Consider the following 144179-nt stretch of genomic DNA (forward strand, 5'->3'; position numbering starts at 1 on the left):
TTGAGCACTTGGGATGCCGAGTTTCGTCTGCAGGAGCATCATTCATTTTATGTACCCTATACCGGCCTGTTTCAAAACAAATCACTTTGGACTTTTTTTTATGAATTCTCGTGTTTTCTCGAGCGGGTTGTGTGACTTTCCGATAATATTTTCATAACAGGCGACATTAACATTCACTTAGAGCGTCTAGAATCACCAAATACTCTTAAATTTACTGATTTATTAGACTGCTTCGGATGCCGTCAATGGGCTAATTCCCCAACTCACGATACTGGCGGATCTTTGGACATTTTTATCTCAAAGTCAAGCGGTCCGTTTCTGGTAGCGGATAGTGTGGATGTAGTATTCGCGCAGAAATCGATTTTAACCCATCGAAAATTCCTTACGTCACTATCACATCAAGAGCATGGCGCGGTTTTAAATTTGACGACTTCCTGTCAGAACTAAAAGCTTCTCCGCTCTGTACACATAGCGCATGTGAAACAGAGTCGCCAACCAAACTAGCAGCAGATTATAACACCATCCTTTCAACCCTTTTAAATACATATGCTCCAATTTCTACAAAAACTCGGCGTCTACGAAAATCTGATGCCTGGTTTGACGAATAATGTCGGATCAAGAAGAGATTGATGCGTAAATTGGAGAGGACCTACAGACACTCGGGGTTACATCACGGAACGATTGGATACAGGCTCAAAAAGAGTACATGATCTTAATCCGTTCAAAAGGGTCTGAATATTGGACAAACAGAATCACTTCAGAGCGTGAAAATCCACGTAGTCTTTGGAACTCGGTTAAGACAGTCATTGCTGATGTCCATGCACCAAATACAATCGACATAGCTCCGGAAATCTTCTCCAAGTTTTTCTTGACAAAATTGAGTCAATACGAGCCCTAACAACCTACGCTCCATCACCGTATTTTACTAAATGCAATAGAGAAAACCTTTCTGCCTTCAAACCTACATCCCTCGAAGAAGTAAGGAAATTAATAGGTACAATAAAATAATAACTTAAATATATTACCCACGCACAGGCTGCGCCTTAGTGGGTTCCCATTATTCTTATTGATTTATATAATTATTGTATGTAATTAATGTAAAAATTGGGAAAAATAAAGGAATTAAAAAAAAAAAAAAAAAAATTCTTACTTCACCGAACAAGCAGTGTTCGCTCGACCCTATTCCAACGTGGTTACTTAAAAAGTGTTGCAATGAAAATGCTCCCTTTTTAGTTCATCTTTTCAATAAGTCACTTAGCACGGGCGACTTCCCGAAATCCCTTAAATCAGCTATCGTAACTCCATTATTAAAAAAACCACAACTGGACGCTGAAGATCTTTCAAATAACCGACCCGTTTCAAATCTGCCTTTTATATAAAAAATATTAGAAAAAATCGCTGCCTCACAGGTCATATGTCACTTAAATTCAAATGAATTATTAACTAAATACCAATCTGCATATAGACGGTTCCACTCCACAGAAACCGGGTTACTATGTGTTTTGTCGGACATAACTACTGCCATTGAGTCGGGTAAACTGGCACTTCTTTCAGTCTTGGACATGAGTGCTGCATTTGACACGATTGACCATGACTTTCTTATTAAACGATTAGATGAATCATTTGGTTTAAACTGTGATGTTAAGACCTGGCTGACATCGTACCTGGCCAACCGTTTACAAGCCGTAAAAGTGGGAAAAAACCAATCAAATTATGCAGCCCTTTCATCTGGAGTACCCCAAGGGTCCGTTCTGGGCCCACTACTCTTCATCCTCTACACAAATTATGTCGCTAAAATAATCGAATCATTTGGCCTTCAATCTCACTGCTACGCTGATGACCAGCAAGTTTATTTTTACTGCTTACCAGAAGAAATAAACAGTCTAAAAATTCGTATAGCTGAGTGTATAGAAGCAATTACTCGCTGGATGACCTCAAATAGATTGAAACTGAATCCCACAAAGACTGAGTTTCTGTGGACTGCTACAAGCAGACGTCAGCATAACATCGAAAACTCCCCAATAACCATTTCAGGAAGTGACATCACTCCAAAAACGTGCATCAAATTACTGGGTGTCAATGTGGACGCTAATTTTTCCCTTAAAACTCAGGTGAACAGAACTGTAAGCACGGGGTTCTTTCAATTAAGGCAAATTAAAGCAGTGCGGAGAAACCTGCCAACAGAGGCGACTAAATTGCTAGTCAATTCCTATGTTGTTTCACGTCTAGATTATTGCAACGGAATATATGCAAGTCTCCCCAAATGTCAAATCAACAAATTACAATCCGTTTTCAACGCCGCGGCAAGGCTTATCACCGGAGTATCTAAGTACTCCCACATTTCAGAGCATCTCAAAATCTGCACTGGCTCAAATGTCCTGAAAGAATCCAGTTCAAGGTATGCTGGATGGTATTTAAGTCACTTAACGGAATGGCTCCGGCTTACTTATCAGAATTGTGTATTCCAGAAGATTCCAACTCCCGACAGTCAACCCTTAGGTCAGCAACGTCATCAGCTATCGGAAGGTTGAAGGAACCAAAGCGCACACCAGATACTAAGTTCGGTGAGCGTGCTTTTGCCGTGTCAGGACCTAAAGCCTGGAATGGACTGCCATATGATTTGAGAATGATCGCAGACTCGACAGAATTTAGGTCTAAACTTAAAACGCACCTTTTCAGACAGTCGTATCCATAATTTCAGAAACCTCCACTTTCACAGTCGACGGCAATTTAAATTAACAAAATGTAAAAAATACTAAAAATAAAATAAAATAAATAAAAATAATAATTACAAATAAATAAATAAAAATGATAACAACTAAAAATTTGTAGGCTTTTTAAGACAGTTAAAATACAGGTAAATTAAAATAAAAACTATAGAAGACTTAAGGTCATGCGATGACCAGTGTTTTTTGATATAGTGTCCTCTGCGTCCAGTTTTATCTTTTATAGGCATAAACTTTTTAATATTAGTATGTTTGTCGGAAGTGACTTGCCAGGTAATTATGTTTTGGTATCTTTTCTAAATAACAAATGTAGATCCTAGGAAATAAATTGTACAGCGCCCTTGAGGTGATTTTTAACAAAAACGGCGCTCTACAAATTATCCAATATTTATGTCTAACCACGAAATGATTGCTTACTGTAAATATTTAATTCACATGAAGCTAACAAGTAATAATAATTTTTTTCAGAGCCTTTAGGTGATTTTTCACAAAAAAACACGCCCTACAAATTATCCGATTATTAAATTATTGTTACAACTAAAATGCAAAAAGAAAACAAAAATGTCGTACATCAAGTTCTACTTTTGAAATTTACCTGCAAAAGTAAACCGCACATTTCAAATGGTATTGCTTAATTTTGTAAAAAAATCAAGTTCTTATACCCCTGTAACGGGGTACCTGCTCGTTGGGATTTCGAAAGGCGAGCCCAGCACAGACGAAGCGAGATTCAAAAATTCAAACGTAGTTCGACCGCAGTCCGGCGAGCGCGCCTCAAAGCTCGTGAACTTTTAAAATTCGAACAACTTAGAAATTTAAAACAGTTATTGGCGGGATTGTAATAATATTTTGACGTTTCTGGTTTATCTCGTGTCACAGTTTTCAAAATACGAATATACAGTTGTTGGAATATGACAGAAAAACAATAAGATTTTTTAGTGTTTTGTGAATTTAACTGAATCAAAATGTTTAGATATTCACAGATGTACTTTGCAATTTATTTTGCTCTCATATTTGGTAAGTAATTGTACAAAAATTTCTATTACTACTAAATTTGTATTTGAATGCACTTTTTTAAGCTGTTTAACAATCATTGATTAAAATGCATTTGCTTCAATAATAATAATAATAATAATACCAAATTCCTGTAATATTCAAAAATCTGATAAAATATATTATGATAAAACTATACTAACAGACCGAGCGATTAGTCATAATAGACCCGATATAGTTTTACATGACAAAATTAAAAAAATAACTTATATCATTGATGTTGCTATTCCAAATTCTTGTAATATTCAAAAATCTGTTAGTGAAAAAATAAGAAAATACACAGATTTAGGAAATGAAATAAAAAGAAATTGGCATTCTCAGATTATAAAAATATTACCATTCGTTATTTCGGCTACTGGCATTATACCTAGCTCTCTAATTAAAAATTTAGGCGTATTAGATCTATCAACAAAATTTATATATAAAGATGCAAAAGTCGGTCATTTTGAATACATGTAGGATAACAAAAGATTTTTTAAATATTTTTGTTGAGGGATCAGTAGGATTTATAGGCCCTGTTAGAAGTTCTACCGAGCCGAACCCTCTGATATGAAAATATCTGGAGACGGTGAATTTTTTTTCCCATTTGATATCTGGTGAGTTGACGTGTTGTTGTTCTTGTATTGTTTTGTATTTATTTTACTTATATAATGCACTTACATAGTGTTGATTGACTAGCTGATCATTTGTGGAAAAGTGAGTGGAAGGGTTTAGTTTTTCCTATGGGGAAGATTTAACCCGGACAACAAAATCGGAAGCATAAAAAAAGGATAATTTGTAGAGCGCCGTTTTTGTGAAAAATCACCTCAAGGGCGCTGTACAATTTATTTCATAGGATCTACATTTGTTATTTAGAAAAGATACCAAAACATACTTACCTGGAAAGTCACTTCCGACAAACACACTTATATTAAAAAGTTTGCTTCCAAAGTTCCAATACCATTGTTTTGTATTTGATAATCGATGTTTTGATAATCATTGTTGCACATTGTAACCTGAAACGTTTTATCATCCACATATTTGGATATCTTTTAACCTAACATTCATTACCATAATTTGTGGAAGTCACTTTTCTATTATTATTAAAAGGGTCGACTCCCCCCAGTGCGGTTCCAAATTTATGTCGTACTTAACTAACTAACTAACCATCACGCCATTTCCCCGCAGGGGTAGGCAGAGAGGACGGACCGCCAAACAACTCGGTCTTGGCACACACTCCTTGCCTCATTCACATTCATACATCGTCTCATACATAATCTTCTACTATTCGGACTCACATGGCCCGACTCAAGTATCTGGTTTACTTAGTCGTGCTATGTCTTCCTTAGGTGTTCCTAACTTCTTCTACAATATATATATATATATATATATATATATATCACACCGCCTACAATAATAATATATATATATATATATATATATATATCACACCGCCTACAATAATAATAATATAATTCTCCTAACACTCCTTTCTTCGTTCATTCGCTCTACATGCCCCAACCATCTGAGCGTTTCTTGTATTCTTTACAGATCTCCACATTTCTCACACGATCATAAATGGTTCTCTCGTACGCCTCAGGGATCTAATTTCTACAGCGTTCAGTCTACTTTCATCCGTCCTCCGCCAGTTAAATGCCTCACTTCCATACACCAGTGTAGGTACCTGCACTCCATTGTGGACTGCTAGCTTCGCTTCTTTGTTAGCGCTAACCTCGATCGATCTTCCATTAATTGAGTTAACTGCACTTACACTTCATTTAATATCTTTATCACCTTTCCCATCTTTCGTAAACATACTTCCAAAATACACAAACTCATTCTATGACTTACGCTTCATTTAATATCTTTATCACCTTTCCCATCTTTCGTAAACATACTTCCAAAATACACAAACTCATTCTATGACATTCTATAACACAGAATATTGAAAACCACAAGAATACGAAGCGCTCACTCAATGGGCTTGAACCAAATGTACTAAGTCAGTGGCGGAGTCGGTTTTTTATCAAATCTACATTGAAGACAATTTTTATGCAATTGAAAAAAAAAGTATTTTTAGTATGTATTATCGATTCATTGTTGGTAATAATAATACTTAGCTAATGTTAATTCCGCCGAATTGATATAATTTCACTTCAAGGAATCATTGCTTCAATGGCGCTTAGTAACTGCTAAAAATAACGTTGAATCTTAGTAATGAAGATTATATTGAGTATTTAGAGGGCCGGACCCGAGCCAACTCATTCAACTTATGAAAAAGGAACAAAGCAACCGCAAAGGGCTCGAAACGCCGCTTGCAGTTTTTTTTTTAATTTTTTTTTTTTATTGTTGATACATTATTTTACAATATTTCAAATTCTAATTCAGTAATGTTGGCCTCACTTGGTTGTTTACCCGTGCTGAGGCCCCCATTTTATAATATAAGAATTTATGCATTTAAAAATAAATTTATACATTTAAAAATAAAGTTAAATTTAAACTAAAAATAAAGATTAAAAATTAAAATATAATAATCACACTAAAAGAAAATATTAAAAGAGTATGAAAATCGGCATTTATAATGATTTATGTGTTTGTGCGTGTTGCGTGTTTTAAATATTTTTTTGTGTTGCGTGTATATGTTTTATTCTTTTATGTTATAGAATTTTGGTAATATTGTCTTTTTTGTTCTTTAATCCATTTTTTTTATTTTGTGTTTGAGTTGCTTCGTTCCTTTCCCGTAGAAAGACCGGGTAATGCTCTATACCTATAAAGACCACAACGGTCATTTTGACCGCTGATAACATGCGAGTTTATTATTATTGTAATTGTGCAATATTTGTCATAATATTAAATAAATAAAACAATAATTATGCATTGAAATAATTTACTTTAATCAATTAGGTGCACATTAAGTACAAACTGTTGCTTTTTTATAATATCCGAGGCACTTTCCGCAAACAGATTTCTTACAATTATGCGGCAGATCTTTTCTGTGAAAGGAGCATTTTTATCAATTAATGCCAGTAGCGTAGAATTATAGAGAGTAACTAACTCTTCTACCTGCATTTCGCAATACTTTTCCTTATCACAGAGAGGCGAGGTTTTTAATTCGATGCAAAATGTCTCGAAGTCGAATTCTCTCCAATTTCTGGAGATAATAGATTTAAACTCCAGTTTTGGAGGATCGAAGGCAAACACGGATGTGACGAGACGATGATCCGATAGTCCAATGTCCGTAACATCTACGATTTTCGGAGGAAAACCGACCCTGGAAATTATTGCGTCAAGTGTGCCTCCTGCATCATGAGTAGGTGAGTTAACCCACTGGTCGCAGCCGAAGTCACGCAGAATTTTATTAAATTTTTTAGTCATGGGATTGGCTTTCTTTTCCAAGTGAATATTTATATCTCCCAGAATAACAACGTCGCAATTGTAATTGGAGGTGCACTCCAGGAGAGATCTAAATTCATTGAAAAAAATTGCAGTCGGTGTGCATGACCCGGGACGATAGATAGAAATTATCACGAGGGATGCACCATTAGCTGAAGCCTTGCAGCCGACAAACTCAAAAGTGGTATACACCTGACGTATTCCTATACTGTCTAAGCGAATACCATTTTGCGCTACAATTGCAACCCCCCCGTGATTTGTAAAATTAACGTTGCTTGTGTCCGTTTTGATCGGTCTTGCAGCTTCATACACCGAGAAACCGCTTGACCGAAGTGTTTTGATGGAGTATGAGTCTGCATTCTCATGCCAAGTCTCCGATAGCGCCAAAATATGAATATCTTTGCCCCTTATCAGATCCACAATATCTTCGTGTTTTCTGGTTCTGGTTCTGTGAAAGTCCTTTTCAAGTTCTGTTATTTTATCATTATAGGCTAGTTGCCTGAAAGAACTGAAATAACAACAGAACTTGAAAAAATCATTCACAGAACTTGAAAAAGAACGTTGAAATTTGATGAATTGTTCAAATTCTCCGAAACAACCCGTCCTAGTTGAAGATATTCTTACCGATTCTACTATATTCTTGATGATTCCTAATGACGTTAGATTCTTATAAAGTATACAATTTTTAAAGATTACATTATGATCTTACTAATTTAACAACTTTCTTAAAAATTTCATTTTGTTCTTACTAATTTCACAAGTTTCTTAAAAATTTCATTATGTTCTTACCAATTTCACAAGTTTCTTAATAATTTCATTTGGTTCTTACAGTTTTCACAAGTTTCTTTTTAATTTAATTTTGTTCTTACCATTTTCACAAGTTTTTTAATAATATCACAAGTTTCTTACCAATTTAACAATTTTCTTAATAATTTCATTATGTTCTTACCAATTTCATAAGTTACTTAACCCCTCAGGCTTCTGACGGATGGTCGGAATATTTCTGCTTTCCAATAAAATCCAAAACTTATCCTGCAAACGAAAAACTGTTTTTGAAAGGTTAAATTAGAAATCAACTTATTTTTTTAAATATTAAAATTTTTAACGCAAACATAAGTTTTTTAAATTACCTTACGTTTTTCGTAACTAAAATTGTTGATAAAGAAATATAAAAACACATGCACACATTTTACTGGACAAATGTTTTTGTCATTTCGTATAAAAATAGTTAACAAAGTTTTATAAAAATATTTCATGTTGCGTTCGGAACCTTTGTTTTCATATAGATTTGAATCTTTATGTAGATAGATTTGAATATAAAGCTTGGTGTTTTCTCTTTCTAACACTGTTTAGATCATATTTCTCACCATGACATGAGCTGTTCCAAAAATAGAAAAAATTACCCTTAAGGGATAATAATTTAATTATGTTCTTACTAATTTCCACGCTTTATATTCAAATCTAGAAGAATTAAAATTTACACCTCTATGAAACCAAAGATTCCGACAGCAATTTGAGAAAAATTTATGAAATTTTTGTTAAAAATATGAAAAATAAGTGAGGTGGCAATATTGTTTAATTAAAAAATTTTCTAATAAAGTGTGTGTTATTTTCATTATCAGTAATTTCTGTTGAGCCATTTATAAAACTTTTTATGTTTGGTTTCAAAATTTTCTTATTTAAACTAGATGTTTATTATATAACTAGCTGTACTACAGCATGCGTTGCTGTGGCTCAGTATGTCTGTGCATATAGAGAATCAATTGATTTTATGACAAAGAGATATTGCTGTTTTTTTTTAAGAAAACATGTTTGTCCAACAGCTTGGCTGTTTTTAAAAAAAAGCAAGTTTTTACTTGTCACAGGCGACATCTATATAACATAGGTATATAAAAACAACTTATTTGAATTCAACGTTGTGTCAAAATTTCAAAGCAATCGGTGAAGAATTTTCGGCAATTTTAGATTTTGAACAAACGAACATTTTTATTTATATAGATAGATAATAAAATTTTAAAGTATATTTAATCATCTTTTAAAAACAGTTTTTAGTTTTCAGATACATTCAGAAATATTCCATTTATATGGATTTAATTGCAAAGCGAAAATACACACAAATTTTCGACTTCTGACAGCATCCTGAAGGTTTAAATAAAAATTTTTTGTGCACAGATGTTTTTCTTTACGTATACACATTATATTAAAAAATATGATAAAAAAATGTAAATAATCTATTATAATAATACTATTAGTTTACTCTAAACATAATTGTAGCTAAAATAATGAGTAAATAATAATATCATTTAAAATAAAAAAAAATAAAAATGATTGGATTATTTATATAGCGCCGTTTTCGTGAGAAAATCACCTCAAGGGCGCTTAACAACTTAATTTATGCGTTGATCACTTAGATTTAATTACTTTTGGTTTGTGAGGGAACGGGTCACCGTTCTTATATTATAACTAGGGGTACGTAAATTTCGCAAATAAAAAATCGTGATTTCGCATTTAAAAAAACCCAAAATAGAAAATTTCGCATTTATTTCGCAAAAAAGAAATACGGTGTTAAAAACTCAATTAAAGGCTAGCATTGCTGTAATTTCTACATTGTTTGCCTGCGATCAGTTACGACAATGTTGTAGATACTAAAGTACCTGTCGGCATCAACACTATTGACAGGGCAATTATCAACACTAAAACTTGCATTACATCCACAGGAGCTTCTTGGCCGACCAATCGAAGTAATTGTCTGTGAAAATGTGAGTACCCGTCAATTAGTTCGTCTTGTGGTACACTTTTGAAAAACGGAATTTTTGCCAAGCTTTCCACTATAGAATTTGAATTGACAGAAGAAGAGGGCAAATTTTCTGCTTCCGATGGACAAAATAATCTGTCAATGTGCTTGTAGCACTCATTTGTTGGATTCGGCCCCATGTGTACCAACAATTTATCCAAGCTCTTTTGAGCATGTCTTCAACATCATGCTGTGATCGATAGAATTTTCGGTTCATAAAATAGCCGTCTCTGTCTGTTTTGAACAGATGTAATAATTGTTAGCGCGTCTGATCAACATTTGAAAGCACGTAACGTAAAAAGGTGCGAAAGTATTTAATTTTCAAATTTCGCTTTTATCGCAAATAAAATGCAGATTTCGCTTTTATCGCATCTATTTCGTAAAAACGAAATTTACGTACCCCTAATTATAACCAGTGGCGGTTCGTGGTTTTTTTAACAGGGGGTTCAGAAATTCAAGAGAAGATAAACATATCTAATTAAAATTTACTTACTGTTGTCCTACGTCAAATAGTCGAATACGGCAGCAGTCACACAACTTAAATAAAGTTAGTGGGAGGGGTACCTACATATTATTGTTTTTAAATCACTTTACCTAGACACAATTATTAGATAATGAGAAAAGTTTTATAGGAATTAAATTGTTTAATGTTTTTATAGCACTCAATGTAGGTACGTTGCTAATTATTATTGTTTTTTAGAGAAGAATAATTTCGTAGAATACATAATAGATATTTTAAAACATCAAAAAAACAAATAAAGGTGGCACGAAATAAATTTAAAAATAGGTAGTAGATTTACAAATGCCATAAGCAAACGGTTGGAGAAATGCAGAAACAAGAAAACAAAAATATGTACAAAAATGACTACAAAGTTAAATACCATAATATAACATAAAAAAATAACACTTAACTTGCATCCCTATGGTTCAAAGGTTAAACGTCGGCCGCGAAGTTCTCGGGTTTCTTCGGTTACATTCGTCAATGTTCGGAGGTCACGTGATATCACAACGCGTGTTCGGTTCGGCGCACACAATTTGTCTTATTTTTGCAAAGAAAGACCAAATTTTGTATATATCACCGTCATAGGGTCTGTACCGGCTAAGATTATTTTGTATGGAGAGTTTGGCGCGGATTTTAACTCGCACAAATTTGGAATAGGCATCGTGTTTTTCGGTGGCGCGGGTTTTGAAGGCGAAATTTTAATAGCGTGCTATCTATAATGTGCTTATATTATTATAAAACAAGGATGTTTTATTTTCTCATATTTTTAATGGGGGTTCGCCGCACAAACGCACTTTAGAGAAAACCGCCACTGATTATAACCAAATGCCGCGCGAAATTGAAATTTCGCAGCGGTATTTCTCTAGCCTGTAAGTAGTGACAGCTCTGTTCATTTGAAATTTTATTGTAATTTGGTGAATAGATACGAACAATTGGGTTATTTTAATATTGTATTTAAGGCGATGCAATTCATAAAGGATCTTCAAAAAGAAAATCATCAAAAATCACAAAAAGCATGTTTTATTCAACTTGTAAAAAAACAAAGTTTTTTTTACTAAAATCTGTAGTTATTAATATATATTTTTTTTTGTTTTCACCGAGGATTCAACCGTCCTCCCCATGGACTGACTAAAATGAGTGAACCGCGCTATCATTTAATCCAAATCCTAATTTGATATACTGAAATTTATTTAGTATATTAATTGCTGTAAATTTTTATCATGTCTTCCAATGTCAAAGAAATGCGTGTGTGTGCGCGTGAGTTCTCCAAAAGTTGATAGAATGCATCGTCAGAACCGTCGGAGCACAAGTCGGAACCAGAGCCGCTGAAGTCACTAAAACATATTTCTGACATTTTAACGTCCTAAAATACATAAATACATTTATCACACCAAATTTATGGCCTACCTTTTTTCGACTGACAGATGTGTAAGTACGAGTCAAGCGAAAACTACCCGTATTCCCGTATACAAACACTATATTTGCATTCTCCCATTTACCGTTCATAGACTTCCAAACGAGCGTGCAACCAATTATGTGAAAGATATGACGAGCCCCTTTGAAAAGCTCGTCTTTGTTGGGACAGTTTTGAACTTATTACTCTAAGGTTTTGAATAAGTCCAGTGACACTTGTCCTTGAACAAAAAAGCTAAAAAATCAATCACCGAGCTTTCACGTTACTTCGTCTATTTTTACTCGGTGACCTGAAATAATGTTTCAAATGTCTCGTTATTTCCGTGGCAAAGATCAGTTTTCAGAAATCGACGTGACAAACTCCGTATGTTTTATGGCATGTCATATTTTAAAATATGTCTCCCTCTTCCGTTGGGTGACATTTAAAATATGACTCGACTTGGTAAAAATAATTATAACGATTAGGCAAGAAAAAAATAATGTTATATTTAAAGTCAGTCATGAATAATAATAGTTAATACATTATTGGGACAGTGTTATGCAGAAACCATCCAATCCACATTTTGTTAAATTTGACTTTTTTATGAATCCTCACTTCATCAATATTGATATATTCATTTATTTATTTATTTATTTTTATTTTTTTTTGTATTAGGCAATCCACCCTAAAAAGAGTGCTATGTGCCGATAAAGTTAGGAGAGATGGTTATAATTTTATGGGAAATCTATACGGGAATAGGAAATCTCAAATATTGAAGTCATTCAAGTCTATGAACTTGTATAGAACTGAGAAATTTATTTATTTATGTTTTCATGTTCTCCATGAAACGGTTATACACCAATATATCATGGAGAAAATTACAAATTAAAAGGTTTACACAGGCAGTTTTACTATTTTGTCACATGTGTTATAAGATAGTTACTGAATTTTCTGTAGGTGACATTGAAAATGTCGATGGCTAATGCAGAATCATTAAGCAGTTGAGTCGCTCTGTTTATTGGCGCGTTCTGATAGGCAGAAGTCCTCGCTTTCGGAGCATATAAGAGTGCATGAGATCTCCCTTGAGTATAATTGTTAGGGACATAAAAGTTAACCTCTTTCAACATAGGCGGATTGTGTATTGTACCAGAGATTAACTTAAAAAATTTTTTGCCTAAAAATATTTTTCTGCGGGCTTCTAATGTATTGAAATCGAGCATTCCTGTTAAGAACAAGGATGGATACAGGAATGAATAGTATGTATATTCTCTCATAAACAGGTAACGCATAAACCTTTTTTGTACTTTTTCTATTTCTGGGATATGGTTTTGTTCAGAAGGGGCCCAAATAATGGAGCTGTATTCCAGGATGCTGCGGACAAGGGCTTCATATGTTCTCCGTATTGCAATTCCATTAGTAAATGATCTCGCATTACGAAGAACAAATCCAAGCATTTTGTTGGCGCGGGAGACAATGTCATATATGTGGGATTTGAAAGAGAGATTTGCTTCGAAGATCACCCCAAGGTCACGAATCTCGTTTTTGCGTGTTAATATATTTATATTAATGTGATAAGGGAATAGAAATGTATCTTTGGATCTTGTAAATGTAACTACACTGCATTTCTGGATGCTGAGGGGTAATTTATTTAATTCCGACCATTTGACAAGAGAATCAAGATCATTCTGCAGAAAAATGGAATAGATACAACTTTTGATAGCTCTGAAAAGTTTGATATCGTCAGCAAAGAGTAGATATTTTGAGCGGTTAATGGTCTTGCCTATATCATTAATGAATAAAAGAAAGAGCGGGGGTCCTAGATTCGATCCCTGGGGAATCCCGGAGTTAGTTTTGTATTCGTGAGAGAACTGGTGTCCGTAACTGACATACTGACGACGATTGTGTAAGTAGCTAGCTACGAAAGCGAGAAAATCCTGAGAGAATCCGAAAAAAAATTACTGAAAACACCCAACCCAAAAGTTAAAAATTAAAAACATTCATGTTGGTTTGAAAGCTTTTAGCATTTTTCATACCATACAATAATATAAAAATAAATAATAAAATAATAATAATACTGAAAACACTCTACAACAGATCTGACAAATACAAAAGTTTAAAAAAATTAGTTATAGATTTTATAAAGGAAACGTCACTATCTCAATGAAAATAATTTTTTTTAACTTTTTTCAGTCAGGCATAAATGTAGGACCCGTTCATACGTCTCTGCTTAATGATAATAATGATATTTTGTATAGCGCCGTTTTTCTGAAAAATCACCTCAAGTGCGCTGTAGGTATGTATAATAAATTTCTATAAAACTCTCTTATTATTCTATTTCGATGATCTTTATCACGTGTGACGATGAAATCTTCATATGTCTGTATGAACAGAATGAGATAAAGCATTAAAATGATAGAATTTGTTGAATAATAAAATAATAGGATCTTCGATCGTAGATTTTACAAGAAAGCTGTCAAATCCGTCAAAAATATGTCAAAACTTCAAAAGCTTACCTTCCTTTTCATAATTATTCTGATAATCGATTTACCATTTACCCATAAATTTTCTTTCTTTATCTGAAGCTAATTTTATTGATGATAATTTTTTTCCTACTTATATATTATAATAAAACAAATAAAAATAAAAAACCGGTTACGGTCAAAATAAAATTAAGTGGAATAAAGTTTTTTATTTGTTTTATTATAATATATTATACTTAATGGAATTCCACCACAAATTATCGGTCTCAAAAATAGAAATATTTTTTCCTACATTTTACAGTACCTAGTTAGCAGTGGCGTGCAGTGAATTTTCAGTGAGCAGATTGCTAAGATTGAAAAATACGACATTAATGATGTTGTTGTAGCTGAAAATGATTTTTTTGTTTTCGAAATGTCAATTTATTGTATGAAGATTCTTTAGCTATGGTAGTATAATTAAAATGAATCTAAGCACTGTCGTATAACCCCGCTTCTAAGGGATCGTCTTCATTGGCTTCGATGCCCTGAAAGAATAGAGTTCAAGATCTGCTTAATGACCTTCAAAGCATTGCAGGGAATGGCGCCAGCCTATATATCGGAATTATGTGTCCGACAAAACCTAAGCGATAGACATCTTACTCTGAGGTCAGCAGATCTAGATGTTACCAATCGTTTAATCGAACTTTCTCCGTCAAATCGAGCTGTTTACTATGATCGCTCTTTTCGTGTAGCTGGCCCACTCATTTGGAATAAACTTCCCCCAGCCCTTACCAATATACTAAATTTGGCTGAATTTAAACGGGTTTTATAAACAAAATTATTCAAAAAATCATATCATTTATATTCTCATGAATCTAAGCTTCTTTTTTAATATACTATAAAAAGCCAGGTTTTGAAGTTTTCTGGTAATTGTTTGGTTTCAGTTTCCTCCTTATTGTACTTTTATGTTTAATGTCCACCTATTATATAATATTTTAATGTTTTCCTGTTTTATATAATATTTTAATTTTAAAGTTCTTATTTTTCGTGCACTGTCACTGTCTTTTATTGTTGTCCTCTACTAAAATAGCACTGTTATTGTTAAATTTTATTCTCTCCTTTTGTGTAAACCGTTTATTCTTTATTTCATATTATGTAATTAATTTTTTTTTAAAGGAACACAATAGGAAATTTTATTTTAAGTTTATTATAGTTAAGCGCACTTGAAGTAAAACAACACAAAACTGCGCTATATAAATGCTATGTTATTATTATTATTATTAAAAATTGCCTACCTTTGCTAAAAAAATCGTCATACAAAAAAAAATTCAGCTATAATAACATCATTAATGTCGTATTTTTCAATCTTAGCAATCTGCTCACTGAAAATTCACTGCACTCCACTGCCAGTTAGTTTTGGTACCTACATAAAGTCATGATACATAATATTTCTTTTAATTTAATTAATGTAGATATTCATATTATTTATTGACAAAGACAATAAGTAGATAAATATACATTGTTATCATGTGAACCCATAGGTTCCTACTGAAGTTTGAACTACATTCCTAAAGTTTGAGATTTTCCCCACGCGACCCATGCTGAAAATTCGTATGTCATTCGAAAGTACAGTTTTTTGGTGTCTTGTTCGACATTGTTTTATTGAAAAAACCATGGAGTTAGAAATGACCCAAAATACCATGAAAACATGGTAAAAACCATGCACATGGTAACACTGGCGGGTCGGGAATCGACGCAGCTGACCTTATAGAGAGCTATTCGGCGCGAAAATGTCGCTTTGGCGGCTTTTTAAAAATAGCACATTTTAAAGTGTTATAAAAATTTTATTCATCGTCGTAAAAATAAAATAAAAATTACGTTACTTTTGTAATTTTTTACTTAATTTTTTTAGACAATAAAAAAACTGTGAAAAGACCCTATTTTAACTTACGGACCATTTACTAACAGCTATCACCATAGACTAGTATTATACATCAATGGCTATCACTTATGACCAGAATCGACGGCGCTGACGTCACAGAGCTATTTGGCGCGAAATTATCGTTTCGGCGGCATTTTAAAAATAGCACATTTTAAAGTGTTATAATAGTATATTAAAGTATAAGTGGATAAACAGGTCTTTCAAACACGCGCGATTTTTCGAGCACGACGGCGTAGCCGCCGTGCTCGAAAATAAAGCAAGTGTTTTAAAGACCACTTATCCACGAATACTTTACGCTATTTTTTTTATTGGTACACTTTGAAAACATAAATATTGATATTATTATTAAAAAATTTGGAAATAAGATCTATTAAGAGTGATTGTATACCTGACAAAATCAACTATTTTCGACACACACGAACTCTGTTGTTCATTTCCAAAACAATATTTTTTCTAACTAGAATTTATTTTAAAAACGTTTGCCTGAAAACAGTAAGATGGCGGTAGTGTAAATCTTCGTTATAAAAGTTATGAATTTCAGTTACCAGATGGCACTATTTTTTTGTATTATTTATTTAATTAGAATATAAACGAATATATACAAGGTAACATTTAATTTAATTGTATGTATTTTAATATTTTTACAGAAAGCCTGACATTTCTTTTTTTTTATGCTTCCGATTTTGTTGTCCGGGTTAAATCTTCCCCATAGGAAAAACTAAACCCTTCCACTCACTTTTCCACAAATGATCATCTAGTCAATCAACATTATGTAAGTGCATTATATAAGCAAAATAAATACAAAACAATACAAGAACAACACGTCAACTCACAAAAGATCAAATGGGAAAATAATTCACCGACTCCAGATATTTTCATATCAGAGGGTTCGGCTCGGTAGAACTTCTAACAGGGCCTATAAATCCTACTGATCCCTCAACATAAATATTTAAAAAATCTTTTGTTATCTTCATGTATTCAAAATGACCGACTTTTGCATCTTTATATATAATTTTTTTGAAAGATCTAATACGCCTAAATTTTTAATTAGAGAGCTAGGTATAATGCCAGTAGCCGAAATAACGAATGGTAATATTTTTATAGTCTGAGAATGCCAAATTCTTTTTATTTCATTTCCTAAATCTGTGTATTTTCTTATTTTTTCGCTAACAGATTTTTGAATATTACAGGAATTTGGTATAGCGACATCAATGATATTAGTTAATTTTTTAAATTTTTTCATGTAAAACTATATCGGGTCTATTATGACTAATCGCTTATATTATTATTATTTCTTCATATATCTTTAGTCCTGATTTTCCATATTATGACATGTATGATGATGTATGTGCCAATTTCTTAATTATGTATATCTCTATTAAAAACATTTTGGCATTTGGTTTTACATAGTTTTATGCACAATAATTAACACATTAAATTCAATAGATAACAATGAATTAAATGAAATAATATAAATTAATAATTTTTTAAGTACTTAAAATTTTAAATACCAAAATACTTTTAACAAAATAAAATTTTATTGATTCTGTGGTCCAGAATAAATATCTAGGTTCAGATATAAATGCTAATACTTCTTTATTTGCGTACACCGGGTTCGAACTCCAAAGCTCGAGTCCAAAGCTTCACCACCGGACAGGCCGGCCGTCAGATGCACGCATTGTAAAAAATATACCTACATCTGGTCAAAAAACAGAGTACCTCTGTTCGTTCTACCTCGGTCAACAATAAGCGTTATAAATAACATTATTGTTTTCTAAGGCCCACAGAAACGCCATCGGGCCCAAAATTCGCTTGTATTCAACAGTCCTTGGTGAAGCAAAACCTCAGATTTGGCAACATTCAGTTCATTTACAACGATGCCACATAGCACTCATAACTAAAAAGCGCCTTGCGCGGGTGGACATTTTTGTAAGTTGTTTTACAGTGGACGGTAAATTGATATCCCGACCTAAAAATGTCAGGTTATTTGTGTTTTGTCTTTTCATTCATGTTTTCTTAGAATAATTTACAAAAACAATAATAAATATCGAGATATGGCCCGACTCAACAGGATGACGACCTCCGTGACGTCGCGGGTTACAATCTTGGCGTGCACGAATACCAACCTACATTTTATTTTAATAATTTGTGTTATTTCACAATGTAGGTACATAAGTATTATATTTGCGGCATTTTCCAGAGCGTTAGATACTGTCAGTATCGCCCCGATGAAAGACCACAAATCATTATTTAAATTTAGACCGCAGAACGGGTATTATTTATTGAATAAGTGAATCTACCTGGCTATTCAGATTTGGTCACCAAACACGGCTAAAGCCATTTCAAGCAACGTTTCAATTCTGAATGGTGGTCTTACACCAGGCGATACTGAGAGTATCTTTCACTATGGAACGTACCGCGCATATACCATACGTATATTAATTCATTAATTGTGAATAACACAAATTAACCAAATAAAATTTACTTGCCCACCCCGATATTCGATCCCGCAAACTTCGAGGCGAGAGTTTTACAGTATAGTGTACAGAATAGCATAACCTAAGCCAGTGGCCGTTTTGCTTGAATAACTGAAACCGATTTATACATTGAATATTGGCGGACATGGGAAGAGTCGATAGCGAACCATGATAGCGCCATCTGTTGGGATATTTAAAAGAAGCTTTTAGTTCGATGTTCTACCGTATTTAAAATTTCAAATAGGCGCCAGCAGACGGCTTGTTTTAAAAGTAATTTAAAAATCTAAAAGTTCTTTCTTAAATTGTAGTATAAAAAATATTAAATTAACTTTAAAAAATGGAAAAATATAATACCAGTAATTTATCGTTTAGTTTTGTTAAATAAACGTATCCAAAGTTTTACAATCTGCATTTTAAAAACAAGTACAATTAGAGTTTATGAAAAAATTAAACTACGAACCTATTTTATTTATTTTTTAGTTTTTTTTTTCGTACGTTTAAAGAAAACCCCTTCAGGTATTTTTTGACGATATTCAGCCTTTAATAGTATTTTTTAAAACGCACGTATTACGGTCTGAAAAAGGTCATATTTTCGATTTGATTTTGATAATTACTAAGCCTATGTTAATTTAAAAAATGTATAAAAAATTTTTTACTTGTTGAAAACACTATCATAATCGATTTGCTTAATAATATAATCATTATTTTAAATTAATAAAAAACTACACTCGGCCATGAATTCGTGATGTGACATCACAATATCTTGTTGTCATGGAAATGAAAAACACAAACATTTATTTGCAATATGTCACATAAGATTAATAGTTGACATCACAGTTTTTACTAGTTATTGTGTGTTGTAAAATGAGTTCTAACATTCATAATTTAAATACCAAAGCAGAATCGCGGTTAATACCTGAAAAATCCAAAGAGGTTTATAAAAAAAGAATATTAAAGGTTCATAACATGGATGGAGGAGCAAAACGTAGTAGATGTAGATGAACGAGTTGTGCTTGCTTACCTTCAGAAAATGTCGGAACAGTACAAAGCATCGACTATGTGGGCCATACATTCGAAATTGCAATGTCTGTTGAGGATAAATAAAGGGGTTGATTTAAAATCATTTGTGAAAGTGCATGCATTCATGAAGGCAATTAGCAAGGATGACGTTGTCATTTAAATAATTCGAATGTAAACGATGTAAAAAAGAATGTAAACTTTGAATAAAATTTTTGAAACATTTGTAATGTTTTATTTGACGTTTAAAATATTCCTGTCAGATTTATAGTTAAAAGTTGACATGACTTCACATTTTGTTGATTTGTTGATGTTGCCATGGTAACTTTAAAAAACGCGCGTTCCATAAAGTGCGATTTAAACACGCTAGAGCGTACTTTAAATGAGTAAAAAAGGGCACCAATAGAAAAAAAATTTATTCACCATCGTAAAAATAAAATAAAAATTCCATTATTATCGTAATTTTTTACTTATTTTTTTTAGACAATAAAAAAAACTGTGAAAAGACCCTATTGTGTTGTAAATTGAAATGGCAGCTTTTCAAAGTATCCTTTGTATGTATTGTTGACAATCCATATCAGGTGTGCCTGGGTCCATTCAGTTCTAATCTCACGAGAATCTCTTTTGTGGGAGAGAGGTTTTGATCTGTGGGTCTAATTCAACGAAATTGATTTTAACACACATTCGAGTAAATCACAATACAGGAGTATAATAAGAAGTGCGATATTGTTTTCACTGTCAATCAGACACTGAAAATTTGAAAAAAAAAACGAAATTTGTTTTTGAATTGCTGTGAAATTTAAAGGAGCGGATTAAAAAAATGTACTTACCTTTGAATCTCAAAATTAGCGGAATTTTTTTTTTGGTTATTCTCAATTGTTCTTAAGACCCCGCATTCCAAAATTCTACCGATTTATAACAAAAGTAAATATAAACCAAAAGTAATTGTCTAAGTGATCAATGCATAAATTAAGTTGTTAAGCGCCCTTGAGGTGATTTTCTCACGAAAACGGCGCTATATAAATAATCCAATCATTATTATTTATTATTATCATTCCATTGAACACTTTGAGTTTATAAAAAAAATATTTTAAAGATATTTGCCGAGCTGAAAAGGTAATTCACTCGATAGAACAAAATCGCAAAGCATGCTCCAAAAATTATAAAAAAAACACGTTTATGTTATTTAAGATGGTATGGGTATGACAACATTCACAATGTTTCTAAACGCCCCTTTAGGCGATGCACTACGTAGTAATGCAAAATCATGTGTTTTTGGTTTGAAAATTTGGTGGCCCAGAAATGTTTCAGATGCTTTAATTAAATAATGCGAGTAGAACAGCATCCCCAAAAATGACATAGGCCCTGAGGGAAATTATTTTCTTCAAGGCCTCCTGCGTGAAGTTAATATAAAAAAGAATACATTTGGCCTTTGAAATAATCGAGTATTTTTTAGATAACTCTTTTTATAAGCCCAGAAAAAAAAATGTATAAGGCCTTTGGGGATCAATGGTGAGAGAGGCACGGAATGAAAGGCGTGTGGTGAAGTTCACAGTGTTTATTGAGTCAGTTGCCGAGACGAGGAGATGATGTTGGACAAAATCAAATAAATAGGACTGTAAGCACCGGTTTTTTTCACCTAAGACAACTCAAGTCTGTCCGAAGAAACCTTCCTACAGAAGCAACAAAACTACTTGTCAACTCTTACGTAGTCTCACGTCTCGATTACTGCAACGGAATTAATGCCAGCCTTCCAAAATATCAAATTGACAAACTTCAATCAGTGTTTAATGCAGCAGCACGGCTCATAACCGGGGTTTCAAAATATTCGCACATTTCAGAACACCTTCGTAACCTTCACTGGCTCAAGTGCCCTGAAAGAATCCAGTACAAACTGTGCTGGATGGTGTTTAAATCCATAATAATAATAATAATTGGATAATTTGTAGAGCGCCGTTTTTGTGAAAAATCATTTCAAGGGCGCTGTACAATTTATTTCCTAGGATCTACATTTGTTATTTAGACCAACTGTGCCAGCACGAGGTTCGTCATCCGTTCAGGCATGTGTCCGCCGCTAATATAGCGCTGACATGTTTCTGCTGCCAATAAAGAGCGCCGACACAACATCCTTACATAGATAACAGACCTTGGCAGCACCGCTGTGCAAAATCACCTCATCCTAGTCTACCCTAGTCTCTCCAGTCACCTCCCAGCCTTTCATGCCACCTAGTGCATCCTCTCGACCCTTTCAGACTCCTTCCTGGCTCCAATACTTAAATAAAATCCAGCAAAAAAATAAAATTCTTTCTATTGTCGTGATCCGACGATTTCACACCTCTGTCTCAGAACCTTAGGGCTCGCTTATCGCAGGGTATCATAAGCAAAATCTTGAACCAAAGTCAAAGTGAAGTTTATGTGTGTCATCTGTAACAAAATACATAAACAAAAACTTTAAACAAAATATGGCTTATCTGTCCTCCAGGCAGACATCCTCGGTTGAAGAGGTCCCGTAAATCCCGACACCACTTGACACTTGAGTCAGGTATAAAATCTTCGACTGCACTGAGAATCTTTGTTCTAGGTTCACTTTCAAAATTTAATCGGTTTAAAATGCTATAATAGTTGCAAATTCCGGCTAAACGGTAGAAGTTACGCGCATTTCGTGATAAAGTAAAAGTAATAAAGTAAAAGACTTCTTGTTACCAGAAGATTTTAAAATCTTAACGAAAGATCCAACCACTAAAATCGTCAATAACGTTAACATCCTCATAAACAATTGTAATGCCATATTTCCGACCGAATGGTCCAAAAAAAGCGCCAGGGTTATGAACCCAAGAGCCCCTGCTCTGTATGGCCAACCCAAAATTCATAAAGAAAACATTCCAATAAGACCCGTGGTATCTTTTATAAATGCTCCTACAACAAACTTAGCGAAAAAACTTAACTTCATCTTTAAAAAATATACTAATTTTTCACCACGTTACAGTGTCTAAAACTCAATAGAACTTGTTAACAAAATTAAAAACTTTGATCTTCCGCATAACTGTCAATTCATTTTTTTAGACGTAAAATCCTTATTTAGCAACATCCCCATTAAAAAATGCCTTAAAATAATTGAAAATATCCTAGAAAAATCTAATGTCAACCCAATAATAAGAAAAGAGTTATTCCAGCTCATAAAAATTTGCATACAAACAAATTATTTTCTTTTTAATGATACATATTTTGAGCAATTGGACGGACTTCCCATGGGATCCCCTTTAAGCCCACTTCTAGCGGAGATATTTATGGATCATATTGAAAATATAATTCTTAAGTCTCCATTAGCTAAATATATAATATACTATGTCAGATATGTAGACGATATCTTAATATGTTGGAAAGGCACCAATCGTCAATTAGATATCTTTATTAATTGGGCCAACACTGTTAATAATAAAATCTGCTTCACAGTCGAACATGAGATCAAAGGTAAAATAAATTATTTAGATCTAACAATTGGAAAGAATAATAATAAACATACTTTTGAAATATTTAGAAAACCAACTTTTACAGACACTACAATAAATGCAAATTCAACTCATCCTTGGTCTCATAAATTATCAGCTTACCATTCCATGGCCCTGGAGGTGTTTTTGCACAAAAACGGCGCTATACAAGTCATCCATGTATTTTTTTTTTTTAACTTCCGATTTAGTTGTCCGGGTTAAATCTTCCCCAAAGGAAAAACTTAACCCTTCCACTCACTTTTCCACAAATGATCATCTAGTCAATCAACATTATGTAAGTGCATTATATAAGGAAAATAAATACAAAACAATACAAGAACAACACGTCAACTCACCAGAGATCAAATGGGAAAATAATTCACCGACTCCAGATATTTTCATATCAGAGGGTTCGGCTCGGTAGAACTTCTAACAGGGCCTATAAATCCTACTGATCCCTCAACATAAATATTTAAAAAATCTTTTGTTATCCTACATGTATTCAAAATGACCGACTTTTGCATCTTTATATATAATTTTTTTGATAGATCTAATACGCCTAAATTTTTAATTAGAGAGCTAGGTATAATGCCAGTAGCCGAAATAACGAATGGTAATATTTTTATAGTCTGAGAATGCCAAATTCTTTTTATTTCATTTCCTAAATCTGTGTATTTTCTTATTTTTTCACTAACAGATTTTTGAATATTACAGGAATTTGGAATAGCGACATCAATGATATAAGTTATTTTTTTAATTTTGTCATGTAAAACTATATCGGGTCTATTATGACTAATCGCTCGGTCTGTTAGTATAGTTTTATCATAATATATTTTATAAAATTCGTTTTCTAAAAATGAATTTGGTTCGTATTCATAATATGGTACTACATTATGGCAGTCAATCAAGTTATGTTTAATTACCAAATTTTGGTGAATTATTTTTAAAACTTGATTGTGCCTAAATGTATACTCGGACGGTGCTAATATAGAACATCCCGATATAATATGTTCTATAGTTTCCGGAAAAGCCAAACATTTTCTACACAAATCATCAATTTGATTTGTATCTTTGATTATATGCTTTCTATAATTTTTAGTATTAATGACTCTATCCTGAATTGCAAGCATAAATCCTTCTATTTCTGCGCTCAACTCTCCAATACTCAACCATTTGTTTGACGAAATTTTGTCAACATGCGTTTGGTTGAGATAATTGAAGTGTTTTGCGTGTAAAATTTTATTTGACCAGGAATCTAATTATTCCTGGTTGGGATTTATAAAAATGTTGGCATTCTCATCGTATAAATTTGAAGGTGTAATATTTCTATCTGACTTGCAAATTATTTTGTGCATTTCTGAGCTATGAGCTTTCCTATGGAAAAAAGTTCTTAGGATTTCTACCTGATTATGTTTCGAAGAAGTTATTTTGACTATACCTCTACCTCCTGAATTTCTAGGTAAATTAACTCGTTCTATAGCTGAATTTGGATGATGGCAATTAAACTTTGTTAGCGTAGTTCTAATTAATCTTTATAAGTTATCTAAATCTGTATTAGACCATTAATTATGCCAAATGAGTACGTTAATAGAGGTATTGCCCAAGTATTTATTGCTTTTACTAAATTTTTAGCAAATAGATTGCATTTTAAAATTTTCCTTATCCTAGTTTGAAATTTAATCCTAATATCATTTTTAATACTACTATGGTCTAATCTATTTGATTGTGGGTATCCTAAATACTTATAAACCTCATCCCTTTTCATACTAGTAATTTGGAAATTTCTAAATATACTCTCGTCTCCATCTACAATTTTGCCTTTCTCTATATGGATCATTCTACATTTATCTAAACCAAAAGTCATTTTGATATCATCTGAAAAGTTTTTTACTACCTCGATCATTTTCTCTAAATTTTGTGCAGAATTCGAAAATAATTTTATATCATCCATAAATAATAAATGCGAAATTGTACTACTCTCCCTTGTATTACCCTTAACTTTTATTCCAAACTTGCTTTTAATTAACATTTTAGATAGAGGATTCAATGCTAAGCAAAACCAAAGAGGACTCAATGAGTCTCCTTGAAAAATCCCTCTTTAAATTGAAATGCCCGGTATTACTATTTTCTTACCTTTTAAATTGATAAGTAAATTGGTATTCCAAAAGGACATAATATTTTCCAAAAAGCTAATAATAATGGGGTTAATTTTATATATTTTTAATATTTTGATCAGCCACGAGTGCGGGACACTATCGAAAGCCTTTTGGTAGTCTATATAGCAAGTATGTAAATTACGTTTTCGAGTTTGAATCTGTTTTAGAATTACAGAATCGATAACTTTACTAATTGTTCTTTACATCCCATATGTTTTCTGCGACAACCTTTTTGTTGTTCAGATAAAATATTTTTTTCATCTAAATGAGTATATATTAAATCTGTTAAACAAGAGGTTAAAATTTTGTATATTGTCGGTAAACATGTAATGGGTCTGTACTGAGAAGGATTATTAATATTTTCGCTTTTGGGTAACATATAAGTAATGCCCTTAGTTAGAAAATTTGGAAAATTTTGAGGTTGACTGACAAATTTTGAAAGATTTTTTGCCAAAAGAGGATGTAAAGTAGTCAGACGTTTGTACCAAAAATTATGTATCCAATCGCAACCCGTGGCTTTCCAATTATGAGTATTTTTAATAATTTTGGTTAACAATTCAACCGATATATTAGAAAAACTCATTTGTTCAATACCTGAAAAATTGAGTTCTTCATTTTCTATCCATGGAGTTGACTCGTTATGTTTTATATCTTAACTCCAAATTTTAGTCCAAAAATCGCGCATATCTGATTCAGATGGCAACGGAATATTATTATTCGAAATAATATTTTGTTTATCGTCAAGTTTGGAATAAAATATTTTTTCATTTTTCTGGAATAATCTATTATTTTTTTTTTATTATACGTATAATTATATCTTTTTAATCTACTAGCTTTTACGCCTAATTTTTGTTTTAATAAATCCAATAAATCATTGATTATATTTTCATTATTATGACTATCAATGTTATAACCAAATTTTCTACCAATTTCATCTACATGTCTCAAAATTTTCCTACTTCTATTTCCATTTTTATATTCTATTACTCTAGCTATGTTACTTCTTAAAAATATTACATCATTTTCTAATCTGTTCTGCCATTCTGGTTTACTATAACTATATGAAATATTTAGAAAACCAACTTTTACAGACACTACAATAAATGCAAATTCAACTCATCCTTGGTCTCATAAATTATCAGCTTACCATTCCATGGCCCTTGGGGTGTTTTTGCACAAAAACGGCGCTATACAAGTCATCCAAGTATTATTATTATTATTATCTCATTATTATTATTATTTATAGACTCATTAATATTCCCTTGGACAATAAAGCGTATGAGAAAGAAAAGGCAACGATACAAACGATCGCGGTTAATAATGGATATAACTAGAGATGTTCCGACTAGTCGGCGACTAGTCGGTAAAGCCGACTATCCGGCCACTATTGTAGTCGGCGATTAGTCGGCGACTAATCGGCAAAGAGCGCCGACTATCCGGCTTCTTACGTTGTATGTATTTCTCAATAATATGAATGCGGGGGAACTACATGAAATAAAAACCTTGATTATATATATATATTTTTTTTATAATCAGTCTTATACATTAAAAAATGTAAAGCAATCTTTCCTTTGGTAATCAGTTTTTAAAATTACTTGCTTGTAAAGAAAACATAATTAAGACATTTATTGAACAAAATTAGTATCTATCCTAATTAACATAAAAAACAACATAATATCTTCTTATCTTCAATGAACATTTATAAGTATTTCTTATTATTAAAATAAAAAGTAGATTTTTTAAATGAACAAACTCAGTTATATGTATTAAATCAAGATTGTATGTACAAGATGCACAGTAATATATGTATATATTATATATATATATATATCCAAAAATTCTAAACATGAACTGTTTGATAAAAACAAAAAAAAATGAAAAAAACATATTTTTTATAACCATACCTACATAATCTAATCAAATCAAAGTCACAATTATGACAACCAAAAATATCATAATTTCCTTATATTTTTTATAACTTACTTATATTTTTTAATTAAGGGTAAATTATGATGTAAGAAGACTAAAGCTTCTGCCCTTTCTGGTAGCAATCGATTTCTTTTTGTTTCATATATGTTTCCGGCCTCTGAGAACAGCTTCTCACTGTAAACAGCAGGGACTGCGGGACAGCAGAGGTACACTTTGGCCATGCGCGACATTTCAGGGTACCTAGAACTATCCCCGAAACCGTAGTCGGTCTTATTACAACCGACTAATCGGCTAGTCGGCTAGTCGGCGAAAGTCATAATCGGCACATCTCTAGATATAACATAAATAACATTGAAAAAATTATAAAAAATAAGAAATATAAAAATAAAATTAATTTAATATATCCGGCAAATAATAAAAATATAGAAAAAATTGCATGTCTCGAATTTATCGGTCCAATATCCATAAAAATAGCAAAAGAAATAAAAAAATGCGGTCTAAATATAGCTTTCAAAACCAATAATAACATAGGAACAAACCTTAAAAACTCTAAAAGTAGAAATCCTAAAGTTAATAATAGTGGCTATATAATAATTCTTTATTTCATATCATGTAATTAATTTTTTTTAAAAGGAACACAATAGGAAATTTTATTTTAAGTTTATTATAGTTAAGCGCACTTGTAGTGAAACAACACAAAACTGCGCTATATAAATGTTATGTTATTATTATTATTATTATTATAGTGGCATATATGAATTAAAATGTGACCACGCCGATTGCAACGCTACTTATATCGGACAGACGGGAAGGGCTTTTTCAACTAGATACAAAGAACATATAAGATGTTATAATAATAAGAGCACATTTTCAAAATTCGCAGAACATCAGTAAACAATCACGTCCCGCTTGACAACAACGAACTTAAACCCTTGCACATCGAAAGAAAGGGCCTTAGATTAAATTTACTTGAACAATTAGAAATCAATAAAAGAACCAATGACCCTTATATAACATTAATTAATAAAGTAAGGAAAATTATTTATTTCCCGCTTCTAAGTATGTTCACAAAACCTAAACAATATAACACATTTAAATAAATTAATAACTACTACATCATTATTAAACAATTAAGATAACATTAATGTGGGGAAAACAGACTTCAAAATACCCCCACAGAATATGAAATCTATTGTCACAATTATTTTTATCAATAAATTGGTTTAACCGGTAATAAATCATTTTAACTTGGGAAGGGGTAAAATAGAATCATATTTAAGTCGTCAAAAACGTGGCTTAACCACAGTTTGAAAATGGCCTTGAAAGCCGAAACAGCTGTAACAATAACACGTCACTGCAGTTTTTTTAGAGTTCTACCAACTAAACACAAAAACAATAAAAAAAAATTAACTAACAACATAGATAATACCACCACATTAGGAATTCCAGTAGCTTCATTAAATAAAACGGTAAAAACATTCGAAACGATAACCGAACAAGAAACTGTTGTTATAATACAAAACCTTAAAACTGAGTCCGCACCAGGTTTTGATGGGATAACCGTTGAAATTCTGAAAAAAAAAAATCTTAACTTTTTGAAAAAACCTATTACACATATCATAAATTATAGTCTTAAAAAAGGAATCTTTCCATCTATTTACAAAAAAACTATTATTTCACCGATTTTTAAATCAGGTGATACTAAAGAAATTAATAACTACCGACCTATATCAGTATTATCAAATATCTCAAAATTTTTTGAAAAGGTAGCAAAAAAGCAACTGCTAAAATTTATTGAAACTTATAATATATTGAGTGACCAACAATTTGGATTTCGCGAAAAAATAAGCACACAGGACGCAATCATAGATTTAACAACAAAAATACATCAAGCACTAGACAAAGGCAAAAAATCTCTTGCAATATTCATAGACCTAAAGAAAGCCTTCGACAGCATAAGTCACAAAAAATTACTCTACAAGCTTAACAAAATAGGAATTATAGATAATGCCAAAATGTGGATAGAAAGTTTCCTGAACTCTAGAAATCAATATGTAAAAATAAATAACACTCTCAGTGAACCGAACACAAGTGACTTTGGAATACCACAAGGCACCATATTGGGCCCTCTTCTATTCATATTATATCTTTAAATTACCATTAACAGGAAAACTCATTTCATATGCAGATGATACTGCAATTATATTTCAAGCGAATTCATTGAAAGAACTTGAAATAATTGCTAACAATGATATCAATACGTTAAAAGAATGGTTTGATAAAAACTGATTAACATTAAATATTGAAAAAACATATTATATTATTTTTAGTATAAACAAAATAAACCCTTTTATTACATTAAATATTAAAATACATTCAAAAAAATGCATATCAAAAAAATCTACTTGCCAAAATAATGACTGTTTATCCATAGGAAATAAAAATGAAATTAAATATTTATGTGTAATAATAGATACTTAGTCAACTTAAGTGGAAAACTCACATAAACAATATCATAAATAGATTAAGAAAACTCATTTACATATTTATTAGTCTAAGAAATATACTTAACTTAAAAATTCTTAAAAATATTTACTACGCTCTAGCCCATTCAATAATACAGTATGGTATCGTTGCGTGGGGGGGGAGCTTATAAATCATCACATTTACCGCTGGAAATCACTCAAAGGCTGTTAATAAAAATTTTAATAAAAAAACCATCAGACTACCCAACCTTACAACTTTTCCAAGATTTTCAAGTCCCATCACTAAAAAATACATATACGAAAAATACGCTACTTCAAATCCACAAAGATCTCTATAAGAAGTCACACCATGCCATGGTTCGTGTCGAGAGCAATAGGCAAAATACAATGGGTCGCTTATGGACTCCATTAATGCATACCAGTTTTGCACAACACTATTACACGTACACTGGAGTAGTATGGTTTAATAAATTAACGACAGAGATGAGATTAGAACCGGACTTTAATAAATTTAAAAATAAAATTAACTTCACTACAATAAATAATTTAACGAATTAGAATGACGATGATATCTCACTATATTATTTTATAAATTATTGTATAAAAAAACTAAAATCTCTTCACTTTATATATTTTTATGATTCTTTTTTTCTTCTATTTCATATGTATGTTAAGTTTTTATTATTTTCCCTTTACAAACGAGTTTTAGACTCTTGTAAAGGTAATATTATTTAATTATTGAAAAATGTTCTTATTATGTAAATTTAAACATTATACTGTATTTCATAAAATAAATAAAAATATTTAAAAAAAAAAAAAAAACCTTCGATACTGTCGGCACATTTTTCTTTTAAGTACATGTTATTGGGAAATCCACAATCATTTTTTTGTTGACTTTTAGAAAAACTCCATAATTTTTTAACATTTTGGTGTACCTCTTTTTCAATTAGGCTTACATAATCACTATAGCATTTTATTGATAATTCTTTACACTGCTTACGTTATTTAGTAAAAGTTATGTAATCATTAGGATTTCTGGTATGTTTATATATTCTATGGATATGTTTTTTATAGTTAATTTGTTTTTTAATTCCCTCGTAAACCATTTGGGATAGTTAGATGGTGTGAAGTTGACCCTAGGAACAAAGCGCTCTATCGAGGTATTTAAAATTGAGTAAAATTGTTCTAATTGATTATTTAAATTATTTTCGTTGTCTAAAAATGACCAATCTACCGAGGTAAGGTACTCATTAATATTATGGTATTCGGCTTTGGAGAAATTATACGATGTGGTAGTTAGGTTTGGAGATCTTCCAGACATATTTGTTATGATAATATCTAATGGTGGATGGTTTTTATCTAGAGGCAATAATAATTTGTCAGATTTCTCAACCACTATTTTTGAATCACAATGAAATGGCCCCACCCTACATCTCTGAACTATGCATCCCGGAAAACACTGGTCTGAGGCAGTCAACGCTTAGATCAGCAACATCATCGGCTGTAGGCAGACTGATAGAACCTAAGCGCAAGCCAAATACTAAGTTTGGCGATCGCGCTTTCGGAGTATCTGGGCCGAAGGCTTGGAATAGACTCCCTCCGGAACTAAGATCCATGACAAGTCCAACAGAATTCAGGTCTAAACTGAAAACTTACCTTTTTAAGCTGTCGTACCCTTAAATTAAATTTACCATTCCTAAGAGAAATTCCAGTTATATTCAATTTTTCAATAAAGTCCTAAATCCTGTATCTAAATTTCGCCAATAAACAATTAGATAATGTTAATTAAGTGTTAATCTCAAGTGACCTACCAGGTAAGTATTGTACTGTATATTTTCTCCATAAATAGTTGAGTAATAACATAGATCACTGTAGAAATGTATTATAAGTTTGTACAGCGCCCTTGAGGTGATTTTGCACAAAAACGGCGCTATACAAGTCATCCAATTATTATTATTATTATTATTATTAAAAGTTGAATACTCCGGACGCTGCGGTGATGTGCTGGTCAAGCGCGCGGGTCAGTGAGTCGACCGCGACGCCAGGCGCTGGTGACCGGGACTCGATGAAGGTCAGGCACTGGCGAAGAACGTAGGTCTTCAGGCACTCCAGTGCTGACGAGACGGCCGAAGGTACGGCGGACCTTGTAGGCGGTTGAACGGGAGCGGCGTGACCAGTGAGGATGCTGCGTGTCCTCGTGGTGGTCATGATGGCGTGGAAGAAGCGCTGGTCAGAGACACTGGAACCAGGGCGCTTGTAATCCGAGTAGCGCTTGCCAGGAACGGCGATCTGGACAAGGCGCTAAGATGATGTCCCGGTAGAGTCCATGATGGTACGGGCGAAGCCGGGTATATGTCCTTCGCGGAGGGGCGCGGGGCGCACCAGTTGTCACTCGTGAGATTTGTAAACTGACGGCAGATTGATGACTCACTGACTGACTCGCTGCGTCGCGTCGGGCATATTTATACTACACGGCCGATGGCGACAGTAGGTAGTAAATTGCAATTAAATCGAGGCCACTCGCTCGGACTGTGTGTTTCGGGAACCTTCGACAGCGTGGCAATTATGCATAGGCGGAAGACTCAAACCTTCTGACGAGTTCTCGTAATGTCCCAGACTGACTGCGCGATAGTATTGTCGCGAGTAGACGTGCCTGCAGTACGTAGGTTGCTTTGTTTACGATGTGATTTCGACTGCAGGTACATAATTCGGGAGTAGGTACTAAGTAGGTCGAGCGGTTTATTATTAATTAGTTAATCTAGATTTTTCTCGACGCTACAGGCCTATGAAAACGGCTTTAAAGTTCAAAATCTCCTGCTTACGAACCCATTTTCGGTTATGATTTTATTGTATAATGTGAAAATTGAGTTATTTATAAAATGATTGAAAAAAAAAAAAATTTATAACTGAACATCCACAAAATAAAATAAAAGGCACTTTTTGGCCATTTTTTTTTCTTGCATAAAGTGTTAAGCGGGAATTCAAACCTTATCGCCATCTACGTAAGGGCTGTTATTGATAGCGGCTCCATTTAAAATATTACACATCGCCTTAAGACATTTGTCGACAGATTTTTGTTCCATTTTAAATTATTCGTGCTTTATTAGCGCACTCTCTATAACAATTGTATTTACATATCTACCTTTCAATAGAGTTTATTTTTCTTGAATATTATTAAGGTTTATGATAGTGACGTGCTAGTCTGTGAATGCATTGAAACGGTTTCGACGCCAAGATAGCTCCTTACAATTTACATATACCTTCTTATTTTTATGTAGATAAATATGTTTCTTTTGTGCGTTATTTTATTTAATTTTTTTTCAGTTTCTTTCAAGCAATGCGATGCCTTCAGGCTGAATACGGCAACAGGCGGGGGCGGGGGCCCGTGTGAGCAGGCAGTAAGGAGAGCCAGTGCTATAGAGAAGGCCACAGTTGTATTGGATTCCCCGGAAAATATACACGGGAAATGGGTATCTGAAGGGTAAGTGATACTTGTTTATTTTTCTGTTTCTGATCGTTGTACTAAAAATGTGTAATTTTAATGTTTTAATTCATAATTATTGATTTTAAAAACGTTCTAAAACTGCACAGTTCGAAACAATTTCAACCGGCTACAACGTCATTGTGACATAGAAAACGCCCACTCGCTGGTAAGTAGGCAAGCACCGACGTTACCCGACGTCGCCATATTCACGAATAAAAACAAATATGTCATTTTGGCAGTAAATCTACTCGTAAAATGGCAAATATCAAATCGCAATAGAAAATTTATTCGTCAAATGTAAAAATAAAATAAAAAAATAACTTCATTATAGTATTTTTTTCGATAGTAAAAAAAACAGTGAAAATACCCTATCGTGTAAGGTAGGTAAGGTACATTTGAAAGAAATTAGAAGAAAACTGCTGTCGCCAATTTGCAGACATTTCGGCTCCTAGACAGAAATAACATTGACCTATAAAACATCTGTTCAAGAAATAGAAGTAAGGAAAAATTATGATATTTCGAGCACACGGACACGCCCACAACACACTTATATCAGTTTATATCTTCAGTGCATTTATCTGTTTTGAACGTATTAGTTGGTGTTATTTTTATGCTTTCCAGTAGGGCATTATAGTATAATTACCCTTTGAAGAATATTCTGCTTTGTCCTTTTTTGGTAGTCTGAGTTTATTGCACTTTCTTGTTCTTTATTTTTAGAAAAGCGGAAGCAATTTGTAGCTTGTCCTTAATCAAAAATATACAAAGTTGCTAATAAAAAGACGTTCAGCGAAGTTTAAATAAAATCTTGCGATAATGAAGGCTTAAATGATATCTTGGCTTCATTATGAGCCGCACAAGGTGATTCTAGACGCTCTAAGTCAGTGCTCCGCAACCACTGGTGTGCCGTGGCACACTGGTGTGCCGTGAGCCGGTTACAGGTGTGCCTCGGTCAAATTCAATGAATTTGACATTTTACAATATATCATTACGTTTTTAATACACAATAACAAAATATTTTTCATAATATTGTCTATTTTTGATTGTCTTCCGATACTGTTAAAAGACATATTCACAATATATTAGTGTGATGTTCTATCCTTCAGGATATACAGCCGTGGACTTCTTGCCACAGACTCCCAACACTCCTTGGATGGAAGATACCTCTTTCAGTAATAAATAGGTTACTTGTTATTAACTGGTTTATTTAGAATATCGCGTGTACAATATAACCGCGTTGGTCAACCTTTATCGGTACTCGCTAGATTTGGTCCCCTCGTGGGATTCCAATGAAACCTAACCTAAAGCTGAGACGCCCTCTGTCGTCGGAGGCTAAAACTAAGAGCACTGCCATCTGTGTCTGAAAGCCCAAAGCTTTATACACAACATCTTCCCCCTGCTAAACTAGAAACCTGTCTACGATATTTCATTGTTACAGTATTATTTTTAAAATCACGAATCTATACAATCGCAAACAGATGTCACTAAAATCAATATTATTAAAATCAAGAACTAAATATTTGAAAATATATCATTACACACAAAATTAAATAATTCATTAAGCACTGACTCTACTCCAAAAAGATGTTGACTCTATAAGTAGCTGATTCTTTCCCTGGAGGTCATTTCAAAGACGTCTGGGACGAAGTCGTCCCGCCCATGGTGCTGGTTCATTTTGTGGTGGGCTTCTGTTTCTCCCTGGAGACCTGAAATCAAGAGAACACCGGTTAAAATCTCTCAAAAGGAGTGACGTGTCAACCTCATCTGCCCAGCATTTCGTCATATCAGAGGCGAAAGGTTCACTCTCTGCCTCTTCCTCCCTGTGCTGCGAACATCCTCTCAGTTGATCAATATGCCTTTTCCACGACATCTGTGTCCACACAATTTTAATAATATACAGTTTTTTTCCCAGTCTTTTTTCAACAATTCCTTTTGCCCAAGAACATTTATTCACTTGTCTGAAGTCTCTCGCTAAACACTTCTGACCTATCTGAAAACTTTTACAAACAACCCCACCGAAATTCCTAAACTGATTTTCCTGACCTTTATTAATATTCGCATTCGCTAAATTCTCTGTCGAGGTTGCTACGTTTTCTTCAAAACTTTTAGGTAAAAGGCTACTAAAGGTTGATTTTAATCTCCTACCAAACATTAGCACTGAGGGTTCAATTCCAGTTGTGGAATGTGGAATATTTCTATAATCACTTAAAAATTCATAATCTATCTTTATAATTTGACTTAAATACATTATTAACAAGAATTTTCTTTAAAAAATTCTTCACTGTTTTTACCGAGTTTTCAGCCTGCCCATTGCTTTGGGGATGACGCACTGGCGTTGTTAAAAACTCAATATTATTATACTCTAAGAAATCTTTGAACTCCTGACTAGTAAAAACGGTTCCATTATCAGTTACAATACAGTCCGGGTACCCAAAATTTGAAAAAATTCTCTTCAACTCATTAATCGTATGACTTGAGTCTGCTTTCGGTATTTCCACGCAATCTACCCATTTTGAGAAAGCGTCGCAAATAACTAAAAACATTTTCCCCGAAATTGGCCCACAATAATCCAGATGCAGCCTCTTCCATGCTGATCCTGAATTAGGCCAGACTGATAAATGACTCTTAGGTGGTAACGGCCTAACTGTTGCACAATCTTTGCAACTTTGAACGATTTTCTCTAAGTTGACGGCCACCAAAAATAACCTTCGGCTAATCCCTTCATTTTTACAATGCCCAAATGCGATCTGTGTAACAAATCTAAAACTATACTCTGAAGCGAACTTGGAATTATAATTCTATGTTGCCAAAACAAACAATCATTTTCAATAGATAATTCATTCCTTTTAATCCAGAATTTCCATAAAAAACTGTCGCGATTTACCCACTTGGGCCACCCTCTACGAAGATGCCCTAAAATTCCTTGAATTTCTGGGTCTGAGCCTGTCGCTGCGACTATACGCTTTACATCTAAGTGTTCACACTTTTCTATATAGCCTATGAAATCGGAACCTAGATCGTCCTCCGATTTTTCCTCTGAGTTTTCCAACGGCAAACGCGATAAATAATCCGCTATTAGCTGATTTGACGTACTCAATTTTGTATGAGAACCCTGCCAAGATGATCCCATAACGTTGCAACCGATTAGCTGCTAACACCGGTATGTGTTTATTTTCTCCTAAAATCCTCATTAGTGGCATATTGTCTACACATAATGTAAATTCTCTTCCATATAAATAGCGAAAAAACTTGTTTAACCCAAAAACAATAGCCAAAGCTTCCAAATCAAGGATGCTGTATTTTTTTTCCGCACTTGTTAAACTTCTAGACGCAAATTCAATTGGTCTCAACGATCCATCCGCGAAACTATGGAACAAGGAAGCTCCGAGCCCCGAGCTACTTGCATCAGTATATAGCTTAATAGGTAAATTAGGAAAGTAATTAGTTAGTATCCTATTACTACTCATTAGGCATTTAATCTTGTCCACAGCGTCTGAACACCTCTGATCGAACTCAAACCTCGTATTTTTCTTTAAGAGATTATGTAACGGTTCGCAGATTGAAGACATATTCGGAATGAAATTCCTATAAAAATTAAAAAATCCTAATAAACTTTTTAATTGTTGAACATCTGCTGGATACGGTGCTTTTTTAATAGCTTCTAATTTGTCACTTTGAGGTTGAATACCCTTTTCCGAAATTACGTATCCTAAAAAATCAATTGTTTTAACAAAAAATTCACATTTCTCCGTATTGACGCATAAACCACATTCTCTTAAGCGATTACACACCGCGCGAATATTATTCTCAAGATCCCGCTCATTGATCCCTGAAATTATAATGTCATCTAAATAAAATGCCACGCCTTTTAAATCTTGCAAACAACTCGCTATAGTTCTCGCAAAAATTGCCGGTGCCGATTTGAAACCGAAGACCAGCCTATTAAACTGGAATAATCCCAAATGCGTATTAATGCATGTAAATCTTTTACAATGTTCCTCCAATTCTAACTGACAGTATGCTTGTTTTAGATCCAGTTTCGCAAATAATTTACCTGAACTTATCTTATGAATAACCTCTTCTATCTTGGGTTATGGATATTTTTCCAAATTTGTAATCAGATTAAGACTTCTTTTGAAGTCAGCGCAAACCCTAATGTTACCTTTATAATAAAAACACATAAATTTGTTTTGACCACGATAGTTTTATTTTCACTCTACCGGTTTCGGAAGATCCCTTCCTTCGTCAGGAGAACATTTAAAACAGTTTTAAATATTCTCCTGACGAAGGAAGGGATCTTCCGAAACCGGTAGAGTGAAAATAAAACTATCGTGGTCAAAAACAAATTTATGTGTTTTTATTATAAATTATGATGAGCCACAAAGTGAATGCTTTTTACAATTACCTAATGTTACCGTTCTTCTTTACGACAGGTACTATCGGTGATGCAAAATTGCTACTCGTGACCGGTGATATTATCCCGTCTTTTACCATAGACTTTAATTCCGCCTCAATTTTTTTCTTTAATTGAAAAGGGAACCGGCCTAGCATTAAAAAAAATTGGACTCGCATCTTTATTAACCTTAAAAGACACCTTAAATTTATTAAATTTACCCAGCTTTTCAGTAAAAACATCCGGAAATTCACGAATAAAATTATCCTTATATTCCTCTTCAGGGTCCACCGAATTAATTGTATTTTGTACTGAAGCGATTTCTAACCCAAAAATATCCATGAAATCTCTACCTACAATTAGATCTGAACCTCCCGCAACAATTATAAATGTAACATTATTGTTTTTATTTTTGAACTTCACGTCAAAAATAATAATAATAATAATAATAAGTGTTTTATTATCTTTTTTTGTGTAACAAAGAGATATAATGATATCCTCACTGGGATCTCCCGTGCTGAGGATTTCATTTACATATTATGTATAATTAATTTAGAATATTAATATTACATCAAAGTTAAATATGGATTAAATTATGAACATATATCATGCAGTATAATTTTTTTTTTATAATTTTAAAATAAGTAAGATGTTTTTTTATATATATACATATCTGAAGTGTTTTTTTGTATAGTTATATATATATGAAGTGTTTTTTGGTATAGTTCAGTTGATTCTGTTTTAGTCTGTGTTTGATCTCAGTAAATTTTCGATTTCAGTTCTCTCTATGTTAAGTATCCAGCTTTTTATTTCAGATTTAAATGTTAAAGTGTTGAGGTTTTTCAGTGAAAGTGGTATTTTGTTGTAAAGTTTAATACTATGGTATAAGAAGCTTTTTTGCCCAAAAGTTGTATTAGTAGTTATTTGTTGGATAAGTTTATGACCATGAGATCTAGTGTTTCTATTGTACGTGTTTGTTGTTTTTTCTTGGGTTTTGTACTTATGAATGTAAATGAGTATAGTTTTAGAATATAGTTGTTTAATTGACATGATGTTAAGATTGGTGAAGATTTCGTCAGTGCTAGTTCTTACAGGAACTTTTAGTATAATTTTCATTATGGCTTTTTGAGATTTAATTAGGGGATTTAGTATATTTTTATTTGCACTGCCCCATCCGATAATACCGTATTCTAACAGTGATTGGCAGAGAGCCATGTAGATTTTGATTAAGTCTTTTTTAATGAGCACATTCCTGATAGTTTTGAAAAAATAACTTAGTTTTTTAATTTTATTATCTAAATAGCTAATGTGATTGGTCCATTTTAAATTTTCATCTATTTTTAGACCTAGATACGTTATATGGTCAACGTTTTCTAATGAGGGACAATTACAATGCTCATTTAAGTGATGCGGGCTATGAATTTTCAAGTTAAGGTTTTCTTCAGAGTTTTTTGTATTTTTTATTTTGAAAGTGATGAATTTGGTTTTATTAGCATTTAGTGTAAGTGAATAGTAGTCTAGCCATTTTTTAATCCTGTTTAGTGTGTCTTCTGCTTTCTTAAATGTTTCTGTCCAATTATTCCCATTTATAATGAGAACAGTATCATCCGCAAAACTGATGATTTCTCCGTCACATTCTATGTGGCATAGATCATTAATGTAAATTAGGAACAGAATCGGACCCAGAATACTTCCTTGAGGCACCCCGAATTTGACATCAATACACTCACTGGTTATGTTGTTAAGTTTCACAGTTTGCTTTCTATTTCCCATGTAGTTTTTAAAGAATATCAGTTCATTATCAGTGATCCCTATGTTAACTAGTTTTTGGAAAAGAAGTGAGTGATTTATTGTGTCGAAGGCTTTAGAAAGGTCGAGAAATATTCCAATGCATTTTTTATGTGAATCTAGAGAATTTTTAATATATTCAATTACTAAGGCTATGGCGTTGGATGTTCCTAGATTTTTTCTGAAACCAAATTGTTTTGGTGATAATAGTTTATTTGATTCTAGGTAATCGACGAGTTGAGTTTTAACTGTTATTTCTAAGATTTTAGATAATGTGTTCAGAATTGTGATTGGTCTGTAGTTATTGATATCTGTACGATTTCCTGATTTAAAGATTGGTGTAATAGTCCCTATTTTGAGTTGTGATGGAAATCTGCTTTCCGTAATAGATTTGTTTATTAGAAAGAGTATCGGTTCGGTAATTTCATCTTGTATAAATTTTAATGTTTTCATTGTGATTTCATCACTACCAGATGAAGATGTTGGTTTGAATTTAGAAAATATTAGAATTAGTTCTTGTTTAGTGATTGGTTTTAGAGCAAATTTAAGCCTATGCGGATTTGGGTGTTTGTTTATTTTCGGGTCATAGTGTTGGGGTTTGGTTATTTTATTCGCTAAGTTCGAGCCTATGTTTGCAAAAAATTTGTTTGTGTAGTTAATTAGTTGATGTACGTTTTTGTTGAGCGAGAGTGTACCGTTCTCTGTGTTGATTTCTTCCAATGGGTGTGTTTTGTTTTGATTTGTGTAGGTGATTTCTTTAATTATTTGCCAGATAAGTTTTGGATTATTATTGGATTGATGAATTTTAGATCTGTAATAATTTTGTTTGGCTGATTTAGTAAGATTGGAGCAGATGTTTCTAAAATTTTTGTAAAATAGTTTTAGGGAAAGGTCGTATGGATAATTTTTTACTTGCTGATGGATCTTGTCTCTTTTTCTTATACATTTTAGTAGGCCAGGTGTGATCCATGCTTTTTTGATAATTTTATTGTGTGAATATGTGTAAGTTTTTATTGAGGTGTGGTTCTGTATTTTTAATTGCAATAGTTTAATAAATAATTTCCAAGCATCTTCAAGGTTTTCAGTTTTATATATTAATTCCCAGGTTTCAGTTTTTAGTGAATTTTTTAATTCGTTGTAGTCTATAACATGTCTATTCCCCGTAAAATTTTGAGTCGATGGTCGATTTTCCTTTGCATGGATGTTAAAAATTAAAGTGTAGTGATCTGTGAAAGTGGATTGATGTATGATTGTGGAGTATTTTTTATTAGTTTTTGTCATTATGTGGTCAATGCAGGTTTGCGAGGGGATTGATTTATTAATTTTGTGATCCACTCTTGTTGGTTCCCTTATAGCGGCAGTCATCCCGTGGGAGAGGAGGAGTAATTGGTATTCCTGTGTTTTTGGATGTTGCCTTCCAGTATCCAGTATATTAATGTTGATGTCCCCTATGATGAACAAGTTCCTTTCGTTCTTGAAGTAAAATGCAGTCTAGTGATTCAAAAAATGGTGACAAATTTGTAGATGAAGGGGATCTGTAGATAGCAAAGATGCATGTATCTTGATCGAGTTTTACTTTCAAACAGTTTGCGTCTTGTAGTTCGATTTCTTCTATTTTGCATTCCATCTTATTTTTACAATATACAATTACTCCATCGTTTTGATGTTTGTGAAGTTTAGTATTGAAGACTTTGTAGTTGTTGATGTTTTTATGCACATATGTTGAGGAATTTATCCAACATTCTGTAAGGATTATTAAGTCAGGTTCTAAATCTAATTCATTTATCAGCACAGTGAAATCTTCGAAGTTTTTGTTAATACTTCGAATGTTTTGATGAATTATGTTCAGGATCGGTAACTCGTCCTGGATTATACGGTTTAACATGCAGGTATTTGTGGTGATTATTGGGTTAGGTATCAGTTTTTCAAGTGTTTCCGTTGTGAAAGAGGCCATTATAAAGATATGTATTGATTAGATGAAGTGTCTATAGGTTTTTTTGATTTGTTTAAATCATCTTAGTAGCTATATCGTTAAGATGTTTTATTTCGATAACCTTTGAATCTTTAGTTTTTCTTATAAGTATTTTTCCCGATTTCACCTAAACATATTTATATTCTTTTATTAGGGCTCTTTGTTTGGTGTTCCAAAGTAAATTTTTATAATACTGGGTTAATGCCGGATTTAGATAGACGTATTGGTCTTCTTTCCCGTTGAATTTTTTTATCGGGTCAGTATGTTTCGCTGCTAACATGATGTGTACTTTTTTGCTGTCTGCAAAATTAATTGTTATTTTTTTTTGGTTGTTTGGTTTGGTAGTTGTAATTTTAAATGAATCCTCAGGTGATATGGTAACTCCTGCGAGCTCAGCGATCTGGGTTACAGTATGGGCTGGGGCAGAGGTCGGCAAAGTGCGGCTCTTTAGCCTCTTAAGTGCGGCTCCCGCGCAAAAGTTCACGGAAAGGCGCGCAAGACGCGCCAATGGTATCGGCGGGTGACGCCTGCGGGGTGCGCGGTGCGAGGGAGACTCTTCTCGCGTTTCAATAAATCTGGTTGGCGTTGTATAGCAGTCACCTCGCCAGTCGCGTTTGTCGCGCACGTGTTACAAGGGTTTTTTTTCCATCCAGCTGCACATTCTACAGGTATTTACATCATTAATTTAATTTGATATATGTATATGATAATCATTATATTATAATTTTATTTATTTAGTGTTGGTGTCGGAAAAAATAAAATTATAATATGATAGTTATTTAGTATTGGTGACGAAAAAAAATATTTTTGGGTATTTTTTATAGGTCCCCTATTTCACATGGCTACCAAAAAGAAGCAAAGAAAAACGGATGATGAAAACCGTGAATTTAGAGTTGAGTGGACCGAGACTTTCGCGTTTATTCAAAACTTAGATGGCCTTCCGACATGTCTTATTTGTAAGGAAAAATTGGCGCATAACAAGAAGTCAAATTTGAAGAGACACAAAAAAAAATTAAAAATAAACACACTTCATTTAGCAATAAATATCCTGTCGGTAATGCAAGGAAGAAAGCAGTTGAGGAACTCCAGAAGACTCAAGAGACATTAACTTCTGTATTCAACAACTGGATGCAATCTTTCAGTAATGTTAATATGGCAAGTTTTGTTGTTAGTCGAGAGATTGCTAAGAGAGGGAAACCGTACACAGACGGCGAATACATTAAAAGTTGTTTTGTAAAGGCATCCGAAGAACTATTTCGGGATTTTAAGAACAAGGCAGAAATTTAAAAAAAAAATTAAAGAGTTCCGTTGTCTGCCAAAACAGTGAAAGATAGAACACTTTAAATGTCTTCGAATATAACCATCCAGCAAATCGAAGATCTAAAATTGGTTTAGGCTTTATCAATAGTAGTTGACGAGTCTTGTGACATAAATGATACAGCGCAAGTTTTGCTTTTTGTAAGATTTATTTCTCATACAGGTCCAAAAGAAGAACTTTTAGGATTATTGCCACTCAAAGGTCAGACGCGTGGAGAGGATATCGCAAACGCTGTAATTGGATGTATGGATAAACATCAAATTTCTTTCGAAAAAATTGTGTCGATTTCAACAGACGGGGCCAAAAGTACGACCGGCCACAGAAAAGGTTTTGTTGCTCTTTTGAAAGAAAAAAATAATCACGAGATACTTGCTTACCATTGCATCATTCATCAAGAAGCGCTTTGTGTGCAGACATTTGCAAAATAAATTTGTAAAGTTATGGAATTGGTGATTACGATTGTTAACTCCATTTTTAGCTAAAGCTCTTTATCATAGCCAATTCAAAGAATTTTTAGTTGAAATGGAGAGTGAGTACGGTGATCTTCTGATTCATAACAAGGTACGTTGGTTATCAAGAGGGAACGTTTTAAAGCGTTTCGAATTGCTGTTTACAGAAATCAAAGCATTTCTCCTTGAGAAGGGTGTTAACTATCCAGAACTAACAGACGATAAGTGGATTCAAAACTTTTATTTCATGGTAGACGTTACGTCTCATCTAAATAAACTTAATTATAAACTACAAGGGAAAGGAAATACAATTTTTCCGATGTTAGAAGAAGTCGTTTCATTTGAAAACAAATTATCCCTCTTTGCTGAAGATTTTGCAAGGGAAAAATTGTTTCACTTTCCGAGTCTGCTGAAGCATCGCCAAGAAAATAATTATTTCATTGACAAGCACTACTAAATATGGAGCTCTAAATTTGAACGTCTTTGTGTTGATTTATAAATACTGGAGAAGAAAAAATGTGAGCTTAGTTCACAACACAAGTGGTCTACCTTGAAAGACCTAGAGAAGGAAGAAATGATCATATTCAACGCTTGGAATAGTATTCCCAACTCTTATGACCAGCTGAAAAAACTCGCTTTTTCTGCACTATCCCTTTTCGGTTCTACATATTCATGCGAACAATCTTTTCAAGCATGAACTTTATCAAGAGTAAACTGAGAAGTCGTCTTATTGATGACAACCTGGAATCGTGCCTAAAATTAGAACAACAACATACAAACCTGACTTACTCAAACTTTCGAGGGAGATGCAAGGGCATGGTTCGCATTAAGTAGGTACTTATTATGATTGTCATTGTCATGGTTTAATATATATTATTTTTAATATGTTTTTTTAATTTTTCTTTGTACAATATTTTACGTTATTTAAATCTTACAAAACTGATCAATCAGTTTGATTGTAAGAAATTTCTCATTTTGCATGTTTAATTGTCTGAAATAAAATAATTATATCTCAACTTAATATTTGAATAGGTAATACATCATAATTACGTAATAGTGTGATACTTAATACTAAAATACTTAACTGATTATTATGATTATTATTAAGCGCACTTGAAGTGAAACAACACAAAACTGCGCTATATAAATGTTATGTTATTATTATTAATGCTTTCATAATAAGGAAGTTGAGTGAAAAATATTTTGACTTATAAAAAATATGTTCATGTAGATCAAAAAATATCGATTCTAAATATATAAATTAGTTAAACGTTCTTGAAAAAGCATTCAATAGCAATAGACTGTAAACGCTCCACGATTGGTCGAAAGAATTCTGACGTCACATGTGTCATGACTTACGTGTACGTACAACGGATCACCTATGGTGCATCTCTTTCTATTACATGAGAGATGGTCGGTTTAGATGAGAGAGGTGTATAGGCCAAACGTTTATTTGGGTTTGTCAAATATATGTACGTATTTGTTGTTATTATTATATGAAATGGATTTCTAAAGATACATATTCGTATAGTGCTTTATAATAATATGTTGTTTATTGCATAACTTAGAAGTTTTAATTATTATACATGTCACATAACATGTGATACACTTCAGGCCGCCGGCCGCCCAGAAAAGTCTCACAGTGAACTGGGCTGTAAACCGTTATTTTACTTTTGGTCTTTACTTTTCTGCACGGTGGTCCTGAATTTGCGCGGGGCACGTCAACAAATTTTAATAGCGACGGCAATACCGTACCGGGCGGGAAAAGCAAATATTCTAACTTAAAATAGTAATTTAAATATGAAATCTTAATCAATTTTCTTTTTTTTTTAATAACATCAATTCTAATAGACGGTTAACATTGGTAAAAAAATTACTGGAATTCCTTGTTGAAGAAATAAAAAATTTTCCATACAAAATGCTTAAGCGACGTGGTTTTCACAGTTCGAATGACGTCACACCCACACCCCGCCTCTTACCGCTCGGATTCCGCTCGTTTTGGCGGGCTTAATAAAATTTAAACTTTGAGAATTAATTTAATTATGAAAACAAACTTTAAAAAAAAAAGTATTTAAGTTTGAATGCGAACATTGATAAAAAAAAAATAAAAAAAATGGACTCAACTTCCTTATCGGCTCTTATTTTTTTTTAAATCGTTGTAATGTACATATTTGGCTCTTTGGCAAAAAAGTTTGCCGACCTCTGGGCTGGGGGTATGTTTTCTTGTAATTTAAGGCCGCTTATTTCGATACTGTTTAATAGGCCTGATTGTTCAATATCTGCCAGGTGAATCTCCATCGCAGCCAATCTTTTCTCCTTTTCTGCCATTTCTTCCTTAAGTTTGTTTATTTGTATTGGTGAATCCATGATTTGTGACAGTTTGAGAATGATGTCATCATATTTATCGTTAATAAAGTTGTTAAACGTTTTTATTTCTTGAAGCTCAGTTTCTATTTTTTTAAACATAGTTGTTTTCATTTCTTCGAATTTTGAGTTGATGAATTCGAATATTGGGTCATCTTTGGTATTTTTGTTAGACCTTGTTTCCATGTTTTTAGTTGGTTTGGACATAGGGTTAGTAAATGATCCAATGCCACTAAAAACTTTGATTTCTATTTTTTATAAAAAAATAAATAAAGTTTTATTTTGATGTTTATAAACACTGTCACCATCTATTGGGCAATAGTTGAATTAAAAATATTTTCCTTCACAAGTTTGCAGGCATTGCCATCTATTGATTCGTAGGCGTAACTTAGTTTATTTTATAATTTTAATGCATTTAGGTATTTACTGACATCTATTGACTAGTAGAATAAATATGCCATATGTAGGTAGTGTATCCAAATAATTTGAAAAAATCTCAGTTTTTTAAATTTTTTAAATGAGTTTCTCTTAAGAATGCGGTTCAGTACATACATAAAATAAGTTCCAGAATTTCCGCCGCACTATGATGCACAGATACACAAGTGATATAATGTTTCAAACAAACTTTTTGCGCTTTATTCCACTATTTTATACGGAGCAAAATTATACTTGACGTCTGTCATTGACTTTGTTGTAATGTTATGCCTTTGCCAATAACTTTCAAAGGATTCCCTGCGTACCCAGTAATGATACGGTTATCCGCCAATAATTTTAATGAACCAAAATGACGCTTAAAGATTTCTTCCTGCATTCCGAATCGACCATCGCTCTAAAATGCTTGTCGTTAATTATAATGTCTGCTGTGAACGGTTTTATTGAAGCTATCACATGATTATTACAACAAAAATCCTCAACAATTGGATTAACACTATTTGAAAAGTTATTATTCACACAATATTTTTGCAGATGACCTACTTCATTCCATTTGTAGCATCTCGCATTGCGAAATTTGCATGAATTAGTACAATGACCCGTTTTCTTGCAAATTCGGCACTGGGTTTTCGCACCCGATGGTACTGTATACGTCGGTTTGTTTACAGATGAACTCGCGGCAAACTTTTGTTTATTGCCCTTAGAAAAATGCCTATTGTTAGTATTCTTACTGATGATGTTAACCTCTGATTTAACTGAATTATTTGGAACGTCTAAAACTGACATACTATTAGCTATTTCCTCTAGTACGCTAAGTGACAATTTCAGCCCTTCCAAGTAAATCTTGTCTTTAATGCGACCCGGTAATAATCCAATGGCAAACATATCTACTTAATTTTTCTCCAACCTAGCTTCAAATTCACAATAAGTTGACAAAGACCGTAATCTAACCCCAAAATCTTTAATGGATTCGCCCGCCTCTTGTCTTGCTGAAAAAAATACTTCGCGTTCTTTGAATACTGAACGCTTTTTACTGCAATGTTTTTCAAGAAGTGCCCATAATTTTTCAAACGATACGTCCGTAACTCTAAGTGAAAAACACAAATTTATCAACAAAGAGAGTGTATCCGGCTCCAAAAGATTTAACAGAAACGCCCTTTTTTTATCCGCGTTAATCTCATCATTTATAACGAAAAACTGTTCTAAACGAAGCTTAAACACGAACCAATCTCCCTCGAGATGATTAAAACTCGGAATTCTTCCCGATTCCATATCTACACGAAGCACAGACCACAATAAAAACACACAAGAAAAAAAAACAAAACCCGGAACAATAACCTCCAACAAAAAAAAACAACTACTTAACTCAGGAACTCTTCTTTCCGCCGCCAGTCTTTCAGAAATTCCTTCAAAAGTTGTTATTATCCACCGCTCGCCTTGGCAATAGATAAATGCTGCAAACACCGCACGTCCTGGCAATGTTTTATTGTTCCAAATTAGCTCCACCGCTCGCCTTGGCAATGGATTATTTTCCTTTGTTAAAATGGTCCTCTGGTAAATTGCCTCTTAATTCCTAGAACAGAAATCGTTGATCCTAGGCCTCCACGGCCCTGGATAACAATCTTGTCTCCCTTCTCCACGAAGGAAAACACAATTGGAAGTCACCCCGTGACTTAGCCCTCACGTTCCTGGTTGACAAAATTCTGCTGCCGTGTGACAACGAAAAAAAATTCTCCAGTTATCCTTCGACTGCGCCAGCTGTGATGTTCTATCCTTTAGGATATACAGCCGTGGACTTCTTGCCACAGACTCCCAACACTCGTTGGATGGAAGATACCTCTTTCAGTAATAAATAGGTTACTTGTTATTAACTGGTTTATTTAGAATATCGCGTGTACAATATAACGAAAAAAGAATATCAAATACACTATAATTTAACTACAGAAACTAAGTAGCTTCATTTTATTTCGTTTTTGGCATTATTTTTGTAAGAGGTTGTGTTTTACTATGTATTCTATTTCCTTTTTGATTTTGTTTTGTGATTTTACTTTGACTTTGTTTTATTTTTGATTTGTTGTGTTCTTTGTAAAAAACAAGAAAATAACATGTAAAAGCCCAGCCGGGCGTAAATTTATAAATAAATAAATAACCGCGTTGGTCAACCTTTATCGGTACTCGCTAGATTCGGTCCCCTCGTGGGATTCCAATGAAACCTAACCTAAAGCTGAGACGCCCTCTGTCGTCGGAGGCTAAAACTAAGAGCACTGCCATCTGTGTCTGAAAGCCCGAAGCTTTATACACAACAATTAGGAACACTGATTAGAAAACTGTTATTGGCTGAAAAATTTGCGCTTCAGATCGACGAAACAACCGATATTGAAAATAAAGCACAGTTGATGGCTATTGTACGTTTCGTTAACGAAGACTTTATTAAAGAACATTATTTATTTTGTAAGGAGGTTCAAAACGAACTACCGGAGAAGAAATTTTTCAAGTAACCGATGATTTCTTCAAAATGAATAATATTAAATGGAGCAATTGCATTGCTGTTTGCACGGATGGCGCTGCGGCAATGACGGGTAGTAAAAAGGGTTTTGTCTCTTGTGTAAAATAAAAAAATCAAACGTTACAATTTAAACACTGCTGCATACATTGCGAAGCATTGATGGTCGAAAATTTACCGGAGGAACTTTTGAACACGATAAATAAATGCATAAAATCGTAAACATAATTAAATCAAGAGCCCTAAACTCGCGAATCTTTGGAATACTCTGTGCAGAAATGGGAGTCAAATGTGAATCCTTTTTGTTTGATACTGAAATTCGTTGGCTATCCCGAGGCAAAGTTTTGGCTAGATTGTTTGAGCTTCTTCACGAGGTGCATGAGTTTCTTTTAAATCAAAATACGCCCGAACTATATCAGCACCTCGATGAAAATTACTGGATAGCCAAACTTGCATACATGGCTGATATATTCGAGCATTTGAATGAACATAATGAACTATGGGAGAAAGAGTTGCAAAAAAGATGTTTGAAAATGTACCAAAGGACCTACCATAGTACAATTGAAAACAAACAATCTTGGTCTGGCCCAACAAAATGAAAATATGCTTCAGCAGAAATTTGGTCAGTATTTTTATTCCATTAATACGGAACAATACGATTGGATTCGAAATCTTTTTGCAACCAATGCAATAAATTCTACAGAAGCACTGCCTCTGCAAATTCGAGAGGAATTTACAGATTTAAATAATGACATGACATTAAAATTTCACTTCTCCGAAGATCCATTAGATGTTTTCTGGATTTACGTTAAAAAATAATATCCTCGCATTTCCGTCAAAGCATTCCATTTTCAACGAAATATTTATGCGAGCAAAGTTTTTCAACGCTTGTATTAATTAAAAATGATAATCGGTCATGCTTAAAAGGTCTTGACCAAGAACTTCGGGTTGCGCTGTCAAAAATCGAGCCGAATATAAAACTTTTGTGTTCATGAAACAAGCGCAGGTTAATTTAACAATTAATCGCTCATTAATTTATTATTATTTTATAATAATTATTAAGATTGCGTAAAAATAAATATGTTATAGATATATGTATGTATGTATACTTTTCAAATATAAAACAAGAAATCAATTTAATACCTATATATTTTAGCTTTCGGTGTGCCGCGAAATTCTAGGAAGAAATTTGGTGTGTCGTGGGTGAGCAAAAGTTGCGGAGCGTCGCCTGCTATGAACATATTATCGGAAAGTCCCACAACCCGCTCGATATACAATACAGTACAATACTTACCTGGTAGGTCACTTGCGATTAACACTTAATTAACATTTTCTAATTGTTTATTGGCGAAATTTAGATACAGGATTAAGGACTTAATTGAAAAATTGAATATAACTGTACTTTCTCTTAGGAATGGTATATTTAATTTAAGGGTGCGACAGCTTAAAAAGGTAAGTTTTTAGTTTAGACCTGGGTGACTATGGGTGTCTTCATAGACATATGAATATTAGTAGACCTGCCCCAAGTGATTAAAAGCGTATTATTCCCCACTCCCCATGCCGGTTCCATTGGAGCCGGCTGGGCTCGCGTATGGATTCCCGTGAATCTTGAGAATGTGACGTCATCATTCTTGTTCGAACTAGCGTCGAGCTATGGTCGAGGCATTTTACGAAATAACACGGCAAAATGGTGGCTTAGCTATGAAAACTTGTAAAAATAGATGTGAAAAAGAGAATAAACCCAATTGTCGTATTACATTCCATATGTAAGCATTATTTTAATCGTAATTACATCGTATAATATGGATCAGTTTGTAGAAACATATACTATCACATCGAGATATATCTGTAAGCATCGTTGGTTACTGGGAACTAAATAATGAACACTTATAAAAGTGTCTTAACTAAATACGTAAACAAAATATTCGACTCTGAAAATAGAAGAATTTTTTTTTGTCGAATTTGGACTTCGCAAATTTGTTCATAACGTGGCGAGTAATTTGCGCTCCCATGTAAAAATGTCTATTCATTCAAAAGCAGATTTTACTTTTAAGAACTGAATGGTGATATTATAATGCGAGATGCCTATATACTGTCAGATTGATTTATTGACGAATCACAGTCAGCTTTACCCCCTTCGTTTTTCAACAGTTGATTTTACCCCTCACCTTTAATTTCTAGTCTATATATTCATATGTCTATGGGTGTCTTTGAGATTTTTCTAACCGAACTTCGAATTTTCATCTACCTACCTAGTGGGTTTTTGATTTTACCTTTTATTAAACTAATATTTCAAAACATCCCACAGAAGTAGTATGTTATTTTAGTCATTCTTAGGTTAGGCAAAAATCTAAGAAGTTAAAACGGTCGATTTTTAACACAGGGTTTTAATAGGTATATTGAATTGAGGAAAAGATGCCGCAGATTCTCAGAGATATACCTATAGGCACAGAGTGGAAGATACTACCAGTATCGCCCTGGTGTAAGACCACCATTCAGAATTGAAACGTTGCTCCAAATGGCTTTAGCCGTGTTTAGTGACTAGATCTGAATAGCCAGGTACTTCCCCACCTTCCTCTTTCCCTTCCCCACTTACCTTCAGCCTCACAACATCCCCCAATTGGGGATGCCATAGTCTCACTGGCTCCAGACGGGAGCAGTTGGGACTCTTGTGAGGTATTCACTATAAAAAAAGGCACGATTAAGATAATTCGTGCCGTGTCCTTCAAGTATTTACCTAAGCTAACATACTTTAACATGTGATCGCAATGAATTATCAGAACAAGTAAGCGCGTAAATCTAACAAGAAAGGCGGAAGATGTTTAATCCGGCTCGAAGGACCAAAATAAATGAGACTGTATAATAAAAACACATAAATTATGATGAGCCACAAAGTGAATGCTTTTTACAATTACGTAAATGAGACTGAGTTAGAATAATAATACTAATGTTTGGATGATTTGTATAGCGTCGTTTTTGTGCAAAATCACCTCAAGCTAGAACAGAGAGGTGTGGCTTTTTATCCATTATGTAGAGCGAATGCAGTGTAAGGAGAATAAACGATTCAAATCCGAATGGTAGCAGAAGTCGGGGACGCCGGAGGAAGACATGGCACGACCAAGTGAATCAGATACTTGAGTAGGGCCATGTCAAGAGTCAGAATAATAGAAGAGTATGTCTGAATGTGAATGAGGCAAGGAGTATGTGCCAAGACCGAGTTGTTTGGCGGTCCGTCCTCTCTGCCTACCCAGTCCTGGATTTGTCAATAGGCCTTATAGGCCGCGGCCTAGGGGCGGCAGAGTTCAGGGGGCGGCACTCGCTCGCTTTGGTAAGCCGTTTATGCGATTATAAACAAAAAAAGTCCCTGTGGATAGACAAAGTTTTATGACTATTAGACGATAAATATTATTTTTGAAAGGCGCTAATTCCTAGTACTTTAGTTAGATAGTTAGTTATATTGATGCTACTGCCCGTACGGCAAGGTGGCGGGCGGCGGATCGGGGGCGGGTGATGTGATGAACAGTCCGTACGAACACATAATAAAAAAACAATAAAAAAGAACACACAATATAAACATGCACTCAGAAATTATTTTTCCATAATGTAATTTTATATACGCAATATGGACATGTTGAAATGAAATGAAGATATTTCTCAATGTTCTTTTTTTGTTATTTTTGGTTGTGATACACAAAATAATTGTATGTTATTTTTAAGTTTAAAACTACTATAATGAAATAATATTATTTTTTTACTTTGTACTCTATTATATGTTTATTTATAAAAGGCAGTACAGCCGTTTATGTATTTAAAATAAAAAAAAATAATATACCGTATCACGCGCGCGCCGGGCCGGCCGGCAGTGCAATGCGGCAGTTTCTTGTGTATACTTGTAGTCCAAGCGATGACCGTAAAAATCCCATCCCATAGGCCACATGAACCAAATTAGTACTGGGCTTTAACCCCAAATAAGATTAGTTAAAAAAACGCATTCATCCAGATTTCGGCCCGGGAGGAGTCCTGGAAAGCGACGACTCCCGGTGTCATTTTAAAGATGAAAATATCCGACGTGCCACATTACCAAAACTAACGGCAAAAGTTGATTGCAAATTTGTTATGAAAAAAAAAATCTTTCGGCCAACTTTTGTGTGGGGAGAATTATCTAACAAATGACACTGTAGGTATCCTCCAGATTCGGCAAAATATCTCATCGGCCACACGAACGAAATCGATGTCAGAATTTATATAAAAATTCCCTGTTTACGAATATGTCGTTCGGCCAGCTCAACACGAAAACTCTCCAAATCATAAGTCTTGTATTCTCGCTTTAAGATCTAGAGGTTTGATTCACGGTTGTATTCAATCTTCACTAACTGCCCAACTAAACGAGGAAATTGCTTATTGGAAGAACATTTTAAAGAGGGTCGTTGCTGTAATGAAAGGATTGGCATCAAGAGGTCTCGCTTTCAGAGGAAGTAATGAAAAATTTGGTGACCCGCACAGTGGGAATTACATAATGCTATTTGGAATAATAGCAGAGTTTGATCCATTTTTAGCCAAGGATATTGAAAGACATGCAAACCAAGGATCTGGAACTACTAGCTACCTATCAAAAACTGTCTGGGACGAGTTCATTTGCTTAATGGCTGAGAAAGTACTGAAATGCATTAGTGATGAGATAAAAGAAGCGAAATACTTTTCTTTAATTGTAGACTCTACACCGGATGCAGCACACGTAGATCAACTGACACTTGTGATTAGATATGTTTTAAATAATGGAGAGCCATGTGAGAGATTTCTTAAATTCTTACCTTCTGTAGAACACAAGGCTCAAGATATGTTTGATGCCAGTACTTTAGAGCTAGAAAAGTTGAACATAAATCTAGAAGACTGCCGTGGTCAGTCATATGATAATGCCTCGAACATGTCAGGAATTTATAATGGTTTACAAGCCAAAATTCAAGAACAAGCACCACTTGCCATGTTCGTCCCTTGTGCAGCTCATTCATTAAATTTGGTGGGAACCTCGGCCACTGAGTCTTGTACAGAAGCCTGTCACTTCTTCATGTTGCTGGAAGAGGTAAATATTTTCTTTGTGAAGTCAACCGATCGTTGGAAAAAATTGGCTAATGAAATAAGAAAACGAAAGACGCTGAAGAGAGTAAACCTCACAAGTTGGTCAGCAAGAGCAGATGCCTGTCAAAGTGTTAGAGATTCATGGGATGAAGTACTTACGGTTTTAAAAATGATTGAAACTGACGCTACACAGAAACCCATCCCACAAATAGAAGCAAAGGGAATTCGCCTTAAATTGGAAAAACTGGAAACGGCATTTATGATCGTATTTTAAAATGCTATTTTGGACAGATTAAATAAAGTGAGTGCTCAGATTCAGAACTCATCTGTTGATGTACTGACGGTATCTGATCTTTATGGATCTCTTCTCGAATTCAAAATAGCAGAGCGAGAAAACTTTGATTTTTTCGAAAAAAGTACAATTGAAATGAGCGCACTTAAGCAATATCCGGGCGAAATTAAGAGTAAGAGGAACCCTAAGAGAAAAAAACTTCATAGACGAAGCATCAAATGAGGAAATTGAAACAACCTCCAAAGACTCTTTCAGAGTCAACACCCTTTTGGTAATTCTGGACAGACTGAGAGCTGAATTAGAGAAAAGACATGGTGCATATATAATCTTTAAAGAAAATTTTTCATTTTTAACAAGAATGAGTGAACTTTCAACACAAAGAGTCTCAGAAAAAGCTCAGTCTCTTATGCAATATTACTGTAATGATTTAGAAGACGATTTAGTTCAAGAATGTGTACACTTTTGTAGTCACATTTCCTCTAATAAGACTGCAGAGAAACCTGAATCGACATCATTACTGAATCTTTTTAAGTTTTTGAGGAAACAATCTCTGTGTAATGTTTATCCAAACTTGGATATAGCTCTCCGCATTGCATTTTGCACCCCGGCCACAAATTGTTCTGGAGAAAGGAGTTTTTCCTGTTTAAAGCGTGTGAAAAATTACCAAAGATCTTCACTGTCGCAAGAAAAACTTAACTCTTTGGCTCTTCTGAGCATTGAAGCAGACTTAATGAATACTATAAGCTATGAAGATATTATAGATGATTTTTTCAATAAAAAAACCCGAAAAAAATTGTAATTCTTGTTATTAAATTTTACTAATGAAATTAAATTTTACTAATTCGTTTGTTTATTTTATTTTTGAATACCTACTTCCTACATTTGAATATTTATTTTGAAAATTGTGTGTCACCTAATGGCAGCCTAAAAGTGAGTGATTATGTTTTTTTAATTTTTTTTTAATTTTTATTTTTTATTTTTTTTTTTTTTTTTATGATAGATTATATCGGTGGCAATTTTCAAGAAGGGGGTAGGGGGCGGCGCAAAAGAAGTGGCCTATACTTGTGAAAAGTACAAATACGGCCCTGTGCCTACCCCTGCAGAAACGGCGTGTTGGTTGGTTAGTTAGTTAAATATCTGTTGTACCGTATCTTTTTTCTTGTATAAATCAAAACAGGCGGCTGGTGTTGAGCGGGAATTTAAACCTTATCACCATTTACATAGGGAGTGTTGTTGTTAGCGACCCGATTCCAAATATAACCTGACGTGGTGCATCGCCACAATAACACACAGAATAATAAAATCATTGATATGCGCATAGGTTTGTTAATTTACTGTATACTGATGGCCTCCATGGTTTACGAATCAGTAATCTCAGTATCGCCCTGGTGAAATATCACCTCTCAGAATGTTCTCAGTTGCTTAAATTGGCTTAAGCCGTGTTCAGTTACGAAATTTGAACTGTCAGTTTCATCCCCATCTTTCCCTCCCTATATCCGTCAGCCTCACAACATACCCCAAATGGAATGACATAGTTTCAGTGTCTACCTGTTTAGAGTTAATGTTTACAAAAAGGTTCACCTGAGATGCTACTGTATAATTTTTGTTATAAATACACTAAGTAGTATTCTTATTTTCCACAGATGCGAGACCAGGCCCGGCCCTGAGTTCCTACTCCGGTCCTACACGTTCCACTCCAACAGCTCATTCCGCCTAGTACAACACTATTACGCAGACGAGCATTGCACGAGCCCCGTGTACACAGCCATAGCGCGGGGCAAGCTGCGTGCGGGGGGGCTGTACTCGCTTACCAGGGTGGGACTGGTGCCTCACACAGCCGAGGTAGCACAACAGCTGGCCGCTAAGATCTTCAGCACTTGTCCTGGTAAGATTTATACCTAACTCTACGTAACATAACCTAACTTTTCAAAACCTATTATGTATACCCAACATAAATAACAAATCCTTACAAAAGTAATGCTGATGTGATTACAGTTAAAAGTAAGTAGCTTGCCGCTAAGATCTTCAGCCCTTGTTCTGGTTAGATTTATACCTAACTAAACTTACAAAACCTAACATAACCTAAAATAATCTTACAAAACTTAATTTACCCAACTTAACAAAACCTTACAAAAGTAAGGCTGATGAGTACAGCTAAAAAGATGTAGCTTACCGCTAAGATCTTCAGCACTTGTTATGGTAAAATGTATACCTAACTCAACTTATATAACCTATCATCACCTTGCACAATCTTACAAAACATAACCTCAAAACCTCACAAAAGCTTAGATAATCTTACGTAGACTTAATAAAATGGCTGTACAAGTTGTTACAACCTAACATAACTTCACTTAACCTTTGAACTGGGTGAACCGTGTCTCAACTTTGTCTTGGAGAACAGTCCGTATTTCAATTACTTTCACGTTCAACCTTATAAGTGGTATTGTAAATGTTTGTACCAAAACACATACGAACAGATAAAGAAACATTTTGAAGAGACTCTTGCTTGTGTAGTGATGTACTGGGTGGATCATTAATAATTTAATCTTTATAAATCAAAAAAATCCTTCCTTCAAAATCTTAAATCTTTGAAAATCACCGAATGCTTTGAAATTTTAACACAGCCTTACATTCGAATACGCGTGTTTTTATATATTAAATAGATGTCTCATACGACAGGTAAAAATACAGCGCCATCTGTTGAACGTAAAAGCAACACGCGCTATTGTTTCTTTATCAGCACATACAGACTGAGCCACAGCAACGCGTGGCGGATTACAGCTAGTTTAATAATAAACAAACAAAAAATGGAACTGATAAACGTTGCTACACAGTTAAGTACCCTGTATCTTTGTGAATTTGCGGGGTAAGAGGGGACTGCGTGCGTGTGTTCTAAACTAGTTCGAAAAATATTTTTGATTCTCTCTACTTATCGGTGTGCACAAATTTATTCAATCGTATTCTCTTCAAAATGATTTTCCTGTACATCACGTACGTTTTATTCTAAGTAAATAATATTTTTAATTAGACACCTGTTATCAAAATTACACATCTGCCCTGATGATGGACACTGCAATGATGAAATGACGAAACGTTGGCTAAAGAAGGAGGTAGCGCAACACGGCATAATACCCCAAAAACAAATCACTATAGACACCTGTTTTTTATGTGAATATCGTGCAAGAATCTCAACGTGAATGCATCGCAATTGGGAATCGAATCGAACCCAGCATATCTTTCTAACCAGGATAACCACTTAGCTATTGAGACCTAATTAATTATATTTTTTTGTAAATTTACAATCATAGAATGATAATGGTAATTCTCAAATTGAGATCAGATCAGAATCAGATTTCAATGGCTTAGTGGTATCCTGTAATGTGTCATGTTTAGTTTAGATGTATCGATATTATCTTCTTTTAAAGCCTGTGACAGACCAGGCTATCAGAGCGCTATATTATCGTTGTTTATATTATTGTCATTATTTACCTGTATCATCATATCGCTCGCCATACATTCCCATCGAGATTGTATGGCGAGCGATATGCTAAAATAGGCCAAGCCATGTTTCGTATAGCGTAATCACAGTGACAATTCAACACACTTTTAAAAAGTGATATAAAGTCATTAGACACGATGAGAGTTTTTTTTATACCTAACCTAACCTAATCTAAACTAACGTACTTAACCCAGTTAATAAAGTTTTTGTTTCATCACTTTCCATGACTTTATATAACTTTTTAAAGATGTGATGAATTATCATTGTGATGATTTATCCGGTCACCGTCAGCCCCATAAATGATAAAGTAAAAATAGTTCATATAATAAATAATATAATATAATATAAATAATATATGTAGTACCCTTTCCTATATCCATCCTTATTCTTAGCAGGAATGCTCGATCTTAATACATTAGAAGCCCGCCGAAAAATATTTTTAGGAAAACATTTTTTTAAGATAATCTCTGGAACTATACATAATCCACCTATTTTGAAAGAGATTAACTTATATGTCCCAGACAAGTATACTCGTGGAAGGTCCCATACCCTTTTTTATGCTCCAAAAGCGAGGACTTCTGCCTATCAGAACGCCCCAGTCAACAGAGCGACTGAACTGCTCAACGAGTCTGCATTGACCATCGACATTTTTAACGTAACCTACAGGCAGTTTAACAATTATCTTTTGACGTATGTCACAAAGTAGTGAAACTGACCTTTTTATGTGTTTTGCTATACTTTTTTTCTAATTTGTAATCTTCTCCATAATGTATTGGTGAATAACCGTTTTACGGAGAACATGAAAAATAAATAAATAAATAAATAATTCATTCAATTTTCTCTCGTTACTTCAAATTTAGACAAAACTTACTGATTACGTTTTTCTGTTAAAAACGAGACTGGATTCCTATAACAAATGAATCGATAAATAAGTTATTAGTTATGAGGAAGTCGGAACGCGTGTTCTTTATAATAATTATTATTTGGCCTCTCTTCCATTATATATATATTTTTTAATTTTTAAAAGAAAGTCAAACATTCCCGGGTTACGGATAACTGGACAATATTTGAAAATCTCCTACTACCACCACATTAAACGGAAAATGTTGCTTGTGTTGTGATGGAGGACTTAGCCAGCCGAGGAATTGAACACACTACGCCTGGGTGGGGCCCAAACGCTATGTCAACCTAGCCAGCTATCGGACAAGATCACCGACAAGGTTTATTCGGACAAGACAAGACCACCTGAGTGTTGAACACGTGTTCAGATTTTTTCTGAATAATAATAATAATAATAATAATTGGATAATTTGTAGAGCGCCGTTTTTGTGAAAAATCACCTCAAGGGCGGCGAATGACTAATATTTTATTAGGAAATGATCACGTAGTCACATTTAACAGTATAAATTCCGTACTAATTTTTCTTCGTATGCTAACATAGTTGTTCAGTTTTCCGTGAGTCAAGATTCGCTTTCATTCGTACAGTTCTAAATCTGTTTCCGCAGCCTCATTGAAAAGGAAGATGGTCCATCAGAGATGAGAGTGTGTACGGTATGGGGGAAAAATTCACACGATATGACGTCACCGATGCACGTTTAGATATCAGCCTCATCTCAACCATTCATCCGCTTGGATGCTGGGAATTCTGATTAAATGACGTGCCAAGTTTATTATTATACTATTATTGTTTATTTTAAGCTTTTCAATATGTATAAGAGAACTTTATCAGGTGAATGTGGTAGTTGTTTATAAAACGTACTCAAAATGAGCCTAAACTGGCTGTCGTCATTGCTGATACCAACACTGATAAATATGGCAGTGGATACCTGGCAGAGAAAATATGGTCAAAATGAGGCTAAACTGGCTGTCATCATTGCTAATACCATATGGACAATAATTAGAATGGTTGAAAACCGACGTGGACAATCTATATGTACAGTTCCTTCACCACCTAGGATTCTTGCAGCAGAGTCTCCATCTTCTATAATAATAATAATAATAACATAGCATTTATATAGCGCAGTTTTGTGTTGTTTCACTTCAAGTGCGCTTAACTATAATAAACTTAAAATAAAATTTCCTATTGTGTTCCTTTAAAAATTTTTTTTTACAGAATATGAAATAAAGAATAAACGGTTTACACAAAAGCAGAGAATAAAATTTAACAATTTTCTATCTTCGTCGAACGTCACAGCGGTGCTGCCAAGGTCTGTTATCTATGTGAAGATATTGTGTCAGCGCTCTTTATTAGCAGCAGACACATGTCAGCGCTATATTAGCAGCAGACACATACCTGAACGGATGACGAACCTCGTGCTGGCACTGTTGGTGGACGCGATAGACTCTCGCTGCAGCAGCTGGTACAGTTCCTTCACCACCTAGGATTCTTGCCGCAGAGTCTCCATCTTCTATCTTCATGTCACCTGTTCCTGTTCTTCATTTTACTTTACTTAACTTCACTTTATTTTGGTAATATTTATATATATGTTTCATACCTGCATCAACTGTAAAGCGCCCCTGAGGTGATAACTCACAAAAGCGGCGCTATAAAAATTGTCCGATATTTATTTAACTAACCTTCAGGCAGAAAGGTTTTACCGCCAAAAAACTCTGACTTGGTACACACTCCTTGCTTCATTCACATTTACATATACGTTATCTCATACAACATACCCTTTTGTTATTCTCATCTCCCACATACTCTTGTTTTATATACCAACTCTTGACATGACCCAACGCAAGTATTTGTAGTGCCATGTCTATTAGAATAATGGTAACAAAATTATCAAATGTGTTTAGTGGCGCCATCTATATTGAAAATTGAAACAATAAAGATTATTCTTTTATCTTTTGTCTATTGCGAAAAGCAACGTGTTTTAATAGGTTAGGGGCAAATATCCATATATTTTTCGGTTTTTACTGTGTAAATTTAGTATAAAACAGTCGAAAATTGTTGACTTTTCGTGGAAATATGGCTGTAAACTATTTTCATAGTATTGAGAAGCTGACAAGACACCAGAATTATGATCAGTGGAGTTTTGCGGTCGAAAATCTGTTGGTGCTTGACAACCTCGCTAACTATATCAAGTCGGAGCGGGGAGCCAGATAAAAATTTCGAGTCAAAAGCATCAGATGACGCAAGAGCCAAGGCGAAGCTAGTTTAAACTATTGACCCTGGATTGTACGTGCATATTAAGGAAACAAAAAACAATTTTAGAGTTATGGATTAAACTGAGGTCTATGTTTGATGACTCAGGCTTTTCTCGTAAAATATCTCTACTAAGACATTTAATCTCGTTACGACAAGAAAATTGTGATTCCATGACTTCATACGTCACGCAAGTGGTCGAAACAGCTCAGAGATTGAAGGGCACAGGATTTACAATTACAGAAGAATAGGTCGGATCGTTACTTCTCGCAGGTCTGCCAGAAAAATTCATGCCAATGATTATGGCGGTGGAGCACTCAGGAATGCAGATTACCACCGATTTAATAAAATCTAAGTTGACTGATATGGAGGTTTCAAAGAATGACGTGGATTCCAGCGGCGCAGCATTTGCAGCAAATAAAAGCTACAAGCAGAAATTTAAAAATGGCGCGACGTCATTGAAAAATTCAAAAGTGACAGGTGACAAGACCATCACTTGTTACAAATGTAAACAGACGGGTCATTATCGAAACCAGTGTCCAGTGTTACAAAAAAAAACAAACAATCAAATGCTGTGTAGTTTTTTTGAACGGAGAATACAATAAAAACGAATGGTAGGTACATTGACAGTGGCGCAAGTGCACATATGACGGCCAACAAAGAGTGGATAAAACACGCAAATTTTACGCCATATTTATCAGAGATAACCGTCGCGAATAATATGAGAGTGCCAGTTTTGTGTTCCGAAGATGTACAAATAATAACTAACTGCAACTACGATATCATGGTTAAAGATGTGCTTTGCATACTGAGCTTAACAACAAACCTGTTGTCAGTGAGCGAACTAATCAAGAACGGAAACAATGTTGTTTTTGGTGAAAACAAATGCTACCTACATACGATACGTAACACTAAGAATGTGTTGGTGGCCACAGGAACGTCAATAAATGGAGTGTACAAGCTAAACATCAAAGTAGCAGATTGTATAATGGCAGCACCTGCTGTAGCAAATGCAGATCTTTGGCACAGGCGGTTAGCGCATATTAACAGTAATGATTTAAATAAAATGAAGAACGGCATTGTAGATGGATTGTCCTACCCGGGTACCAGTGATATGACAATGGCGAAATGTGTGACCTGTTGCGAAGGTAAACAAATGAGGTTACCATTTCATCATGTTGGAAAAATAAGTAGAGAAATACTACATACAATACATGCAGATGTATGTGGTCCTATGGAAACGAAGTCCATAGGTGGTGCTAGGTATTTTGTCTTGTTCATTGGATCACAGTCGTATGACCTTCATATACTTCCACGAACATTAAAATGAAGTCTTCAAGATATTTAAGAATTTTAAAGCAATGACTGAAAATAGTCAGAAAACAAAAAAAAAATATTACGCACAGATAATGGTGGTGAATTTTGTAGTGGTGAGATGGAGAATTACTTACTCAGAGAAGGAATTATACACCAGAAGACAACTGCATACACACCTGAACAAAATGGTGTTTGTGAACGGGCTAATAGAACTATTATAGAGAAAGCGCGATGCTTACTTTTTTATGCGAAATTAGAAAAAAAGTTCTGGGCTGAAGCAGCTAATACAGCAGTATACCTAAAAAATAGATCTGTAACTTCAAGTTTGGGAAATAAAACACCCTATGAAGCGTGGTATAAAAAGAAACCAGATTTAAGTCATATACGCCTATTTGGCAGCCCCGTAATGGTCCACATACCGAAGGAAAGAAGATTAAAATGGGACAAGAAGGCTAAAATGCAGATTCTTGTAGGATTTTCAGAAATAGTAAAGGGATATTGTGTATATGATACCCATAAAAAATATTAAAACTATAAAGAGAGATATAATAGTGATAGAAGAAGAAACAGAATCATCGGAAATCAATGCAGAAAACATAGCAGAATGGATACAGGATGATGTTGAATTTGAAGGGCATGAGTCTACGGCAACAAACGAAGATGGCAGAGATTCAGTGGGGAAGTCTTCAATGGATGAATCTCTCCAAAATTCAAATACATCTGTATATTTCGACCGGTCAGTGGTTGAGTGGGCATAGCGCTTGGGTCTCACCCGAGCGTCGCGTGTTCGATTCCTCGGCTGGCTAAGTCCTCCATCACAACACAAGCAACATTTTCGGCTTTCTGTGGTGGTAGTAGGAGATTTTCAAACATTGTTGGGTTATTCGTAACCCGGGAATGTTTGTCTTTCTTTTAAAAAAAATAAAAAAAAATATATATATACTGATCCGGCTAGTGAAAATGATGACGATACAAGCATCACAAACATAGAGACAGATATCTCAATCAGTGAGTTGCAACCAATTCCAGAATTACCAGAACAGGAGAAGAGAATACGAAAACCTCCGGAACGTTTTGGGTTTGGTAATATCTGTATTTCCAATTCCAATCCAGATGTCGAACAAATAGACTTCTCAGAAGCGCTGAATGGACCAGAAGCTGATCAGTGGAGACAGGCCATGCGAGAGGAGCTTCAGTCATTCGAGGATAACGATGCGTGGGAAATTATTGATATACAAAGTAATGGATTAATTGTGCAAAACAAGTGGGTGTTAAATAAAAAAAACTAGATGTGAATGATAAAGTGCGGTATCGTGCCCGACTCGTGGCTAAAGGTTTTACGCAACGACATGGTATTGATTATGAGAACACTTTTTCTCCTGTCATAAAACATTCTGCGCTGAGAATGTTATTTGCTCTGAGTGTACAGTGGGATATGGACATAACACATCTAGATGTGACAACAGCTTTTTTAAATGGAAATTTAAAAGAAAATATTTACATGTCAATTCCAGAAGGTTTTGTAAATAAGCAAATTAGAAAGGTCTTGAAATTAAAAAGAGCTATATACGGACTGAAACAGTCTGCTTTAGTCTGGTAAGTTTTTAGATTCTCACGGCATAACACCCCAAAAACAAACAACAAAAATGCTTTAGTCTGGTATGAAAAAGTGAAAGATTGTTTGCTGAACTTTGGTTTTAAAATAAGTAAATTTGAACCATGCTTGTTTACATTTTTTTATGAGAATGTCAAGATTATTGTAGCTATATATGTTGACGATTTCTTAATTTTTTCTAATAGTATTGCAGAAACAGAAAAATTAAAAAATGTATTAAGTTCTCAATTAAAATTAAAAGATTTAGGTCCTGTTAGACGTTACTTAGGCATGCGAATTAGTGTAAACAAAGAATGTAAGACTATAACTATAGATCAGCAGGAATATATAGAGCAATTATTATTAAGGTTTGATATGTCCAATTGTAAAACTTTAGATACCCCCATTGAGAGTAAGTTGAACATAGAAAAGGCTGAAAATTGTGTAGTAAACATTCCATATCAAAAGCTAATTGGAAGCCTTGTGTATTTGGCAGTTTGACTAGACCAGAGTTGTCGTATTCCCTTAGTTATCTCAGCCAGTTCAATAACAGTTAAAATGAAACTCAATTTAGTTATGCTAAACGAATATTAAATTATTTACAAAAGACAAAACACTATTGTTTAACATATTGTAAGGAAAATGTAGAGCTGACAGGTTTTGTTGATGCAGACTGGGCTAGTGATAGTCTGGATCGTAAGTCTTATACTGGGTTCTGTTTTGTAATGGGTGGTTCTGTGATTTCCTGGCAAAGTAAAAAACAAAAGACTGTCTCCTTATCCAGTATTGAGGCAGAATATGTTGCTCTCTCAGAGGCATCTAGAGAAGCTGTTTATTTCAGAAATCTTATATATAAACTTACTGATAAAAAATGTGTAATTAAATTGAATTGTGATAATCAAAGTGCATTAAAATTAGCAACAAGTCATCAGGCACATGCTAGATCAAAACATATTGATGTTCGGTATCATTATGTTAGAGATGCAGTTAAAAATAAATTAATTAATATTGAATACATTTCAACTCAGGAAATGCCCGCTGACTTGTTAACCAAGGGTCTTTTGTCAACTAAGCATTATAAGTTCATGCACATGCTGGGAATTAAAGTTAAATAAAACAATATGTATGTATTCTGTTAGGACCCTTGTGGTTTGAAAAGTCAACAGATGTCGCACATTAAAAATAAAAAATAAGATAGGTTTATCTAAAAGACGCTGTCTGGATTGCATTTAGTTCGGGTTGAATCTTGCGATCATACATAAAGATAGTTGCCAATAAAAAAGTGCGGTGAAAAAATGAAGACAATGTTGGTAGTTCTTATTCGAAGTATGATACAGTTAAAAGTGACCGAGGGGAATAGGGTCCCATTAGCGCAGTTGGTAGAGCATTGTCCCGGAAAGACAAGGGTCCTGGGTTCGAGTCCCAGATGTGACCGTTTCCTTTTCTGATTTTTCTGTTTCAGATTTTCGTTTAAAAATCACTAATATTGTCTTCAATATTTAAAGATTATTCTTTTGTCTATTGCGAAAAGCAACGTGTTTTAATTGTTCCAGGGGCGTTCTCATTTTTTCTTCAATTCAGTTGCTGAGATCAACTGAAATGCAAATTTCACAGTCTTCTCCAGTGCAAAATGGAATTCACTCTGATCCATTTTTTCAATCAATCATGAAAAATGACATCTCCTCCCAATTTCCTATTCCCCTCAATCTTTTATTCAATATTAATAAATATGCTAATGGCGCCAGCAGTTTTAATTTTCACAATGAATTGAAATAACAAACCGTTTCTACAAAATTCTTCTCAAGAGTCGAAATAAAATTTACCCGAACGATTCACAGAACATCAGCTTACACGCTCTTTGCTTCCATGTTATCTTCAAAAGTTTACAGTACCTATCTTAAATCTATAAAGCATGTTGCACAGCAATTTAAATTACTACACACATGTAAAGTTGCTATTATCTCAGCACTACTTTCAAAGCAGCCTGTGTAGATTATCTAATTAAATGTACTAATATATTGGATAGAGCAGGTTTCTAATGAAATTTATAGTTAAATGGCGTATTACTAATGGACAATGCAGATCCCTGTATTACGTTAATTTTAAAGAATTGATTGAAACAATAGACCGCAGTCAATCCATTTACACATTATATAATTTCTATAGTTATATGTACTTAACATTATTTTGACAACTAATTTATTCCTTTTTTTATTTTTACAGGAATTGCAAAGAAGCGATGGATGCCTTTCCGCGAATACTTTATCCTCAAGTTGGGCGAAGATGCCACAGCAGGGAACCTAAGACCTTTCACTACAACAGCCAACGGACAAGAAATTAACCAGAAACTTCACAACAAGAAGGGCCTCAAAATATGCCACCTCGAAAGCTTCAACTGCCTGAATTCTATTTCCCTCGTTTTCCACGAATTGCAACATTACAAAGTACAGATCAAACTGGGAACTGATAGCGACTTTGAAGTAACTCACTACCGACAAGAACTTTTACTGGGAGATATACACTCAAGGATTGAAGGAAGAGCTTCGTACAAACCAACGTCATATCAAGTGCCATTGCTCAAAGTAGATACATCGATTGCCGATACTCTTGGACTAGAAAGCGACTCACTCATCCAAAGTGAATCGTTACTCAACATCGACCCCAAAGGTGTAGATGAATCAAGAGGTCGCGTTCGTGAAAAGGGCTTCGTTGGCCATTTTGATGCAGGAAAAGTAGAACACATCGACTCTATTGCTTCATCAAAGGACGCTAAGAATAAAATGAGTGAAAAGGTTTTAAAAAAGAATCTGGATATCTTCCATCATTGTCCAGTGTGTTCTCAAATTGCAGCAGCAAATGAAAAAAATCCCCCTTACTTGATGACGAAACCGATACTGCCGCTCTTTCTTACCGGAGAGTGGGTATCCTTAAATTGTGAAAACAGACCCATGGGACTCTATCTGACTAGACATTTCAAATTCTACTCAGGCGATAATACTTGGATTGTCGAATACAAATTCTATACTGATACAGTTTGTTCAGGAACTAGTTTTTCTGTAACAGCGGCGGGGCATTTTAAGAAGGGAAAAAATAATTATCACATGCCTGGAGCATCGGAAGTGGATTTCCATTTGGAAAGAGCTTCCTCGACTGTGTTTGATCCTCACATGATGCAGCATTTGGAGAAAGACCCTGTTTGTGGTTTAGGTGGATGGAAACTGGGAGTTCCACCTGAGATGTCAAGTACGCACGGCTGTGCAACTTTAGGACTAGTTGTACCGAGCATTGAGTATGAACTATTAAAGATGGAGCTTGATTTCCAAGGCTCTCTCCTCCTGTTTATGGGACAAGCGGACACGGACAACAGAAGAAGAGGAGTTAAAGAGAGACCAACAGCGTATCAGCCACCTATGGTACATTGCCAAAACCTTCCCCCATACTCGGAAAGCTTAAGAGACATTTTGAGCAGTTCCTTGTACAGTGCGGCGTCTAAAACTTTAACAGTGAACTTTATTTTCCTGTCGATTGTAATTTTATCTTATTTTTTGTGAAGCTGAACAGTTTTTTTTCTTATTGATCTCAACAACCATAAGAAAAGTTATAATTTAATTGTAAATATAGATTAGATTAGATGTAGGTGTTTATTTTATTTAAATTGAGTATAATTATGTTTGTATTTATTTGTAAATATGGTGTAATTTAGTTTATTGTATAAATTTATAAATATGTTTTCATATTCTATGCATGCCCTTGAGGTGTTTTTGCACAAAAACGGCGCTATACAAGTCATCCAAGTATTTTTATTATTATTATTATTTGTGTCGTATTCAATATCTCCGTGAATTCTGTGCCTTCATTAAGATACCTAATTAAACATAATTTTAGGAAACTTTTAGATCAGTGTATTCAGAAATATATGTTAATCAATATATAAACAGTATTTGTTCATAGAATCTAAAAATAATTTATTATCAATAAGTTTATTTGTTCTGAAATACGAACATTGAATTTGGTCAACACCAACCAGTTATTTTATTAATTTTCTTTGTTCTAAAATATGAATATTGAATTTGGTCAACGCCAACCAGTTATTAATTTTTAATTTATTTATTGTTTTTGTGTTTAATTCGTAGAACTCCATTTAATTTTTTTATAAATTTAATTTAGATTAAATTTGATAATATTATTATTAAGTTCTGCAAGTGTTTTAGTTTTTTATTATTGTGACAGCTGTTTCGGCTTACAAGGCCATTTTCAAACTGTGGTTAGTCCACATTGAGACGACGTTTTTATACTATTTCAAATGTAAATTTTGAAGGTGCATACATTGATTTATTACTGGTTACACCGATGACATGATCTATTGTTGGTTAAACCAATCTATGTTTTCCCCTCAGTGAATGGTAATGGGTTCTTAATTATTTACTAATGACTTTTTGTCATTATTATTTTTTTGTCATGTTTGTCCGATGTAAGTGGCGTTACAATCGGCGTGGTCACATTTTAATTCATATATGCCACTGTTATTAATGTTATTAATGTTATTATGAATTAAAATGTGACCACGCCGATTGTAACGCCACTTACATCGGACAAACGGGGAGGGCATTCTCAACTAGATTCCAAGAACATATTATACGATGTTATAATAATAAAAACACATCCTCAAAATTCGCAGAACATCTCTTGGTGAATAATCATACCCCACTTAACAACAAGGGTCCTAAACCATTGCATATAGAAAAAAAGGGCATTAGATTAAATTTACTTGAACAATTAGAAATCAATAAACGAACGAATGACCCAAATTTAACACTAATTAATAAAGTACGGAAAATAATTTACTCACCACTTCTTAGTATTTTCACAAAACCCAAGCAGTATAATGCACCCAAATAATTCATAGCAATAAAGTCATTAGTAAATAATTAAGAACCCATTACCATTTACTGAGGGGAAAACATAGATTGGTTTAACCAACAATAGATCATGTCATCGGTGTAACCAGTAATAAATCAATGTATGCACCTTCAAAATTTACATTTGAAATAGTATAAAAACGTCGTCTCAATGTGGACTAACCACAGTTTGAAAATGGCCTTGTAAGCCGAAACAGCTGTCACAATAATAAAAAACTAAAACACTTGCAGAACTTAATAATAATATTATCAAATTTAATCTAAATTAAATTTATAAAAAAATTAAATGGAGTTCTACGAATTAAACACAAAAACAATAAATAAATTAAAAATTAATAACTGGTTGGCGTTGACCAAATTCAATATTCATATTTTAGAACAAAGAAAATTAATAAAATAACTGGTTGGTGCCACTGTTTATATAATATAAAATTATATAAATTATAAATTTTATCTAAATTAAATTTATAAAAAAATTAATTTTTAAGTTTCTTTGTTCTGAAATACGAACGTTGAATTTGGGCAGAGCCAATCAGTTATTAGATTTTAGAATGATATAATTTATTTGATTTATTATTCCCCTGTATATAACTTTTAAAGTCATCATTGCAGTAGCGGCTCGTGACTTTTAAGTGAGATGTTTATTACAGTGCTGTTATTGCTGAACTTTTTTTTTCTTTTTTTTTAATTTTAGGTTAGGAGAAAAGTCATGGGCCGCCTTTGCGCTAATGTGTACATAAATGCGTAATGTGTAATATACGAAGTATCAACAAAAATTTGCGCTAATGTGTAATATACGAAGTATCAACAAAAACTTCGATGAACTTCAAATACTAATTAAGAATCTAAAAATTAATCTTGATTTAATTATCCTCACTGAGTGCTGGATAAAGGATAAATATTCACCCTTACATATTAATAATTACACCTCATATGCAACCAATTTGAATTACACAAAAAATGATGGTGTGATAGTGTACATTAAAGATGACACTAAAACTGAAGTCAATGAAATAAAATTCCCAAATGCAAACTGTTTGAAAATCAAAGTGGGTGATGAAACCACTATATTAGCTCTGTATCGATCACCAGCTACAACTAATATTAATCAGTTTCTTGAAACGCTTTCTAATGAACTCAATCTTCTAAAAAACAAAAAAAATGTCTTCCTCATCGGAGATATAAATATTGACATACTAGAAAACGGTCATCCAAATAGAACTGATTATCTGCAAACACTGGCCGCCCACGGACTTGAAAGTTTGATAAATAAACCTACGCGTGTTACAAATGACAGCAAATCTTGCATCGACCACATATTCAGTAAGACTGTTAAACCAACCAACTCTATCATATTCACCTCTACTATAACCGACCACTATACAACAATTTTATCTATTACAAAAAAGAAAATACAAAGATCGCAGCCCTACCCAATTATCGTGCAGAAGACGGAAACCATATGGAATGAAGTAAAACAACAATTACTAAATACAAACTGGATAAACCTACTGGAGAACCTTGATACAAATAGTGCCTGGAGTAAATTCATTGAATATATAACTCATACCATCATGTCAAATACCAAATCAATAGAAAAAAAGATTTCACATAAAAATCAACATCTTAAACCATGGATAACCCAAAGCGTTATAAATTGCATTAGAAAAAGAGATGAACTACACAGGAAAGTTAGTTTAAATCCTTGTGATATTTTTATACAACGATATTATAAAAGATACAGAAATATTTGCAAAAATGTTGTACGCAATGTCAAAGAAAATTATTATAAGAAAAAAATAGACGAATGTAACAATGACCCACGCAAATTATGGAAGATCATTAATGAATTTACAAGTGCAAAATCATCCCATAACAAAAGCATAGATGAACTAACAATTGAAAATACCCAAATCTCTTTCGAAAAGCATCCGGACAAAATTCTCGAATACGTAAACGAATTTTTTACAAATATAGGGTCAAAATTGGCAAAGCAAATCAGACATCCAAAAACTAGCATTTTACCAGAAGAAAAGGAAAGTATGAACCAGATAGATAAATTAAAGTTAACTAATGTAACCAATACTGAAATCAGAAACGCAATTGTATCCCTCAATGTTAATAAATCATCGGGAAATGATATAATCTGTGACGAATCAAATTGCGTCACAAATAAATTTGAACGTTAAACTAAGTATGTCCCGCAGTGTGCGCCCAAAGACAAAGAAAGTGTTGACAGACGGGGGTTGTAAAGAAAGAAGTGTGTGGTGCGGGGTAGGGCGACGCGGTGTAGGGCGACAGGCCCTACGAGAGGAACCAGGAGAGTATATAGGGAGACAGGAGAGAGACGAGCTAGTTAGGAAGAGGTTCCTAAGAAACAAAGAAAGTGAGTTGTACAAAGTGGACAATCGATATCGCCGGTTAAACTAAAAAGTGAAATGGACATTACTAAAAAAGGATAATAAACGAACGTATTGTAAAGTGCTGTTGCGATTTAAAGTGTCAACCAAACATTGCAAAACTAACAGTTCAACGGATAGTGCCGCAAAGTGCCGATGTATCTTGTGAACATTAAATAGTGATAAAACAAAATAATAAACACTGCGCGCCACCCACTGCCCACCGCCACAACCCCATTGTTGCATTCGGACGACACCGCGCCTGGAAACGCCCCCGCGGAACGCAGAAGATTCTACGAAGTTAGTTGTATCCGATCCATATGACAATTAGTTAAGATTTAGATGTAAGTAGACATAAGCATAATTTAGATTTAGTATTAAGATTTGAAAAACCTAATTAAAATCGAGACTTATAATTATTACATGTTCTTAATTAAATTCACCTCCCTAGTCCACACCCAAGCAACCCGAATTGGCGAGAAGGCAGAACATACGAATTGGTAAGTATAAGAACAGCAATATATTTAAGTATTATTCTGAGCTAGATGCCGGAGGAGATGTTAACGTGATCATTGTCACAAATCTCAAATAAAACAATAAAACAACTCCAAAATGAACTGACCTTCCCTTTGACATACTTGGTCAATCTGTCTATATCTACAAATGTATTCCCCTCATGCCTTAAAAAAGCAACAGTTATACCTATACATAAAAGTGGTAACAAAAAGGATATATATAACTACCGACCCATAAGTCTCTTAAGCTCCTTTTCAAAAATCTTGGAAACTGTAATGAAGAAGCAAATTGTTCATTTTCTTGAACAAAACAAATTATTATCACCATCCCAATATGGCTTTAGGGAAAATCTAAGCACCAATGATGCCATAGAAAATCTAACAAGCATAGCCATAAAAAACATAGATGAAGGGAAAAAGTGTTTGGCTTTATTCATAGATCTTCAAAAAGCTTTTGACACAATAGACCATAAAATATTACTAACTAAGCTAAAAAAAATAGGAAAGGCCGAAACAACAATGAACTTATTAGAGTCATATATAACAGGGCGAGAATAACAAGTACAAATTGGCAAACAAAAGAGCAAACTACTATCTTTAAACTATGGCGTCCCTCAAGGAAGTGTACTGGGACCGATCCTATTCATTATCTATATCAACGATTTAACTAACCTTACCATTAAAGGAAACATAATCAGTTTTGCTGATGATACTGTTTTATTATTTCAAGAAGAAAATTGGACGGATACATTTAATGAGGCTGAAAAGGGGCTTAGTGCACTTCAAAATTGGCTTGAAATCAACTCGCTTACCCTTAATATAAGCAAAACAAAATATATAACATTTTCAATAAACGCAAGGAGCCAACCAATAAAATCACTAGAACTAAAACTACACGAATGCCATGGAAATAATATACAATGTTACTGCCCCGTCATCGAAAAAACACAAAACATAAAATATCTCGGAGTAATAATCGACGAAAATCTCAGATGGGACCTACACATCAAAGGTATTACGGAAAAACTCACAAGCCTTATATATTTCTTTAAAAATCTAAGAAACGTATTAAATAAAAAGGATATGAAAAAGGTCTACTACGCATTATGTCATTCTCGAATTGAATATGGAATCATAGGATGGGGATCTGCTACACATACGTACCTACACAACCTGAATACGATTCAAAAAGGAATCATAAAGACCATATTGAAAGTACCAATTAGAACGCCTTCAATTGAAATATTCAATTCCTTTGACGTACCAAATGTACAGCAAATATATGCCAAAAATATATTATTGAAGTTCTTTAAAAATAACAAATCCTCTACTAGACTGTGTATGCATAACACTAGATCGAACAAAAATGATATAAAAAATATTCCAAGTTATAAAACCACATTCGGACAAAGAAACTATACATACTTTGCAACAAAACTCCATAACATCCTTCCCCAAGACATAAAACTAATAAAAAATCCTAAGGAATACAAATCATTAATAAAAATATGGCTAAAAGAGGTCAATGAAAAAACCCTAATGAAAACACTAAAAACGATATAGAAGACACTAAAAACGACATAGAAGACACTCAAAACGACATAGAAGACAAATAAACCATATTTAAATAACTTTAGTCCGCCTCGGCACAGGACCCCCTAGTGAGGAGGACTAAGAAATACAATATTTTATACTTAATTTCACCATTATATTTTGTATGTAACAATTATTTTATATAGTCGCTAAAATAAAAAAATAAAAAAATAAAAAAAATAAAAAAAAATTAATAACAAAATAGATAATATTATATCATAATCCTAATTTAAGAATAAAGGGCAAAAGTGTTCCAGTGATAAAACATATTTTAAAGTGTAAATAAATAGGTTAAAACTCAAATTATTAATTTTTTTAAAATAAATATATAAATTTATTCTGACAAACTAAAATGTATCATAGTCATAGTATTAGAGATGTGCCGATTATGACTTTCGCCGACTAGCCGATTAGTCGGTTGTAATAAGACCGACTAGTCGGCCAAGCCGATTACGGTTTCGGGGATTTCCGTAACGCTTCGTTTACGGCTGATTCGCGCGCAATCGCATACGCCGCGCCGCCTGCGAGCGTGTCGGAACATGTTTTGTTTTGTTTACTTTGCATGGTGAGTGGTTCATTTATGCTTTGCATTGTTCCTTCATTTTTGCTTGCGTAATGGTCGAGAGCGGTGTTTTCGTGTAAAAAAAATATTTTTTTTCGTCAAACAGTTCATGTTTAGAATTTTTGGATATGTATATATAATATATACATATATTACTGTGCATCTAGTACATACAATCTTGCTTTAATACTTATAACCGAGTTTGTTTATTTAAAAAATCTACTTTTTATTTTAATAATAAGAAATACTTATAAATGTTCATTGAAGATAAGAAGATATTATGTTGTTTTTAATGTTAATTAGGATATGTACTAATTTTGTTCAATAAATGTCATAATTATGTTTTCTTTACAAGCAAGTAATTTTAAAAACTGATTACCAAAGGAAAGATTGCTTTACATTTTTTAATGTATAAGACTGATTGTAAAATAAAAAAATAATATTGAATCAAGGTTTTTATTTCATGTAGTTCCCCCGCATTCATATTATTGAGAAATACATACAACGTAAGAAGCCGGATAGTCGGCGCTCTTTGCCGATTAGTCGCCGACTAATCGACGACTACAATAGTGGCCGGATAGTCGGCTTTACCGACTAGTCGGGACATCTCTACATAGTATACCTACCTAAGCCTATATTCTAAATAAATTTGAGTGAAACGAAATATTATATTACATTCAAAGAATATTTTGTACATAAAATTATGCATAAATTTTTACGATACGAAAATAATAAATACAAACAAAAAATTTTCGTCTTTCAATGTTAATCTAATTGTGTCCCTATAATTTTAATTTATTTTTATCTATTACCCACTTACTTACGATATTAATAAATACTAGCAGTTAAAAACCCGCTCCGCGGGTTTTTGCTGCTAGGCCCTGCGGGCGGCACTTCGTTGCGCTTCGCCCAGTTTGAGTGATACTAACAGTTACATTTAATAGGTAGATATTAGATCAATGGGTAGATATATAATAGAAAGACATTCTGAACCATTAAACACCCCTCACCCCAACATAAATCTCGTCAATGAGAAAAATGTTTCCTCTTCCATACCACCGAAATGATTTAATTTTTAAATCGAAATTAAATTGCAAAATATTTATATGTAATTTGAAAATAAAAAAAATATCAACATATTACAATATTACATATAACTTTGGTAAAATAATATACTCTCACCAAAAGACTGTCAAAGTAATTACATTTTTTTTAAATATATTAAGAAATATTTTATTGGGATAAGTCCTAAAAATCTACATATTTGGGTGAAATAATATTACGCTCTTACCTAACGATTGTCAAAGTAAATACAACAAAACTCTCTTAATTCTTAGGCTGGAAAACCTTACAGGTGGGAGAAATTGAGTCAAAGAACAAAACTTTTTAAGCAAGTACAATTTATTATACTTTTATTTTTTACAATCTACAACATAATATTATACACTTTCATTAGGAAAAAATCTCTTTATAAACAATATTATCCGTATACCAATCAGTCAGAATTTGTATAAATAACGATGACTGCGCTCAAACTGTCCATAAGAAAATACTGGTTCAGGAAGTAACAGTCCACCCCGTTCAAAAGTTTGTCCTTGAGATTTATTGATGGTCATTGCATAAGCTAATTTGACTAATTGTAACATCCGACAAAATGTTTTAAATTGTAGGAATGAAATGTACTGTACCTTTTCTGTTCCCCGTAATGATTTTGGCTTGAATTAAGTTACAGCTGAACTTTTTATAGCACCGCTTTTGTGAGATATCACCTCAGGGGCGCTTTCCGTTGAAGTACATCCTCATTGATTGCATAAACATGACTATTTTTAGGGCACAATAATCACAATATGGTACGTTGACTCATCACTAAGTTAGCTAGCGCCCTTTGTGGCAGCTGGACGCGTCATGCCGTCTCCAACCGCTTTGTGTTTTTTTAGTATTTTCAAGGGAAACGAGGCAACATCCCTTTGAAGTTATTTTAAAAAATCAGTGAATCAACATTTTAAATTAACTTACCAATTAGTAATCAGAACTTAATAGTAATGTGACTAAAGTGCAGTGTTTCAAAAATGAATAATCGAAAATTGTGCTAAAAATATTCTAAACTAAATTCAATGATATTTTCGAAGGAAGCAAATACTTTGGGGTGTGACATATTGAATGAGAAAAACATACACTTAGTAAGACGCCACTTTATTTTTGAATTAATAACAATAGCCAACCGGGTTTCGCTTGTCCCAAGCTTCATCAGGACTAAATATCAACTAAAGCAAATTAGATACAGGCACATATAAATATAGGTAAATGAAAACAATGAGTGAAAGAGATACAAAACAGATAGAAAGAGATGCAAATAGAAAATGTGGAGACAAATTATTAAGGATGATGAGGAGGGTGGGGGGGAAGGAAATAACAGTTTCAGCGGCGGAATAAATTTAATATGGGACTATCAGATAAATTAATTTGGTTATTTATTATATTTAAATTATTATTAACTGCTTTTTTTATTTCAAGGGCTTCTAAGTTGTTTAATCTAATTCCAGATCCATTTTTATGCAATATTTTAGTTCCCGAGATTTTATCGAATGAATGATTAGATTCTATTAAATGATTCGCGAATTCTGAAAAGGCATTATTGTTTAAACATCGTAAATGTTCTTTTACTCTTAAGTTGACATTCCGGGCCGTTTTTCCGATATAAAAAGCAGAACAATCATTACAATTAAGATTATATATGCCCGAGTGGCTTAGTTTGTCGTCTTTGTCTTTAGTATTAATTAAGTATTTACCTAAATTATTATTAGTGTAAAAAGCGGGTTTTATTTTACACTAATAATAATTTAGGTAAATACTTAATTAATACTAAAGATAAAGACGACAAACTAAGCCACTCGGGCATATATAAACTTAATTGTAATGATTGTTCTGTTTTTTATATCGGAAAAACGGCCCGGAATGTCAACTTAAGAGTAAAAGAACATTTACGATGTTTAAACAATAATGCCTTTTCAGAATTCGCGAATCATTTAATAGAATCACCGCTTTAAATCACCGCTGGCAAACCTTTGTTGCCAATCGTGTAGCAAAAATACACGAAAATTTAAACAGTAGTCATTTTTATCATGTCGCAGGTGCTGATAACCCTAGCGACTGCCTGTCAAGAGGTATGCTACCATCGCAATTGATAGCAAATGACATTTGGTGGAATGGTCCAAAATGGCTTTGCCAGCCGCATTTCGAGTGGCCTATTTCACCATTTAAGCACGCAAATTCAGAACAGTTACCGGAATTGAAACCCAATCAGTATGAACAGCCAACTACTTTTGGCTTATGCTCTCGTGTAGCTGATCCACCCGAAATGAAACCTAAAACCGATAATCGCCTCAAGACAATCGTGTCACCTTTATTATGCACGTTGGCTTCTCGCATTCATTCGTGGTCGAAATTAATTCGAATTGTCATTTACGTGTTTCGCTTCATTTGGAAATCGCCGCGTAAATTTGAGTTAAGCCATATTGACATTGCAGAAATCGCTATTATAAAGGCAGTTCAGCAAGTACATTTTTACGATGATAAGTCAGTGAACGACGGGAAGAAAGTACGGCAAGTTCTTGCTAAATTAAATCCATTTATTCAGGACGGTCTCCTAAGAGTAGGAGGCAGATTGAGAAACGCCGAACTCGAATTTGATAGTCGTCATCCTATTTTATTACCCGCTCATGATCATATAGTTCATTTTATAGTAGATTATTACCACACTAAGAACTTGCATACGGGACCCACCTTACTTATGTCTCTGTTGAGGCAAAGGTTTTGGATACTTTCTTCGCGCAATTTGATTCGGAAACGCGTGCATCAGTGCAATACATGCTTTAAAGTCAATCCCAAACCGCAATTCCCAATAATGGGAGATTTATCCGCTTGCCGCGTCCGCGAAGCTAGGGCCTTTCTGCACACGGGGGTCGACTACGCTGGGCCGCTTCAAATAATCCCGCATAGACGTCGGGGTGTTAGAAGCCAAAAGGCATACATTTGCTTATTTATCTGTCTGGTGACCCGCGCGGTTCACATTGAACTCGCTTCAGACCTCTCGACCGAAGTCTTTCTCAACGCGTTCAAACGTTTTCTATCCCGTCAAGAGCCTGTAAATGTAATGTATTCTAATAATGGGACAAATTTCGTAGGAGCTAAATCGCATTTGAAGGCTTTATTCGAACTTTTAGAGTCACCGGACTACAAGAAAGAATTCTCAGAAAATTTGTTGGAAAACCGTATCGAGTGGAAGATGAATCCTCCACAAGCACCCCACTTCGGTGGGATCTGGGAGAGTAACATTAAGTGCATTAAATGTTACTTAAATAAAGTTGTGGGTACATCTCTTCTCACGTACGAAGAGATGCAAACGGTTCTTCATCAGATTGAAGCTATTCTAAATTCACGCCCATTATCAGTGCTCAGCGTTACCGATGTTTCGGCTCCATTGCCTTTAACACCCGCGCATTTTTTAACGCTCACTCCATTACAATCTTTACCCGCTGCTGATTTGTCAGATGCGCCAGTAAATTTGCTGCAACGAAAACATCTTGTCGATCGTCTCGTCCAGACTTTCTGGAATCGATGGCGAATGGAGTATCTAAACACGCTGCAATCGCGTCAGAAATGGAATACAAATTCGAATCCAATAACGAAAGGCACCGTGGTAATAATTAAGAGTGACAATATCGCACCACTACAATGGCCTATTGGCGTAGTGGTAAACGTCCACCCCGGCGTAGATGGGGTGATCCGCGTTGCGGACTAACTCCGGAACATATCGCAGGGCAGTCGTTAAACTCTGTCCCCTGCCTACTGGTTACACAAAAACTGGTTTATCTTTGAACGATATTTTACACACGGGACCAAGCCTACAGAATGATTTATTTTGCATTCTTCTGAATTTACGCCTTTTTCCTATCGCAATATCCACAGACGTTCGTCAAATGTATTTATGTATAAATGTTCGCAAAGAAGATCGTCGTTATCAACGAATTTTATATAGATTCGATCCGCAAAAGCCGCTTCAGACTAAAATCTCTTGCCACTTATAATCTGAATAACATATTTCATTCAAAAACCGTAGCTCACAACGCAAACAATCTGACAGTTTTTATAGAAAAATATTCAGCATCTATCGCCGCACTAAAACTATTGGGAATAGAAGACCTTTCGGATTTTATATTACTACAATGCGCTTTGCAGAAGTTAGAGTCGCAAACTGCACAAGCATTTGAGCTCTCAGTTCGAGAAATTGAGATTCCCACCTGCAAGCAATTGGTGTCGTTTGTGCAAGATCAGGTCAAAATTCTGCAACGAACTTCAACAACTCGTGGACCTTACACCGCAAAATAATAAAATGTTGCGGCGTGATTGGACTGTAATTGCGGTATTTGTGATATTGTTTGATTGACTTACCAATATCTCCAAACTGTCGGCACCTTCCACTTTGCTCTGCTTTAATCACCGGTGGGGGTAATTGTTAGTATTGGAGGAGGTCAAGGAAAAGGAATAGTGATATTAGAATTGCGAAATGGTTCAATGCGTTATAGATTGCTATTTTTATGCACTATTTCACGGCGATATTTTGCAGTATGACATTTGCCGTTTACAGCGCGGCGCGGTGGTTTTAATAACTCAAGATAGGTTATGCGGAAAGCGGTTGTACTTGCGGGCGGCGCGATACTTTAACAACTTTATTTAAGTAACATTTAATGCACTTAATGTTACTCTCCCAGATCCCACCGAAGTGGGGTGCTTGTGGAGGATTCATCTTCCACTCGATACGGTTTTCCAACAAATTTTCTGAGAATTCTTTCTTGTAGTCCGGTGACTCTAAAAGTTCGAATAAAGCCTTCAAATGCGATTTAGCTCCTACGAAATTTGTCCCATTATCAGAATACATTACATTTACAGGCCCTCGACGGGATAGAAAACGTTTGAACGCGTTGAGAAAGACTTCGGTCGAGAGGTCTGAAGCGAGTTCAATGTGAACCGCGCGGGTCACCAGACAGATATTCTTGACACGCCCGGAGATAAGTTGTTTGATAGAGTCTCATGTTTATTTTATTTGATTAATTATTTTAATAATTGTTTTTAATAAATTAGCGTCTGTTGATATTAAAACATTCTATTATTTAATCTTCCTTATCAGTTCTCATCACTACCTACCTACATTGCGTTAGTGCGTGTGCGTAGATGACTAGATTATTGTATTCGGTAATTTACCAATTAATTTCACAATCGATAGATCCATCATTAATTTATACAATTAATCTCTTCATCACCCATCCATAAGCGGTAATGTTACAAAATGTTAATTTCAAAAATTGTGTACAAGTGTACAGTTGCGTGTGGTTCTTATTTTGACAATAAAGGCATTTTGATTGCGTACTCGTGTAAGTATGATGTGTGCGGAGTTGAGCTGTGCGACCAGTTCCACCCGAACTGGTTGAATGTGTGTTGGCGGTGTTAGGTCCACGAGTTGTTAAAGTATCGCGCCGCCCGCAAGTACAACCGCTTTCCGCATAACCTATCTTGAGTTATTAAAACTACCGCGCCGCGCTGTAAACGGCAAATGTCATACTGCAAAATATCGCCGTGAAATAGTGCATAAAAGCGAAGCTGCGACTCCACTATATATTTAGAGGTGGTGCAGAGCTAAAGCCCTATGCCACACGCCCAAAGGACCAGTCCCAAACTACCCCGAATGATAGATTATGGGACGATTTATGCATCCGACAAACCTGATGGACAGTGCAATAATCAAAGGTATAAATCTGGGCTTCTGGAGCACAAGATAAGCCCAGATTGGAAAGCAGGAAAGATGGACTCACCCGTTGATGACTATCACACGTCTCCAGGAGTATTAGTTGATTTCACTTCACAAAATATATGTATAACCGCCCTGTCTGATATTAATTATCACTCCGAACTCTGATAAGCAACTGACACCACTTGTCAGATTTTACATGTGTCGCAACAATATTTTTAATATGGTGACATTTTGGGATGGGTAAAAGGGTAGGTAGGACATTTGCAGGATTTGGTATTGACATTACACTTGTCCATTAAGCCTGTGGATGCATACCTAACAATCCCATATATATTGCGCGAACATTCTCCCGGCGTTGAAAGTACCTTCCGAAATTTTAAGTACTTTCAAATAAAGTAAAAAATTAAATGTAAAACGAAGTAAGATGAAATATAAATATTCTAATCAATACGCTATTAATATTACAAAGTTAAAACGAGAATTTATAAAATAATGAAATAAAGAAATAATACTTATTGTGTAGGCAAAGGAGACAATTTTACGACTGGTCGTTTAAAGTTCCCGGAAGGGGTCCTTACGCGTGCGACACGAACCACTCCGTCTTTACCAGGGAACACCTCCTCAACAACGCCCACCGGCCAATAAAGTGGAGGCGCATCCTCTTGATGCACCAATACTATGGTACCTACTAGAATGTTATTCGCGGGACTATTCCATTTTTTTCTCATCTGCAGAGAGTGAAGATACTCTATATGCCACTTCTTCCAATAAGATTGAACGAGGTGGTCCAAAAGCTCTTTCCTTTTCAGTAGACTAATGCGTTCATTAGTCAAATCATAAGCAGGTAGATGCTGAATCGGGGTAGACATCAGAAAATGAGCCGGAGTAAGAGCTTCTGGATAATGAGAACTGCTTAATAAACATAATGGCCGTGAATTAAGTACAGCCTCTATTTGTGTCAGAACTGTGAGAAGCTCTTCATAACATAAAAGTTGAGTACCCACAACCCTATACAGATGCGATTTAATGCATTTAATATTTGACTCCCATAATCCTCCAAAGTGAGGAGCGCGGGGTGGAATCGTCTTCCATTCAATTCTCCGAATGTTAAATTCATTGCGAAGAAATTCTTTAGTTGAATTTGCCTCTAAAAAATTATATAAGTCATCCAGACAATTCTTTGCGCCTATGAAATTTGTCGCATTGTCACTGTACATACACGAAACCGGTCCGCGTCTGGATAGAAAACGCTTAAATGCGTTTAAAAAATTGTCCGTGCTTAGATCTGATACCACTTCCATATGTATAGCCTTCGTTGTTAAACAAATAAATAGACATATATATGCCTTTTGACTTTTTACCCCACGACGCCTAGAAAGGGTTATATTTATTGGTCCGGCAAAATCTACACCCGTATGTGTAAATGCCTTTGCTTCCTGAACTCTAGCTGTAGGTAAATCTGCCATTAGCGGTATAATATTAGAAGGTGCAGTTTTAAAACAGAAATTACAAGCATGTACTCTTTTGCGTATTAGATTTCTCCCCGATAAGATCCAATAACGCTGTCTAATTATTGACATAAGGAGATGTGCACCAGTATGACAATTCACACGATGGTGAAAGTCTATAATTATATCGACAATATGATCCTGTCTTGGCAAAAGTACTGGATGTTTGTTTTCAAAAGGTATATTCGCGTTTGTTAATCTACCACCTATACGTAACAAGCCATTATGATCTAGGAACGGGTTTAGTTTTCGGATTGAAGGTGAGCATAATTTATCCCTCTGTATCAACTGTATATCGGCGCTAAAATACCTATTCTGTAAAGCTTTTAATACATTCATTTCAGCAATGTTTAATTCCGTGGAATTTATAACTGTTGAGCGTGATAACTTTCGCATAAATCGTAAAATATATACCACAATTTTCAGCAGTTTTGGCCATGAGGAAATTTTTAAAGCGAGATTATATATCGGAGAATTTTCCTCTATTGACGTTATCATAAATGTATGCGATTTTTTCAATTCCAAAGTATTCTCCTCCTCTCGTGAGGGGGAAAATCTTTCGACAGGCCACTCGGATACTGGGTTCGCAGCCCAGGGCGGACCGTGCCACCAAAGAGAATGATCGACCAGCTGAGCAGGTAGTAGTCCTCGTGATAAACAATCACTAGGATTGGTAACGCCATCTATGTGATAAAAATGTTTCGCGGGTAAATTTTCCTGAATTTCACTAACTCGATTAGCTACAAAAGTTTGCCACCGGTGCGGGGACGAGTGAATCCAAGAAAGTGCTATTTTTGAATCTGAAAAAGCAAATATATCGTTTATCCAAACGCGATTTCTATAAGTATCTATAATAGATCTAACGAGTCTAGATAAAATAAGCGCAGCGCATAATTCCAATCGAGCGAGCGACACTGTTTTCAGAGGGGCCACCTTGGATTTAGAACATATCAAATTCATTGTAGTGTTGCCACCCTTATCCGTGACATGAAGATATATTACACAACCGTATGCTTTCATACTCGCATCTGCGAAGGCGATAATATTTATCGTGCAGTCCTCCTTTACTCCCAAATATCGAGGTAAATTTAAATTAGAAAGCATCGGTAATTCTTCCTTGAATTTGACATATCTATTAACAATACTTTGGGGTAGTTCCTCGTCCCATCCTACTTTCTCTAACCACAGCTCTTGTAAAAGTAATTTGGCATATAAAATTACCGGAGCAACCAAACCTAATACATCGAATAAACGAGCTATTGTGGAAAGAATTGATCTTTTACATATAGTTTTTTCCTGCGTCGGACATATCATAAATCGAAAACAATCAGATATCGGATCCCATTTTAATCCTAAAATGCTACATTTATCCGAAAAATCCATTGTCGCGCGGTGCGACTCTGGTAATTGGGCCAGTAAATGAGGAGAATTACTCGACCATTTGACTAATTCAAATCCTCCACACTTGAACATCGCCATTAAATCTGTAGCCAAAGTGATGCCTTCACTTATAGTATTTACAGAATATACAAAATCGTCCATATATAAATCATTAATTGCAACTTCCGCCGCTTTCGGATAACAATTTCTTTCATCGCTCGCTATTATAGCTGCCGTATAGTTCGCATTGCTAGAAATGGTGAACATTTCAAACCAAACGCGAGTGAATTAAATTGATAAACTCCAATTTGTTCATCTTTGTGAAATCAATAAAGAATTTTTTGATATTTTCGATGGCTTTCCGTTACCATTATACGTAGATACATTTGCTTAACATCTGCGGTTAATGCTACAGCGAATAAGCGAAATTTAATTAAAAGTGTAAATAAATTAGATTGCAAATTTGGACCTGTATACAAAATATCATTAAGTGACAACCCTGAACTGGTCTTTGTACTTGCATCTAATACAACACGAGTTTTAGTTGTTGATTTATCTTTACGAATTACTGCGTGATGAGGAATGAAATATCCCTCATCAATATTAGATGAAGACGGAACTTCAACCCTCATATATCCCTTTTCCAGATATTCAGAAACTACTTCATTATAACTGCAATGCAATTCTGGGGAAGTATTAAATTTCCGTTCTAAATATTCATATCGACGCTGCGCGACACGGCGCGAATCACCTAAATTATTAGGATCTATCAAACGGTAAAGATACAATATACCTTCCCGATTCATCCCGTTGGACTGACTCGAGGTACATTTTCTCACATTCTGCATCTTCAGCACTCATCAACGACTTAATAGGCATGTCTTCCATCGTCCAAAACTTGGATAACGCATTATATAAATCTACATTGGTTATGGGGCCGAACGTCCACGAAACCTCCGGCGTACACGTAGGTATTTCACCCATTACAATATACCCGAATACTGTCTGTATAGCCGGTGGTGCATTCGTATTATGTTTAGATAAAACCTTATTCCCCAGCAGAATATATGGAAATAACTGTGCACCTAATAAGATATCAACATCGGATGGAACGTTCCAGGATTCATCCGCTAAGTTTAAACCCACTAAATGCTCACATGACTTTGTGTCAACATGTTGTGTAGGAAGCTTATCAGTTATTTTATCGACAACTAATAGACTAATTTTATAAGTATCTTCTGAAACGCGGGATTTAATTTTTAACGCAACGTGTCCCAATATTGGTGTCTCTACTGAACCAACACTTTTAACTACTGAATTATTTAAAGGAATTATTTTAAGATTTAATTCATTACAAGTGTTTAAACTGATTAAATTTTGTTGCGAGGCGCAATCAATTAAACACCTTACGGTTACTTGATTATTTTTATTGTCATAAGCAAATAACTGCGCGGTTGACAGTAGTACATTCGTAGCTATATTACCCGCAGAAAAATTATTATGATGTTTATGATTACGCGCTATTAATGTAATGGCTTCGTTTTTCGATTGACTTTCAGTATTCATCGTGCTCTCAAAATGCAGAGCGGTGTGATGTCGTTTTTTACAAATTCTACAATCCGATTTAGATGGTCCGACTTGACTTCGGTTCGACCACAGCGAATGAATGCGTAACTTTGTTTTTATTATTAACAACTTTATTATCATTTTGCCCAGTTCGTTCTAGGATTTTAACATGCGACCGAATGTATTCTATTAAATCGGTATATGTAGGTATAGCTTTCTCCCGTATAGACATTTCGAAATTTTGCACCAACTGTATATCTAATTTTTTCAGTGCAACATGTAATATTATAAAATCGGTTAGGTCATCAATACCTAATTCCTTGAGTGCAGCTATGGAAGACGCAAACCGTTCGATAAAATTATTTAACTCATTTGGGTTACTAGGTGCCAATAATTTTAAATTCAAAATATTGTTCAGATAAAAGGTACCTAGCACGCGTTTGTCCTGATATTTCTTTTCGAGAGCTTCCCAAATTAAAAAATAATTTTGTTCGTTCGGAAGTATTCCCGCAAAAACTGATAACGCCTTTCCTTGGAGTTTCCCTATCAGATATTGCATCTTCTGCGACGTATTCAAATTTTCATTTGAGTGAATGTTTAATTTAAAAGCTTCATAAAATATCGACCAATTCTCTTGATTACCATCGAACGATGGCATCTCGATCGGTGGGAGCTTAATTAATGGTGAATTATTTAATTTCTGTCGATCACGTGATGAATCTTGCTTTGCTATAATGCTTTCGCGTATAGAAACTACAAAACAGTACTTATTTTCGAATTTACTCCATAAATCGAAATTCATATTGTAATTTGAATCCTTTTTCAACTGAAATGTATGAAATTCATCACACAACGTATTAAATTGTGCATAATATGTAGCTATATTAACCGTTTGTTTAACAAAATCCTCCGAACTTCTCGTCTCCCTGTCCGCAATACTTTTCCCTTTCTCATATAATTCATTAACACGATTATGCATCAAATTAATCTTCGATTCTAGTAACTTGATTTTAATATCCTGAGTACTATCGCTAGTCGCCATGATTAATTGTATGTAGGAATTTAAACACAACAATAATTACAAATGCAACCTAGTACATACAAATTAACAAAGTATAAAGAGGAAATAATATTTATTTATAACTTTAAATATGTTAATTTTAAATACCCCGTTGGTAATCCGGCTCGAAAGAACCAAAAATGGTGTCGCGAAGCTGCGACTCCACTATATATTTAGAGGTGGTGCAGAGCTAAAGCCCTATGCCACACGCCCAAAGGACCAGTCCCAAACTACCCCGAATGATAGATTATGGGACGATTTATGCATCCGACAAACCTGATGGACAGTGCAATAATCAAAGGTATAAATCTGGGCTTCTGGAGCACAAGATAAGCCCAGATTGGAAAGCAGGAAAGATGGACTCACCCGTTGATGACTATCACACGTCTCCAGGAGTATTAGTTGATTTCACTTCACAAAATATATGTATAACCGCCCTGTCTGATATTAATTATCACTCCGAACTCTGATAAGCAACTGACACCACTGTCAGATTTTACATGTGTCGCAACAATATTTTTAATATGGTGACATTTTGGGATGGGTAAAGGGGTAGGTAGGACATTTGCAGGATTTGGTATTGACATTACACTTGTCCATTAAGCCTGTGGATGCATACCTAACAATCCCATATATATTGCGCGAACAGCAATCTATAACGCATTGAACCATTTCGCAATTCTAATATCACTATTCCTTTTCCTTGACCTCCTCCAATACTAACAATTACCCCCACCGGTGATTAAAGCAGAGCAAAGTGGAAGATGCCGACAGTTTGGAGATATTGGTAAGTCAATCAAACAATATCACAAATACCGCAATTACAGTCCAATCACGCCGCAACATTTGGTCCTATTCGAGCCGCATTATTTAAATTGCGAATTACATTTTGGTAATTCTAGAACCATTTGTTCCTATTTAATCGCAAATCGCATTCATTTTGTGTAAGAATTCAGTTAGCAATACTCGCCCGCTATTTGAAATTACATGCCTAGGTATAGGTACTCTTTGATATTTTGGGTAATTAAATTATTTATCGATGTTGTTGTAGAAAATTTATTCGGTGCAAATCGCAAAGATATTCCAGCGTAATATATTCGTCTATGTATTAATGCCAACCTAAGTACGTACGTAAACATCGCTTGAGTTTATGGCACAATATATTTAATTATTTGGAAAATAACTTCTCCACTATAATTCGTCAGTACAAATTGTCGCCCAGTACACTTGTATTTCTTGCGCATTATTTTATAAATAATTAAACTTTTAGTTTGCAAATAATTCTAAAAATGGAAGACAAACTAAAAAGACAATTAGTTTTACTAAGAGGTAGAAGAGATATTATTCTAAAAAGAGTTCAAAATTTAGTTTTGCTTGCAAATAATTTGTCAATTAATTTCGAAGCGTCACGCTCAGGTGAAGCATTTATGTCCGAATCTGAAAGTATTTTAGAAATTAAAAATAAATTTGAATTAATTATTGATCAAATTAACGAGAATACTCTTACGTCAGACCCGAATTCTGAACCAAATTATTCAAGCTGGGAACAGTTTTAAGAATTATACACACGTATTATTCGCGCACGAAATAATTTAAAACCAAATTTAGCTACAAAACCGCAAACATCTACATCTGCGTGTGCTGCTACGACTAATAATAATAATTTTATTAAGTTACCCGCTATAGAATTACCTACGTTTGATGGAGGGATGGAAAATTGGCACCTATTTTATGAAACATTCAAAACAAATGTTCATTTAAATTCACAACTATCTGATTCGCAACGCGTACAATATTTAATTGGAAAATTAACTGGAACCGCGAAAAATGTTACGTCAGGTTTAGTGCCAACTGGAGACACATATAAAATAATCTGGGATACGCTAGTCAATAAATATCAAGATAAGCGATCTCTTGCCACTTATTATCTGAATAACATATTTCATTCAAAAACCGTAGCTCACAACGCAAACAATCTGACAGTTTTTATAGAAAAATATTCAGCATCTATCGCCGCACTAAAACAATTGGGAATAGAAGACCTTTCGGATTTTATATTACTACAATGCGCTTTGCAGAAGTTAGAGTCGCAAACTGCACAAGCATTTGAGCTCTCAGTTCGAGAAATTGAGATTCCCACCTGCAAGCAATTGGTGTCGTTTGTGCAAGATCAGGTCAAAATTCTGCAACGAACTTCAACAACTCGTGGACCTAACACCGCCAACACACATTCAACCAGTTCCGGTGGAACTGGTCGCACAGCTCAACTCCGCACACATCATACTTACACGAGTACGCAATCAAAATGCCTTTATTGTCAAAATGAGAACCACACGCAACTGTACACTTGTACACAATTTTTAAAACTATCACCAAAGGAAAGGTTTTCCTTCGCAAAGGAAAAATCTTTATGTTTTAATTGCTTGAGCCCGCAACATTCATCTACAAAATGTAAATCAAAAGGCACTTGTCATAAGTGTCATGGCAAGCACCATACTTTTCTTCATTTTGATAAACCCAGTCAAGCAAACGCCTCCACATCCAATGGAGAAACTCAACCTAACGATGCAGAACCGCCGATATGTACTCTGTCAGCAACCACGCGACAAGGGGCAACCACTGAAGTTCTTGCTACCGCCAAAGTTCACACTGTTGATCGAAACGGTGAACAGAATACCGTCCGCTGTCTTCTAGACCCAGGCTCACAAAAACATTATATAACTTCACAATGTTGTGAAAAATTAGGCCTGGCAGTCAGTTCAGGAACGCGCTTCGCAGTCCAGGGTTTAGGTGGCAAAACGCAATCAATAAGAGGAAGTGTCACATTGACAATTCAATCTAGGATTGATCCCTACTTCAAATACTCCATAACCGCTCTAGTTTTAGAAAAAATTACCGCTCATTTACCTACTTGCAAGGTGGACTTGACGTCATATAAATTTATAAATGTTCCGCTGGCAGACGACACCTGGGCAATGCCAGGCCCAATCGATTTTCTAATTGGCGTCAGTCTGTTCTCTCAACTGTTGCTACCAAATAAGATAATCACCCCCGGTTTTCCAGTCGCGATTCAAACCACATTAGGTTATGTTTTTATGAGTGACGCCCCAGTAAATTCTCAACCAAACACCGCATTAACTTTCTGCGCTACGCACGAAATTGAGAACTTAATGCAAAAATTCTGGGAAATCGAAGATATTGGTTCGGAACCAGTTCACAGCCTCGAAAAAAAAGAAGCTGAAGACATTTTTAAAGGCACCACAACTCGCCTCGAGGACGGTTCTTATGAAGTGGCTTTGCCATTCAAAAGCAACCCTTGTGACTTAGGTGATTCATTGCAAGCTGCGCAAAATCGGTTTTATGCACTAGAAAGAAAATTTAATCATCTGCCAGAACTAAAACCGCTTTATGATGAAGTGATAAGAGAACATATTCATAAAGGTTATCTGTCCCAGGTGGAAGCCTTACCGTCAGAAAACGCATACTACATCCCGCATCACGCAGTTAGGCGTGAAGATAAAATGACAACAAAGGTGAGAGTGGTTCTGGACGCAAGCGCAAAGACAAAAACTGGTTTATCTTTGAACGATATTTTACACACGGGACCAAGCCTACAGAATGATTTATTTTGCATTCTTCTGAATTTACGCCTTTTTCCTATCGCAATATCCGCAGACGTTCGTCAAATGTATTTATGTATAAATGTTCGCAAAGAAGATCGTCGTTATCAACGAATTTTATATAGATTCGATCCGCAAAAGCCGCTTCAGGCTAACCAATACAATCGCGTAACATTCGGTCTTAAATGTAGTCCGTTCTTAGCCCTTCGAGCAATCAAACAATTAATGTTAGATGAAGGCGCTCGCTTCCCTCTTGCAAGGGATATTATTAATAAAGATGTTTATGTAGACGATATCGCTAGATCTGCTTTAAATGAGCAAGAAGCTATCCGCGCGGCTGAAGAGTTGATTGAGCTCTTCCAGTCAGGAGGTTTTCAACTCGCTAAGTGGGCATCCAATTCCAGCACAGTTTTAGAAAACGTTCCATTGGAACTTCGCCTGTCGCAAAGTGTAACTTTCGATAATGATGCATCGCTAAAAATCCTTGGGCTACGATGGCATCCTTCGGATGACATTTTCGCATTTGAAGTTACTCCAGACAATCGAACTTGTACGAAACGCAATATTTTATCATCTGTCGCTAGACTCTTTGACGTGATGGGTCTGGTAGCACCTATAATTGTACAATCCAAGCTTCTAATAAAGGAGCTGTGGATATTGAAAATCGATTGGGACGAAATCCCACCCGCAAGGATATTACAACAGTGGCAGCAGTTCAACGCGGAATTGCCGTCAATATCGTCGATTCGTATTCCACGTCATATAGGAGTCACGGAAGGATGCACGTTAATACTTGTTGGATTTGCGGATGCCAGCGAAAAAGCATATGGAGGAGTGGTATATGCTCATGTGACCACTCCTGATAACCGAATTAAGGTTCAATTAGTTTGCGCAAAATCAAAGGTAGCGCCGCTAAAAATCGTTTCCTTAGCACGCCTAGAATTATGCGCTGCATTATTGTTATCGCTCCTGTTAAAAAAGGTAATTGATAATTACTCCGCTAGGTTTACTATTCATTCAACATTTGCCTTTTCTGATTCGACTGTAACTTTAAGTTGGATTCATTCATCACCTCACCGCTGGCAAACCTTTGTTGCCAATCGTGTAGCAAAAATACACGAAAATTTAAACAGTAGTCATTTTTATCATGTCGCAGGTGCTGATAACCCTAGCGACTGCCTGTCAAGAGGTATGCTACCATCGCAATTGATAGCAAATGACATTTGGTGGAATGGTCCAAAATGGCTTTGCCAGCCGCATTTCGAGTGGCCTATTTCACCATTTAAGCACGCAAATTCAGAACAGTTACCGGAATTGAAACGCAATCAGTATGAACAGCCAACTACTTTTGGCTTGTGCTCTCGTGTAGCTGATCCACCCGAAATGAAACCTAAAACCGATAATCGCCTCAAGACAATCGTGTCACCTTTATTATGCACGTTGGCTTTTTGCATTCATTCGTGGTCGAAATTAATTCGAATTGTCATTTACGTGTTTCGCTTCATTAGGAAATTGCCGCGTAAATTTGAGTTAAGCCATATTGACATTGCAGAAATCGCTATTATAAAGGCAGTTCAGCAAGTACATTTTTCCGATGATATGAAGTCAGTGAACGACGGCAAGAAAGTACGGCAAGTTCTTGCTAAATTAAATCCATTTATTCAGGACGGTCTCCTAAGAGTAGGAGGCAGATTGAGATACGCCGAATTCGAATTTGATAGTCGTCATCCTATTTTATTACCCGCTCATGATCATATAGTTGATTTAATAGTAGATTATTACCACACTAAGAACTTGCATACGGGACCCACCTTACTTATGTCTCTGTTGAGGCAAAGGTTTTGGATACTTTCTTCGCGCAATTTGATTCGGAAACGCGTGCATCAGTGCAATACATGCTTTAAAGTCAATCCCAAACCGCAATTCCCAATAATGGGAGATTTATCCGCTTGCCGCGTCCGCGAAGCTAAGGCCTTTCTGCACACGGGGGTCGACTACGCTGGGCCGCTTCAAATAATCCCGCATAGACGTCGGGGTGTTAGAAGCCAAAAGGCATACATTTGCTTATTTATCTGTCTGGTGACCCGCGCGGTTCACATTGAACTCGCTTCAGACCTCTCGACCGAAGTCTTTCTCAACGCGTTCAAACGTTTTCTATCCCGTCGAGGGCCTGTAAATGTAATGTATTCTGATAATGGGACAAATTTCGTAGGAGCTAAATCGCATTTGAAGGCTTTATTCGAACTTTTAGAGTCACCGGACTACAAGAAAGAATTCTCAGAAAATTTGTTGGAAAACCGTATCGAGTGGAAGATGAATCCTCCACAAGCACCCCACTTCGGTGGGATCTGGGAGAGTAACATTAAGTGCATTAAATGTTACTTGAATAAAGTTGTGGGTATATCTCTTCTCACGTACGAAGAGATGCAAACGGTTCTTCATCAGATTGAAGCTATTCTAAATTCACGCCCATTATCAGTACTCAGCGTTACCGATGTTTCGGCTCCATTTCCTTTAACACCCGCGCATTTTGTAACGCTCACTCCATTACAATCTTTACCCGCTGCTGATTTGTCAGATGCGCCAGTAAATTTGCTGCAACGAAAACATCTTGTCGATCGTCTCGTCCAGACTTTCTGGAATCGATGGCGAATGGAGTATCTGAACACGCTGCAATCGCGTCAGAAATGGAATACAAATTCGAATCCAATAACGAAAGGCACCGTGGTAATAATTAAGAGTGACAATATCGCACCACTACAATGGCCTATTGGCGTAGTGGTAAACGTCCACCCCGGCGTAGATGGGGTGATCCGCGTTGCGGACGTTAAGACTAACTCCGGAACATATCGCAGGGCAGTCGTTAAACTCTGTCCCCTGCCTACACAATAACTTTAACGTTATCTTAGATTTAGTTAATTTAGAATTAAGTTCTACCGCGGGTTCAGTATTGTTTATTGAATCCTTTCATAACGTGTTTTTGTTTTTCATTTTTTTTCTTTGTTGTATTAGTTACTTTGACCATTGGTCAAGGCGGGGGGCATGCTCGGGCCAGTTATTGTTGCATAGTATTTGGTTCGAGTTGTTTCCCACCCGCGTTCCGCGCCTTTCACCTACATGAGTCAGTTGTTAAAGTATCGCGCCGCCCGCAAGTACAACCGCTTTCCGCATAACCTATCTTGAGTTATTAAAACCACCGCGCCGCGCTGTAAACGGCAAATGTCATACTGCAAAATATCGCGGTGAAATAGTGCATAAAAATAGCAATCTATAACGCATTGAACCATTTCGCAATTCTAATATCACTATTCCTTTTCCTTGACCTCCTCCAATACTAACAATTACCCCCACCGGTGATTAAAGCAGAGCAAAGTGGAAGGTGCCGACAGTTTGGAGATATTGGTAAGTCAATCAAACAATATCACAAATACCGCAATAACAGTCCAATCACGCCGCAACATTTGCACAACAACACAACACAACAACATGTTGCAGTGCGTACTTCTGGACGGGCAGTTCCTACCCGATATGAATAAACATTGGTCAACATTCTACAATTGGCACTACTGTTTCGAGCTATTGGTGCAGAGCGCACTTCATCGACCTCAGTTGCTTGCTGGCAGGGGGGTATAACTCCGAGAAAAAGTTGGGTCAGAAAAAAAGACACGGTAATTTCTATGAGTAACTTGTGACGTATATTTTCCACATTCCAATACGAACTTCATGCATGTTTATAGGCCGCTGTCACGAACTTCATGCATGTTTATAGGCCGCTGTCATTGGCCGATTTTAGGCTAGCCAATGGGTTGGCTCCGAATGAGAATTATATTGTCTATGGTTACGCCTTTTTTATAGTTTCTATCCTAGTCGATGGTGAGTATGTGTAGTAGTGACATTTATTTTTCAGTTACAGACTTTTATCTATGGCAAACATTAGGACCCATGGGCTCAGTACTAAAAACCCGAAGATATTGATCTAGTGAGTGGTTCATTTATGCTTGCTGGACTCGGGAGTCTACGGCGTGTTCGTGCGACGCTGAACAATGAGGGTCTACTTTGCAAATCACGAAAGGTCTTTTTCACTTATAACTTTTTAACAATGTACTTATAATTCAAATAGGGATTACTTTTTTTTAACTTCTTGCGTAGTTATTTTATAACTCGCTGGCGCCCGCTCAGACATTCATTACAAGATTTAAATGTTTTAAATTTATTAATATTACATGTTCGTAAGTCAAAATTTTATCAAGATGGCGTTAAACACACGTTTATTCTTGACACGCCCGGAGATAAGTTGTTTGATAGAGTCTCATGTTTATTTTATTTGATTAATTATTTTAGTAATTGTTTTTAATAAATTAGCGTCTGTTGATATAGAAACATTCTATTATTTAATCTTCCTTATCAGTTCTCATCACTACCTACCTACATTGCGTTAGTGCGTGTGCGTAGATGACTAGATTATTGTATTCGGTAATTTACCAATTAATGTCACAATCGATAGATCCATCATTAATTTATACAATTAATCTCTTCATCACCCATCCATTAGCGATAATGTTACAAATGGCAGCCCTTGTGGGTGAACCTAATTTTGACTAAATAATAATGCAGTATTTATTTTTCTTTCCTTGTTTTAATCTTGTATTGGGATGTCTGATTTTTTTTTTCATAATTTTCTTGTATAATCCCTTGAAAAAGACCTTTCGTTTTGCATGGTAGATGTTCGGGTGTTGTTCGAAATACATCGTGTCACTGAGATTTTATTAATTCTTCATTTTACGCAGCTTTTTAACCGGCACAACTCATGACGATTTCGTCTTATTATCGTGTTCGTTAGTACGCTGACGTCACACTTATTTTATATTTTTTTGTGTTTTGCGGCGATTGTGGTTGTTGTATTTTTGCTTGCATGTTCTAATGATTTTTTTCTACCTACCCTGTTAGTAAGGTATGACGGATTCGACCATTTTAACAAGAAGTCGTGCGTTAATCATGTCTAAACCAGAGGATGGCACTACTCCGGCAAATTCGGCGGTCGCGTCTAACACAGTTCCGGTTCACAAATGGAACTTAACCTTCGACGGTACTGGGAACGTGCATAATTTCATTGAACGGGTCAACGATTTGTCTATATCTCGGAACGTAAGTACAGCTTCCCTTTTTTCATCTTCGGTGGAACTTTTTACAGGTCATGCTTTAGACTGGTTTAGAGTCAACCGTTCTTCTTTTAAGTCATGGACGGATATTGTAATTGCTCTAAAGGAAGAATTTGAGCTACTGAACCATGAAAGACGTTTAGTTGCTCAGATCAGAGCCACGTACCAGCAACAAAAAGAGAACCTGGGTTCATTCATAACGCGGGTCTTGACTTTAAACAATCAATTGTCGTCAAAATTACCAGATGACGAAATTCTGGAAATATTGCAATGTAATATGTTACCGAGATACATTCAAAAATTATCGCTCTCTGTCATCTCGGACATTAATTGTCTGAAAAAATTGGGAAAAATGATTGAACTAGCAGACAGTCGGTCTGATTCCAGACCTTCCCCGCCAAATGCAAATACTGTTAATTATAATAATGTTTCTCATTCCTCCTCAAATATTGCATTTAGCAGAGAGAATAACAGAATGTCTCAGAATAATCCCAATTTCAGGAATCATCGTCAATCTTTTGAGTTCAGTAAACGTAGCCCGTCAAATATGAGTTCTAGGGAGGTGAGATGTTTCCGCTGTGGCCGTCCTGGGGTGAAGGCGCCTTCATGCAACTGCCGGCAGGCAAAAAACTAGATGTCTTGGGGGTCCTGTCTGCGAGCGGCAAGTCGACACCGTTCACTGACATCACCGCCAGGCATCGGCTTGCTGTGCTGTCGGAAACCAGAACTTTCTTCAAGAACCTTTGGACTTCGAAGGTGGTGAGTGCGGCTAAAAGGGATGGCCGTCCACACATCATTTTCCAGGTTCTGGGTTCCAACTTTTCTGGCCTTCTTGACTCTGGTTCGCATATCTCAATTATTGGTAATAATTTTCATCGTCAATTTTTAAATCTAGGGTTAAATCTTTCTGTTCTTAAGAAAAAAATTTCACTCACTTCTGCTACGGGTCATACTGTGGAGTGCGTTCACAAAATTGCGGTTCCGGTAGTTCTTGGTAACGTTAAGAAAATTTTTCATTTTGTGGTTATGCCAGATATAAAATCTAACATCATCCTCGGTTGCGACTTTTGGAAAGTTTTTAACATTTGTCCCAAGTTAACTAAATTAATGACTAATGACTCTGACAATAGTTGCGTGTCTGAGGTAAGAGGACTGGATAGCTTTGAGAACTTAGATTCATCTCAACAATCAATCTTAAATAACGTTATACATGAATTTAAAGCCTTTTCTGGTAATCGTTTGGGTAGAACGTCTCTTGAAAAACATGTCATTGACACGGGTGATTGTCAACCTATTAAGCAACGTGTTTATCCGATATCTGCTCATTTATTGCCGGAAGCTCACAGAGAACTTGACAGACTATTAAATCTGGGAGTAGTAGAACCCAGCAATAGCTCGTGGAATAATCCTATTGTTTAAGTGCCTAAGAAAAATGGTTCTTTTAGACTTTGCTTGGATAGTAGAAAACTCAACGCGGTCTCGCGGCGGGACTCTTATAGTCTACCGTTGATATCTGATATCTTTAATAGTCTCGGAGGAGCACGTTATCTATCAACTTTAGACCTTAACGATGCTTTTTTTCAAATCCCGTTAGAGGAAGATTCTAAAGAGAAAACCGCATTTACTATCCCTAAACGAGGCCTATTCCACTTTGTAACAATGCCTTTTGGTCTTCATGGTGCGAGTTCTCGGATGATGAGGCTGATGGACAAGGTTTTGGGTCCGGAGTTCGATGGGAAGGTCTTTTGTTATCTAGATGACATAATTATCATTAGCTCTACCTTTGAAAAACACATTGATCTTTTAAGACGGGTTAAACAAAAGTTACAAGCCGCGGGTTTGACTATTAACGTAGAGAAGTCAGTCTTTTGTCGTGACTCCCTTAAATACCTAGGTTTCGTGATTGATAAGGATGGGTTGAGAACTGACCCGGGAAAAGTAAAAGCCGGCCGGTCTAGTGGTATACGCTTTTGACTACAGATCCGAAGGTCGCGGGTTCGAACCCGGCGTGCGCAAATAAATTTTATTTGATTAATTTGTGTTATTTCACAATTAATTAATTTAAAATAATATATAGTATATTTGCGGCACGTTCCAGAGTGGAAGATACTCTCAGTATCGCCCTGGTGTAAGACCACCATTCAGAATTGAAACGTTGCTTGAAATGGCTTTAGCCGTGTTTGGTGACCAGATCTGAATAGCCAGGTACTTCCCCACCTTCCTCTTCCCCATCTCCCTCCCCTCCCCAATACCCTCAGCCTCACAACATACCCCAATTGGGGATGCCATAGTCTCACTGGCTCCAGACGGGAGCAGTTGGGACTCTTGTGCGGTAATACTGTAAAAAAAAAAAAAAAAAAAAGCAATCGTTGACTTCCCCATTCCAACGTCGCAAAAGAGCTTGCGTAGGTTTATCGGTATACTTTCTTGGTACAAAAGGTTCATTTTAAATTTTTCCTTAATTGCAGCACCTTTGCATAATTTAACCAAAAAGGAGTTTGCTGGTAAAAAATTTGTATGGAATGAACAGGCTGATGCTGCCTTTACTAAATTAAAGAATATTCTGGTCAAGGCTCCTGTTCTTGCTTGTCCCGACTTTAGTAGAAGAAAAGTTGAACGTAAGGCTGGTGAAGGTTTGGACACCCTCCTTAAATGGGGGGAGAGGAATAAAATGACCTTCGCTCCCCAGAAGACAATGGGTCTCCTGATGAAGGGTTCTTTCAGTAAGGAAAGAAACCCTACCATCCGTATGGGAGACACTAATATCAAATTTGTGGATAACGTTAAATATTTAGGTGTCACTCTAGATCGATCGTCCTCCTTTCTGGCTCATGTCAAAGATGTATCCAGCAGGGCTCAGGCGCTTTTCCTGAAGCTAAGAAGAATCTCCACGGCTGAGTGGGGACTTCGCAGACCGGCTCTGCACGCTCTCTACAGGGGGGTATATGTTGCGCAAGTCTCATATGCTGCCTCTGTTTGGGAGCACCGCCTGGATAACTGCTTAATACTTCTAGCTCTCAATAGGGGTCAACGCACTCCCCTGCTGGCACTATCTGGGGCATATCGAACCGTCGCCTCGGACGCTTTGCCAATTTTGGCTGGTGTACTACCAATTGATCTAGAGATTAGGGAAGTGTTAGCGAAGCAGCGATTAATCCGAGGATCCCCGGCAAACCACCTTGGTGTCGTTCTGACACCGGGTGGACCAGGAACTCTCCCAGGACTGCTCCGAACGATGAGGGACCTGTCGCTCAAAGAGTGGCAGGTCCGTTGGGATAGGTCGAGCAAGGGAAGATGGACCTTCTCCTTCTTCCCTTCAGTTAAACTCAGAATGGAAGGGGCCTTCCTCAAACTGGACCATCACGTTACGCAGCTCCTTTCAGGACATGGGGAATTCAGGGGAAGGCTTCACAGCCTTGCCCTGTCCACCCACCCCAATTGCGCTTGTGGCAATAATTACCAGTCGGCCGAGCACATTCTGTGGCACTGTGAGATTTTGAAGGATGCCAGAGACGAAATGATAGAAGGTCTGAATGTCCCCATTAGACCGGTGTGGAACACCGATCTTGTTTCTAACAGTGTGAATTTCGAATGTTTGAGGAAGTTTACTAGGATCTGGGTTGAGAGATGGCCTGTGCTTAGAGTCGTTGACTAGTGTAATAATTGGGAACCCCCGGTGTACTGCTCCTGCTCCATGACTTATTCTTTAACAACTCTTTCATTATTGTATATGCTATTCTGTTTTTCTTATTTTACTATTCTTATCTTATTTCTTTTTCTTACTGTACCAGCTGTTGCAGATGATTTCCATTCGTTTATATTTTGTTTTTTGTTTTTTTTTTTAATAAACTTGTCTTGTACTTTTAATTCTTATTTTCTGTTTTCTTTTCATATGTTTCTTTTTCCCTGTCTAAGGATAACACACTGTTTTTCTTTTTACAGACACTGTAAGCACTCTTATATATTTGTGTTTACTAATTATCTCTCTTTCTTCTTATTCTTATTCAATACTTACTGTCCTCTCTACAGACCATGCAGATCCTATTTTTACACCTTTACTTTTGTTTTTACTTATTTACCGTTGCCCTTATGTGGCACTTCTTGGATTGATTATTGTTTTTCATTTTTCCTCTTATTTTCTCTTCTTTTTGCATGTATTTTTTCCGGTTTTCTTTTCTTTTTTTTTTAGTAACAGCAACGAGTTTACAGGCGAGAACTGAACTCCGTTGTCTGTTTTGTTTTGTTTATTTTCCCCATTAGGGGTTGGATAACGGGCCTCGTCCCCGCATGCACGACTGGAGCTTCTTATTATTCTTTCTTACCGGGGGACTCCGCCAATCACCTGCGCCACCCCTGATGAGCGTTGGTGGTCAGAGGGGTGACTGTGCGGGCTGGGGTAACCTCCACCCTGCCTACGACCTCCTGACGCTTCTTTCCCCTAGGTTCTTTAGGGTTTTATCCCTCTTTTTCCAATACTTATCTTCAGGGCACCACCGGGTGGTCGGCTAAGGGGTGTGGAAGTCCTGACCTGCACCAGTCGCCCCAACCACCACCAATTTCTCAACAGGACTGCCAGTCGTGGTTTGGCGAAACTCCCCCGTCACTCTATTGTTTTCTTTACTTTTATGTGTTTACAGGTACTGGAGTGTGGGTCCCCTCCACCAACTATCTGCCTGACACTTGAACTTGATTGTTTTGTTGTTTATTTTTCTGTGTTGTCCTTAGTTTAGTACTTGTAAGCGCTTGCATACCGCTTCATAACACCGTATGCGGGGACATTGAAGGCCTAGCTTCATTTATATAAATTGTAGAGCCGTTTATTCAAAAAAATAGATTCATGCGAGAGCTCCGAAGGGGTGACCATAAGTCACCTATACCGGGGTGGGACAGGGTGGGTGAACCTTCAATGTCCCGACTTTAGTAAACCCTTTACAATTAGTTGCGATGCATCGAACACCGGTTTGGGGGCGGTCTTTTCTCAATCTGACGTTAATGGTATAGAACACCCTATTTCCTTTATTTTCAGATCACTATCTGCACAGAATCACTCCACAACCGAGAAGGAGTTAAATGCTATGATCTTTGCACTAGAGAAATTTAGGGGTTATATTGAAGGTTTGCCTATTCCTGTCAAGGTGATCACTGATCACTATAGTCTAAAATGGCTTACAAACTTAAAGTCTCCTTCGGGTAGATTAGCGCGGTGGGCGGTTAGACTTCAGCAGTTCAATTTTGAAATAATTCATAGGAGCGGTAAAGACAACATTGTTCCGGACGCACTGTCTCGTGACCCTTTACATGTTGACTTGATTAATCAGTCCTTTTCCACTTCCGACCGTTGGTACTTAAGTTTGAAAGATAAAATTTTGGCTAATCCGGAAAAATTTCCAGCGTTTAAAGTTTGCAATGGTGTCATCTTCAAACACATTCAGAGCATGGAGGCTCTACACAGGTCTTATGACTGGAAGGAAGTTCTCCCAAAAGAGTGTAGGAAAAACGTCATCGTTCAAAATCACGTACCGTCTTCTTGTGCACATTTTGGCTTCTTAAAAACGTTAAACAGGATTAAACTTAAATATTACTGGCCAAAAATGGCAGCTGATGTGAAGTCTTTTGTAAGTAAATGTCATACTTGTTTAGGTTATAAAAGTTCTAACTTACTGCCTCCTGGGTTGATGGGTGACCCGAAACTGGTGCAAAGGCCGTGGCAAATGATTGCGACAGATCTATTAGGTCCTTACCCTAATTCTTACAAAAAGGGTTATACTTACCTTTTAGTGGTTTCTGATTTCTTTACCGAGTATACTAGACTTTTTCCACTTAGGAAAGCAACGGGTAGTGTTATTGCGGAAATTTTGGAAAATGATATCTTTTATAAATTCGGTGTTCCAGATACGATTGTTTTGGATAATGGCCCACAATATATATCGCGTGACATGAAAGCGCTGGCCAATAAATTTCATATCCGTCACTTGTTTTAAAATTGCAGATATCACGCGCAGAATAACCCTGTTGAGCGTGTAAACAAGGTGTTGGTAGCAGCCCTGGGTTCTTTTGTGGGATCTGATCACAGATCCTGGGCGTGCCATCTACCTGAAATTGAACTGGCTATAAACACGGCTGTTTATGAAGTCACAGGCTATACTCCGTTCTTCCTTAATTTTGGTAGAGAGATTGTAATTTCGGGAAATGACTACAAAGGTGTAGACTTTAACGCGGAAGACATTAGATTCTCTAAACGCGATTCATGGGCATCTGATTTACATGAATTAAATGACATTTTCTCCCAAGTTCGCACGTCTTTAAGACAATCATACGAACGTAATAAGGTTCAATATAATCTGCGTCGTAGGGACGTTCAATATGAGGTTGGGGACATTGTCTGGAGAAGGTCCTTTGCTTTGTCAGACGCTAGTAGATACTTTTCAGCAAAATTAGCCCCCAAATTTATACGTAGTAAAATTATTTGCAAGATATCGCCGGTTGCTTATCAATTAGCGGATATGACAGGGAAACCCGTGGGAACTTTTCATGTTAAGGATATAATCAAGCTAGAAGAAGCTAACTGACCTTGGGGTGGGTTAATTGATGAACTATTTTTTTTTCTTATGTTGTAATCGTTATACTTTTATTTGAGAATTAATCCCTTTTCTCTTGTTATATATTAGGTTATTGCTTGCCTTGCCCTCAGGTTTGCAATTTTTCTGGTGTTCTCTCATTGTGAGGACATGACTAGTATTTTTGTGTCTTCACATTGAGTGTATTTTTGTATAAGTTTTGTTTTGTCTTTGTGTACATGTGTAGTATGTGTTTTGGGGTGTAATTTGTCCATTCCGATTCAACGCGGGGGATTGACGTTTTTAATCTCACGCATTGAATCCACATTTTTTGGATTTAAGTGCAATCATATTGTATTGAACATTTTGTAATCTCACGATTTGAATCCATTGTAGTATTTTATGCGTTATCCTAGGGCAGTGAAGTTCACAATCTCAGTTGGCCACTGTTTTTTGCTATTTTTCTGTTCGAGGGATCTTTTAATAGCTGATTTTACTTTGTGAGATGATAATAATTGTTCTTTAATGAACTAAGTACGCGATGGCGACTTGTTTTGAGGTACGGTTTGTCCTTTCTAGAGGGACATACTGTATTTCAATTATGGCATATACGAAGCTGTATTTCGGTTTAACAGTTCTGTACCGAGTTTGGTCCTCGTGTCATTTTAATTCTGTGCATGGTTGTTCCTTATATGTTGTTCTTTAGTAACTTAGTTTGCCTTGGTGTTGGTTGACTATTTTAATTCAATAATTTAGAAAATACTTCATGCAGTTTTCCGCGATAGCCTCAGATGCTCACAACATTCTATTTTTCTCTGGTTTTAGGAAACCATTGGCATGGTGTTTTCTTGATTTAGTCATTGTTTAATACACTTTTCTAATATTTTTAAAAAATGTTACGTCATAATAATTAATTTAATAATTAATTTATTTATTTAATATTTATTTTGAAATTTAGTGAGTTTTCATTACCAAATGTTGCGGCGTGATTGGACTGTAATTGCGGTATTTGTGATATTGTTTGATTGACTTACCAATATCTCCAAACTGTCGGCACCTTCCACTTTGCTCTGCTTTAATCACCGGTGGGGGTAATTGTTAGTATTGGAGGAGGTCAAGGAAAAGGAATAGTGATATTAGAATTGCGAAATGGTTCAATGGTCATTTTCAACCAAATAGCACTTATATACGTAATATATTTTGTTAAAATAAGTAATTTTTTTGATAATTTTTTTAATTGTCACACCATCTATCGACCAGTAGACATATCTGTCTAAATAAGAAATTCTGTCGATAGATGTCAGTGCATCGCAAATTTTAAAATAACTAAACTCAATTACAAACCATCTTTAAAAAATGCCCCCAAAAAGTGACATGGACCAAAAATTTGAAAGCTTCAAAGACCAACTACTACAAACAATGAGCGATAGAATCGACCTTCAACTCAAGAATTTTATAAAGAAAGACATAAATAAATTATTTATGGAAATAAAAAATGAAATTCAAGACCTAGTAAAAAGCGTAGAATTCTGCTCAAGCAAAATTGATGATTTCGAAAAAGACATAAAAAAAACAAATGAGCACCAAAAAAAAATGAAGCGAAAATTGAGGAATTGCAAAAAGAGGTTAAAAATCTAAAATTAACGGTAAACCATATCCAACAGAGCGCGCTTGAAAATTCTATCGAAATACAAGGAATTGAAGTGGAGAAAAATGATAATGTACGAAAACCCATCGAACTACTGATGTCGGCCCTAGACTGCAGCGACTTATTAAAAAACAATTCCTTGGTAAGCTACTACAACAATCCGGCCAAGAAGACCATTTATATTCAATTCAATTCAAAAGAAACAAAGGATAAGGTAATTAAACAAAAAAAAAATAAAGGAATTCTTACCCCCCAAGAAATGAAGTACTCAACACAGGAGTCAACACAGAAAATCTACATCAATGAAAAACTAACGCCAGCAAATAAACAGCTCCTATGGTTAGCCAAGACGACAAAAGCATTTGGATATAAATATTAGGGTGTCCCAGGACATAAGGAAGAATTTTTTTTTCGTGAATTTAAATATGCATACCCTCTTATTTTATTCCATTTGATCCCAATAACTCATATAATAAATATTATTTTGATTTAACACCGGCAACCCGTGCCGACTTGATGCCAAACATATGGTACAGAGTTAATATGGAAGGATTTTCAACTTTCATTTTTGTCGCATAAATAAAATTTAAAAATGCACAAATGTTCAATTATGTAGTATTTTATATTTAAAAATTGGTTATTGATTAAATTTTTTCTTCATAGTTTGTTTTTTACAGTCAGGATAAATCTTCCGGTGTTCCTGAACGCATCGTAACAAAAATTATTTTTGTTCCTCTTTGACCGTGAGATTAAGCCATGAAAATCTTGCATTAACTTAACAGTTCTTTCAGCTGTATCATTCACTACCCTCAGCGGTGACACCTTCTTTCTGACTTCTTGATACGAAGCATTATTTGACCACATCGTAGGGAATTCGTTAAGAAAACTGGTATCTGTGTTCAGACGATCAAACAAATACTTGCTCTTAACTGAAATGAAGTCGTATATTTTTTTCTCTGAAACAAAAGTCACTAAATTATGATATGAACAAAAACCTCAATACAAAACATAATTTAAACTACTTAATAAACTTACCATACAATTTACCATCAAGATCTTCCTTCGATGGGATGTAACGTTTGTCATGGGTTGATAAATTATTTTTTCTGATAATTCGAGCATTTTTATTTTAGTTGTTTGATCCACATCGTCGTCAAACAGCGATAAAATAGATCCTTCATCGGTCAAATACCATAACTGCTTACTGAACAGAAATAAAGCTGCCATTGAGATGTTTTCATCAATTTTTTCTTAAGCCTTCATCGATTTCAAAAAGTACAAGTCCTGGTAAGGTGCTTTAACTGATATTATACATTGTAACCATGGTTTGACATAGGATGTTACTATAAACAGGCAAACTTCTGAAAGTGCCGCCTTATCCTTACCGGTAATTTTAAATTGCCCACAAATTAATGATATTTTCAAGGAATAAAGCGCCTTTGCCATTCATCGAGCACCTGGAGGCCGAATCTTAAATTTTCTCGCTGTATCTCCTCCTAAAACTATCACACAGAGCTCTAAAAACTCTCAATAGTCATCTAAAAGTATTTTTGTTGTCAGTGCAGTACGGTAAAAGTCAAGCAAATCATTGATTTCGGAAGCGGTTAGGTGCAATATGAGATTTTCTCTGTAGCACTGAATTTTATCGGGATCAACATTTTTACAGTTATCTCGAAACTTTTTGAAGAGTGGTATGTCAGGGCTTGTAGAGTCACTTGACTGATTTTTACTTCAAAAACAGCTTTAAAAAACTAACTATGGCTATATTTGGTATATATTGACAGTTAAATTCACTTTCCGGATATTGTAGAACAAAACTTCAAGAACTTGTCCATTAGATGGCAGTTTAGAACCCGATATTTGGTGTTTTACGACTCTTATTAAAAATATACTCTTTTTTGAAGTGCGTAAATCTAACAACATCTTGCCTGAACGAGTGATTTTCGTTTACTAACAAAATAGCAAGTTACTACAAGCTCATCAACACGTTTGCTCGCTGGCGTCTTAATGTACAAGTACTGACATCTTTCGATGCAAGTCGGCACGGGTTGCAGTTGTCCAAAGTAAACGAAAAATTTTTGATAAGTGTTTTGTCATTATTAAAACAAAATTAAAGGGTATGCGTTCAAAAATAACAACTTTAATTTTTTTGGGACACCCTAATAAATATGTATGGACGAAGGACGGACAAATCTTACTTAGAAAGAGCGACAACTCCCCTATCATACGTATAAAAGATGCAAACGACATACCACTGCAATAAGCATATACATATACTGGACAAGAAGGAAGAATTTTTATACCTTGTGATAATGGATCCCACTGACGTTTATACGTTAATAGACACAAAGGTATGTGAAGATACTACAGAACTAAAAAACTACATAAGTGAAGGAATTACTGACTTCAACATAATAAATTTAAATATCTGCAGTATTTATAAACATTTTGATGAATTTTGTATCTTCCTCAATTCTCTAGGATTTCAACCAAATGTGATTATACTTACGGAAACGCAAATGCGTGAATTTATCCCTTACTCCATCTCTGATTATATCACTTACTCACTTCCCTCTAAACATACTACGCATGACGGTCTAACGATATTCTATAGTACACATAAAATAACTGATGTAACAGTAAATATCCCCAAATTTAAGTTTTCAAATGCCATACATTTATCATTCACGCTAAGCAATAAAAAAATTCTATGATTGCTGTTTATCGCTCCCCTTCCTTAGATTCTAAATCTTTTATCACAGAGTTAAAATATTACATAAAAGAAAATAACTGCAACCAATCAGATTTCTCGTTTATAGTAGGGGATATAAATATTAACATAGAACATTCTATCCTAAGCCCAATTGCAAATGAATATCTTAATGTTATGTATAGCGAAGGATATCTATCTTATATAAATAGCCCTACAAGATACGGTTCTTGTCTTGATCATATATTTCTCAAAACCAATAAAAATTTTATACCTAGATCAGCTGTCCTAAAAATTGATATGAACGATCATTTTCCAACTTTTTACGGCCATAGTACCTTAAAGTATCACCATCCAACTAAAGAACAACAAATGGAAAAAAATAAAATTAACTATCAAACTCTAAACAGTCTACTAAAAAAAGAAAATTGGAACACAGTTTTATCCAATGATGACCCAAATCAATCACTAAACACCTTCTATTCAATATTAAATGATAATATCAAGAATAGTCTTGAACCAACATCAACAATCAACACCTAGAAGGAAACATAAAAAAATAAAACCTTGGATCACGCGTGGATTGATAATTGCAAGCCAACACAGGAATAAACTGTACAAAATTTACAAAAATCATGAGAACTATTGTATGACAAAAAATATTCCACCTAATGGAAATTTAAGACAACAATACATCACTTATAGAAATTTTTTCAATATTCTTATAAAAAAATGTAAACATGAGTACTATATTAAACAATTACAAAAAGCCGATAATGATTCTAAAAAAACCTGGCAAGTCATAAATGAAATAACAAATAGAAAACATAAAGTAAAAACATTCCCTGAAAAAATTGTTACAGATGATAAAATAGTCATAACGGATATAAGAAATATTGCAAATAAATTCAATGATTTTTTTACAAATGTTGCCTCAGATATAATAAATAACAATCCCGCATTTCAAAACCATATACATCAACCCACTCAAATGGACGAACACTCTGAAAATTGTCCTAAATTATCTCAATTTAAACGTGTTACCGAATTTGAAATAATAAAACACATTGATAATCTTAACACAAATACAGCCAATGGTCCAGATGAATTGAGCGCCATCGCTATCAAGTCTACTAAACAATACATTTCGAAGCCTTTGCAACACATTTTTAATTCCTGCTTTGAAAAAAACGTTTTCCGTTTATTCAGGCTCTATAGTACCAAACGGGCTGATTTTTCGAAAAAGTGATAAGAATCGTTATCATAACGAATTCAGTCACAAAATTTCCATAAAGTTGGATTTTTTAATAAATCACAATTTTTATGGACGCTAATTTCAGACTTGTCATAAAATCAGTCATAAAATCTACATCAAGTTGTATTTTTAGAAAAATGATTTTTATGTACGCTATTTTCAGACTTGTGTTCGAACTTTAGAAGAAATTTTTTCGATTCAAAACGATTTCATTCACAAAATTTGCATTTAGTTAGGAAAAATGATTTTTATGGACGCTAATTTCAGACTTGGGGTCGATCTATGTAAACAGTGTTTTCAGGCTCTATGGTAACAAACGGGCTAATTTTTTGAAAAAATGATAAGAGTCGTTATCCAAAACGAAATCAGTCATAAAATCTACATGAAGTTGTATTTTTAGAAAAATCACGAGTTTTATGGACGATATTTTCAGATTTGGCTTCGAACTATCGAAACAGTTTTTTCAGGCTCTATGGTACCAAACGGGCTGAAATTTTGAAGAAGTGATAAGAATCGTTATCCAAACGAATTTAGTCACAAAATCTAAATGAAGTTGTATTTTTAGAAAAATCATGAGTTTTATGGACGCTTATTTTAGACTTGGGTTCGATCTATGAAAACAGTTTTTTCAGGCTATATGGTACCAAACGGGCTGATTTTTTGAAAAAAGTGATAAAAATCGTTATCTAAAACGAAATCAGTCATAAAATCTACATAAAGTTTTTTTTTAGAAAAATCACGAGTATTATGGGCAATAATTTCAGACTTGGGTTCGAACTATGTAAACAGTTTTTTCAGGCTCTATGGTACCAAACGGGCAGAAATTTTGGATTAGTGATAAGAATCATGATCCGAAACGATTTCAGTAACAAAATCTGCATAAAGATGTATTTTTAGAAAAATGATTTTTATGGACGCTTATTTCAGACTTGGGCTCGAACTTTGGAAGAAGTTTTTTCGATCCAAAACGATTTCAGTCACAAAATTTCCATTAATTTGGATTTTTAGAAAAATCACGATTTTTATGGACGCTTATTTCAGACTTGGGTTCGAACTATGGAAACAGTTTTTTCAGGCTCTATGGTACCAAACGGGCTGATTTTTTGTAATAGTGAACAGAATCGTTATCCAAAACGATTTCAGTCACAACATTTTAATAAAGTTGTATTTTTAGAAAAATCATGAGTTTTATGGACGATAATTTCAAACTTGGTTGTCTTTTATGCCTATATTATTCATTTTTTTAGTAGAATCTTATGCGATATGCTATCAAAGGCTTTCCTTAGATCAATAAATATACCTGCACATTTTTTACCTTTATCTAAAGATTCGTAAATGTATGAAGTTACGTTAGCAATAGCAAAACTGTCAGATTGTTTGCGTTGTGAGCTACGGTTTTTGAATGAAATATGTTATTCAGATAATAAGTGGCAAGAGATCGCTTATCTTGATATTTATTGACTAGCGTATCCCAGATTATTTTATATGTGTCTCCAGTTGGCACTAAACCTGACGTAACATTTTTCGCGGTTCCAGTTAATTTTCCAATTAAATATTGTACGCGTTGCGAATCAGATAGTTGTGAATTTAAATGAACATTTGTTTTGAATGTTTCATAAAATAGGTGCCAATTTTCCATCCCTCCATCAAACGTAGGTAATTCTATAGCGGGTAACTTAATAAAATTATTATTATTAGTCGTAGCAGCACACGCAGATGTAGATGTTTGCGGTTTTGTAGCTAAATTTGGTTTTAAATTATTTCGTGCGCGAATAATACGTGTGTATAATTCTTTAAACTGTTCCCAGCTTGAATAATCTGGTTCAGAATTCGGGTCTGACGTAAGAGTATTCTCGTTAATTTGATCAATAATTAATTCAAATTTATTTTTAATTTCTAAAATACTTTCAGATTCGGACATAAATGCTTCACCTGAGCGTGACGCTTCGAAATTAATTGGCAAATTATTTGCAAGCAAAACTAAATTTTGAACCCTTTTTAGAATAATATCTCTTTTACCTTTTAGTAAAACTAATTGTCTTTTTAGTTTGTCTTCCATTTTTAGAGAATTTTTAGAGTTTTGGATAACGACTCTTATCATTTTTTCAAAAAATTAGCCCGTTTGTTACCATAGAGCCTGAAAACACTGTTTACATAGATCGACCCCAAGTCTGAAATTAGCGTCCATAAAAATCATTTTTCCTAACTAAATGCAAATTTTGTGAATGAAATCGTTTTGAATCGAAAAAATTTCTTCTAAAGTTCGAACACAAGTCTGAAAATAGCGTACATAAAAATCATTTTTCTAAAAATACAACTTGATGTAGATTTTATGACTGATTTTATGACAAGTCTGAAATTAGCGTCCATAAAAATCGTGATTTATTAAAAAATCCAACTTTATGGAAATTTTGTGACTGAATTCGTTATGATAACGATTCTTATCACTTTTTCGAAAAATCAGCCCGTTTGGTACTATAGAGCCTGAATAAACGGAAAACGTTTTTTTCAAAGCAGGAATTAAAAATGTGTTGCAAAGGCTTCGAAATGTATTGTTTAGTAGACTTGATAGCGATGGCGCTCAATTCATCTGGACCATTGGCTGTAGCCCAGTCAATGAAGGTTTTGTGTCGGAACTAATTCCCCGGAAGCTGAATTTTTCACAGATGTTAGAAGACCTTTAGACATGTATTTTTACAAAAGTCCCCGACTTTCCCCCTTGTGCTTCCTTCCCCACCCCCTCTTGAATATATTTTTCAATGCCTTTCGGAATACGCTAATATCTCCTTAATGGTTTTATTAAATCAAATTATTTATTTTTTGTTTAGTTTTTAATTAGTTATTCTAAAAAATTGTATTCTTTCATTTTTGCGAGAAAAGCTATACAATCTTTACAATTTGTTTGTAAAAGAAAAATATCAGTTTTTAAAATAGTATTTCAGAATATATTTGCACATAACTTTTTTCTGAGCCTGTAAACAAAAAAAAATAAATCAACAAAACTTGTAGAAAATATTTTTAGCTATAAAATAATGTATAAAATGATGGGTTTTAATTTATAATAAGGCACGTAGGCTGTTAATAAGGAGCACGGCGCGCGGCGGCTCGAACGCGCAGCGGTTCGCGGCGCAGCGAAAAATTACAAAAACCTAAGGAAAGTAATGATTAATTCATGCGTTTGGTTTATTTTTATAACAAATGCATCTAACGTTGAAGAGTTTTATTGTTATTTACCAGTTTTAGTTCGTAGGGGAGGGGGGGAATATAAATATTTTCCCCTACCCAATGAAGCGCTTTCATTATCCACCAACCGCCGTGCCCCGGTCTGGCTAAAAGTCATATTATGTTGTATGATTGTTTAATATTTAAATAAAGGTATGTGGGAAATTTATGGCAATCAGTTTACGCGTCCTCAACAGTAACCCACATGCTCCAGGGACATGAATATTCTCGGGCAAACAGAGCCTACACTTTAACAGCAGCGTCTCTTGTCCACGTAATGAGATAATAATACCAAGATATTAATGGGAAATGAAGACAAATAGAAAATATGTTCCAAGATTTAGTTACGTGGAAAAAATATATGGAGGAGGTTAATAATGATGACAATCTAAAAGAGACGATTCCATATACTGAAGCAAGTGAAGACAGGATTAAGGAATCATCGAGTAGGACTGCCAAGCTGTGGCTTTACCTTCTACATTGCATCGACCTCATGCTTAGATTTATATTTGCAGAGAAGTCCGGGAATCGGAAAATACACCTAAATACTAATGTTGATATGCTTCCATTTTTCCATAATTTACCATAAATTTACCATACTCAAAATCAGCACACATGTACTTTCAAAGTATGTTGCAACTAGAATCAAGAATAACTAAAGAAGAATGTAAACTATCCACTGAAAATGGGTACTTTACAATAAGAAAAAGTGACAGATATTGGTCCGTTACATGGTCATGGTCGTGATCATCGAGCAGTGTCTCATGCGACCGATGACGTCAGTAGGAGGTTTGACACATGGGCGCGGAATCACTGACAGCGCTCTGTCAATGTGGAAACTTGGAACCACTTACTGCGTGAAAGTGCAAGAGAGCATTAAAGAATTCATCGGTATAGAATTTCATTTTACTGAACAGCATCTTGAGAGCACGGAAGAAAAGGGATGAGCTAGATATAGGAAAATATACATCATGGCTAAGACAGCACAACCCGTTACCAAGCTCTAAGGGGAGCTGATGTCTTTATCTTCAGGGGTTGTTTCAGATAATAGTGTCAAATGTGACAACGCTTATGAGGTGGGCCTGGAAGCTATGCTAAAAATGAAATGATGTAATTTTGGAGATATACGACTGAAAAAGAAAGACATGTTGACTACCCGGGAAGGTTCAAATCCGCAACTGTTAGGACGAAACAAGTTGCAGTAAACCCCCAGTAGCTATTTAACAGTATACTGTGCATTAGTGATAGTTCTAGCAAGCTTTAGACCTACTTAGGATATGAATTGACTTCAAGACCCTTTGTATTTTGATGAAGTCTCCCTTCGTAAAGGAACAAAATCATGTATGGCGAAATTATTCATGACGAAGTTGATTTGGAAAATGCTGCAATAGTCATCGATGAGGGATACCTCCTACACTCTGTTGTTTGGCAAACTGAAACTACTTACGGAGACATCATTAAATCATACTCACGTTTCGTCCATACTAAATTTGGCAAACATTCTATTGTCGTTTTCGATGGAACCCTGAAGAACCAACTGTAAAATATGAAGAGCAAAGACAAAGGTCGGCTAACAACTCATCGTGCGATATTGAATTAAACTTCACTACACGTTGTTTATCTAAGAAGGAAGCTTTTTTATCTAATAAGAATAACTACAAAAATAATGATTGAAGCACTGTGTCATGAATTTAGTGAATCTGGTTTGAAAACTGTCATGGCCGCAGGTGATGCCGATATTGACATTGTACTAACCGGCATCGAACAACTCAACAAAGTGATTGTTGTTGGCAAGGATAGTGATCTTTTGGTATTACTTGTAAGTCTTGCTCCTGAAGGAAAATCTATTCTTTTCTGTAAAGATGTTGGTGGAAAGGCCCCTCCAAGAAGTTTCTACATCATAGAGAAACCTATAATGTTACATAAAGATATTCGAAAACACATGCTATTTGCCCATGCCATTAGGGGCTGTGATACGACCTCATCTTTATATGGGTTAGGAAAGATAAAAGCTGTCGACATGATGAAAAACAATCCCGAAGCAAAACGCGCAGCTGAGGCATTTCTGGAAAAAGATGCAACTGAAGAGAACTTGTTGCCAAATGGAGAAAAATTCGCTCTCGCCATGTATGGTCTTGATAGCTACTCTAATTGAAACGAAGCTCGATACTATAAGTTTACCAGACTAACGACAAAATCAGCTTTTAAATCTAAATTTGACTTGGCAAAACTACCACCGAATTCAGAATCGGGTCATCAACATTTGTTGAGAGTTTATTTCCAAGTACAGTTTTGGTTAGGAAACAAACTAAACCCTATAAACTGGGGATGGAGGTATGAAAATGTAAATGAAAATGGTGGAAAGAAGAAATTTTTAAAACCATTTGCTCCTGATGACCTTCTTTCTCTGGTGTCCTGTTCCTGCAAGTCTGGATGTGGAAATTATTGTGGCTGCAGAAAATCTGGATTTACCTACTGTGCCATGTGCGACAACTGTAACGGATTATCATGTCTGAACACACCCCAGTATGACGAAGAAATGGAAGACTCTCTTGACTAGAAAATTATTTGAATATTTGCCTAATTTTGTCATAGATAATATTATATAATATAATTTACAAACCGTTTTGTCACTATAATATTTTTTAAGGTATATTTTAAGAAGCTTGTTTGAAAGTAAAACACTTTAGATCTATGCACTATTTTAAGTGATTTGTTGTTTCGGTATTTTATTGTTGATAGGTGCACATAATAAAACACGTGAGAATTTCCACAAAAGATTTTATAGAACTTCGCCATAACATACGGTCTGCAATATTTTAATGTGGTGACAGGGTATTCCCACGCTGTCGTAGGTATTTTTGGCTTATTTCACATAACTTTATTTAAACAATAAGTTACAAACAATCATACAACATAATATGACTGTTTAGCCAGACCGGGACACGGCGGTTGGTGGATAATGAAAGCGCTTCTTTGGGTAGGGGAAAATATTTATATTCCCCCCCTCCCCTACGAACTAAAACTGGTAAATAACAATAAAACTCTTCAACGTTAGATGAATTTGTTATAAAAATAAAGCAAACACATGAATTAATCATTACTTTCCTTAGGTTTTTGTAATTTTTCGCTGCGCCGCGAACCGCTGCGCGTTCGAGCCGCCGCGCGCCGTGCTCCTTATTAACAGCCTACGTGCCTTATTATAAATTAAAACCCATAATTTTATACATTATTTTATAGCTAAAAGTATTTTCTACAAGTTTTGTTGATTTATTTTTTTTCGTTTACAGGCTCAGAAAAAAGTTATGTTCAAATATATTCTGAAATACTATTTTAAAAACTGATATTTTTCTTTTACAAATAAATTGTAAAGATTGTATAGCTTTTCTCGCAAAAATGAAAGAATACAATTTTTTAGAATAACTAATTAAAAACTAAACAAAAAATAAATAATTTGATTTAATAAAACCATTAAGGAGATATTAGCGTATTCCAAAAGGCATTGAAAAATATATTCAAGAGGGGGTTGGGAAGGAAGCACAAGGGGGAAAGTCGGGGACTTTTGTAAAAATACATGTCTAAAGGTCTTCTAACATCTGTGAAAAATTCAGCTTCCGGGGAATTAGTTCCGACATTGGGTCTTTTTTTCCCTTCATTGACTGGGCTACTGTATTTGTGTTAAGATTATCAATGTGTTTTATTATTTCAAATTCGGTAACACGTTTAAATTGAGATAATTTAGGACAATTTTCAGAGTGTTCGTCCATTTGAGTGGGTTGATGTATATGGTTTTGAAATGCGGGATTGTTATTTATTATATCTGAGGCAACATTTGTAAAAAAATCATTGAATTTATTTGCAATATTTCTTATATCCGTTATGACTATTTTATCATCTGTAACAATTTTTTCAGGGAATGTTTTTACTTTATGTTTTCTATTTGTTATTTCATTTATGACTTGCCAGGTTTTTTTAGAATCATTATCGGCTTTTTGTAATTGTTTAATATAGTACTCATGTTTACATTTTTTTATAAGAATATTGAAAAAATTTCTATAAGTGATGTATTGTTGTCTTAAATTTCCATTAGGTGGAATATTTTTTGTCATACAATAGTTCTCATGATTTTTGTAAATTTTGTACAGTTTATTCCTGTGTTGGCTTGCAATTATCAATCCACGCGTGATCCAAGGTTTTATTTTTTTATGTTTCCTTCTAGGTGTTGATTGTTGATGTTGGTTCAAGACTATTCTTGATATTATCATTTAATATTGAATAGAAGGTGTTTAGTGATTGATTTGGGTCATCATTGGATAAAACTGTGTTCCAATTTTCTTTTTTTAGTAGACTGTTTAGAGTTTGATAGTTAATTTTATTTTTTTCCATTTGTTGTTCTTTAGTTGGATGGTGATACTTTAAGGTACTATGGCCGTAAAAAGTTGGAAAATGATCGTTCATATCAATTTTTAGGACAGCTGATCTAGGTATAAAATTTTTATTGGTTTTGAGAAATATATGATCAAGACAAGAACCGTATCTTGTAGGGCTATTTATATAAGATAGATATCCTTCGCTATACATAACATTAAGATATTCATTTGCAATTGGGCTTAGGATAGAATGTTCTATGTTAATATTTATATCCCCTACTATAAACGAGAAATCTGATTGGTTGCAGTTATTTTCTTTTATGTAATATTTTAACTCTGTGATAAAAGATTTAGAATCTAAGGAAGGGGAGCGATAAACAGCAATCATAGAATTTTTTTATTGCTTAGCGTGAATGATAAATGTATGGCATTTGAAAACTTAAATTTGGGGATATTTACTGTTACATCAGTTATTTTATGTGTACTATAGAATATCGTTAGACCGTCATGCGTAGTATGTTTAGAGGGAAGTGAGTAAGTGATATAATCAGAGATGGAGTAAGGGATAAATTCACGCATTTGCGTTTCCGTAAGTATAATCACATTTGGTTGAAATCCTAGAGAATTGAGGAAGATACAAAATTCATCAAAATGTTTATAAATACTGCAGATATTTAAATTTATTATGTTGAAGTCAGTAATTCCTTCACTTATGTAGTTTTTTAGTTCTGTAGTATCTTCACATACCTTTGTGTCTATTAACGTATAAACGTCAGTGGGATCCATTATCACAAGGTATAAAAATTCTTCCTTCTTGTCCAGTATATGTATATGCTTATTGCAGTGGTATGTCGTTTGCATCTTTTATACGTATGATAGGGGAGTTGTCGCTCTTTCTAAGTAAGATTTGTCCGTCCTTCGTCCATACATATTTATATCCAAATGCTTTTGTCGTCTTGGCTAACCATAGGAGCTGTTTATTTGCTGGCGTTAGTTTTTCATTGATGTAGATTTTCTGTGTTGACTCCGAGTACTTCATTTCTTGGGGGGTAAGAATTCCTTTATTTTTTTTGTTTAATTACCTTATCCTTTGTTTCTTTTGAATTGAATTGAATATAAATGGTCTTCTTGGCCGGATTGTTGTAGTAGCTTACCAAGGAATTGTTTTTTAATAAGTCGCTGCAGTCTAGGGCCGACATCAGTAGTTCGATGGATTTTCGTACATTATCATTTTTCTCCACTTCAATTCCTTGTATTTCGATAGAATTTTCAAGCGCGCTCTGTTGGATATGGTTTACCGTTAATTTTAGATTTTTAACCTCTTTTTGCAATTCCTCAATTTTCGCTTCATTTTTTTTTGGTGCTCATTTGTTTTTTTTATGTCTTTTTCGAAATCATCAATTTTGCTTGAGCAGAATTCTACGCTTTTTACTAGGTCTTGAATTTCATTTTTTATTTCCATAAATAATTTATTTTTGTCTTTCTTTATAAAATTCTTGAGTTGAAGGTCGATTCTATCGCTCATTGTTTGTAGTAGTTGGTCTTTGAAGCTTTCAAATTTTTGGTCCATGTCACTTTTTGGGGGCATTTTTTAAAGATGGTTTGTAATTGAGTTTAGTTATTTTAAAATTTGCGATGCACTGACATCTATCGACAGAATTTCTTATTTAGACAGATATGTCTACTGGTCGATAGATGGTGTGACAATTAAAAAAATTATCAAAAAAATTACTTATTTTAACAAAATATATTACGTATATAAGTGCTATTTGGTTGAAAATGACCATTGAACCATTTCGCAATTCTAATATCACTATTCCTTTTCCTTGACCTCCTCCAATACTAACAATTACCCCCACCGGTGATTAAAGCAGAGCAAAGTGGAAGGTGCCGACAGTTTAGAGATATTGGTAAGTCAATCAAACAATATCACAAATACCGCAATTACAGTCCAATCACGCCGCAACATTTGGTAATGAAAACTAACTAAATTTCAAAATAAATATTAAATAAATAAATTAATTATTAAATTAATTATTATGACGTAACATTTTTTAAAAATATTAGAAAAGTGTATTAAACAATGACTAAATCAAGAAAACACCATGCCAATGGTTTCCTAAAACCAGAGAAAAATAGAATGTTGTGAGCATCTGAGGCTATCGCGGAAAACTGCATGAAGTATTTTCTAAATTATTGAATTAAAATAGTCAACCAACACCAAGGCAAACTAAGTTACTAAAGAACAACATATAAGGAACAACCATGCACACAATTAAAATGACACGAGGACCAAACTCGGTACAGAACTGTTAAACCGAAATACAGCTTCGTATATGCCATAATTGAAATACAGTATGTCCCTCTAGAAAGGACAAACCGTACCTCAAAACAAGTCGCCATCGCGTACTTAGTTCATTAAAGAACAATTATTATCATCTCACAAAGTAAAATCAGCTATTAAAAGATCCCTCGAACAGAAAAATAGCAAAAAACAGTGGCCAACTGAGATTGTGAACTTCACTGCCCTAGGATAACGCATAAAATACTACAATGGATTCAAATCGTGAGATTACAAAATGTTCAATACAATATGATTGCACTTAAATCCAAAAAATGTGGATTCAATGCGTGAGATTAAAAACGTCAATCCCCCGCGTTGAATCGGAATGGACAAATTACACCCCAAAACACATACTACACATGTACACAAAGACAAAACAAAACTTATACAAAAATACACTCAATGTGAAGACACAAAAATACTAGTCATGTCCTCACAATGAGAGAACACCAGAAAAATTGCAAACCTGAGGGCAAGGCAAGCAATAACCTAATATATAACAAGAGAAAAGGGATTAATTCTCAAATAAAAGTATAACGATTACAACATAAGAAAAAAAATAGTTCATCAATTAACCCACCCCAAGGTCAGTTAGCTTCTTCTAGCTTGATTATATCCTTAACATGAAAAGTTCCCACGGGTTTCCCTGTCATATCCGCTAATTGATAAGCAACCGGCGATATCTTGCAAATAATTTTACTACGTATAAATTTGGGGGCTAATTTTGCTGAAAAGTATCTACTAGCGTCTGACAAAGCAAAGGACCTTCTCCAGACAATGTCCCCAACCTCATATTGAACGTCCCTACGACGCAGATTATATTGAACCTTATTACGTTCGTATGATTGTCTTAAAGACGTGCGAACTTGGGAGAAAATGTCATTTAATTCATGTAAATCAGATGCCCATGAATCGCGTTTAGAGAATCTAATGTCTTCCGCGTTAAAGTCTACACCTTTGTAGTCATTTCCCGAAATTACAATCTCTCTACCAAAATTAAGGAAGAACGGAGTATAGCCTGTGACTTCATAAACAGCCGTGTTTATAGCCAGTTCAATTTCAGGTAGATGGCACGCCCAGGATCTGTGATCAGATCCCACAAAAGAACCCAGGGCTGCTACCAACACCTTGTTTACACGCTCAACAGGGTTATTCTGCGGGTGATATCTGCAATTTTAAAACAAGTGACGGATATGAAATTTATTGGCCAGCGCTTTCATGTCACGCGATATATATTGTGGGCCATTATCCAAAACAATCGTATCTGGAACACCGAATTTATAAAAGATATCATTTTCCAAAATTTCCGCAATAACACTACCCGTTGCTTTCCTAAGTGGAAAAAGTCTAGTATACTCGGTAAAGAAATCAGAAACCACTAAAAGGTAAGTATAACCCTTTTTGTAAGAATTAGGGTAAGGACCTAATAGATCTGTCGCAATCATTTGCCACGGCCTTTGCACCAGTTTCGGGTCACCCATCAACCCAGGAGGCAGTAAGTTAGAACTTTTATAACCTAAACAAGTATGACATTTACTTACAAAAGACTTCACATCAGCTGCCATTTTTGGCCAGTAATATTTAAGTTTAATCCTGTTTAACGTTTTTAAGAAGCCAAAATGTGCACAAGAAGACGGTACGTGATTTTGAACGATGACGTTTTTCCTACACTCTTTTGGGAGAACTTCCTTCCAGTCATAAGACCTGTGTAGAGCCTCCATGCTCTGAATGTGTTTGAAGATGACACCATTGCAAACTTTAAACGCTGGAAATTTTTCCGGATTAGCCAAAATTTTATTTTTGTAGAGCATTGTCCCGGAAAGACAAGGGTCCTGGGTTCGAGTCCCAGATGTGACCGTTTCCTTTTCTGATTTTTCTGTTTCAGATTTTCGTTTGAAAAAATCACTAATATTGTCTTCAGTATTTAAAAAGTTTAATTATTTATAAAATAATGCGCAAGAAACACAAGTGTACTGGGCGACAATTTGTACTGACGAATTATAGTGGAGAAGTTATTTTCCAAATAATTAAATATATTGTGCCATAAACTCAAGCGATGTTTACGTACGTACTTAGGTTGGCATTAATACATAGACGAATATATTACGCTGGAATATCTTTGCGATTTGCACCGAATAAATTTGCTACAACAACATCGATAAATAATTTAATTAGCCAAAATATCAAAGAGTACCTATACCTAGGCATGTAATTTTAAATAGCGGGCGAGTATTGCTAACTGAATTCTTACACAAAATGAATGCGATTTGCGATTGAATAGGAACAAATGGTTCTAGAATTACCAAAATGTAATTCTCAATTTAAATAATGCGGCTCGAATAGGACCAAATTTTTAGCGATACATCATTATCGAAAATGTTGATTGAGCTCTTCCAGTCAGGAGGTTTTCAACTCGCTTAGTGGGCATCCAATTCCAGCACAGTTTTAGAAAACGTTCCATTGGAACTTCGCCTGTCGCAAAGTGTAACTTTCGATAATGATGCATCGCTAAAATCCTTGGGCTACGATGGCATCCTTCGGATGACATTTTCGCATTTGAAGTTACTCCAGACAATCGAACTTGTACGAAACGCAATATTTTATCATCTGTCGCTAGACTCTTTGACGTGATGGGTCTGGTAGCACCTATAATTGTACAAGCCAAGCTCCTAATAAAGGAGCTGTGAAATTTGAAAATCGATTGGGACGAAATCCCACCCGCAAGGATATCACAACAGTGGCAGCAGTTCAACGCGGAATTGCCATCAATATCGTCGATTCGTATTCCACGTCATATAGGAGTCACGGAAGGATGCACGTTAATACTTGTTGGATTTGCGGATGCCAGCGAAAAAGCATATGGAGGAGTGGTATACGCTCATGTGACCACTCCTGATAACCGAATTAAGGTTCAATTAGTTTGCGCAAAATCAAAGGTAGCGCCGCTAAAAATCGTTTCCTAAGCACGCCTAGAATTATGCGCTGCATTATTGTTATCGCTCCTGTTAAAAAAGGTAATTGATAATTACTCCGCTAGGTTTACTATTCATTCAACATTTGCCTTTTCTGATTCGACTGTAACTTTAAGTTGGATTCATTCATCACCTCACCGCTGGCAAACCTTTGTTGCCAATCGTGTAGCAAAAATACACGAAAATTTAAACAGTAGTCATTTTTATCATGTCGCAGGTGCTGATAACCCTAGCGACTGCCTGTCAAGAGGTATGCTACCATCGCAATTGATAGCAAATGACATTTGGTGGAATGGTCCAAAATGGCTTTGCCAGCCGCATTTCGAGTGGCCTATTTCACCATTTAAGCACGCAAATTCAGAACAGTTACCGGAATTGAAACCCAATCAGTATGAACAGCCCACTACTTTTGGCTTGTGCTCTCGTGTAGCAGATCCACCCGAAATGAAACCTAAAACCGATAATCGCCTCAAGACAATCGTGTCACCTTTATTATGCACGTTGGCTTCTCGCATTCATTCGTGGTCGAAATTAATTCGAATTGTCGGGACCCACCTTACTTATGTCTCTGTTGAGGCAAAGGTTTTGGATACTTTCTTCGCGCAATTTGATTGACAAATGTTGCGGCGTGATTGGACTGTAATTGCGGTATTTGTGATATTGTTTGATTGACTTACCAATATCTCCAAACTGTCGGCACCTTCCACTTTCCTCTGCTTTAATCACCGGTGGGGGTAATTGTTAGTATTAGAGGAGGTCAAGGAAAAGGAATAGTGATATTAGAATTGCGAAATGGTTCAATGCGTTATAGATTGCTATTTTTATGCACTATTTCACGGCGATATTTTGCAGTATGACATTTGCCGTTTACAGCGCGGCGCGGTGGTTTTAATAACTCAAGATAGGTTATGCGGAAAGCGGTTGTACTTGCGGGCGGCGCGATCCTTTAACAACTGACTCATGTAGGTGAAAGGCGCGGAACGCGGGTGGGAAACAACTCGAACCAAATACTATGCAACAATAACTGGCCCGACTTTTTTTGTCGGATGGCTCGCCTACGCAGCGCGTCCGTTTTCAAATCGTGTCGGCACACGCTCGCTCATAGTGTTGTATGGAGCTGTTCACACTTGTCGTCCAGTCGTTCCGGCAGAGTCCCCGCCAAACCTCGACCCCTCCCCGCCCGCTCCCTGTCGCAAGGAAGCAGGCACGCTGCGTGCTTGTATTTGGTTATTTTGTTAAGTAAATAAATCAAAACTACAATAATGGATAAGGAAATAAATCCCGAAAATTTAATAAATACCACTGGTCGAAGAAAGAGTATGGTAATATTTTATCTTTAACTAAATAAAAACAAAACACTTGGTGTACACAACTTTTGTACATCAAAATTATTATTTTATTTTATTTAAGTTTACTTTTTTTTAAATTTTAAAGCTTTAAAGAGATGCACGGAAGAGCGTATTAGTTAAATAAACACATAATAAAAAATATTTGAGTGTTTATTGTTTTCTTACTTTAAAATATCGATAGCCTTTCTTCAGGACAAATGCACTTTCTCAATTTTGTATTTTGATATGTTAAGCTCTCTGAAACTCATTCCAGTAGATGGTTAAAGGAAGTGATAGACATTCTCTTAAGCCATTAAGCGCCCTTGAGGTAATTTTTCATGGTGAAAACGGCGCTATATAAATAATCCATTCATTATTATTCTAAAATAATTAAAGAACTTTAGTTCATCACTTCTTAACTCACCAATTAACACTTGGAAAATTCCTACAGAAAATCATTCGGCTATGATTGGGTGTACTCAAAATTTTCTTTTCACTTTTCCTTCTATTTAATAAGTACCACATGACAACAAGAGCTTCATCGTCGTCCATTGCGCACCATTACTGAATAATGAGCAAATAACATGTTTTTGTTGAATCGACAATTATTTTTTTTCGTAGAGTATGGTCCGTTTTTAAAACGGATCCGTTTTTAAAACGGTAGTGTGAACAGGGCCATTGGCCGTCCGTTTTTAAAACGGGACCCGCCTCCGATTTGAAAACGGAAGTGGGAACGGGCCCTAAGAGGGACGCTTTTCCGTTACCATACATTTCAAATATTTTAGACAGCTTGGGGGGAGCTCGTTTTCTATCCACTATTGATCTAAAAGATGCTTTTTATCAAATTCCACTAGAACGTAGTTCAAGGGAAAAAACGGCTTTTACTATTCCTAAAAGGGGTCTTTTGGAGGTCTTTTTGGTCTCATGGAGCCAGCTCGAGAATGATGCGGCTCATGTGTAAAATCTTTGGCCCAGAATTTGATGGTAAAGTTTTCTTTTATTTAGACGATATTATTGTAATTTCCAGTACTTTTGAAGAGCATTTAGCATTACTTAATCTTGTAAAACGTAAACTGTTCGAGGCGGGTCTCACGATTAACATTGAAAAGTCAGTATTCTGTAGAGAATCGCTAAAATATCTCGGTTATGTCATAGTAATGGTCTGAGAACTGACCCAGACAAAGTAAAGGCTGTGGTTGATTTTCCGGTACCTACCTCACAAAAGAGTCTGAGACGTTTCATTGGTATTATATCATGGGACAAGCGTTTTATTTTAAATTTTTCTATTATTGCTGCTCCGTTACACAACTTAACCAAAAAAGAGTTCATTGGTAAAAAATTTTCTTGGAATAATCAAGCGCAGGCGGCGTTCTCTAAATTAAAGGAAACTCTTGTCGCGGCTCCGGTTTTAGCATGCCCAGATTTTAATAAACCGTTTACTATTTCTTGTGATGCATCAAACGAAGGTTTAGGCGCAGTACTCTCTCAATTAGATGATCAAAACAGGGAACACCCTATTTCCTTCATTAGTAGATCGTTATCGGCTCAGGAAAGGAACCACTCTACTACTGAGAAAGAACTTAATGCGTTAATTTTTGCTTTGGAGAAATTCAGGGGCTACATTGAAGGGTCACCCATCCCTGTAAAAGTAATTACGGATCATTATAGTCTGAAGTGGCTAGTAAACTTAAAATCACCTTCTGGAAGATTAGCTCGGTGGGCTGTCAGATTGCAGCAATTTAACTTTATTATTGAACACAGGAAAGGGAAGGAAAATGTTGTGCCAGATGCTTTATCTCGCGATCCTTTAGTTATTTCATCAATTGTTCAATCTCCCATTATTAGTACTGATCGGTGGTACAATAAAAGGTGTCGTGACGTTTTTGCTAAACCTGAGTTATTTTCGAAGTGGAAACTTGTAGAGGGAGTTTTATATAAGCATGTGCAGAGTATGGAAGCCCTGCATAAGCCTAATGATTGGAAGGAAGTTGTTCCTAAGGATCAAAGACAAGAGTTGATTGCGTTACATCACGTACCTCCTACATCTGCCCATTTTGGGATTATGAAAACTCTGAATAGGATTTGTTTGAAATTTTACTGGCCTAGAATGTCCTCAGACGTAAGGAAATTTGTATCGAAATGTCACACTTGTTTAGGACAGAAAAGTTCAAATCAGGCTGCACCCGGTCTTATGGGAGATCCTAAGTTGGTCCAGCGTCCTTGGCAGGTTATCTCGACAGATTTATTGGGACCTCTTCCCAGCTCCTACAAGAAAGGTTATAAATATCTATTAGTTGTCGCTGATTTCTTCACTAAATTTACAAAAATTTTTCCGCTGAGAAGTGCGAATGGGAAAAATGTCTCTGCTATTATAGAGGATGAAATTTTCCTAAAATTTGGCGTTCCTGATTGCATCATCGCAGACAATGGTCCCCAATACATTTCGAAAGAATTGAAACATTTAGTTGACAGATATCATGTACGTCACATGTTTTTTAACTGTAGATATCATCCACAGAATAATCCTGTAGAGAGAATTAACAGAGTTTTAGTTACAGCCTTAAGTTCGTACGTGGGAACGGATCATCGAACTTGGGCAAATCATTTACCTGAAATAGAGCTTGCTATTAACACTGCTGTACATGAGGTAACGGGTTACACCCCTTTCTTTTTAAATTTTGGCAGGGAAGCCATTATTTCAGGCAAAGATTACAAATCACCTGATTTTTCTTCGGAAGATTTAACATTCTCGAAACGTGACACATGGGCTCAAGATGTTTCTGAGCTTAATGACATTTTCTGCCAAGTTAGGACGTGTTTACGTCAATCCTACGAACGGAATAAGGTTCACTATGACCTTCGTAGAAGGAATGTGGAATTCAAAGTTGGTGACATTGTTTGGAGACGCTCTTTCGTGTTGTCCGATGCTTCTAAGCATTTCTCCGCCAAACTTGCTCCAAAATTTTTAAGAAGCAAAATTATTGATAAGGTCTCGGCCGTCGTTTACAAACTGGCAGATATGAAAGGAAAGCCTATTGGAACATTCCATATTAAAGATTTAATTAGGGCAGAAAATTAATTGTTTTTATTATTATTTACAAAGGAAAAAAGTGAACGGGTTTCTGGTACCTACACTGATCACGTGGGTATAGGAAACTTATTTCCTTTTTGTTACCTTGTTGATTGGGAGTAATGGTTTTCTTTTCCCTGGAGAATTCCATTCCGCCTTTCAACTTGCTTTGTATGTTACTATGTCGTCATTTCTAATGATTATTACGTATCTATTGTTTATTGTGTTTTGTCTGGAAATTGTCATACACATCTATTTCTCTTATGAGGATCCGCTCTCTTCGTTATGTTTATTGTTTACCGCTGTTTTCTCAGTATCATTGATTAAGATGTGCTTATTTTGCGCTCTACCTTAATTATTAAGTTGTCATGTCTTGTTGAATGACCTTATCATAAGCTTATGAGCTTCGAGCTTTTGTTTTCACACATTAGCATACCAGCTCTTCTGTTGTGTTTCAGTATGTTGAAGGAAATATACCTTTTATCTAGATGCTGTCATTTCAGCACTTACTTTGGGAGAGTTGTTGTGGGGTTATAATGGCTTAGGCTCTTTAGCACATGATAGCCCTCATCAGGCTTACAATTAAGATATTTTTGTTGATTTTTTTATGAAAATTTCAATATCAACAGTCGGTAAGCCATTATCACATTCACAGGTTTATGGTGGTTGGTTCTGTAATGGGTTTTATGTTTTACATATTTAATCATAGTGCATGTCCTTACATTTTTCTTCGTAATTTGATTCCTTCCCTGCTTTTCCAGAGCTCGGAAAAGTATGGAATGAATCAGGTGTTCTGTCAATTGTTCATCGGTATTCTTCAGCCACCCACTGGTTCACTTGGTGACGGAAGAATATGTGTATGAATATGAAATTATTTATTAAATTAATTTTCGAGATAATTTCTACAAACTATCGGTACACTGTTCTATAATAATTCCAAGAAGATTTATTATTGTTCATTTAATACATTACTGCCATCTATGTCGAGATGAGCTAACTATTACCTACTGATCTTCAGTTTGGTTTAATTTCTGGATGCTTTTATCAATTTTTCACTGGAATGTTGTTTGTCATTTTTCGTGGAGATTTAATTACAAATAAAATTACTTCATAGGGAATTTTAAAATAATTTCTAGCTGTCACGTAGACACTTTGGGTGGTTTTGACTTGTCATATAGTTAGGCATTGTTCATTTAAGCTATTCACAACTCTGTTGCAAATTTTGCTCAACCTTTTTTAAGATTGTTTTTAAGCTATTACTATTAAATCTTTGTGTTTAGAACAATGATTCTTTTATATACATTATTTCTTCGATAAGGGCCTGCCATTTTACTCAATATTTCTTTTTATTTATTTCAACGGTGACCAAGGGTTGAGTAGGTGTAGACTTCTTCAATCTTCAAGGAACTTCGCTATACTACGTCAACTGAAGACATCTGGACTACACTCTTCTCTCGTCATCGCCAGAATACGTCAACCAAAGACATCCGGACCGCTCTCTTCTCTCGTCATCTCCATGCGGGGTTTCAACCGCTCCAGACCTTACCGAACCTCAGGGAATATTTGGATTCGGAACTCTGCAATGCCGAAGCCGCTACTACCCGCCTAATCCGCACCATACATTTCTGCTGCTGGAGGGTGCATCAAACTTGTCAGGAGGTGTCAGGCGAACCTCAGACTTATAGCCATAAGTCCTTTGGCTGAGGGGGCATTGTAGCAGTCATTTCCTGCCCGCTACAGAGCATTAGCATTATTCACTGCCCATCTCTATTTACAACTTGGCAACTCTGGACAACGGGAGACGGGGCTCGCAAGCTAGACGCGCACCTCGACAATTTAGTATTTATCTGGCCTCGGTTCCGGGACGTCGTGAAACACCGGGAAGACAAGAACCTCTCCATGAGCAAACACGATTACGTACAAGGATGACGACACCGTTTTGTGGATTTACCTTTGGTCATCCTTGTCTCTTCTTTTAAAATATCAGCAATGCATAAACGCATCGCTTGGCGCCCGTCATTACATTCTTCAGGTTAGTTATTATAAATGCCACCCAATTGTCGCTTTCAATGCAATATTTAAATTAGCAATCGTGCTCTCTACCTTCGGTAGTAGCACACGCCTGAGATAAATGTCACTAAATAAAGAGTTCTCATGTTATTTAAAGGTTAATGAAGTGTTGTAGAAATAAATGTTGTGTCATGGAATTCATTTCCCTTATCTTTTATTTAAAACACTGTTGTTACATACATTCCTGAGGCACTCATGCCCTACACCTTTATAATTTTGTTTCAACACCGCCCAATGTGGCAATAATCCTCTTACACAGGGAGAACATTCATTGCTTCCGCTGTGGACGTCCAGGCGTCAAGACTCCTGACTGCACTTGCGTTAGGTCAAAAAACGCGAGAGCCGGACGTTAGCTGTGCCGCTGGCGGAAGACGTCTCCACCAGTATCACTGCTCTCGATCCGGCGTGGCAAGAATGGCTTTCGGTAGTCAGGAATTTCTACAGAAATTTAGGAGCATCAGGTTACGGAGGGAAGGCTGACAGGGACGGCCGTCCTTTCGTATCCTTTTCTACACTCGGAACTGTTTTTTCTGGCCTGTTGGACTCAGGCTCACATGTTTCCATTCTCGGTAATAATTTTCATTTAAAACTTTTAAAACTTGGTTTTAAAAGTTTTAAAAGTTAGGATCTGTGGAGATTATAAATTAACAGTTAATCCAGGTTTGGTTGTAAATAAATTTCCAGTACCCGTAATTACGGATTTATTGACACAAATCAGTGGAGCGGTAATGTTTTCTAAATTAGATTTAAAAATGGCATATTCACAATTACAGTTAAGTGAAGGTAGTAGAGATATAACTACAATAGCTACACATATAGGTTTATATAGATATACTCGACTGGTGTATGGTTTGAATGCAGCACCAGGTATATTTATGCGGGTTATGTTTAATTCATTGCAAGGTTTAAACGGAACAATTATATTTTACGATGATATTTTGATTACGGGCAAATCAGTTGCGGAACATAATAAAAATTTAGTAGCAGTTTTGAATAGATTAAAACTTTGTGGTCTCACGGTAAATGAAGAAAAGTGTGAATTTTTCAAAACAAGTATTGAATACTTGGGGTACTTTATTTCGAAGGAAGGTTTTAGACCATTAGAAAGTAAAGTTAAAGCAATAATGGAGTCTAGTAGCCCAGGTAATATTAACCAGTTAAGAAGTTTCTTAGGTTTAGTTAACTATTATAGAAATTTTATTCCGAATATATCTAGTTTGTTAGGACCTTTATATAAATTATTAAAAAAAGATTCGGAGTGGATTTGGTCAAAGGACTGTGAAAATGCAGTTTTAGAACTTAAAAAAGAAATTTCTTCTGATTGCGTGTTAGTACATTTTGATCCACGTTTACCAGTAAAATTAGTAACGGATGCATCCTTAGAGGGATTGGGAGCGACAATTTTACATACTTATTCAAATGGTAGTAGTAGACCTATAGCGTTTGCATCAAGGAAATTGACAGACACAGAAAGTAAATATAGTATTTTAGATTTAGAAGCAACAGCGATAGTGTTTGCATTAAAAAAATTCTTTGTATATTTATACGGTAGGAAATTCAAATTAGAATGCGACAATCAAGCGTTAGTACGAATTTTGTCAGAAAAGAAGGGCATTCCTGTGTTGAGTGCTAATAGATTGCAACGTTACAGTTTAATTTTGGCAGGGTTTAACTATGAAATTGAATACGTAGCTTCAGAAAAAAATTGTTCAGATTTTTTATCAAGATTACCAATAGAAGAGACAAATAAATCGGAGGATTTATATATAGAGAAGCTGAGTTCCATTAATTTTCAGGATATTGAAAAAGAGTTGTTATTTTATGTTAGTGATAACTCTCAGGTTCCATTAAATGTTGATAATTTAAAAGAAACCACTATTAAAGATGACGTATTATCATTGGTAAAACAATATTTAAGGCAGGGTTGGCCAAGGAAAATTCCAAAAGATAGTGAGTTATGGGCTTTTTGGAAAATTAGAGATGAGTTGTCTTTAGTAGAAGATTGTATTTTTTGGGGACATAAAGCCATCATTCCAAATTCTATGAGAGGGGATTTGTTAAATATGTTACATCGTTCACATTTAGGTATAGCTAAAACTAAAGGGTTAGCAAGAGGGTATTTCTGGTGGCCAAAAATGGGAAGAGATATAGAAAATTTAGTTAGATCATGTAAAGAGTGTCTGGAAAATCAGGCGAATCCACCAAAAACTCCTTTACAACATTGGCCGATTGAGGAAAAGCCGTGGACAAGAATTCATATTGATTTTTTTGGTCCGATGGCTAATACAAATTTTTTAATTATAGTAGATGCAAGTACCAAGTGGATAGAATGCATTAATTTAAAACAAGCTAATACGGATAATACTTTAAGGGAATTAAAGAGGATGTTTGCTCAATTTGGTACTGTAGAAACTATTGTATCGGATAACGGGTCTGTTTTTTTCTAGTATCCTGTAGATTCACCTTAAATGGGACTTGGGTTCAGGATTGATAATGAAGCGTAAGGCTAGTTACTATTTACAGAGATCGTTTATTGCTTGTTAACTGTGAGACTACAGAATACCGAATGGTAATACAGGCTACCGCCGAAGTGCTCCCCGCACCTCGCGGCCCGTAGGTAGGTACCGTGTACCACATTCTCCCCCACTTAAGAGGAGAACTCCTACCAGGTTTACATCTTACCTGAGCCTGTTTACAACATATCTATATAGTTATCATAAATGGTAGAGTAATAATAATAGTAATACATTATCTATATGTTGTTACACATTAGTTTTTTCTATGCCGCAGCCTTCCAGTCCAAGGAGACTGCCACGGTGGTTCCTGAAACAGAGGAGAAGACCCATTAGCCCCTTTCCGAAAATAATGGGAAAGGTCTAGGTCTGATACTCTCATATCAGAGCCTAGATCGTCACTATATACTTTTTTACGCTCTTTGGGATTCCACCTTACACTCATTGGTGTCAGTTGATCCTCATGTCTTTTCCAGATTTGCCCTGAGTCTTTTATGAAAATTAAGTAGGTATTAAATCCAATTCTTTTTTTAATGATACCTACCACCCAACCTTTTTTTCCTCTATAATCCTTAGTCATCACCTTTTTCCCCACCACAAATATATTCATATTTCTTTTCTTAGATTTATAACTCTTTTTCTGATTTTCTCTACTAACTAATATTTTACTCTTTACTTTATCCGACATACACCTCTCCCCCCTCCTTTCCGCAATCGCTGGAGAAATGAAATCAAACACGGACCTTAATCGTCGTCCTAACATAGCCACCGCTGGCTCTACACCAGTCGTGATATTTGGGGTATTCCTATAATCAATTAGGAATTTTGTTAACCTATCATCGACGTCTCTCGGTAACCCCCCATTATGTAAAATCTTTTTTAAAAAATTTTTACACGTTTTAACTCCGTTTTCAGCTAATCCATTACTCTGCGGATGATTCACAGGAGAAGTGATGTGCTGGATTTTTCTATCTTTACAAAAACGCTTAAATTCTTCTGAACAGAAAACAGACCCGTTATCCGATACAATAGTTTCTACAGTACCAAATTGAGCAAACATCCTCTTTAATTCCCTTAAAGTATTATCCGTATTAGCTTGTTTTAAATTAATGCATTCTATCCACTTGGTACTTGCATCTACTATAATTAAAAAATTGGTATTAGCCATCGGACCAAAAAAATCAATATGAATTCTTGTCCACGGCTTTTCCTCAATCGGCCAATGTTGTAAAGGAGTTTTTGGTGGATTCGCCTGATTTTCCAGACACTCTTTACATGATCTAACTAAATTTTCTATATCTCTTCCCATTTTTGGCCACCAGAAATACCCTCTTGCTAACCCTTTAGTTTTAGCTATACCTAAATGTGAACGATGTAACATATTTAACAAATCCCCTCTCATAGAATTTGGAATGATGGCTTTATGTCCCCAAAAAATACAATCTTCTACTAAAGACAACTCATCTCTAATTTTCCAAAAAGCCCATAACTCACTATCTTTTGGAATTTTCCTTGGCCAACCCCGCCGTAAATATTGTTTTACCAATGATAATACGTCATCTTTAATAGTGGTTTCCTTTAAATCATCAACATTTAATGGAACCTGAGCGTTATCACTAACATAAAATAACAACTCTTTTTCAATATCCTGAAAATTAATGGAACTCAGCTTCTCAATATATAAATCCTCCGATTTATTTGTCTCTTCTATTGGTAATCTTGATAAAAAATCTGAACAATTTTTTTCTGATGCTACGTATTCAATTTCATAGTTAAACCCCGCCAAAATTAAACTGTAACGTTGCAATCTATTAGCACTCAATACAGGAATGCCCTTCTTTTCTGACAAAATTCGTACTAACGCTTGATTGTCGCATTCTAATTTGAATTTCCTACCGTATAAATATACAAAGAATTTTTTTAATGCAAACACTATCGCTGTTGCTTCTAAATCTAAAATACTATATTTACTCTCTGTGTCTGTCAATTTCCTTGATGCAAACGCTATAGGTCTACTACTACCATTTGAATAAGTATGTAAAATTGTCGCACCCAATCCCTCTAAGGATGCATCCGTTACTAATTTTACTGGTAAACGTGGATCAAAATGTACTAACACGCAATCAGAAGAAATTTCTTTTTTAAGTTCTAAAACTGCATTTTCACAGTCCTTTGACCAAATCCACTCCGAATCTTTTTTTAATAATTTATATAGAGGTCCTAACAAACTAGATATATTCGGAATAAAATTTCTATAATAGTTAACTAAACCTAAGAAACTTCTTAACTGGTTAATATTACATGGACTACTAGACTCCATTATTGCTTTAACTTTACTTTCTAATGGTCTAAAACCTTCCTTCGAAATAAAGTACCCCAAGTATTCAATACTTGTTTTGAAAAATTCACACTTTTCTTCATTTACCGTGAGACCACAAAGTTTCAATCTATTCAAAACTGCTAATAAATTTTTATTATGTTCCGCAACTGATTTGCCCGTAATCAAAATATCATCGTAAAATATAATTGTTCCGTTTAAACCTTGCAATGAATTAAACATAACCCGCATAAATATACCTGGTGCTGCATTCAAACCATACACCAGTCGAGTATATCTATATAAACCTATATGTGTAGCTATGGTAGTTATATCTCTACTACCTTCACTTAACTGTAATTGTGAATATGCCATTTTTAAATCTAATTTAGAAAACATTACCGCTCCACTGATTTGTGTCAATAAATCCGTTATTACGGGTACTGGAAATTTATTTACAACCAAACCTGGATTAACTGTTAATTTATAATCTCCACAGATCCTAACTGATCCATCTTTCTTAATTATTGGAACAATGGGAGATGCATATCTACTCGTTTCTACTGATTGTAATATTCCCTCTGAAACTAGTCTATTAATTTCATGTTCGACTTTATCTTTAATAGCTAAAGGTATTTGCCTTGCATTGCACATTTTTGACTGAAATCCCTCTATTAACTCCAGCTCAACACTATATTTATTAAATTTCCCTAATTTATTCGTTAATACGTCTCCAAATTGTGTTTTCAACTTATCGACATCTAAATTGCATTCTTCATTAGCACCAAAATTATTTACTACCGTGCAATTATTCAAAAAACTAATGTTAATCCCAAATAATTCCATAAAATCCCTACCTAAAATTAAATCCGACCCATTTTCAATAACCACAAATTCAAAATTTTGTTGATTATTATTACATGTGACAAATAAATTTATTTTACCGCTCGCTTTTAGCGGCTTGTTATCGTAACTCGCTAAGTGTAAATTAAATTGCATTAAATTAACATGTTTAAAATATAATTTATAGATACGTTCGGGTATGGCACTAATTCCCGCTCCTGAATCTATCATTGCTTCGAATGAAATATCATTTATTTTCAATTTAATTATATACGGTTCAATCCTCTTATTAATACTTGATACAAAAATCTTTTTTTTAATGCACGAAATATTTCTACAAAATTTAGCAATGTGACCTTTTTGACCGCATTTAAAACACTTCGAAAATTTATTATTCACAACCTTGCACTCTGATTTAAAGTGCCCGAATTTATTACAATTAAAACACTTTTTCTGTTCCGAATCTAGATGCTTCAATTTCGGTTTAAAATTATTACTATCGCGCGATGAACTTCTACTATGCCTCGAATTTAAATAAACACTTCGATGTTTCGATACTGATGGAATATTTTTCGGACTTTTCGATCTTGAACGTGAACTAGCTACTTGATAATACACTTTTTCATCTTTAAAATTTGCTTCTGAAGCCTCTAAACACGCTGCGATTGAAATTAATTTCTCAAACGAATTTTTTTCGCCCTCAATGAATAACCGTTCTCTAATTCTAGGGTTCCTCACTTTACAAATGAATAAATCTTTTAAATTATCTTCAAATCTAGTACCGAATTTACAATTTATGGATAAACTTTTTAACCGTGCCGCAAATTCTTTCACACTTTCTCCTGATTCATTAACTACATTATAAAATTTTGATCTTTCTTCAAACAACGAAGTAACATTTTCACAATAATTACCCAAAAATTCACACAAAATTTCTACTGTGACATCATTTATTTTTTTAGGAGTAACCAACTCAATCAATAATTTAAAAGTTTCCTCCTCCAAAGCGTTCAAGAATATAGCTCGTTTCTTTTCGGCAGAAATTTTCTCATCATATAAAATGAAGTAATTCTCCAATCTTGCTTTGAACACCCCGAAACAATCTGACTTGTGACTGAAGGTCTCTAAAGGTTTGATTTGAGCCATGATTTTACAACAAAATTACAACAATATTATTAAAAAAAAATTATCAACACAAAACTTAAACTATGGACTTAACTTAAGGCTAATGATGTTGTAGCTCTGGTTCTGGTCATCTACTCCCTCCTGTTGCAGATCTTCCTTCTTAACCTCGGCTGTACTCCAAGAATAGCTCTCGACCGATAGTTCCCAAGGATCCGCTCTCAGCTGCTCCTTGCTCCAAATACAGCTCCCCGCTGTGCTGCTGTTGTTCAGCCCCCGGTTCTTATGGTTTGAAGATGAATTCAGCTCCCCGCCGAATATTTATCCTCTTCACGATAACTCCGCTCCCGCGTGGTTATCTGGAACTATTTTTATTGATTCCGGTTTCGCAATTCAGCTCCCCGCTGAATTATTTCCAATCTTATTTTACAAAGATTCTACGATCCTGTTCTATTAATGTTGCGAGACTCCCCGTCCGTAACATTAAAAAGAGCACCGCCACTACGTGAATACTCTTCGAATTTCTTGAATTATAACAACACGTTTGCCGCGTAAATTCTTTTAACTTCGCCACTGTTTTATAATAATTAGTGACCAAGTTTCCTCGTCGCCACTGTAGTATCCTGTAGATTCACCTTAAATGGGACTTGGGTTCAGGATTGATAATGAAGCGTAAGGCTAGTTACTATTTACAGAGATCGTTTATTGCTTGTTAACTGTGAGACTACAGAATACCGAATGGTAATACAGGCTACCGCCGAAGTGCTCCCCGCACCTCGCGGCCCGTAGGTAGGTACCGTGTACCACAGTTGGCTAAGCTCAATAATTCATTTTCTTTAACTTCTGCGACGGGTCATTCCGTTTGCTGTAACTTGAAAATCTCGCTTCCTATAACGTGTAATAATGTTGTAAAAGAGTTTATTTTTGTTGTCATGCCAGATATAAAGACGGATGTAATTCTCGGTATTGATTTTTGGAAATCTTTTAACATTTGTCCGGACATTTCTAATTTTATGAATACGAAGGTAGTAAAATCTGCTCCTCGGGTTACTTCTGAAGTCAGAGGTATTGTGGACAAACATCACTTATCCAAATATCAACAAAATTTACTTGATAATGTAGTTAAAGATTATATTTCAATTTCTGGTGACAAACTTGGTCGTACGCATTTGGAGGAACACGTCATAGACACTGGTAATAGTATACCTGTAAAACAGCGTTACTATCCGATTTCACCTCACTTGCTCCCGGTTGTGCACAAGGAACTTGATAGAATGTTGGAGATGGGTGTCGTTGAAACGAGCAGTAGTGCTTGGAACAGTCCTATCTTACTAGTACCAAAGAAAAATGGCACTTACCGCCTTTGCTTAGATTCCAGAAGAATTAATTCGATCTCTAAGAGAGACGCATTTCCATTACCATACATTTCAAATATTTTAGACAGCTTGGGGGGAGCTCGTTTTCTATCCACTATTGATCTAAAAGATGCGTTTTATCAAATTCCACTAGAACGTAGTTCAAGGGAAAAAACGGCTTTTACTATTCCTAAAAGGGGTCTTTTTCAATTTACTTCTATGCCTTTCGGTCTTCATGGAGCCAGTTCGAGAATGATGCGGCTCATGAGTAAAATCTTTGGCCCAGAATTTGATGGTAAAGTTTTCTTTTATTTAGACGATATTATTGTAATTTCCAGTACTTTTGAAGAGCATTTAGCATTACTTAAACTTGTAAAACGTAAACTGTTCGAGGCGGGTCTCACGATTAACATTGAAAAGTCAGTATTCTGTAGAGAATCGCTTAAATATCTCGGTTATGTCATAGATAGTAATGGTCTGAGAACTGACCCAGACAAAGTTAAGGCTGTGGTTGATTTTCCGGTACCTACCTCACAAAAGAGTCTGAGACGTTTCATTGGTATTATATCATGGTACAAGCGTTTTATTTTAAATTTTTCTATTATTGCTGCTCCGTTACACAACTTAACCAAAAAAGAGTTCATTGGTAAAAAATTTTCTTGGAATAATCAAGCGCAGGCGGCGTTCTCTAAATTAAAGGAAACTCTTGTCGCAGCTCCGGTTTTAGCATGCCCAGATTTTAATAAACCGTTTACTATTTCTTGTGATGCATCAAACGAAGGTTTAGGCGCAGTACTCTCTCAATTAGATGAACAAAACAGGGAACACCCTATTTCCTTCATTAGTAGATCGTTATCGGCTCAGGAAAGGAACCACTCTACTACTGAGAAAGAACTTAATGCGTTAATTTTTGCTTTGGAGAAATTCAGGGGCTACATTGAAGGGTCACCCATCCCTGTAAAAGTAATTACGGATCATTATAGTCTGAAGTGGCTAGTAAACTTAAAATCACCTTCTGGAAGATTAGCTCGGTGGGCTGTCAGATTGCAGCAATTTAACTTTATTATTGAACACAGGAAAGGGAAGGAAAATGTTGTGCCAGATGCTTTATCTCGCGATCCTTTAGTTATTTCATCAATTGTTCAATCTCCCATTATTAGTACTGATCGGTGGTACAATAAAAGGTGTCGTGACGTTTTAGCTAAACCTGAGTTATTTTCGAAGTGGAAACTTGTAGAGGGAGTTTTATATAAGCATGTGCAGAGTATGGAAGCCCTGCATAAGCCTAATGATTGGAAGGAAGTTGTTCCTAAGGATCAAAGACAAGAGTTGATTGCGTTACATCACGTACCTCCTACATCTGCCCATTTTGGGATTATGAAAACTCTGAATAGGATTTGTTTGAAATTTTACTGGCCTAGAATGTCCTCAGACGTAAGGAAATTTGTATCTAAATGTCACACTTGTTTAGGACAGAAAAGTTCAAATCAGGCTGCACCCGGTCTTATGGGAGATCCTAAGTTGGTCCAGCGTCCTTGGCAGGTTATCTCGACAGATTTATTGGGACCTCTTCCCAGCTCCTACAAGAAAGGTTATAAATATCTATTAGTTGTCGCTGATTTCTTCACTAAATTTACAAAAATTTTTCCGCTGAGAAGTGCGAATGGGAAAAATGTCTCTGCTATTATAGAGGATGAAATTTTCCTAAAATTTGGCGTTCCTGATTGCATCATCGCAGACAATGGTCCCCAATACATTTCGAAAGAATTGAAACATTTAGTTGACAGATATCATGTACGTCACATGTTTTTTAACTGTAGATATCATCCACAGAATAATCCTGTAGAGAGAATTAACAGAGTTTTAGTTACAGCCTTAAGTTCGTACGTGGGAACGGATCATCGAACTTGGGCAAATCATTTACCTGAAATAGAGCTTGCTATTAACACTGCTGTACATGAGGTAACGGGTTACACCCCTTTCTTTTTAAATTTTGGCAGGGAAGCCATTATTTCAGGCAAAGATTACAAATCACCTGATTTTTCTTCGGAAGATTTAACATTCTCGAAACGTGACACATGGGCTCAAGATGTTTCTGAGCTTAATGACATTTTCTGCCAAGTTAGGACGTGTTTACGTCAATCCTACGAACGGAATAAGGTTCACTATGACCTTCGTAGAAGGAATGTGGAATTCAAAGTTGGTGACATTGTTTGGAGACGCTCTTTCGTGTTGTCCGATGCTTCTAAGCATTTCTCCGCCAAACTTGCTCCAAAATTTTTAAGAAGCAAAATTATTGATAAGGTCTCGGCCGTCGTTTACAAACTGGCAGATATGAAAGGAAAGCCTATTGGAACATTCCATATTAAAGATTTAATTAGGGCAGAAAATTAATTGTTTTTATTATTATTTACAAAGGAAAAAAGTGAACGGGTTTCTGGTACCTACACTGATCACGTGGGTATAGGAAACTTATTTCCTTTTTGATACCTTGTTGATTGGGAGTAATGGTTTTCTTTCCCTGAAGAATTCCATTCCTCTTTTTCAACCTGCTTTGTATGTTACTATGTCATCATTTCTAATGATTATTATCTATTGTTATTGTGTTTTGTCTGAAAATTGTCATACACATCTATTTCTCTTAAGAGGATCCGCTCTCATCGTTATGATTATTGTTTACCGCTGTTTTTCTCAGTATCATTGATTAAGATGTGCTTATTTTGCGCTCGACCTTACTTATTAAGTTGTCATGTCTTGTTGAGTGACCTTATCATAAGCTCATGAGCTTCGTGCTTTTGTTTTCACACATTAGCATACCAGCTCTTCTGTTGTGTTGGAGTATGTTGAAGGAAATATACTTCTATCTTGATGCTGTCACCTCAGCACTTATTTTGGAGAGTTATTGTGGCATTATAATGGCTTAGGCTCTTTAGCACATGATAGCCCTCATCAGGCTTACAATTAAGATATTTTTGTTGATTTTTTTATGAAAATTTCAATATCAATAGTCGGTAAGCCATTATCACTTTCACAGGTTTATGGTGGTTGGTTCTGTAATGGGTTTTATGTTTTACATATTTAATTGTAGTGCTTGTTTTAACATTTTCTTCGTAATTTGATTCCTTCCCTGCTTTTCCAGAGCTCGGAAAAGTATGGAACGAATCATGTGTTTCGTCAATTTTCTACGGTATTCTTCAGTCATTCGCTGGTTCGCTCTGTGACGGAAGAATATGTGCTTGAAAATAAAATAATTATGATTAGATTAATTTCTATATAATTGCTCCATAAACTCTAGATTTTTATTCAATATTTTTTAACAAGAAAATTTATTGATTTTCTATCTAAAATTTATTTCTACACTACTGCCATCTATTGTCAAGTAGTGCAAAACTTTTTTATTTATTGTTATTAAGTTTAATTTGTAGAACTCCATTTTATTTTTTTATTTCTTTATATATACAATAATATTATTATTACGCTTAATATTATTATTAAAGCATACGAGAAGGAAAAAAATACAATCCTAACTATTGCTAAAAATAACGGCTTCAAGGGTAGAGACATCGAAAAAATAATTAATAATAATAAACACAAAAATAACCTTAAATTAATTTACCCAGCGACTAATAATAAGACGAATAATAAATTCGGGTGTCTAGAATTCATCGGACAGACATCTAATAAAATTGCCAAAGTCCTCAAAAAATGTGGCTTAGATATTGCCTTCCGCACAAATAACAACTTAGGATCATCTCTTAAAAACTCAAAAAGTAAGGTACTCAAATTACAAAATAGTGGCATTTATAAACTCCAGTGTGACGAATGCAACGCTGTTTATGTTGGACAAACGGGCCGGTCCTTTAACACTAGGTTCAAAGAACATATAAGATCTTTTAAAAATAATAATAAAATACAATCTCAATTTGCCAAACATCTCCTAGATGAAAATCACTCACTTAATGATAATAATAAACCAACTCCGTTGCACGTACAAAATAAAGGCCGTAAACTAAATCTTTTAGAGCAGTTAGAAATTAACAAAAATTCTAATAATCCGAAAGCTATTCTAATTAATGAACAAACCAATATAATTCGTTCACCCCTACTAGATATCTTCAAACCTAGTGCAAATACGAGTGCACATTGAAGTACTTAATTATACTATTAAAATAACCCTATGAGTCATCGTTTGGGAATAACTAACATTAAGACATTCAGTCAAATTTAAACATTACACTAATTGGGGAAACTTTAATAGGGTAATAACCATCAATAATTTCTAACATTTTTACACAGAAATCAATTAAGAAATCAGTAATTGAAATTAAAATACCTACCTAGAAATAATAATATATAATAATAATAACATAACATTTATATAGCGCAGTTTTGTGTTGTTTCACTTCAAGTGCGCTTAACTATAATAAACTTAAAATAAAATTTCCTATTGTGTTCCTTTTAAAAAAAAATTAATTACATAATATGAAATAAAGAATAAACGGTTTACAAAAAAGCAGAGAATAAAATTTAACAATAACAGTGCTATTTTAGTAGAGGATAACAATAAAAGACAGTGACAATGCACGAAAAATAAAAACTTTAAAATTAAAATATTATATAAAACAGGAAAACATTAAAATATTATATAATAGGTGGACATTAAACATAAAAGTACAATAAGGAGGAAACCGAAACCAAACAATTACCGGAAAACTTCAAAACCTGGCTTTTTATAGTATATTAAAAAAGAAGCTTAGATTCATGAGAATATAAATGATTTTAAATTATTAAATATGATTTTTTGAATAATTTTGTTTTTAAAACCCGTTTAAATTCAGCCAAATTTTGTATATTGGTAAGGGCTGGGGGAAGTTTATTCCAAATGAGTGGGCCAGCTACACGAAAAGAGCGATCATAGTAAACAGCTCGATTTGACCGAGAAAGTTCGATTAAACGATTGGTAACATCTAGATCTGCTGACCTCAGAGTAAGCTGTCTATCGCTTAGGTTTTGTCGGACACATAATTCCGATATATAGGCTGGCGCCATTCCCTGCAATGCTTTGAAGGTCATTAAGGTCATTAAAAATAATATAAATGTATCGTCTGTAAGTGGGCTACCCACAGTTTGATAATGCCTTTAGAGGGCGAAACAGCTGTCACGCGTAATAATAATTACACAGCAGAACTTGTTTAAAAATAAACTGTTTTTATAAACCCAATAATAATATTATTGTATATATATAAAAAAAAAAAAAAAAAAAAAAAAAAAAAAAAAAAAAAAAAAATAGTGCAAAACTTTTAATTACCATTGCTTTTGGTTTAATTATTAGCTTCATTCACTTGTATGGTTATACACTATTTAGCTGTTATCTTCGATATTACGGTAAATTCTTCTTATTTAAGAAAATTTTCCTTTGAATATTAATGAAAAAGTTTTACCTTACAATAAAACTTATATTATGTACTTAGCTTTATTTAAAACCTATAAAGTGAGATAAACATTACCATTTTGCAGCCAAATCGACGTTTCTTACCAAGTTCGTGTGTAATTCTTAGTTTAAATCTCCCGCCAATGTCACCTGCTAGTTCCTAATGCATCCTTCAGGCGGCGTTAGTAGTGGGGACGCCATCAATGATGCTATAATTTCATGTTTCATTAGATCTCATCAGGCAGCCCTTGCCTAGGTTTTAAATAAAGCTAAGTACATAATATAAGTTTTATTGTAAGGTAAAACTTTTTCATTATGTAGCATAGGCTTTATTTAAAACCTATAAAGTGAGATATTGTTTGTTATCGCCTGGTGACATTATGCTAATGTGAATCAAATATAATATTTAAATTTATTTGCTAAAAAGAAAATAGGGGCAAGATTTCCAGAAATCAGCTAACCAGTTACAGAGGTTGAAAAAGGTCAGCAACAGATGGGTCGGTGTTGACTCGGCCAGCCGATTCTGCAATTTCCCTTCTATAGAACCTGGCAAAGGTATTGGGACTTCTCCAGTTACCACGTGACAGTATATCGTCCAGCTTATAATTCTGCAGCCAGTTCAGAGATGCCACTGCTGAACGGATGCTGCCAGGTGGATCCTCTACACCAGCATCCCTGAGGACTGTCCTAATCCAACCTGCAATTACTGCCCTGGAGGCCGCTTTCACTGTCCCACAAGTTGTAATAAATAGGCTAGGTAGTATCGCCTGCGCTCTCCGTTCCTTTGACAGTTCTATGACCTTTTCCGTCCAATAGACAGGGTCTATGTTCCTAGACTCCGAGCGAGCCAGTCTCCACCCTGATTGTTGCCAGTCTGCCGAATCTGTCTTGCCACCAAACACTGGCCAAATGGAGATGCCTTCACTGTCCACTGACAATCTTTCAGCTGTGCAATGGAGCAATGTGAGATCGTGGACTCGGCGCCCTGATGCCAAAAGCAGGATGGTGGCTGCTCTCCTTGATGCTTCAAAGAGAGTAATATGTTGAGGCAAATTCTTCTCCAGCCATGATGATACAATCCTCGGGTCCCAAATGGGGGGTTTTGAAGGCCTTAATCTAGCTAAAGATATCCCTTTTAATATCTTCTTCACTATCGGATTGGAGCTCAGCTCTCTATTGTCTTCGGGAGAGCCTAAGGTACACACCACTGACTTGTGAACTAAAATGGTACTCAGCGATAGCTTTTCTCTGATGTGTAGATCGGCTAGGAACCTGGCTAAGTCTTCAGCTTTGGGACGCGTGGCATCGAGCTGATTCTCTGACGCCCAGCGCTGCCACCTCCGCCATGCCGGAGCATAAGTGCGAAGGGTGGAACTTCTCCACCCGGATCTAAGAAGTTCCTTCTGCTGACTTGACCATCTTGTTAGGTTTTTGTCCCACCCCCACAAAGCCAAATCTCCAGAGTGAAGGACTCTACTTGAGGAGGGGGGTTGTTGGTCCTGGTGTCTATCAGTGCTTCTCCTAGATTGTGAATCGTAAGAGGTGGACCCAAGGCCCGACACTTCAGATCCGCTCTCCAAAATGCCCTTTCCCAACGAGGAGCCACTACCAGGTATAATCCCCTTGCCCTGTTCAGGTGGCAAAGAACCCTCGGCATGAGGCACGGGGGAGGGAAGATCCAAGCCAGCTGATAGTCCCAGTCCCTGCTCCAAGCATTGTGGTAGTCTGCCTTGTCGTCCTGAAAATCAAGAGAAACATACCTTTGAACCACATGCGCTGTCCTAGAGCCAAATAGGTCTATCTCGGGTCGTCCCCATTTTCTGAATGCTACCTCTGTGAAAGAGGGTAGCAAGTGCCATTCGGGTACAGCACGATGACGAGATAGACAGTCCGCTACTTCATTGAAACGACCGGGTAAGTATTGTGCTGTCATGGAGACACAGTGTTTATCCAAAACATCTAGCACTAGTCGAGTACAGCTCAGGAGTTGAGTTGACCTGGTACCACCCTCCTTGCGGAGATAAGATACGACAGACCTGTTATCCGACTGGATCAGAAGACCCGAGCCAGATAGCTCAAGCGCGTGAGGAGACAAGGCAGCCAACACGGCGAGCATCTCCTTTACATTGGAGTGAAGATTCAGCTGGTCATCAGCCCACACACCGCTGAGAAGCTTTTCGTCCAGCTGGGCACCCCAACCCTGATCAGAGGCATCGGTTGTCAAGTAATGCTCAAACAGCGGCAGATGTATAGGTGACGTCAGGGTGAGCGATCGAACCCACCATCTCAATTCCCGAGCGGTAGCTGCCGGAATTGGTGATGACTCCCAAGGGTGGTAGTGTCTGAGTCCTAAGCACCCTTTCTGTATGTACCGGCTGTTGAGCCTGCCTCTTGGAACTGCAAAACTAGCAAAGTTTAAAGAGCCCAAGAGGCTGCGCCCCTTTTCTAGTGACCACCTACCCGTCTGAATAAAACCCTTTAACAAATAAGATAGGGCTGAAACCTTGTTCTGAGGGAGAGACTTTTCATTAGTTAGAGTATTCCAGCTGATACCAAGAAATTGAACTTGTTGTGATGGTTCTAATATTGACTTATCAAATTGTATATGCCATCCCAAGCCTTGCAAAAACTCCACCATTTCAATAGACTGGTGTTTTAAAGTAGGCAGGCATTGGTTTACTAATAAAAAATCATCCAGATACACTAGAATTCTCATCCCTCTCTTCCGCAGTTCCTGCGCTACCCAGTTAGTGAAGGTTGCGAATGCCTTAGGTGCGGTGGCCAAGCCAAAGGGGAGGGATGTCATCTGCAAGAGTTCATTCCTATAGATAAGTCTAAGGAAACATCTATGCTGCTCACTCACAGGTACATGAAAGTAAGCATGTGTGAGGTCCACTTTAACCATCCAGTCATTCGGTTGTAGAAAAGTAGGAACTCGATAAACGTTTACCAGACGAAATTTACTGACAGTCAGAAAATTGTTTAAATACTTTAAGTTAAAGACCGGCCTCTTTGAGCCATCTGATTTGGGGACCAGAAACATGTTAGAAATAAATGAGGGAGTGGCAGGTGCCGACTCTAAAACCTTAAGGGCTTTGAGTTTTTCTATTTGTTCTGTCATTGCCACAGAAGTCTTAGTGGCGAAAGGGGAGTTAAATAAATCAATATTATTATTTAGTGGAGGTTTTGATGAAAATGGAATTCGGTAGCCATCTAACATCTTAAGGATGATAGTAGGGGCACCAAGGTTCCTCCACCTACCGGCGAATGAGCGCAACTGACCTCCTTGAAAAGAGGGCCCGCTGTTAAAACCTCTTACGGTCTGGCTTCCCTGCTCTTTCCTTGGGCCGGAACCTACCTCGGGGAGGGAAAGCTTTAGCGGCCCTACGGGCTGGTTCTGGACCTCGACTCTCAGGGTGCTCCCTTCTCGCGATGGTTCTCCCCTGCTGTACTCTAGGACGAAAGGGCTGCGAGTTCTGCACAGTCGCAGGTTTAACGGGAGGAACTGGTCGCGACGTACTAGGCTGAGGAGCGAGGCACTTCTTCACTCCCCCCAACTTATCCAGCTGGGCCGACAGGAGGTTCGGGTCAAAGAGATATTCCGATGTTTTTTTTTAAAGGCACCCACCACTGTCCCATCCCGGTATAGGTGACTTATTGTCACCCCTTCGGGACTCTCGCAAGAAGCTAATTTTTTATATTTAAGGATTCGAATTATCAATAAAAGACTCTAGACCTTTAAATGTCCCTGCATATTGTGTTAGCGAGCACTATGCAGAGGATGCTCGAGTTAGTTGTGTTAGACATGCACATGCGTGTTAGTAGCACAAAACAAATATATATAGACGAAGATATATTAGGAGTGATCAGGTCCTCAGCAGTCCCAAAGGCGTGCGACCGGTCGCCGATCAGCCCACAGATGAGTTTCCATCACCGCCCACCCCACGCCGAGGCGTGATTATGCTCGAAGACCCTAGGAGAACAGATGGGTTGTGAGCTAACCGAAGAGAAATAAACTAAAAGAAGAGCGTCACACGTCAACGGGGGGTGGGGAAGGTTATGTAGTTCACTGCGGACGTCACGACGAGCCAGAGCATCGCAATTGGGGGAAAGCCGATTATCTAACACAATGTCTTATCCGGGGGTCTGGAAAATTCGGGCTTTATGCAGGGACTGGGGTCTTTATGCCTCGCCCAAGAAGAGGGCTAGGACAAGACAAAACACAAGGGGAGTTCAGTTCCCACCTGAAAAGGAGACAATGTAACATAGAAGAATGAGCAACAAAATACAAAATAATAAAAGGATTACGAGTAATAGAATAATATAGCGATACATAAATAAGATAGAGTAAGATATAACAGTGAAACATAAATATTTGATCAGAAAAAAAAAGAAAAAGATAAACATGATATATAAATTGGCGATAGTATGAGTGAGAGAAGAGTATAAAGATCAGAAACCAGGGGAGTCAGGAGCAGTACACTCGGCCGAGCTAAATTATTTGAATTTACTCTAAATAACATCGACTCTCAACACAGGCCACCTT

At 35.4% G+C, this 144179-nt stretch overlaps 1 protein-coding gene across 1 annotated transcript; it reads left to right on the top strand.

Annotated features, from left to right (window-relative positions):
• Positions 1-32120: 32120 nt before the first annotated feature.
• On the top strand, positions 32121-99607 carry LOC149409221 (uncharacterized). The gene is made up of 7 exons (XM_089650048.1): positions 32121-32139; positions 33116-33272; positions 55503-55744; positions 65641-66944; positions 95065-95265; positions 97037-97771; positions 99533-99607. The coding sequence occupies exons 1-7, from the start codon at positions 32121-32123 to the stop codon at positions 99605-99607; spliced, it is 2733 nt and encodes a 910-aa protein (XP_089506174.1).
• Positions 99608-144179: the final 44572 nt, after the last annotated feature.

The sequence above is a fragment of the Hesperophylax consimilis genome, unplaced genomic scaffold (genome assembly GCF_061612785.1).
Source record: "Hesperophylax consimilis isolate HC1 unplaced genomic scaffold, BYU_Hcon_1.0 scaffold_33, whole genome shotgun sequence".
NCBI lineage: Eukaryota > Metazoa > Arthropoda > Insecta > Trichoptera > Limnephilidae > Hesperophylax > Hesperophylax consimilis.

Excerpts from the sequence above, each read along its gene's own strand:
- LOC149409221 (XM_089650048.1), top strand. Across the intron at positions 66,945-95,064 it reads ACTTTATTTTCCTGTCGATT|GGAGGTGAGATGTTTCCGCT; the intron begins GTAATTTTATCT and ends TATGAGTTCTAG. Across the intron at positions 97,772-99,532 it reads TGTCGCTCAAAGAGTGGCAG|ATCACTATCTGCACAGAATC; the intron begins GTCCGTTGGGAT and ends CTTTATTTTCAG.